This window comes from Neolamprologus multifasciatus, chromosome 7 (assembly GCF_963576455.1).
Source record: "Neolamprologus multifasciatus chromosome 7, fNeoMul1.2, whole genome shotgun sequence".
NCBI classification, from domain to species: Eukaryota; Metazoa; Chordata; class Actinopteri; order Cichliformes; family Cichlidae; genus Neolamprologus; species Neolamprologus multifasciatus.
Window position 1 is genome coordinate 13,773,204 of NC_140445.1, and position 112,924 is coordinate 13,886,127.

Below are 112,924 nucleotides of genomic sequence, written 5' to 3' on the forward strand. Positions count from 1 at the left end.
GCTTAAAACTTTACTTCCAACATTATAGGTAAATTGTCAGTTAATATTTATTTCAAAGCCGAGGTATCTTTTCTCAAATTACCGGCAGCACCATTATTATCAGATATGCAATAAAAGGCAAAACACATGATACTCACAATAAAATGGATGTAACTTTGACAGCTGTCTGATTTGAACTACTTTAAATATTCTTTTAATTGTACCCAATTAAAAGAATATTCAGCTCACAGAGAGTTATATACAGATATATATGCTATACATTTTTCACAATCCATATTTGTCAGCTTTATCCAGTGTCAGATGGCATGCTTGAGATGGAGTGCTGCAGAGGTTTAACAGTTATAGCAGTTATAAAAGCAAAGGAATTTTCTGACAACTGGTATGTAGACAATCTTTATAGCTTCAAAAACAAACAAACAAACAAAAACCCCTGAACAAAACAAAACAAACAAACAAACAAACAAACAAACAAACAAACAAACAAACAAACAAACAAACAAACAAACAAACAAACAAACAAACAAACAAACAAACAAACAAACAAACAAACAAACCTCCCACAGAGATTTTCTGGTATTCTATTGGGTCTACAGTAGAGCATCATATTCTATAAAATTGTGTGTAGGCTTAATTAAAAAGGAGGATAAAAAAGGGTTTGTATTAGGAAAACAGCTGGTTAAACTTATATTTGGTCAACCAAATTATTTCTGTTGATCTACTGGTATTACAAAAAGACAGAAAGAAATTATCCAGTGAGCAGTGAGTGAGCTGGGAGAAAGTGCCTTGTTGAGGTCAGAGGTCAGAGGAGAATGTACTAATAGGAAAGCAACGGTAACTCAAATGACCATTTATTACAACCAAGGTATGCAGAAGAGCATATCTGAAGAAAACACTTTTCACTTTGAAGCAGATGGGCTACAGCAGATGAAGAACACATCAGTGCCACTCCTCGTAACTAACAAAAGGAGCCTCGCTCATATGGGCTCACCAAAATTGGAGAATTAAAAAAAAAAAGTTGCCTGATTTGATGAATCTTGGTTCCTGCTGCGACAGCCCGTTAGTACCAAATGAGCATAAACACCACAGCCAATCTGATCCTTACTTGCTTGCTGGACTTTATTTGCTAATGCTAGCTCTGTTTCCACACAGAGTATTGATCATAACAATTTGCATGTCCAAACAACAACAAAAAACTGCTGTCCCCTCAGTTTTACTATCTCCAGCCTTTGTATATGGGCCATGTACATGCCTATTGAAATGACAGACAGTATAGATTTCAATGGCTCTGAGTCAGGCAGAGTCAAACCCACTTCCAGAGACAATAACCAGCTGTAGCCACAAGATGACTTTAATGCCTATTTATTAAATAGCAAATGTTTCAAAACAAACCACATTTAAATAAAAGAAAGGCATTCATTTTTAATCCAGGATTGACTGTGCCTGTAAATAATGAGTTTATTGGCTTACATGTTAAACAGTAAAAAGCAGATGAATCTTTAAATAATTCAAAAAGGTAAAGCATGAGTGAGCTTGAAATTATTTATGAGTCTGATTTAATGCACCACAGCAGGAGTACCTCTTACATAAGATGGAGTGCTGTTGCAAACATGAGCTAGGTGTCCTTCTCTCATTTTGTATTCTAGTAGGAGGCTAGGTCTTAGAAAAACAGTGTTTGTAGCACTTGTTGTCGCAGTGACAGAGGATGGGAATATTAGTAATATTTATATATATGAATACATATATAAAGTGTTAATATAATAATATTCATATTATGACTGAGCTGTTGATTTTACAGATCTGTGCTGACTAACTGACAAAAAGAAAGTTGCCTGAAAATTCCACGCCACCCATATTCAGTCTGAATATCTGCTAAATCGTTTACATGAGTGTATACTGAAGATGCTTCTTAACCTTCAAAAGGCTGTTGATAGCTTATGAGAAAGAGGCATCTGAGGTGGAGCTGCTGAATATGAAGTCTGCCTTTAGAGATCTTTAGTTCAGTCATACAAAAAAAGGGAAAAAAAGAAGAGCAATAAAGAACCATATTATCTCAACACTGCAATTTTATATGGAGTATCTGAGTATTATTTAATAGTCTCTTCCTCTGTGCTGTGTTTACCAAGTAGAGTCTAAAAATACTGTGATCTGCAGGCTGTTATTCAGTGCACAGAGAGATAGTTTCAGGTTTAAATAACATAAAAGACCAAGGCAAATAGCCCAAAGGGAACCAGTCGACAGCTTCACAACACTGTGCGAGATTGTTAACAGCATAGACATGAATCTGTAAATACAGTTATTGTTTGCACCATAGATGAAGAGTAATAGTAACAATCATACAGTGAGTATCCAAGGAATGTTTGAACCCAGCCTGGTAAAAACACTTCATCTCCTCCACTTTAAAACACTTAAATTGGGTAACAAATCAAAGGAAAATCAGAGTCCCAGACCCTAGTAGTTCTTCATTCAGTTTATAGATTTAGTGACTGTGAACACCTTGGCACATAGTGATGTGCAAAATAATTTTTTTCTCAGGGTTATGTTCATCCAGTGATTCAATATCTAATAGAACCACCTTAAGTAACTTCAAGTAATAATTTTAGAACTTTATCCATCTCTCACATCTTTGTGGAAGAATTTAGAATACTTTAGCATACAGAGGACTTTGTTGTTCATTCTGACTGCAAGATGTCCGGTGTGTAAAACAAGCTCAAATCACCACCCAAAGCGGTTGTGTGTAATATGTGCATTGTCTCTACATTGGTCTCATCTATCCAAAAGACATTATTCCTGAAGTCTTATGATTTGATCACATGCAACTTTGCACATGTAAAACCTTTTTCACAAGATTGTATGATTCACATCATTTTTGTGCTCATCAAACAATTCAAAGAAGTCCTGCTGAAGGAGGTATTGTCATCCTGGAGGAGATCACTCACATCACTATAGAAAGTTTTCATATATTAAAAGAGATGACTCAGGGCAAAAAAAAAAGATGTTAAAATGCTCTGTCAAGTTCATTTGGATGCTGATAAAGTTGCTAATAGAACCAGCAATTTCAAATAGTCCTGCTCACTTTGTAGTTATATAGAGCAAGACACTGACTTCTAACCAACACTGCTTATCCACACACCTGTTTCATACGGTCTCCATTACATGTAGCTCCCTCCCACGTCACTCTTAGTTCATCCAAATCAGCTATTTTCCCACTTATCTTCTGATTACTTACTAGCAGCCTATGCCAGTAGTTGCAGGGTGATAGTAGACCCTGCGATTACTGGAACTGGTACATGCTGGACAGGTCAACAGTCTATAGTCACAGAGCTAAAAAAGAGATGTCCAATTTAAAATCAGGCAAAGGTTTGGACAAAGACACAGAGAAAACATGCAAGCTCCACACAAAAAGGCCTCTGCCTTCTTGCTGCTTCTGTAGCATGGATTATTTTCTATGACCCTCTCTAAACAGTTGGCAGTCGAAGCATTAGTCATGAAATATTGTGGGCAGCATTTGTTTGCTATTTAAATAGACTCTCTCTTCAAAAATCGGACTTGAATCCAGGACTAAATGGATAAAAAGTAGATTTTTTTGTGTGAGGTCAGATATGAAATGGTTAAGTGGATAATGATTTGGAGCACTGCTGAAATTGTATGGCTGGTTGCAGCTGTCCTAACTTAAACTTTTTAGACTTTCCTACATTTAAAAGACGTCTTGGTTGTAATATCCCCCCCCCCCCCCACCACCACCACACACACACACACACCATCCAATCACCTGATAGTGTGCTCATTTGTGTGATTATGAAGCTAAAGGTGTGGATGATTATACTGGGACAGTAATGGCTGCAGTGGGTTCTGGAGCACATTATCTACACACTAAATACAGCAAGAGGAGTCCTAATGGATTTCTCCAACCCAGATGGAAACTAATAGGGCTACATTCTTAGCTTTTACAACTAATAGCAGTTTGTTAAGGGAGTCTATGTGTTCATGCATTTAACCTTTCAGCTGAAGAAAGTGCTGAAGTAAAGATATACAGTCACAGCCAGATTCAACACCCGAGGACTTCCCAGCTGTGAGTCATACAATGGTTTATTGATGTGTGAGGCATGCAGGAGTGGGAGGGAAAGCCGTCTTGCAGGAATCTCCACAGAGTCCCTTCACAGTTCACCGGCCTCATTCTTTTTTTCTTTTCTTTTTTTTAATAAAGAGGGATCCTCAGCATAGTGCAGCTCTACTTGGAAAGATGATGACATGCAACAAAACCCCCTTGCAACATTTGTCTCATTTATCTTTCTCCCATCTAATTGTGTACTTCATGTTTTTGCACAAGCACTCTCCAACCATATGTCCCAGCTTCTTTCCTTTTTTGCAAACCTCCCACAGCAATATTTGTGCAGCTCTTTGAAAGGTTGACATCGTTACTAAACGAGTCAACAGTCAACATTTCCATGTATACTGCTCTTTGTGACATAAAACAATTCAAAATACCTGTCATTTTAACCAGAGTCGTTTTCAAAATAATACATCCAATTTATTCTTTGTGTATTTTTTCTGTCAACTGTAAAATGGCTAAATAGAAGATTGGAAACTGGTTCTTGGAAACTGCAAAGACAAATGAGAGAAAACTGGTATGGGAGGATGCTGCCTCAGCTGCGGAAGGCCACTGGAAATACAGACTCCTTGGGTTATTGTGAACTGACTACTAGACCATGTAGAAATTTCACTTCTGGTCTGAATAGCTCAGCTGCTACTTGTGCACATAGATCACGTATCTATTCCATTTCTAGCATGAATACACCCTTCAGCTTTTGAGGACACCCATGACTCATTGCCTTTGTGAGAACTTTCTAACTTTACCCAGTGACCCTGGCCACATGGACATCCATCTCATATTTATGAGATCGTATGTGGTTATTCTTAGCAAAGCAGTGCATGACTGGACCAAGTTTGGATTATAATATAAAATAACCTAAACTGTGTTATTTCCCTGGAAAAGAAAAGGTATAATAAAGATATTTTCTTCATGTTATTTTTATTGCACATAATGGCATTGAAAATTTGAATGCAGATGGTAATATTTTAGCCTAGTAACTTCGTCACAACTTCCTGTCTTATCCATAGACTGTTTTATTTTTGTGACGTAGATAGCTAAATTAATATTAGCTTAAATGTGCCAGCTTTCTATAGCTGGTGTGAATCCTGCCTTTTGTTTATGTCTATCTGAAGCAATCAGATTATATGAAGCAATCTGAAACTGATTGCTTCATATAAAGCCTATTAATATGGATTTTGATTATACTTCACTATAATTTGGATGCAAAAATTTTACTTTGTACTCTGTGCCACTAAGTTTAAGATACTTAATATTTTGTAGAGCTTAAATATATAAATACACAAATAATTATGCTGTATTATAGTAACATAACTAAAAAAGTTCAGAATAAAACCTAAATGTGGTATGTATGTTGTTTAAAGATCCATTGTGGATTAATTTTGTCACACTTTTTTCAAGTTAGCTTTTTATTTTTAATCTAATTTATTGGCTTTTAAAAGTCTATTGAGCATAAATAGTCAGCTTTAATGTGATGCTGCTTGTGCTGTGTGTCCACAACACAAGACTAGTCTACTTTGTAATCCTTTCTCATAAATGCACAGTGTTGGGGAGTAACGGAATACATGTACCGCTGTTATGTATTTAAAATACAAAATATGAGTAACTGTATTCCGTTACAGTTTAAAAAGGTGGTATTTAGAATACAGTTACTTTGTTGAAATAAATGGATTACACGGCGGTACTTCCCTGTTTCATATTGTCGCGGGTCAGGACTGTTTGGGTTTTGTTTGACAGCTACGTTCTGTTGTTCCAGGCGGCAGCGTTACATGGTTACAGGGTGACGCTCTCTCTCTGCATGTTTCCTGGGTGAGAGAGCGCCTTTTTGTTGTTGTTGTGCTAAGCTAATAGGCAGAATGCTACAGGTATAGCTCTAAAGAATGTAGCATCATAGGCAGTGTAGTCCGTGCTGCAGGGAGAATGGACTGCCATACCCATTATGTGTCTGTGAGCGAGGGAGGGAGAAAAAGGAAAAGTACGAGCTGTCATCGAGCAAAAACGGGAGCTGGAAGCATGCAAATATAATAATAACCACTGCAGCCAAGAAGAGTGCCTGACGAGCCCAGTTGTAAGTAAGCTATTAAGACTCGACTGTACACCGTGTTCGTGTTTTCCTCCAAAAACAATAAGTTCCGTTGGAGCAGCCTTTCAACGCCTCTCTCTGTCTCTCGCAAGCAAAGTTGACCCAGACAACAAAGTAAAGCTAGTTTTTGGCCTGACACAGAACCCACCGTATTAGCCAGAGGTCCCTTTACTACGGTTCGGAGCCGCGGACCTTCAGTAACAGTAATAAATCACAGCACTAGTACATTCATGTAGTTGTAAACAGCATGATAATATATTAAGCAATCCAAAGTATTCAGAATACGTTACTCTCATTGAGTAACGTAACGGAATACGTTACAGAATACATTTTGGGTCATGTATTCTGTATTCTGTAATGGAATACATTTTAAAAGTAACCTTCCCAACACTGTAAATGCAGGTATATGAAAGTGCACCACTTTTTAGTGTAATGAGATTTTTAAATGCAGAGAACATTTCAGTTTTTAGTTTTGTATCAACCACTTTTTCTGTGTTTTATAAAGTTATATTAACCTCCACATTCACTATTATTAAATCAAAAACAATAAAAAGTTTGTCCTTATTCTTTTCTTTTCTTTAAATTTAACACTGTTACATTTCTTTTATTTTTAGAGACGACCCTCAATCAATGTTCTGTCTCACCGTGTTCAGACTGGTTATCCATTTTCTTTTAGGGGATGTTTGAGATAGAAATTAAAACTATGGAATAATTCATAATGATGTGCTGTTGTCATTTTAACCCACAAAGTTTACTCTTTAGACAAAAAATGGCACCTTTTTAGACAGCTGTTTGGGGGGACCTGTGTGTATGTGTGGGAAAATGTGTTAAACCATAATAAAAAGTTTTTTTGTTTAATCCCCCCCCCCGCCAAAAAAAGAAAAAAATCAGAATCAAAATCAGACTTGCAAACGCTCGACCTCAGCATGAGACAGTCATGAGCGAGAAAATCAGTGCGTCTTCACACAAAGCCAGTGTGGGCAAAATGACATTCTCTCTGACTCACGGTTCAACCCCCAACCTGATCCATGTGAAAAAGCCTCCAAGAAATGGAAAAGAAGAATCAGGAGCTCCAAGGAAAGCTGATGAAGCGCTGGAAAAAAAAAAGAAGAAATTCTTCATGAGAAGGAAGAACAGGACATAAAACAGAAAGACATGCAGTGCAAACTCCAAGACATGGAGACAAAATGCAGAGTGCTGCAAATAATGAAGCGTTGCTTCAAGACAAAGAGCAACAGCAAGAAAGAAAGAAGAAAAACTTATTCTCCAGGACTTTGAGAGGAAAAATGAAATGAAGTACAAAAGAACTAACCAGGAAGGAGAAAAGGAAAAAGCTGGAAAAACAATGTTCAGAGATGCAGAGTAGGAACAATGAAATCCTGAGAAAAAACACAGAGCTGAAAGAACTTTCTAACAACTTGAAGTGCAACAACACTGACATGCAGACACAAAAGCAACAGCAAAAGAAAACACATGAAGACCAGCACTGTCAAGAAATCCAGAGGAGAAATCAGCAGTTAGAAGACATGCACAACAAAATACAACAGAGAAATACAGACATGCACAAGGCAAAGCTAATACAGGAGGCAACATCTAAAGAACTGAAAGAAAAGCTTGAAGAAAAACAAGCAAATTAGAGGAAGTGCAGAAAAGATGCAAGAAACTTGACAAGCAAAATGCAGAAACAAATGTGTCAGATCAATATCTTCATTCAAGAATAATTCATCTTAAGTATAAAAACAAGAAAAAAGCTGCACTTTGAGTTTACTTTTATCTGAGGGTTTCTGCATTTCGGGTCTGCTCTCCATCTACCACACAGCACGCCTTGACAATATTTTCTGTTACTGCAGCACCGCAAAAGGACTTAAGCCATGAACTGATTACACACTGCAGGCCTGTGCACTATTATTGTGCACAGTAATTCAATTAAATATACGCATAAAAACTCACACCACGCACACAAACATGCATCTGCTTAAAACTAAATGTGTATCCATGTATGATATTCACACACCATAAACCCTTTAAAAAGGTGGTGGCTGACAGGTAAATGTAATTAATGGATTACGAAGTGCCATCCTTCTCCACTCCTGATGTTAAATATCATAGTTTCCTCCCCCTAGTTTTTTTTGTCACCCCACCACTGATCAATGTTTATAGTCTCTCTTATAACCCTCACCCTAGGTCCTCTCATATTGCCATGTCTCTCTTGGACAATAAATCAAAGTAGATTCCTGTGAAGAACGGTCAATACTAATGCTGCTCTCATTTGGTGCTACATTATTCACCCTGCAGGTGTGCAGCCCACTTGACCATATTTTCCCAAATATTGTCTAAACCATAAAATGTGATCTTTTCGACAGGCCTTGGTATGAGTTTCATTCATTTCATATTTTAAACATGATTAAAACCTTTTGTGAAAGCAAGATGAAATACTGTATGTCAGGGTATCAGCCCGGAGTTCATTCTGACAGACAGACAGACTCCAAGGTGGAGTCTTTGTAGACTATGATGGTTGCAGATGGCATTGTGAGTGAGAGTAGGGAGTAAATGGCTGACAGCCTAGAGAGGTGGAGGTATGCTCTCGAGAGAAGAGGAAAGAAAATCAGTTGAAGCAAGACAGAAGGAGAAGGAATGTGTGTGAATGACAGGGAGACCGGTTTCATTTCATTTCACCAAGAAAGTTTTTCCTTCCCACTGTCACCAAGCTGGGGTCGTTTGATTGTTGAGATTTTCTCTCTGTTATTGTAGGGTCCTTACCTTACAATGTAAAGTACTCTAAGGTAACCTTGTTGGGATTTGATGTTATAAATAAAACTGAATTGAACTGAATTGAATTCAGTCTACGGTCAGAGTAATTGTTGACTGAGTTGAATTTCTAAGGAAGCAGACTAATAAAACTGCAAAAATCAGGTTGAAAAAAGATGATATAGATAAACAACTGGCCAACCATTAATGGCTTTAAATATAATCCAGCCATTTGCATTTTCATACACTGTTAATGCACGTGTAGTTTGCCCCCTGGTTTAAAAATACAAGTATAAATAAAATACAATACAATGTTTCAAAGGGAGGAGACCTGCACCTTGAAAATATGCAGTGAACATAAAACTTTTCTCAGGTGTGTTTAATACAGAAAGAAATGCAAATTCCCAATGCAGAGAGGTAATGCAGAATAGGATTAGTGAAATAATATGATTAAAAACACTGATAGATTGTGCTGGAAGGATTTAAACCCCTCAACAGAACAAACATTACTTAGAAAAGAGAAAAGAAATGCAAGAACAAAGGCGAGTCATATAAGTGAGTGGTGTAAGTTTTGTTCTGGTAGAATATATAATGTATGGTAAAACTATTCTGTCCTTTTCTATTTTCCATTCTTTCCTTCTTTCTACCTCTCCTGCTGTCTCTTCTTCCAACCCCTGGCTGACAAGGAGGGGAAAACCAATTAACATCACTGTCACTAACCATCTATTATCCTCCTTCCTAATGGAAAATGACAAATTATGGAGTGTAATACGGGATGCTGTGAAGTGGTGTGTGTGTGTGTGTGTGTGTGTGTGTGTGTGTGTGTGTAGTCCGTTCACCCTGAAAGTGGTTCTATAACTCAGAAACTTTCCTAGAAACTAAGTCCATGTAGTATGTGTGAATGTATTTTTCCGTAGACAGATAAATTCAACTGCATTCCTTTATTGTAAATACACACAGTAAAACAAGATTCAATGTGCAACTTCTCCATATAATAATCTACCTGTAAAGTGATAAAAGTAATGAGAAAATATGCATTGATTAGGAGACTGCAGAGCTGCTTTGGTTGGTACATTCTTTTTCTTTATCTGGCTTCATCATTGAAAAAGTTTGTATGCCATACAAGTTCGTGTTTAAATACACAAGTTTAAATACAGTCCTTATAGGCATGAATGTCATAGTAATTTGCATAATAATGATAAATGCTGATTTCTTTCAGGCATACATCTTTAAATAAACATTTTTTTGCAAAGGTTACAGGCTCAAATATATTAATACAGAAAATTGGGAAAGTGAAAGGAGCTTAATATAGATCTAAGAAGGTCTCTAAACTTCAAATTTCATCACTTCAAAAAACTGTATCTAAATACAAAGTATTTGGTATTTATCATTTTGCCAAGATCTGGAAGAGGACCCAGATTCTCACACTCAAATGAGACCCTCAAGCCTGTTATGAAGTGGAAACTGCTAGAACACCAATGTCACCCTTAAAGAAAACAGACCCTCACTCCAAAATTGACACCTTCAAGTTTGACTGAAATTTGCACCATATGGTTTCTGGAGAAAAGTACTAGACAAAGATTTAGATATTAGCCAAAATTATAAGGTAGCCTAGAGGAGTAAATATTAAGTTTCCAAACCTATGAACACTGACCAACTGTTAAACATGGTAGTGGCATCATCACGCTCTGGGGCTGTTTTGCTTTCAGTGCTGCTTGTACGTTGCAAGTACAAGTCGACTAAATAATGAAGAAGGAGGATTACCTCCAAGCTTCACTTCAAATCAACAACTAGAGGTTTGAAACTTGGACACTTGGGTGTTCGAACAGAACAATGATCCCAAACACATTAAAACTTGATAAACGAGGCTGATATTAAAGTTCTAGAATGGCCTTCCCAAAGCCTCGACCCTAAACCTATTGAAATTTGTTGACTATTCTTTAAAGCTGTGTCTGTGCCAGAAAGCCAGCCAGTTTAAATAAACTTTACAAATTATGCCAAGAAGAGCTGGTCTAATATCTAGCCTGAGTTATGCCACAACCTTGGTGATATCTATCAAAGATCTGGTTGGGCTAAGTGATTTTAATCAAATATTAGTGAGGGTATATATTTGAGGGTTTTTTATGCTTTGTGGATGAGAAAAACTCCAAAATAAATCCAAACTTGCACACCCAATTCTTGTTTTTTTGTTTTTAAAATAATTAATATACAATCGTTTCACCCTAGAAATCATTTAACGCCCCAAATTACTATGACATTCATTCTAATTAAAAGTGTATGGAAACTTCTGACCACAACTAGCAAACAAAGTTTTTTCTGTGATGAACACCTGAACAAGTGCACTTTTAAAATAGACATTAACAAACACACAAACAAATTATTAACTATACATATTGCATATTATTACTCTACCACACCACCACATGCAGTTTCATTGAATCTCTCCTTGATTAGCAGTTCTTGTTTTTTTTATCTGTGACCACTGGTGAGTTATTTATTTCCACATCCTGATATCTTACAACTAGACTGTTCAGCACCAGAGGGATAAACTGAGTCAGTGTTCATTTCTATCTTTATAGAAAAATCTACCTCTATTGTACCTTCAGCACATTTTTGTGAACAATGCTCTTCATCTTATGGATCGTGAACCTTGAGGCTGCCACCCCCGTTTTCATTTCCAGCTGTTCTTGGAGTCTGAAGTCTTTTTTCTCCCGTGTCTTTGGCGAGAACAGAAGATGCTTTTTTTGTTTGTAGTTTTATAAATAAGCATGTGTTTTTCTATTTGTTGGTCCAGGTGTCCTTGTCCTTAGGTTAACTTAATGTAATGTAAACGTGATTACATGTTGCTTTGACTGATGTGCCCTTCCTTACTTTCGCCCACACTTGTCTCAGTGCATTAAGTTTCAAATGACACTTACTCACACATCCACTCGACAGCATCTTTACACCTACACATGCGCACATGTCATTAGCAGTGCTTATAATTAGTACACAGGCAGGTTTGTGGAGAGTAGAGAGCTTCAAAGACGTTATTTTCCTCTTTGATAATCACTGGTCTTCCATTTGTTCCTGTGATGGGAAGACATGAAAGAAGAGATGAAGGTGGAGCCCCAAAGCATTTTTCAGCATCATCATCATCAGATTCATGTCGCTTTGTGCTTCTAAGTTTTCAGTTCCTCTATGCAATCAATCTCCAATATAACAACACTTAAACAGCCAAGTGTCATAATGGATAAATACTGCTGTGAAGTTTGCTTGAAAACTCTGCATTAAAGGACCAGGTAATACACACATGAAACAAAACATAATGTGAATTTGTTCAAATCAGATCATCTATGAAGCTAACATAAATAAATAAATAAAATATCAAACTCTCCTGCCTCAATATGAATGCGTGCGTCATTTGTTTTCCTCCAAGGGGCAAAGGGACTTGACACTTTGGCATTTGCAGAAGGTTTGTAGACAAAAGTATCTGCTCTCCTTGGGGCTTGACCATGTGACGCACAAAAGATCACAGGGCCAAGGTAAATCAGGCTGTTGTCATGGAACTTTGCAGGTTAGGCAAAATGAATAGGTATCAAAAATAGCATTTCATCTGCCTCACTGACTGAATTTATATGATTATCTGTTTAACAACTGACAAAAGACATCTCACACTGCTGTTGCTGGGAACATCGCGAAATGCATATATTTCCAGTAATTTATTAGGAAGAGGCCAATTTTTTTTCAGACATAAAGTAAATCCTGGTGGGATTCACAACATTAAAAATGCCTCTTAACCCCTCCTTTCTACCACTTTGAGCTTATTCCCTTCATCTCACAGTCTTTCAGTCACCTCCTTGTCTCCAGCACTTTACCCCTGTGTGTTAAGAAATGTAATTAACCTTGTTTTAACCTATTATTCCACAGGCCCTTCCTCCTGTTCCTTAATATCCCTCAGCGATACCTTGAGCTTTTGATGCTGCTTGATGAGAAGATGGGGAAAAAAGTCAGAAATAACTCAAACAACAAAAGCTGTGTGTTGAAAAATTAAACCAAGTTTTTAGATGGTGGCCAAATTCTTGGAATTTTTAGCGGAAGGGAATTCTCCATTCACTCTCATTGGGTGCTAGAAATGATCTGACACTGCTTTCTATCAGGTTTGAAATCAGTAATAAGTTCTGTTAAAATGAATGTTTTAATTCTAATCTTAAAATCATAATCAAAACTAGTAAAATTTATAATTTTCAACAAATTTTAGTCATGTTAATTCCAAACTGCCACACAATTATTAGTTTTCATGAATCAATTGGTCTTGTTTCGAAGTACTTATTCAGTAGTTTGGAAGTTAAAGCAAAACCAAGCAATTATCTACCTCTCAAAATACATTTTTCAGAGGTGTGTATGTGTTAAGTAAGAGCTGGATTATGAGTGGAGTGTGTAATTACACGGAATACAAAGCAGTGCATCCTGATGCATTCTAAAGTAGACCTTGCTAACAACCTGCTTTGTTTTTTTACCTATAAAATTATGCACCCACCAGGGCGTATAATTAGAAATCAATTAAACTCCATATCACACATCCAACTAAATTACTCAGAACAATTTTGCAGTGTATTATCGAAGTGTACAGCCCAAGGGTGTAATATTGAGAGTTTTGGAGAAGATTGCAAAAAAGTGAAGTGCGTTTAGAAGAGCCTTTGAGAACACTTATTAAGCCCTATATAAATGAGAGTTTACAGTATTTCACTAAACCATTGTGGTTGTTCTGCCATACAGACGCATGTGAACGCACACAAACACACTTTTTAATGCATGCTTACAGTGCAGCTAGTATAGTTGTCATATTATGCATCTGTCTATCTGCCATCATAGTAAAATGTGACCAACACCAATGTAGTGGTTTGTGTACTGTACTTTGGCTGGTACATGGATGCCTGTTTTATCAAGAAGATATTGCCAAGCTGAAAGATACACTAAGGTGTGTGGAATTCAGAGTTTCAAGACCAGTTTGGTTTGAGCCATTAGCACTGAGTACTCAAGTGACACAGCATGTTGACATTGTGATGCTGCTTGTTTGATCCTCTCAAAATTGTCTCTGGATTCATTTCTTTTAACGCTGAAGCAGCTAATTACAAGATTACATTGCACAGACTCTTGGGCTGACAGAGTGAACAGGTCATAAGTATGAGTTGAAATTGATATGATGAAAAATGAGTCTGCAATGTGGTGTATGATCCAAAAAGACCAAGGACACCCGATTTTAATTTTAATAATGCAGCTTCATAGATTTCTTTCTGGGCACTCAAATAATGCCCAAATTGGATGATTCTTGGCATCTTTCACCAAATTTGCTATATAGAAGCTCTGACTTATAATTTTGTCAAGTTTTACAAATAACTCATGTCATATGAATCTGTGAGAGCCCTGTAAGACTTTTGAATTTATACATATATTAACTAAGCTACATTTATATGTGAACTGGAGGTGGTTAATCTGATTTTCTTGAAGGAGAATGTAGTTTTACACAGACTTGCTGTCCACATCTGCAATCTTGTTATTCTACCAGTACTTTATATTTGGTGACATGGGACTGTTCTGTGACCATCCAGCTGTTGTGTGCTTGGTCATACAAGGAAATTGTTGACTTGGGCATTGAGATCTGCCCATTCGCTGGCTCCTAGTGACTCTCTGGAATCCTAGAACTACTAGCTTAGTGAAGCTATGTTCTTAGACTTCAGACACCTTCATATCTTCTCTGTAGTGTCAAGCGCTTTGGGGTCCTTAGGGACTAAGTAAAGTGCTATACAAATACAGGCCATTTACCATTTACCATCTCTAGATCTAAAAAAGGAATACGCTTTCAGGGGATTTTATGCAGTCCTGTGAAAAACTAAAAAGAAGTTAAGAGCTAACCAAATGCACTTGACTAACTGATTATGAGCAAGTGTATAAAGAAGCCTTTATAAAGGCAGATGTTTTGGCAATTTGCTGGAGAGAACATGCAGTGCATGACTGTGCAATGCTCAAGGAAACTGCTAAAAGCCCAACAGCTACATTTCAGCCTCTACAGGCCTCAGTCAGAAAGTTAAATCATTGATGGTAAAGCCATAGTAGAGCACTTGAAAGGAGTCATGGTTGGTATTACAATCAGTTTATCATGCATGCAGTGGCACACAGGACAGAAATCTATTCATCTGTCCTCTTACTATTTCTCCATTCACTGTTTCCACCCACTCACCTCTCACCCTGCATATTAGCATTGTTTTTGATTGATCAATGACTTGGTGACGTTCATGAAAAGAAAAAGGTAACATAAGAGAAAAGGTGAGATGATAATCATGGTAAAATGTATGACTTTATATACCTACATTTCTGAACAGAGCTCATGATGTTACTACAGGTGACAGGTGTTGTGTGTATGCGTGTATGTGTCTTGATATTAGATTTTGTTTTATTTTATTCATTTCAACCCTTACATTAAACAACAGCTGCTGGATAGAAATGCAAATGCATCTGCATTTTTATTTGACTAACAGGGATGTCCTTCCAAGCTTCTTCCTTGCTCAATGAGATTTCTACCATAATGGTTATTTCTAAAAGCTGAGGAGAGGAGTGCTCATTCACTGAAGTTCATAATGGCCCTTCTCTAGCCGTGCAGAATAGGATGAGTTTTTGGGGATTGCTTATTTTCTCTGCCCAGACTTTTGCATTGAACTCTTTTACCCTCCAACATTTTTTGGAGAATCATGAGTCACTGACACCTTTTAAAAGGAACAGATATAAAGACGCTGAGTGCAGACAGAGGAGGAGTGGCACTTTCTGAAGAAATGGGTATGATCTGAACTCAAACCATGAATATTTTTGTTTTAGGTAGACCATCCAGGAAAGGATAAGTGTCCAGTGTTATAAACAGTGACACATAAGACTGCTCTTTCATTAAGTTCAATCAAGTTCCTCCAGACATTTGTTGCATATTTTGCTCACAGTATATGAAAATTGGACCCTTCTCTCACCATGCAAGTCTGTGGACCATTTTTTTTTCCTTTTATAAGCTTTCTCTTTGTAGACCTGATTTGAAAATCACAGTATAACCATGGGTATGTCACAATTATAAGATTAAAAACATTAGGAAATTGTATTAGTCCTATAATGTCAACACCTGGCATATGTTGGTAATTTATATTTTTATAATTTATGAAGTCCAGCCCTTAAAATGTGCTTTCAATATATTTTGAAGTTTTAGTTAAGGAGGACAACTGGGTGGCTAACAGCATTGATTTACCTAGATTGTTTGTCAAAGTACACACTGATAATCAAATAAAAATGCATACATTCATGCTGTTATTTAAAGTAAACCAGAAGTATGGGTAGGCAGCAGAGAATATTTCTTTTTCATTGCATTGCCAAGTTGTGACCCACCGTCTCTTCTGCTTGGTTTATCCTGATAGTCATACACTGGTCTAGTCACTAGTCCTTATGGCTAAATCCAACCAACAAGCCAGTCAGAGGCGTTGGGTTCTTCATGTGCACCAGATGGAATAAAGATATATGTATTTCCTGGATATGTATGTCATATAATACTGAGAATAGACATGCAAAAAAGCTGTGCAAGCACATATAGTGTCATGATCCTGGGTCCTTTTGACCCAGCATTTTGTGTTTCTATTAGTGATTTTGGTTCTGTTCCTCCTGTTTAGTGTATTCTGTTCTGCCATCTATTCCTGTGTTAAGTCCACGTTTCCTAGTCTGTGTCTTTGCGTGTGTGTTCCTGTTTTATTGTGAAGGTCTGCGTCTTATGTAAGTGTTTTCAGTTTGCCTCCCTAGTCTTGTCACGTTTATCACTCCCAGCTGTGTCCCCCACCTGTGTGTAATCTCCCTGTGTTCTCTGAGTGTTTTTAAGTCGTGTCTTCTGTCATAGTCGTTGCTGGTTCGTCTGTGTTGGTTCCCCTCGGTCTCCCTGCGTCTCTCCATCCGTCTCTCTGTGTGTTTTTCCCCGGACTTCCCTGCTTCCACGTTTCTGGTTTGTTTTGTTAGTTTGCACAGTTTAGGCTTTCTGTTACAGCTTCACCCGCGCCATTGCGGTTGTATTTTCCTTTTGTAAATAAATACTCATCTGCACCTGAGCTGCCGCTTCTGGGTCCTAAATAACTACCACACGGCTTGCCCCGGCAGACCGTGACAGTACGAACCAGCCAACATGGACCCTGCGGCACTCGATCCGTCCAAGGAGTTCCAGGATGACATCAGCTACAACGTGGAAATTCTCCTCGGGCTGTGGCTGGAGAACCCTCCGTACGAGCTTCGCCGCACCGTTGAAAAGCGGCTACAACGGCTCTTTTCCGGCCTCCCATGGCTTTTGAAATCACTTCCTCCGACCATGCAGGCTTTTCTCCAGCACACACCTCACCTTCTCTCAGCCACTCCTGCCTCGCTGCCCGACTCGTCGGATGTGATCCTGCCCGGCCCGTCGGAGCCGTCAGCGGGGAGGAAACGCCGATCGCGCCGCCGGCGCGCCACCCCACAGCCGGACGTTCAGACTTCTAATTCGCCGGCTGTGGTGAGTGGGGACTCTTTTCCGTTTTTTGACTGTGTGACTGTTCATTCAGGGGCTGTGTTCTGCGCGGCAGATGATGGTATGAACAGCTTGCCGCCTGCCCAGCAGCCACTGTCAGCTCAGCCAGCCGCCCGGCAGCCACTGTCAGCTCAGCCAGCCGCCCGGCAGCCACTGTCAGTTCGGTCTCCGGTGCCACCTGTAGTTCACGCTCCAGCGCCACCTGTAGTTCACGCTCCAGCGCCTCCAGCGCCACCTGTAGTTCACGCTCCAGCGCCACCTGTAGTTCACGCTCCGGCGCCTCCAGTAGCTCGCGCTCCGGCGCCTCCAGTAGCTCGCGCTCCGGCGCCTCCAGTAGCTCGCGCTCCGGCGCCTCCAGTAGCTCGCGCTCCGGCGTCACCAGTAGCTCGCGCTCCAGCGCCTCCGGCGTCACCCGTAGCTCGCGCTCCAGCGCCTCCGGCGTCACCCGTAGCTCGCGCTCCAGCGCCTCCGGCGTCACCCGTAGCTCGCGCTCCAGTGCCCCCGCTACCCGTAGCTCCACTGTCACCGCTGCCTCCAGTGTCACCTGTAGTTCAGGCCCCCGCGCCTCCAGTGTCACCTGTAGTTCAGGCTCCGGTATTACCAATTTCACTCGTTCACTCCATGCAGGGAGAAAGTCTTACTGCCCCTCAGGGTGCTTTTCATGGTTTAGCTGCCATTGGCACAGTTAGCCGCTCCAGGGCTTCCCCAGAGGCTAGGTCTCAGTTCCCGGCTGATTCTGGACCCCTGAGGTTTGAGCAGCCACCTGAGAGCTGTGCCGTGTCAGCGTTGCCTGGGCAGAGCCAGTGCCCAGTGCATTGCCGGTCGCCTTTGTGTCAGCTAGTAGCCTCCATGACTGCTGGCTTAGTGATGGCTTCAGCTGGAGGGTCCGAGGGACCGCTCCGGGCTCTGTCTCCTGTCTCCGCTGGAGGGTCCGAGGGACCGCTCCGGCCTTTGTCTCCTGTCTCCGCTGGAGGGTCCGAGGGACCGCTCCGGCCTTTGTCTCCTGTCTCCGCTGGAGGGTCCGAGGGACCGCTCCGGCCTTTGTCTCCTGTCTCCGCTGGAGGGTCCGAGGGACCCGTCCAGCCTGCTGCGCCTCCGGCTTCCACGCCGCCTCCGGCTTCCACGCCGCCGCCTGCTGCGCTTCCGCCTCCGGCTTCCACGCCGCCTCCGGCTTCCACGCCGCCGCCTGCTGCGATTCCGCCTCCAGCTTCCACGGCGCCTCCGGCTCCCACGCCGCCGCCTGCAGCGCTTCCGCCTCCGGCTCCCACGCCGCCGCCTGCAGTGCTTCCGTCTCCGGCGTCCACGCCGCCGCCTGCAGTGCTTCCGCCTCCGGCTTCCGCCTCCGGCTTCCACGCCGCCTCCGGCTTCCACGCCGCCGCCTGCGGCGCTTCCGCCTGCGGCGCTTCCGCCTCCGGCGCTTCCGCCTCCGGCTTCCACGCCGCCGCCTGCGGCGCTTCCGCCTCCGGCTCCCACGCCGCCGCCTGCAGTGCTTCCGCCTCCGGCGTCCACGCCGCCGCCTGCAGTGCTTCCGCCTCCGGCTTCCATGCCGCCTCCGGCTTCCACGCCGCCTTCGGCTTCCACGCCGCCGCCTGCAGCGCTTCCGCCTCCGGCTCCCACGCCGCCGCCTGCAGCGCTTCCGCCTCCGGCTCCCACGCCGCCGCCTGCAGTGCTTCCGCCTCCGGCGTCCACGCCGCCTCCGGCTCACACGCCGCCGCCTGCGGCCTCATCATCCACGCCGCCTGCGGCCTCATCATCCACGCCGCCTGCGGCCTCATCATCCACGCCGCCTGCGGCCTCATCATCCACGCCGCCTGCGGCCTCTTCGCCCCCGTCTGGTCCAGCCTCCGAGTCTTCGCCCTCGTCTGGTCCAGCCGCAGCCTCTTCAGCCTCTTCGCCCCCGTCTGGTCCAGCTGCAGCCTCTTCGCCCCCGTCTGGTCCAGCTTCCAAGTCTTCGCCCTCATCTGGTCCAGCTGCGTCCTCTTCGCCCTCGTCTGGTCCGGCTGCGTCCTCTTCGCCCTCGTCTGGTCCGGCTGCGTCCTCTTCGCCCTCGTCTGGTCCGGCTGCGTCCTCTTCGCCCTCGTCTGGTCCGGCTGCGTCCTCTTCGCCCTCGTCTGGTCCGGCTGCGTCCTCTTCGCCCTCGTCTGGTCCGGCTGCGTCCTCTTCGCCCTCGTCTGGTCCGGCTGCGTCCTCTTCGCCCTCGTCTGGTCCGGCTGCGTCCTCTTCGCCCTCGTCTGGTCCGGCTGCATCCTCTTCGCCCTCGTCTGGTCCGGCTGCATCCTCTTCGCCCTCGTCTGGTCCGGCCTCATCTGGGGCTGCGGCTAACCGGCCACTTTCCTGGCCACTGGCCGGACCCCTTCGCCGTCTTAAGCGGCCCCCAGACTCCCTTTGCCTGAGTCGCCACTGTTGCCTTCCGCACGGTCGGCCCCCTGAACCGCGTCCACGTCGGCGCCACTGCCTTCCGCGCGGCCGGCCTCCGGACCCCCGTCGCCTGGGTCGCCACCGTTGCCGTCTGCACGGTCGGCCCCCTGAACTGCTTCCACGTCGCCGCCGGGGCCTTCCTCGCGGCCGGCCTCCGGACCCCCGTCGTCTGTGTCGCCGCCGTTGCCTTCCGCACGGTCGGCCTCCGGACCCCCGTCACCTGGGTCGCCGCCGTTGCCGTCTGCACAGTCGGCCCCCTGAACTGCTTTCATGTCGCCACCGTGGCCTTCCTCGCGGTCGGCCCCCGGACCCCCTTCGTCTGAGTCACCGCCGTTGCCTTCCGCACGGTCGGCCCCCTGAACTGTTTGGACTCCTGTGCTGTCGGCCCCCTGGCCGGCCCCCTGAACTCTTTTGTTTTGGACACTGTTTTCTTGGGCGCCGGTGTGTTCTTTTGTTTTTGCTTTTTGGTGCTGGCTCGTGTTTTGTTTTTTTTGTTTTTTTGTCCCTCTTGTGCGCCTGTTCTGTTTTGCTCCGAGCCCTCCGTCCTGGACCCCCGCCGCCCGCCCTGGTTGGGTTGTTTTCTGCTTTTTGGTGGTTTTTGTTTTCTTGTTGGGCTGTCTGGTGCCAGCCTTTGAGGGGGGGGTACTGTCATGATCCTGGGTCCTTTTGACCCAGCATTTTGTGTTTCTATTAGTGATTTTGGTTCTGTTCCTCCTGTTTAGTGTATTCTGTTCTGCCATCTATTCCTGTGTTAAGTCCACGTTTCCTAGTCTGTGTCTTTGCGTGTGTGTGTTCCTGTTTTATTGTGAAGGTCTGCGTCTTATGTAAGTGTTTTCAGTTTGCCTCCCTAGTCTTGTCACGTTTATCACTCCCAGCTGTGTCCCCCACCTGTGTGTAATCTCCCTGTGTTCTCTGAGTGTTTTTAAGTCGTGTCTTCTGTCATAGTCGTTGCTGGTTCGTCTGTGTTGGTTCCCCTCGGTCTCCCTGCGTCTCTCCATCCGTCTCTCTGTGTGTTTTTCCCCGGACTTCCCTGCTTCCACGTTTCTGGTTTGTTTTGTTAGTTTGCACAGTTTAGGCTTTCTGTTACAGCTTCACCCGCGCCATTGCGGTTGTATTTTCCTTTTGTAAATAAATACTCATCTGCACCTGAGCTGCCGCTTCTGGGTCCTAAATAACTACCACACGGCTTGCCCCGGCAGACCGTGACATATAGACAAGCACAAGAGTGTGACTAAAATGGAAAGTAATGGAAAGTCAAGCAGACAAATTATCTTATTATAGCTCATATTAATTATTTATTTCCCTTTTCCTATTCCCTTACACATATGCCTTTGTTACTGTCTCTGTAATACAAAAAAACGAATAAACTAAAAATATAAGAAGTTATTGACTGTCTTAAATCTGTGACTTGGATTATTATTACTTCAAAATGGCTCTTCTGCTTTATGCTGGGGCTAATGTAGCCAAGAGCCAGCTCCCTAAAACAAACAAACAAACACCAACATTTATTTAAATACACATTTAAAAAAATAAAGAACTTATATTGTAAATCATTTAAAAGTAACGTCTTTAATGATTTGAAAGAAAAAAACATAGTAATCAAAAAGTGCAGTCAGCTGTGAAATATAGAAGCAAAAAAGATAAGACAGGAAACAACCAACATCTTTACCGTGTTGTCAAATGCATTTGCTTATTGATTTACTCTAAACATGAAACTCTATACATGAAACTGTGATATAAAAAATACCACATGTCATGTACTCTGTGCAGGTAGGAATGCTGAGCCCAAAAGTACAGACTAACGGAGGCAAAAAAGGTGAACTCAAAATGCAGTTTTAATACTGGGCACAAGGAAAACTAACTAAACTGAAGAATACAAATAAACTAAGGCAGGCAGATGGAACACACAGTGAGGTATGATGCAAATCACAACATAGACCAAGAAAAACACAGGGTTTAAATACTCAGAGGGAGCAAACAGGGAATGGGGGACAGGAGGGAAACACAGCTGGGACAAATCAGGCCTACCAAGACAAGGGAAGCAAACTAGAAACACTGACATGAGACACAGACTTTCAAAGTAAAACAGGAAACATAACACAGAGACACAGACTTGACGAGCAGACAGGGGCAGACGGAGCAACTATGGAACACAGACAGAAACCAGAAGACTAAAAACTCTAACATTGAACCCAAAAGACTAGAAATGATAAATAATGACAAAACCAAAGTTAAATAATCATGCAAAACTTCAAAACTCTGTGTCAACGACCCAGGTATTCTAACATGATTAGCCTAACACATTCTGTTTGCAGGAGAAGCTTAATGTTCATCAATATAAGTGTAGTGTAGTGTACTTTAGTGTTGTAAGATAATTAGTGTTTAGTCTTTGAATTTTATTTGCTAGTATCAAGGTAGCAATGGTCCTAATTATATATAAACTCTGTGGTATAAAACAGTCTTGAGTAACTGCTACGGGTGCTAACTATCTTCGTGTGCTTACTCTTGGCTTTGTGCAGGTATATGTTGGTAACTTCACTTCATAAAACCAGTTCTGTGTTTGTGTGCTTTGGTGTCTCTGTGGATGAGTTAAAAGCTTATCAAAGGAGAGGTAGTTTGTGTTGCCTCAACAGGAAGTTGTAAATTTTGTTGTAGTCACCTGTTTTATATCGGCAAAAATTGAGAAGTTCTATGAAACTTTAACAACAGAATATATTTTTTTGCTGAACCAAAGTACAGCTTGTGGCTTTGCAGAGCAATGCCACACTGAAACTGGTCTAGTTCTCATAGGAAAAATTAGATATGAATATAAATAGTCAGTCTGTTGAGAAGGTGAAATTGAGGTAGTCTTTTATGTGATTTAATAGCAAGATAGAACAAACAAAGGTTCAGGCTCCAGAAGATCTGTCCATGTGTTCACAAGATTTTTTTGAAAAGGATGTGGAAAGATACTTTCCCATTTTGAGTGTGTAGCAACACCTTTAGAATGGCCTAAATATGCTTGAACATCATTGTTGCTATGTGTCCAGGAAAAGAACACCCCGACAAAGCTGTTAAAACAGCCATTTGAATTCTTACTGAGGAATTTAGAAATTATGTTCCTGTGGCGGTTGATAAAGTAGCTCTCAGTGACAAACATGAAACTAAAAGCTATGTTTTCTCTCGTACTGTATTCTAAAATTAGCCAGAAAGGTTCTGTTTCTTCAAGGTCAATTATAAAAGCTCTGAATGCTAGCAGTGGGAACTCTGAATGATCTGTTTTTATGGTAAAAAGCCAGGTGATTTCATAGCTGACTGTAATGCTTTTAATAAGAAACAAAATACTGTTAAGTCAGTGGTATTGATGGCTCCAGTGTAATCTCAGACACCCATGGTAGAAAGTAGCTTCATTTGTTCACCTTAGGCTATCTCTGTTAACATAATGACTGATCTAGTGCAAGAAAAACTAGCCTCAGGTCAAGTGCTGGTGAAGGTGCTTTCCGAGGCACCTCAAAAAGAAATGCCTCCATGGGTGAGTAAAATGTCAGTATGGACCTAAGACAAGTAATTAAAGCCATGCAGCAACATATTAAACACTAACCTTGTGTTGTGGATGAAGTTATTTTCACAATCAAGCCTCCATCACCATGGCAAGATCAAAAAGATGGTCTTGTGTAGGGATGGGTATCGTTTAGGTTTTATCCGATACCGGTGCCAAACCAGTACTTTTGAATCGGTGCCAGTGCTTAAACGGTGCTCGAACCGGTGCTTAAAGAATGGAGAACACAAACTTTGTCCACAAACCTCTTATGTTTTTATTTGTAGCAGTCTCTTTTTTTCTGCAAAATGATAACCAAGTTAACCTTTTCTGTTGATACAACATACCTCCTGCTTAAACAATGCAAAACACAAACTTTGTCCTAAAACCTCTCGTGTTTAGCTCATGTTTGGGGTGAGGATGACCATGAGAAAGGTGGTCGATCAGACTAAAAGGACACAAGAGGAGCTTGGTAATGATCTTAAGGCAGCTGGAACCACAAACACTAAGAACACCTTCTGTAAAACAACGCTGTGATGGACTGAAGCGCCTGTTTGTCAGTAAACTTCAAAATTATTTAGCGAAGTTATTTTGGCCAGATGAAACCGAAATCAAGCTTTTTGGCATCAACTTAAGCCAGCCTTTTGGAGAAAGGGAAATGGTGAGTATGAGCTAAAAATACCATCCCCACGGTTAAGCACGGAGGTGGAAACATTATTCTTTGGTGCTGTCTCCAGACATCAGTCCAATAAAATAAATAAATAAATGAAAATCGGTGGAGGGAGATGAGACCTGGAGGCTTCACAAAGTCATGTCAGAAAGGACCAAAAACTATCAGGAATTAAGGCAGTTATGTAGCCAAAACCAATACTAACAATCGAGGTATAACTAATGAAGAGTACATACTCATAATTTTCTCACATTTTTCAGGTCAAGTCATGAAAAAAAGAAACCTGGGGTGTATTGTGCAGTCTTAACAGAAGCTGCTTTTGTACATTAGCACTTCAGAGGATTTAGCCACTGCACAACTGTTTTTTTAGTGAAGTTGCAGCTTTAACCAGCAGCTTCTTTTCAAACTTCTCCCCGGGAGCCAAATTTCAGCCCTCCCTTACTCTCATCTTACGTCTAAACCCAGCAGCTTGTGATTGTAGCACGTCACGGAACCTTCGCCGGATACGTACCGTGGACTATTATACGGAAATGCTCACTATTGTCCGTAGGATGCAAAGCCACTATTGATCTCAGTCTGCCTATTGCTCCTGCACCCTCCCTCTCCCCCTCGCTCCCCATCACAGACACACACATACACTCACACACTCACTCACGCTTCCTACCTCCCATCAGCATCCCTGGGCTTTCTTGGACTGCAGCAGAGAAACCGCTGCATCGAAGAAGACAAGAGGAGAAAAAAAATAGAAAAAAGAAAAAAGAAAGAAAGAATTAATCTAGGCTCGTTGCTCACTACCTCCGTGGCCGTGTAGAGACGCAAAGGAACGGACACTTCAGAGTCTTCGAGTTCGGTTCGATGCACTAGAAATTGTAAGCATTTATTCATTTGTCTCACTGAATATCAGCAACTATAAGTTCATCTCCTCCATCACCCACGCTTTAGTCTGGATAACTGTCATTAAATGCAACGGTAAGAGGAAATTTCGTATTCACCTGATGCTTAAAAAAATTGCAGTAGAAAAAATAAAATGCTCCGCGCTCATGATTGACGGGAAAGTTGGGCAACTTTCGAAGTCGCCCAGCGCGAGCATCTTAAGCTGTGCTTAGAATTAGAAATCCACACCACAGAACTGTGTTTGATCAGAGTAGCTCCTCATTTTCTTGATGATCAGAGCAGATTCTGAGGCGTGTGTCAGCTTTTGCCTGCTGCCAAAGTTTTATTGATTATTATTATTATTTTAAAATATCTTTTTATGTCTAGTCTTTTTTCATCGTAGAGCAACACTGCGACTTTTTGCTATGTGTGCGTGTGTCCATGGAAAGGGTGATGGGGTAGGGGTGCTACCATCCTGACGCGATCATTGGTCATAGAAAAAGCGAGTCGGTGCACGCACGGCGAGGCAACCCCGAGCTTCCCCCTCCGCTTAGCGCGCACGAGCAGCCGGAGTGAAATCTGCAGTAAGATGCGCACAGAGAGAGAGAGAACGGGGGGGGGGGGGGGGGGGGGAGAGATAGGTTCATCCATTAATCAGGAGTCAGTGCTCGATGCGGTGTGAGGAGAGCAATCTAACTGTACAGCGTAGTGCGACGTCGTCTCGCAAGGGAGCATTGAAAGGACTGCCCGAAATCTAATTATAGGACGCCACTTGCGTCAGAGGGCCGCGCGGTGATTGATGTTCCTTCCCGCTCGTGCTCTGCGCTATACTCACCCGGTGGCGCCGCCGCGTAGAAGCCGCAGTAGTAAAAACGCTGCAAGTGGAACAAAGAGGAAAGTGACAGATGAGTTTTGCATTAAGCTTTCCCAAACTTCCCCATTCATCCTTCTGGAAATTGTGACCAGGTGTTCGCTTCGAGGCAGTTCTCTTGACCGGATAAATGTTCCATTTGAATAGATATTTGTCAAACACCCAAGTCAGTAAATTGATGTTTGCCTTAGGCCCGTGTGCCTCCGTGTTTGGTTTAGCACGCGAGATGGCAATGAAAACATCCATTCATCTATTCACATTAGTCGTTTTCACTTCTTTGTTAATCTCAATTTTCATCTCTGTTTGAGGACAGTACGCACAAAGGAGGGTTTGGCTAGCATGTCTGCGGCACACGTCTCACAGATGGTGGGGGCAGAAAGTCAGGATACAATCTGTCAGGCGGTCACCACCCTGTAGAGAGCAGGGCAGGTAACATCAAGTGATTCATATGTGGACATAAGTGAAGAATTTCTCCCTCAATTATTTAGTAGCGCTTTATGACTATGTCCTCTTTTAACTGGATTCAGTGTTCATTCATTTGCTGAGATCAGTGATATGAAGCCACCTTCATATCTAATGCTTCAGCAGCTCATCGTTTTACTGTGTGGAGGTTAATTGAAATCATAATGAGTTAAAATGTTTCCACCTGACCAAATGTTTTCTAGTATCCCTGGCCTAATTAATGTGTCATGTATAGGACAATGAATTTGTTTCATATAGGACAAGAAGGTACAACAGCAAGATACCAGGACGAACTGGAGTGACTATAGAGATCTGACTTTATTCAGAAGCTGAGCTGAACAAACACACTCACACCCGTTGCTTTGAACTTCACTGGCTTGTTGAAAGTGAATATTTAAGTTGGAATTTTTTTCTGAGAGGCACTGTGCAATTTGCTGAGAACAAAATGATGCAACAGCAGTCATCATCCATCCACTGAGGGCTGGATTAAAAAAATCCCACTAAGAAGTTAAAGGATGTTCCAGTGTACCCTTTTTGAGCAGCATAAGGAGAGAGACAAACAAATATAAAGGGGTGGATTCTGACATGTTGACAAAGCCTAAAAATACAGAAAGTTCAACTGAGCATTGCACTGATCATGACAACAGACACACACGATTCAAACTTCTACAGAGGGACCTCTACAGCAGCTGGCAAAGCTCCAGCAGTGAGTAAACCTTCACAACTGTCAACTGGCCTTTTGGGATTCTGATCAAAGGAGTCAAGTGGGATTTGCTTGTAAGTTTTTAGTTATTTCCACTCCCTCTGTATTCTGTGGCAAATACTCACTTGTGGCCTCTAAAATTTGCTATGTAGTGGTTTGATCACACTGCATCTTTTGTGTCAATTTTAGGGAAAACTACAACGGAAAGATATCCCTCTAACGCTCTATTAGAAAACAACCAGGTGTTAAATGTACACATAGATAAGAGGTGTGCTAGAACATGGCATAATGTTTCATAATTTTCTGAGATCAATAGGGATCGAAACGTTTTATACCTTCTTATTTTTTTGCTTTGGCGACAGTTGTGAGGTTTCCTTCAGACTTTGCTAAGCTTCATACACCTTTCATGCAATACAGTTACAGTACTGTTAATGCTGGTAAAGTATGTAGTTTTTAGATGTCTCAGTGAGTCAGGAAAATGTTACTGAGTGTAGAAAATAGAACAGTCTTCTATAGAAAGCACATTCTCTTGTTACATTTTTGTCCTGCTAATTTTAATAATATTCAGGAGAATTACCAACTCTGATCAGTGCTTTAAATTTTTTACTCTCTGTTTTCTACAGGCAGCAAATCCAAATTCAAGGCTTACTTTACCTACCCATCATACCACTATAAAAGTACTCATATTGCATGTCTACATGTGGAACCACATGGGAGATTCTGAAGTATTTCTGTCAAAATTTAAACTTCTCTTGTGAAGCATCTGCAGAGCTTGGCATGCAATTTTATTCACATGATGTGCATGAACAAATGTTCACTGCAGCCATCTGTGGGCACCGTAGAGAGCCTGTAGGGCTTTGCACATACCGCTTACACTCACATATTGTCAACCAGCATGTCGCATGCACTCACTGGATCTTATGCTCAGCAAAATGTTGCTGATTTTGATATTATCAACAATGAATTATCGTTTCAAATTGAATAATATACTGCTGAAAATTGCTTCTTCCTTTTACCTTGTGTCATAAGAATATGTCTTACTGAGTCTCATAGCAAGCACCTCATAAGTGGACCTGTGTGTGCTTGCAGGCATCTAGTGTTTTCGTGTGTGTTTGCCAGTGATTAATGAATGTTGCTGGATGGCGTCAGCGGGCCATGACAGCTCGACTGCAAGGAAATCATTTCTTCACCCTCCGCGGACTGCTGATTCAGAACTTGCAGGAATTTTGCTGATTGCTAAAATCACAACATGAGAGTTGTTGTAATAATAACCCCAATAACTGCGTCACAGCAGAAGGCATGGGGAGTCGCCATCAGAAAGAAAATAGAAGTGGCCATAAGCGATATTAGCTGTTTATTGGAGGAAATGCCAAGGTTGTTGGTTGAAGTGTGGTGACTTATTGTATAACCATGGATAATTTCTGACATCAGCAATATGTGTATGTGAGGAAATTTATTAAAGATTGCTTCAAAAAGAGACTGGACATTTGGACCGGACTTTGAAGAATTATCTCTGTAGCCCAAACTATATTGAAAGACTTCTAAATGTCAGCATTAATGGCCATTTGCATAAGGAAGAGAACGGTTAGCCTATCATGAATAATGAAATGTCAACAGAAGAGGCATATCTTTCATATTCTGCATTACCATCAAGATGATGACTTTGAAATTCTTGGCGCACTTGGATAAGCGAGATGAGAGATGGAAGAGGGAAAGAGAGGGAGAAAAAAAGGAGGAGGTGAAGAGAGATTGAGAGCCAGAGCGAAAGGAAAGTAGAGATTAGCATGGAGACCAGGGAGTACACGCAGGCCCAGGTGTCTGTTATACAAAATTATCCATTTCCCTCTTTTATAAAAAGTTCTCTGAGCATTGCTGGACAGTTAGTTGATTGGCTATTTTCTTCTTGACCATTTGGTGCGGAAACTCTCAGAGCATATCACGAGGTTTATTACACATTTCGACCTTTAGTCAGAGGCATCAAGTGCTCAGTTTGGAGGAGCAGTGTGGTTAAAGTTTGGAAGGAGGAATGCAGTGTGAAGTTTGGAAGGAGGAATGTGCTTCTGTACTCACAGCGGTATGCTGAATGGAAGCTCTTTTGTGCATTATAAAAGCACAGAATGTCATACTTGACCAATAATGTTTGACGTATACTGTAAATCTGAGTGTTACTATGAGGTCCTTCACTATATAGTATCTTGTTTGATTTATATAGGGCTCTTATATAAATAACTAAATATGTAGTTATTTAGTTATTAAACAGGATGCAAAGGTCTGACAAGATAATCTACATAATCTGTTTCAAACCACATTGTGATCTGCCTTTAGATATTTCTAGTTATGGCTAAAGTAGTTTTGTTATTTTGAAATACACCCTGCATCTACTACTTCAGTAGTTAGGTACATTAGTTTCACCATCTTTTACCTCAAAAGTCAAATGTTGGAGCTGAGAACAACATCAAGCCCAAGTTCGCTGTGTTCCAATAATAATAGTAAGAAAAAAAGCCAATGTTTTGTTTTGCTTGCATTACCAAGAGTACAATGCAATATTTGTTTTTTGGCCTCAAAAAGAATGCTTCAGCAAGTTTATAGATAGAACCTGTCCAGTGCTCTGTATGTGGTGTGTTAAACAAGTTACTAATACACAGCAGTGGTAGTACAGTGTTTTGGTGGTAAGACCAACTTAATGGGGGCTTCTAGCTGAAAATTCTGACTGTGAATTTGGAATTTTCTGCTTCCCATCTCAAATGGGACAAATTACATTTACAAAAGTTCTCTCCAAAGACTAAAAATACATCGCTGATCCAGAGAGTAATGGATGTTTGGCTCAAACCAAATTGACTATCGACCTATAGGTTTGAATGACTATGTTGACTCAGGCTGAGTCTGGGTGCCTCATCTCAGCCAAAGGTGCACTCAGTATGAACTAGGTGATAGGTATGTTGGGACATTGAGTCCACATCTGGTCTACGTAATATTTGCCATAACACATGTCTACACAAAACAGTAACATACCTGAGCCTGAAACTGTGAGGACTGATTCATCAGATAGATTAGATATTCCAACATCTAACCTTGTAGAATTTTTCACTTTCCACTTCAGGTTGTAATCCATCTGTTTTTTTGTTTGTTTGTTTTTTTTTTACTGTAGGACACATGGAAGCAGTGTAAATAATGTAGTTGTCCTTTAGCCACAGAATTAGTGTTGTATCTTTGGGAATTGTTGGGGTGTGTCATCACAAAGTTAGTTAGGGCACTTTCGCCACATCATTTGACTGCTGCATTGCACCAAAATCTGCTTCACGTCGTTGTGGAGCTCCGGCGCTTGTGTTCAAATGACAGAGTCCGACTGATGCTTTATCTAATGCTGCAGAGCAAAGGTGGTAGAAGCACAATACATCAACCTGCCATGGTCAATAGGGTACTTCACCCAGTCTTAACACATCACTGTACGCTTTCCACCCAAGAGACTTCACACAGAAATGCAGAAGTGTGTTAAGGTTTTCATCTGCTCTTAGACAAAATCCTTTCACATTACTGTGTGACTGCACTGTATTGTCTTACTGATATGCATACTAGAATCTACAAGGAAGTACTTACAATTTGCTTCTAATGCTTCTAATTAAAATAAAAAGAGTGTAGCCAGATAAATTACTCTTTCAGGTTGTTTGCGATTACTAGTATTTTTGTTAAGTAGATGCCAGTGACTGCTCTTTTTCTCGAGGCCAGCATTGAAGTTAAGAAGAATAAAGCAGTATTTGATTTATCGAGGATTTATTTACCATTAAACAAACTCAGTCGACGAGCCTTCTTTCTCACATACCTGGCTTGTCAAACACCACTTGACCATTTGTTCAGTGTGGACTCTATAGCATATAGTGATGCTAAAGTGGTTTTGGAATGGAAAGTGATGGCCCAGAGGCTTTCTCGTGTTTCTCTTGCAGCAGTGTTCGGGTACAGTGACTGCTGGGTGCTCATATGGCTTGGCCTTGTGGGTTGACAGGTCTTCTGAAATGCCCCACCAGTGTCATAGTACAGAGTCCCCTAAGGAGAGTCAGTCATACTAGCTGACATGTAATCCCAGCCTAGAAACATGAGCCAGAAACGAATCACCTTTGACATAAAACAGAGCGACAAAAGCTACATTTTCAATGATGTATTGTTTTTGAATGCATAACAGAAATACATATAGTTATGGATATCTTTTCAGAACAATAAAGTTTATTCTGACTTAACAAAAATGTAAACTGCATGTATAAAAACATATACTAAATACAAAGCAAATCTGACATACAGAACAGAAAACAATGCAACAGACATGGTGCTGAAATGCAATATGCACTCAGCATTGTGAAATTATAATTCTAACATGTTAATGCCAACAAAACAAAACAGGCTTAAAAATAAATTTTTGATCAATCAAATCACAGCGCCATGCAAAGAAAGTATCAATATTGCTCAAGATATACATTAATCAGCCACCGCATTAAAGCCACTGACAGGTGCAGTGAATGAAATTGACAGTCTCATTTCAGTGCAGTGTTCTGCAGTGGAAACCTTGAGCTCCTGGATGCATGTAGATGTGTCAAATTCCACTTTGTCATATCCACACCCACTGAAATATTGTCACAAATCAAGCCCACACCCATATGGCAGTGAGACTCTTTAATGACAGTGGCCTCTGTAAGGAGGGCAGTGCATACCAGCAAACTGCGAAATCTGCTCATAAATGGCTTGAGGGACATCACAAAGAGCCCAAGGCAATTACCTGGTGTTCAAATTCCCCCAGATTTCAGTCCACCCATGACATCCATGATGGAAAAGGCCTGCTGCTAGTAGCCAAGATTCTGACACACAAGGGAGTCATTCCATCTCAAATCATCTTTTTTCATATTTTAACAAGCCAATTATCAGATATTTTTTTTATATATCTGTCCCAAGTTACAAACCCTGATTTATTTTGACGGTAAGAGTGACCAGTGAAAATTGGGCTTTTATCTTTAATAGTTTTTTAGATATTCATTCACTTTCAATCTGGCCTCTGGCCATTTTTCAAAAAAGAAAAAAAAATCTTAAAAACTATAAAACTATAAAAAACTATAAACTTTAATATATGAAAATAAAACTTCACATCAGTCATTTTATATAGTCAAACTTTGGGCCATAGCATTTTTATGCAAATTGGAGATGTCTGAGCAATGCTGCATATAAATTTAATAAATTGTTTCACATTTTCTGAAATACGCAATATGGGCAAAAATATTGAGCCACATTTCTTAAGCTTTGAGTTCAGATGTATAAAATTAAGCACCTATAGACAGGCAGACTGCATGGCTTTGGTTTCAAAAAGCTCACCGAATTTGATTGTGGGATGCTGCCACTCCAACAAGTTAGTTTGTGACATGTCTTGGAAATATTTAGGAATTACATCAACGTGGGCATGAAGTAGCAGGTCATGTAAAGTCACCAAGCACAGAGACATGCATAAATTCACCAACACAGCTGATTCACTCCAAAACTTCCTCTGGCATTAACGTCAGCACAACAGCTGTGTGCTGGAAACTTCAACATACTTTCTATGGCCAAGCAAATCCTACAGGTGTAATGTCTATGTGGCCCAGTACTTGTCATTTAGTGTAAGTGCAGGGACCACAAACACCTAGTTAGAGTTTTCTAGCCACTGATGTCAACACATCATACTTCATGGGTTGCTCATTAATTATGTTTAGACTACTGCTGTCATGCCATCAACAAACTAATAATGTGTGAACAGATCATGTCTGAGAACTGAGTACAAAGCACAATACTGAGTGGTACAATATACTCTAGAAATACTTCAAGGACCTGAGTTGTAATTAAATGAAACTCTGACAGCAAGCACACCATTATACTTACTGTATAATGGTGTGCAAGTATTTGTGCACTTGCTTGGACATTGGTTTCTTGATGGGCTCATACATATAGCTTTTTTTTTTTTTTTTGCTATGTAGTTCAAACCATAAATAGGAGCATATTTCAGCCAGACTGAGAGTACAACAGTAGTGTAGGTTTGGGATATTTTGTATTCAGGAATATCAGAAAATTTGGCCAGTAACACTTTTACTTTATATTTTATCCATAGCTAGTCTACTCACTAATATTTATTTTATGCCAGTAGATTTATATTACAGCTATGTTTATGAGCATAACGGAACATGTCTGAGTCACGGTATGTAGAGTTTCTTTAAATCATCAATGCTACTTTCAGCTAACAACTTCAAACCTGCAAAATTTTGCCTCTGTGACTTTTTCTTCCTGGTACATCATTTTCATCTCATTAGTAGACTGCGCTTTCTGTCAACATCAGTGGGGAGTGTGGCGGTCTCGGTGTAAAAATGTTCTTTTGGAGTGTGCCAAGAAATACTGCAGGCAGGTATCTGTGACTGGCAGTCTTTAATCAAGCTAAACTTGCTTTTTTCCGTCTGTCCCTGCAGGTTTCCTCTCCTGAGTGGTTACTGGACTTTGAATATTCCCAGTCTGAGATCAACTGTCTTCTCTTCAGCACTGTCTAGTTACTGCAATCCAATGGAATTAGACACCATTACTTAATTGCTAGTCTTCTGGCAGTTGGATGGTATTTCAGGGGTAATAAATTAGCATAAATCTTGCTAATTTAGGAATAGAAGATAGAAAAACAACTAAGTAACTTATATTTATTGCATCTGGTGGAATAAAAGTGGACTAAAGCTGAATTTAGTGCTTGTTACCCTCGTGCCAAGATGGAGGAAACGCATAACAACAGGACTTCCTTGGTCAGAGGTGCCAAGGACATCGCTAAGGAAGCCAAAAGGCAAGCTGCCAAAAATTTCAGCAAAGCTGTTGATCGAGCCTCTGATGAATACTCAGCCCAGCGCAGCTACAATCGTTTCCAAAATGAGGATGAAGAAGAGAACAACTACGACAGTTATACTCAACAAGATGGTCTTTATGCCGACAATGCAACCAATGAAGAGGATGGGGCCTCTAGTGATGCCACGGAGGGTCACGATGATGAAGATGAGATCTATGAGGGGGAGTACCAAGGAGTGCCTGGATACAATGATGGGAAGCCACGGGATGGTCAGGTGGCTCTGGGCCAGCCAGTGTCTGACAGCCTAAAGAGCCACAAGGAACTGGAAAATGAGAGACAAGCAGATGAGGAAGAGCTCGCCCAGCAGTACGAGTTGATCATGCAGGAGTGTGGCCATGGGAGATTCCAGTGGCAGCTGTTCTTTGTTCTAGGTCTGGCACTCATGTCAGATGGAGTGGAGGTGTTTGTAGTGGGGTTTGTCCTGCCCAGCGCTGAGACAGACATGTGTGTTCCCAACTCTGGTGCTGGATGGCTTGGTAAGGTTTTTCTTCTTTGAAAAAGATGTTATATTAAGAAAAATATTACACTTTTGATATTATTCACTGAATGGTTTTGACGTCCAAAGAGTTTTCCTCAGTCTTCAAAGAAGTCTGCATTTTTAGAAAATTACATTGCAGAGTAAGAATATTACTGTTTCACCACTGATATCACCCTACCATCAATGAGGAACATGAAAAAGAGTTACCATAAAATGGAGAAACTCAAATAAAATACATGTAAACCTCAAGACTGAGCTTAAATATAGCTACACAACATGGACAAAGGTAATGGACAACTACAAATAACAACTACAAGAGCTGCTCAGCCATGGAAACCCATGCCATGAAGCTCCGGTCATGCAGTGATTGTGCTCATGCTAATGCCAGAGGAGGTTTGGGACCATGTCGTTATTGAGTCAACAATGTTTTGAACAGTCGGGTTTACAAGAGCTCTGTTTATGTAGTCTGCCACTTCATGGCTGAGTTGCTGTAGGTGCTTCTCCTTACAGTTGATTGTAGAATATCTAATAGGGAAGAAATATCATGAGATAACTTGTTGCAATAGTGTCATCTTATTAAAGTACCACACTCAAATTTAGTGAGCTCTTTAGAACCATCAATTCTTTCACAAATGTTTGTAAAAGTAAACTGCATGGCTAGGAACTGGATTTTATACACCTATGGAAGTGGGACTACCTGAAATACCTGAAATCAGAGATTTATACCTAAATATCTAATGTTACCTGACTGTGGGCTGGTGGAGGTGTTTTGAAAATAACAATTAAGAACCAAACACCATTCCATGGAGTAGTCTGATATAGATGTGACCTTATCTATAAAACTTGACATAGACTTTTGTGGGAAATCTATGTCCTAATTGACATAACCAGAAACTCCTTTTATCCCTACATCTTCCCATCACTCAAATTGTTGTGGTAGGTGTTGACCTGACATGTAGCTACATTTCTCAGGAGGTGCACATCAGGTAACATAGAAGTTTGTGTTGCAGCTTAGCTCAGCGTGTGAGCAGGCGATGACATGGCTGCCAGAAAGCAGCAGGGGTTTGAGTCCTGCTTTCTTGTCCATCTCTATTGTCTCTATTCAATATAGGGCAAATGTCAGTCAAATATTTTTTTAAAAAAGAAGGTTGCAGCATAGGGTTAAAATAGGGTTCGACATTTGCGTTATGGCATTAGTTACTACATAGATCTGACGATTCATCTGTTAATGTGACAGTCTTCAGAAGAGAGGTTTGTGAATTGCCAAGTAAAAGTAATACATCATCAGTAAAAGGCTTATCCTAAAGTACAGTGGAACCCCGACTTAAGAAATTAATTCATTCCTGAGGGTCTTTCGTAAGTCGAAAATTTTTGTAAGTCGAAGCACCCATTGTGCCTTTTGAGTGAACGATAGGCTATAGGCTATAGGCCAATTGCTAACTGCAACAACAATACGTCGTTCAAGTGGAACAGCGAAGCGCAAGTACGAAAGCCAAGGGGGTTGTCACATGATTCGGAAAGCATTGTGGGCATTGTAGGCATTCTGGGCTCAGCCAATCAAAGCCAGCGGATTTCGTTACACGGGCATTTTGCTGTTAAGTGCCTTCGTAACTTGAATTTTTCGTTAAATGGGGTATTCGTAAGTCGGGGTTCCACTGTATTGATTTCTTTATTAATATCTTTTTAATATCTTTATTTTCTTGGATTGCTACTGCTACTGGCTCAGTGAAGACAACAAGAAGTGAAGGGGAGAGTAGGCCATCGAGCTTGGTGCCCTTGTGCAGACTGAAGCTTTTGTCTGCACAAGGGCATGCATTTGGAGAGACTCATTATTTTGAAGTAAGATTCAGATTTTTTAAAAAAGTGATTTTTATTGCACTTTAGTTAAGCAACGGGATTGAGTATATAGCTGTGCTAGTGGTAGTGCTTTGAGCTAATGGCAATGTTAGCATGGCAATAATTTATACACATAAAATAATAAAATGTCTTCATCTTTAAGACAACAATAGACAAACATTACTTTCTTAACTTTTTTTTAGATAAAACATATGATTTTTTTTGTAAAGTTATGCAATTTTTTGCGATTTGTTTAATTCACCAATTTTTGTGTGTGACTTGTTTCATTTCAACTCAGTGTGAGAGCTTTACTGTTCTTTCTATCATTGACATAGAGAGTATAAAGGACATAGCTAATGTGACATTCTTCAGCTCCTCCCATGCCATTCATGCTCTCCATATACAACACAGTTTCTGTCCCTCCATACATAGGACTCAGTTCCACGTCTATGCGGCATCTTTGTTTACTCTTTCCCACCCAGGCTTCTAGAGTTCTGATTGGCCAACATTTCTACACGGTCAGGAATATATCGCCATCTGTTGCTTTGGCATGTGGACGGAATTTTAAAAAATAACGAAAATGGAAAATCTCAGTTTTCAAAAATACCCGTGTAGGTGTGGACGTAGCCTAAATGGAATTACATTGAATAGATTTGCCATCTAGATTAATTCATTGTCACCCATACCTCATATAGCTGAGTCAGCATCTGAGCCATATTGAAATATTGAAATCGGTGTTTGGGTAATTATTACTTTGTTGTAACAATTCATATTGGCAAAAAATAAACAAAAGAAATAAATGACCAAAAACAAATTGCCTTACTTTTTGTGTAAGGCAATTTGTTACAACAAGTTACAAGTAGACTCCGATTTTGAAGCGCTCTAATGAACCATCTAAAAGTCATCTAACATTGCTATCAGGAGACATTAATGCTTCTGTAAAGTCAGCTTTGTAGACATGGAGCATAATCTTATTGATGCTCATAAATGAAGTTAAGATTTATATGACACTTAGAAGGGTGTTGACAGAATTAATCTCATGATCCTAACCTTCACATGATTTGTGCTTTTAATGACATTTGATATGCAGAGAAACTAAGTCGTGTGTGACACTTTTAGCCATAATCTCATTGCTTTAGGAATTGCCAGTGGGTTGTCATGGCACCAGGTATTTGGATAGATGAGTAGGAGGTGTGTTAAGCTAGATGGATCTCTCCCACTCTAGGGAAAAGTTGTCTGTTTGTGTGCCAGTATGTATCTGTATGTTTAAATGTGGATGGTGTGTGATTTGGCTTTATCATTTCTACTACAACTATAAAAATACTAGCTTGGCACTGATATTTTTCTCAGTGTGTTTGTGCTAAATGAAAGTTTTTGTCACTTAATAAGATTCTGAGACAGAAAGTCATCCTTGTCTCTTATTACATTATCTTAGTGTGGCTTTATTACCAGAAGTACATGTAGAAGAGAGTACTAACCTTATTTCATGTTTGGGGGAGCAAGATGGTTTATTATTCACCCAGATTTCTCCTGTATTCTGACTCATCCCTCAGTGGGAGACAGGAGGGAAAGAATAGAAAGAATGAGTCATTTCACCAACTTGTCACACGCTGCATAAATAGACGATGCGTATATGTGCTCACTTGCAGATATGCTTAAAAGAATAAACCTTACACAGTAGCACTCATTAGTTATTTTTATCACAGATTCTCTATGAAGGTCAGTGACTCTTGAAGTGGTCGGTAAGATAAGCTTCAGTGGACATCTCGTTAAAAGGAAAAACAATGTTAAAATGATAGAGACATCTGCTTATATTTGATTAAAACACTAATCCTAGCTCGTACATTAGTGTTTGTGAGGTCTGACTGAGTGAATACATATATATATGTGATATGACTTAAAAAATCTTTGCCTCTCCCCTCACCAGCTTCAGGTTTCAGGTTACAGCCTTATAATATTGGCAACTTCCTGGACACATTTAGTTTTAGGTTCACATCTTTGAGAACATATTTCAGTAAATTTAGTCAAGAGACAAACAGAATAAAATTGGGTGGATAAAAGTCCAAAGGGGAAGGTGACCTCACTGAACTTGTTTTTGGCCATAACTCAGGAAAAGAAGTTTATCATGCATAATTATGATATATTTAATTTAATTAAATATTAATTTTAGATAGAATAGCTTAATACAAACTAAATAACACCAATAATAAATACATATATAATCACTGCCAGGACACTGCTGTTGGAAGGAAAAACTCCCTTTCAACAGGAAGAAACCTCCTCCAGAATCAGACTCGGGGAGGGGCAGCCTTCTGCCACGACTGGTTGGGGAGAGAGAAAGAAGACAGGATAAAACACATGCTGTAGAAGAGAGCCAGAGATTAATAACAGGTATGATTAAATGCAGAGAGGTCTATTAACACATAGTGAGTGAGAAAGGTGACTGAAGAAGAAATACTCAATGCTTATGACTAAATAAGCGCCGCATATATTATCATTCATCACTTGCTGCTATTCTACACAATTTTGGCTTTCAGTACACACCCATGAAGGGTCTGGGTAGTCCCAGATCAAAGCCTTACTAACATGAATAGATTTATTATTTATATAAAGGAATTATCTAATTTTTATATTTCTGTCCCTGATCTACTACAAATACTTTCTTTCCCTTTAATATAACGTAAAAGGTGAAATGCTATCTTGATGTGGGATGGTCCACTTCTTTTTTAACTCCTTGTCTTTTCTGTTACCCTGCTGTAATCCTGCTCTTACGCTCTAACACAACCTCTTTGTGTTTCATAGCCTCACTGGCGATCTGAAGATATGGGCCAGAGTTAATCTCTGCAGCATTGTGCTTCACCGCAGTTTAGCTATGGTAGACTGGCTCACGTACCTCCCGGGAGAAAAGGAGAGAGGCTGAGATTTTACACACTTCCTCTAAATGTCCTCTTCTCCTTTTCTCCTCCACCACATATGGCTTTAATTTGTCTGCTGGTGTTTTCCTGCATCACAGTCAACCTTTTTGACTGTTTTATTTAAATGTGGTGCTTGCTCAGATGAAACCATGCTGCAGGTGTAGTGTAGTAAGAAGACTTTAAAGGGGATTTTGGCCAGCTGATATTTTTTAAGCCTATCAGCTTTGCATGCTGTGGTTACGTACTTATAGAGTCACAATCACCACAGACACCTGAAGTTTATCAGCACAGCAGAGTGATAAATAGGCTCTGTGCAGCTTGAGGTTAGCTGATTAAAAACCTAGGCTAAACGTGTCCTCTTCACAACCAAGGACAGCATTGTTAGCTATTCACCCACTTAAACGATTTGGGCTTCATAGATAATTGGCAAACCTTCTGGAGGAAACCTGGTCTTGTTAGGAGAGATGCCATCCATCCCACTTTGGATGGAGCAGCTCTCATTTCTAGAAATATGGACAAATTTGTTAAACCCCCCAAGATATGACTATCCAGAGTTGGGACCAGGAAGCAGAGTTGCAGTCTTACACGCCTCTCTGCAGCTTCTCTCCTCCTGTTACCCCCCCAAAACCCCATTTCCACTGAGACTGTGTCAGCTCCCAAACAGACTAAAAACCAGCAATAAACAACTTAAACATAAAAAAATCACAAAGAAAGAACAATACAGTATCCTCATCTGAACCAAAGAGTAAAACAGTGAAATGTGGATTATTAAATTATTATTATTATATTAGATTAGATTATTATTATTAGGTCTCCCTCCTCCAAGTCTCTGTTAGTACATGACTTAACAATTGATCAATAAATTGATTTACTCTGCCTTACAGAAACCTGGTTGCAGCAGGATGATTATGTTAGTTTAAATGAATCAGCACCCCCGAGTCATACTAACTACCAGAAATCTCGAAGCACAGGCCGAGGGGGCGGTGTGGCAGCAATTTTTCACACCAGCCTATTAATCAACCAAAGACCAAGACAGACTTTTAATTCATTTGAAAGCCTGATGCTTAGCCTCGTCCACCCCAGCTGTGAAACTCAGAAACCAGTCTTACTTGTTATCATCTATCGTCCACCTGGGCCTTACACAGAGTTTCTCTCCAATTTCTCAGACGTTTTATCTGATTTAGTGCTCAGCTCAGATAAAATAATTATTGTGATTTTAACATCCATGTAGATGCTAAAAATGACAGCCTCAACTTGGCATTTAATCTGTTATTAGACTCAATTGGCTTCTCTCAAAATGTAAAAGAACCCACCCACCACTTTAATCACACTCTAGATCTTGTTTTAACATATGGCATAGAAACTGAACATTTAACAGTGTTTCCTGAAAACCCTCTCCTGTCTGATCATTTCTTGATAACATTTACATTTACAATAATTGATTACGCAGCAGTGGAGAATAGACTTTATCACAGTAGATGTCTTTCTGAAAGCGCTGTAACTAAGTTTAAGAATATAATCCACCCACTGTTATCATCTTCAATGGCCTGTACCAACATAGAGCACAGCAGCTACCTGAACGCTACTCCAACAGAGGTTGATTATCTTGTTAATAATAATTTTACCTCCTCACTACGTACGACTCTGGATACCGTAGTTCTGGTGAAAACTAAGGTCTCAAATCAGAGGTACCTGACTCCGTGGTATAATTCTCAAACATGTAGCCTAAAGCAGTTAACTTGTAAGCTGGAGAGGAAATGGCATGTCCCAAATTTAGAGGATCATCATTTAGCCTGGAGAAATAGTTTGCTGCTTTATAAGAAAGCCCTCCGCAAAGCCAGAACATCTTACTACTCATCACTGATTGAAGAAAATAAGAACAACCCCAGGTTTCTCTTCAGCACTGTAGCCAGGCTGACAAAAAGTCAGAGCTCTTTTGAGCCAACCATCCCTTTAACGTTAACTAGTAATGACTTCATGAACTTCTTCACAAATAAAATTTTATTCATTAGAGAAAAAATTACCAATAATCATCCCACAGATGTAATGTTATCTACAGCTACTTTTAGTACCATTGATGTTAAGTTAGACTCTTTTTCTCCAATTGATCTTTCTGAGTTAACTTCAATAATTACTTCCTCCAAACCATCAACGTGTCTTTTAGACCCCATTCCTACAAAACTGCTCAAAGAAGTCCTGCCATTAATTAATGCTTCAATCTTAAATATCATCAACTCATCTCTAATAATCGGCTATGTACCACAGGCCTTCAAGCTGGCTGTAGTTAAACCTTTACTTAAAAAGCCATCCCTAGACCCAGCTGTCTTAGCTAATTATAGGCCAATCTCCAACCTTCCTTTCATATCAAAAATCCTCGAAAGAGTAGTTGTCAAACAGCTAACTGATCATCTGCAGAGGAATGGCTTATTTGAAGAGTTTCAGTCAGGTTTCAGAGCTTATCACAGCACAGAAACAGCTTTAGTGAAGGTTACAAATGATCTTCTTATGGCCTATGACCGTGGACTCATCTCTGTGCTTGTCCTGCTAGAGCTTAGTGCAGCATTTGATACTGTTGACCATAATATCCAATTAGAGTGATTAGAACATGCTGTAGGTATTACAGGTACTGCGCTGCAGTGGTTTGTATCATATCTATCTAATAGACTCCAATTTGTGCATGTAAATGGAGAGTCCTCTTCACACACTGAGGTTAATTATGGAGTTCCACAGGGTTCAGTGCTAGGACCAATTCTGTTTACACTATACATGCTTCTCTTAGGCAGCATCATCAGAAGGCATAGCATACATTTTCACTTCTTCTTCTTTCTGCTTCTTAATTCAGATAAAACTGAGGTTATTGTACTCGGCGCTGAAAAGCTTAGAAATATGGTATCTAACCAGATTCTTACTCTGGATGGCATTACCTTGGCTTCCAGTAACGCTGTGAGGAACCTTGGAGTCATTTTTGACCAAGACATGTCCTTCAACGCACATATTAAACAAATATGTAAGACTGCTTTCTTTCATTTGCGCAACATCTCTAAAATTAAAAATATCCTGTCTCAGAGTGACGCTGAAAAACTAGTTCATGCATTTATTACTTCCAGGCTGGACTACTGCAATTCATTATTATCAGGATGTCCTAAAAACTCACTGAAAAGACTTCAGCTAATCCAAAATGCTGCAGCAAGAGTACTGACAGGGACTAGAAAGAGAGAGCAGATTTCTCCTGTTTTGGCTTCCCTTCATTTGCTTCCTGTTAAATCCAGAATTGAATTCAAAATCCTGCTCCTCACATACAAGGTCTTAAATAATCAGGCCACATCTTATCTTAATGACCTTGTAGTACCATATCACCCTATTAGAGCACTTCACTCTCACACTGCAGGCTTACTTGTTGTTCCTAGAGTATTTAAAATTAGAATGGGAGGGAGAGCCTTCAGTTTTCAGGCCCCTCTTCTGTGGAACCAGCTTCCAGTTTGGATTCGGGAGACAGACACTATCTCTACTTTCAAGATTAGGCTTAAAACTTTCCTTTTTGCTAAAGCATATAGTTAGGGCTGGACCAGGTGACCCTGAATCCTCCCTTAGTTATGCTGCAATAAACGTAGGCTGCCGCGGGATTCCCATGATGCATTCAGTTTTCCCTTTCCAGTCACCTTTCTCACTCACTATGTGTTAATAGACCTCTCTGCATTGAATCATATATGTTATTAATCTCTGTCTCTCTTCCACAGCATGTCTTTCATCCTGTTTTCCTTCTCTCACCCCAACCGGTCGCAGCAGATGGCCGCCCCTCCCTGAGCCTGGTTCTGCCGGAGGTTTCTTCCTGTTAAAAGGGAGTTTTTCCTTCCCACTGTCGCCAAAGTACTTGCTCATAGGGGGTCATATGATTGTTGGGTTTTTCTCTGTATCTATTATTGTACGATCTACTGTACAATATAAAGCGCCTTGAGGCGACTGCTGTTGTGATTTGGCGCTATATAAATAAAATTGAATTGAATTGAACTTAATGTCCAGGACAAAAGGTCACGATTTTTTGTTCAGTCTAAAACTTATTGACTGTATATATTGGCATCACAGCTGGTGCTGACGTTCTGGGAAAGCAACTGAAGCTTCTAGAACACATTGCTAAAACATCACTTATACCAAACCTGATCATTACTTCTGAAGCCTCAAAACATCTCATCCGCAGTGCCCTAGGAAGCATATTGAGGAAGCCAAAAGAGGAAATGAGCTAGGTACTAAGAACTGGTGGAAGAAGGGAGGAAGAGGGACTGGAAGACTTTCTATAAATCTATGTATGTTGGTAAGGCTTTGCAGGATTCTCATTCTGCAAAGTTCTTAAATGGTTGGAAATTACAGGAATGGCTTAGAGGATGCCCTGTGAGCAAAGATACAGAGGGTCACCTGGGTGAGGATGTCTGCTGTTGAGAGACGCAAAACATCTGATGAACCCAGGAAACATCACCGATTATGCATCCTAGGAGATATTACTTAAATACACGAGAGACTAAGAGCTTAGCATACTTTATTATTGAGAATATCTGAAGTGGAAAAAAGTCCATGTGTCACATGTGAATTGTTCCAGCTTGTACACTTAGCACTTGCACTGTTATGTGTGAGAAAATAAGGATCTGAGTGAAATTGTTGTTTTGACTGGAATTATAATCAGTCATCAGCTGACTGGGTAAACTCCATTTTGGAGATGTTAGCTCTTTATACAGCAAAGTTACAGCGGGATACAAATAACATCAGGCTGATCCTGCCACGATTTGTCCCCCAGTTCAAATCACGGACAAACAGTATCCCACAGTTGTTTATGTTTTTAAACCCATTTTGCACAGAGAGGCATTTTTTTGATTTGATTGCAATGTTGAATATTATTACACAAGGGAAAAAAACAACTATACGTAAAATAATCACACCTTGACGCCTCTGCCTTTCTAAATGGAGGGACAGTAACTGTGTGTGTATATGTAAGCTGTAGAACCTGAAGATAGTCAGATTAACAGTAACAGTATTTCATCTCTATCTGCCATTCTGCAATTCATCTTATCTAAACAATAACATGGCGCACAGCGTGACGGGAAAAAGGGCACATACCTTTGACGTTGCGTGATGAACTCTGTATTCCTCGTCCACACGTAAACGCAAAAAAGGAGTTTTTAAAAAAATCTCAGTTTTCGGTGATTCAAAACGCCGTTTACGTGTGGACGAAACAGCTGCGTTTTCAAAAATACCCATGTAGGTGTGGACGTAGCATAAAAGAGTTAGTAGTTTATTTTATTACTACCTGTAATTTATTGCAGATTACTTGTATTTACTTAATTGCTTACTAAATGTTTGAGGTGTGAAATAAACTGCAGTGGAGCAAAATATGGGTGTGTGTGGTTGGAGGATGTGTGCGTGCGTACGTGTGCGTGCACGCGCGAACATTTTTCTTGTAAAACAAAGGGGGGCCTAGCAAAAAGAGCTTGGGAACCACTGATTTGCTCCCAGGGGTCTTCTCCTCCTCCCTCCCTGAAACAAACTGTTTGTATGATTCCCTGCAGCAACCACCTGTCAATCACAGGTGGTCTTCAGGGAATACCCTCATCTGTTGAAATCCTGAAGCTCTCCTCTCATCCATGCCAGGACATTGCATGGTGAGAGGATGAGAAAACAGAGCAGAAATGTGTCAAGAGAGAATTACACTTGCACATAAGAGCTAATTACTGTGGAAAAGGAAGTGGCATGCATGCAGACTGCTGAGACTCCACTGCTGAAATAATCCCATTGGATGCAACAAAAGCTACACAGTGTAACATTAGAAGCAGACACTGTCTGGTCTTACTTAAGAAGAAGATTAACACTTCACACTTAACAGTTCAGGTGTTTTCAGAACAACTTTAGTAAGGTTTACTTTGCACTTCTGAGGTCCTCTGACTACAAGTGTTTGAGAAATGGAGGCAAGTCATAACCCTTATATGTGTTTAGGGTGGTTGACCATGGCTGTGATACTCTGTGAAAGATGTTGCTGTACAATGTCATCCTTTTAGAACTTTTTACGGACAATATATAATTTTGTCATTTAGATGTTTTATCTAAACACACACTGAATAAACTTCAAAATCCATCTAGGTGGCTAAAAATGCATGGTGTACTTTTCTACTCAAGCTTTTTTTTTTTTTATGAAATTCCACATTCACCAATATTCATCCAAGCTAATCCAGTCTACATCCAAATTTCTTAATTTTAATGTGAATATTTTAATATTCACATACTGATGAACACACCAGAGAGGAACTTGGGGTTCAGTATCTTGTCCAGGACTTCGAGGAGGTCTTTGAGGAGAAAATGTTCACTTATTCCCTAATATATCCCACCCACTAACAGTGGCCGTGATGAAGAGATAATCAGTGTTAGTGGTCATAATGTTATGCCTTATCAGTGTAAATATGGAACTATAAAATTTGAATACACTGTTGAATTGCAATATCTGACAAAAAAAAAAAAAAATTCTGATTGACCATTGCATGTTTTGGGGGCTTAAATATCTATTTGTTTTAACCATTGAGTATGATTCATGCATAAATCACTTATTTATGATACAGTATTTGATTTTACTGCAATACCAGTAGGTTTCTAATCTTGTAAACTATCTCAAATAACATCCATCAAGTGAACTATCACAATCATGTCATTTTATTTTCATATTCATGATCTAACAATGTGCTGACAATGTGCACAGTCAAGTAACACTGATGAAATGGAAACTTTGTTGGTTTCTTTGGTAGTTGGTAATCAGGGTTGGAATTGTAACTCACAAAAAAGTAATGTGTTAGACTTATTGCGAACACAGGCTGTTTTACAAGAGGGATCTGGTCAAAAAAGCAGTCCTTTATCTTTACATTTGTAAAAGTAACAAGTAATCTAAGGCTGTTTTATTTATGTATTTATTCATTTTACATTACATTCCTGGAGAAATATTAGATTACTTGTTACTTCTGTATTACTCGATAACGTGTTCCCAGATGCGCTGCCACACATTTATCATTTAAATCTATCCAAATCTAAATCCTTATTCTAATAAGCACAAGTGTGAACATAAAACTGAAAGAAAGCTTAAAACCATCTCAAAGAGAACTTTACAGTGATCGCCAAAGAGATTCTGTAGAAACGGGTATGGATGGAAGTTGAAAAAGACAATTTAGACTGCTATCTCTGCTTTTCTTAACCGTAAAGGTCAGGCTCTGGCTGCTTAACTGGGGTCGGCATGGAGTCAACTCTGTATTGCCATGCTGCCTTTGCAGGTACTGTGGCTTAGCAGTAGTGGATAGTTGTGTCTATCCAGTGTCCAACCCAGTATCACGGCAAAGCAAGTAATAGACATGCTGATCCACCGTGTCCATTTCACACTTTGCCTATCCAAAACATGAAATGGGCACGCATGCAGAAATAGCATTACCAGCAAGGGGAAATAATATAGTCACGAAAGTCGGTAGTGAGCAAAAAACGTATGAAGTGCATTCCAGGATCCGTATCCTGTCAGAAACGATTAAGCTAGGCAGCTGATATGTATGTACATGCAAATGTGTTAATAATGTCTATTTAAACCCTCCCATTATTTTCATGTTCGCTTAAAATAAAATATCTCACTCTGCTGTTACTGCAGTTTTCTGCAACTTACTGCAAGCGTGTCCTTTTCACACTTTGGAGAGGCAAAGCGTGAAATAGACATAATCAAATGGCGTATCTATTACATGTTTTGCTGTGATATCTGGATTCAGTTTGCACTTTACACTCACATTCCATTAAAAACTAATGTTTATAAAAGTCTGCTATAAACTTCCTTCCCACACACAAACTGAATCAGCTGACTGTAGAGTAAAAAGTGCATTTGGTTTGGGCTTTTTTTGTATAGTCAAAGAACTTATGTATGTTTTCTTAGAATGAATGAATGATATTTAATGTCACTATTCATAGTACGGTGAAACTAGCAATTAGTGGCCTTCAGTTACAATGTCAGTATCTACATGAAGATTCATGGTGCTCTACTGCAAACACTACTGGATGGATGCACTGTTTTCAATATCCTTGGTCATGCTGTTGTTAAGCAGTCTCACTTACTAATTTCTTTTATATGGAAGTATTTATACCACTGGGATTTTAAAATGCATTTGTATGTATGGTTTCCTGCTTGAGAAAAGCATTTAAAACTTTTTCCCACATGTGCTTCAGTGCCTTTAACTGACCCTTGCTAATTTGCATAAAGGCCCTTAAGGTCTGACCTGAGTTTGAACCCAGCAGGAAATCGCAAATCCAATCTCAGAATGCCTCTCAGATGCCCCATCACCCTCCCCCTTTATTACAGATACAAACTCTGCATGAGTGAAGCCATAAAACAAATGAGCTAGTGCTCCCAGATAGCATCTTTTTCAGTACACACGTTCAGATGTAGCTACACAAATCAAAAAGTGTCAACACTTTGTACAGAATGCAGCACTTTTGATATTCAGTTTGATATTTGTAAGCCAGCTCGAGTGAAGCGTCACCTTTATATCCTACTACCTATAGGAGAGCCTTCTCTGCAGCTGAAGTGCATAGATCCAGGGGCTGTCACCTGTAATGAATCACTACCTCTCAGCATCATGTCTGCCCAGCTTGATAAGGCCCTCCACTTTCAGCGTATCTGTCCCATCACCGCAAACATGGGGGGAGGGGGGGCGGTGTGAGGGGGTGGGGGTGGGGGTGCTGCTTCCTATCATCTGCCAGGATTATTTCAGGTGCTGCCATGTCAAACGCCTTCCTCCGCAAATTACCATTTTTATTAGAACATAGGGAGAAAAGTGGGTTGTTTACAGGACAACCCTAACCCCTCTCCACCACTGCCACCCAATGTCTTTACTGCATGGGGAGAGAAATGACCCCAACCTTGCACAGGTAAGCAGCAGTACAAAGACCTGGATTTAGAAACAGAGCCACAAATTCAACTGCTGCTCTATTTTTCCTAGAGACACTTTAAGAAATATCAGTTGTCAGACAGTGATTTGATTTGGAGAAATTTAATACATGGTCAAATTTTCATTACATCGCAAAAATGTACAATATTAGGCTTTCAGTAAAAAAAGGAGAAAAAAAAATCTTGAGTTACCACATTATGAGATCCCATTGAATAGATAAATATTCTAAGCCAAAGTTTTTGAACCACATTGTTGTGTGTGAGCACTGAACAGTCTAACATGTTGTTGGGACACTGAGCAGCTCTTGTAATTTAATGCATTTAAGACTAGAAGTACCTAACATATGCCCATCTAGCTGAGCAGAGCGTAAGTGAGTAAAAACAAATAACTAGGCATAAGAAATATCAAAGAAATCTGTTTTTGTTTTTTGTGTCTAAACAAAAACAAAATCTATTTTGTATTCAATTTTTTCTCATTTTCTTCCATGTCTTATAGAAAAAAAAGTAAAGCAATAATTGGATGATAGATTATGGGATTATTTAAAGTCTGTATCTTAAGTACAGACTGTAAGTGTACATTAAGTCAGTTTTAGTGATGGAGTTCAGGTTTTTGTTATCTATGAACTCTAGCTTAAAAGCTGTGTGTGTTGTGAGGACGCATGAATAAATTGCTGAATTGCTTCTTATGTTCCAAAATGTAAAATGGATTTTGTTTACTCAGCGGTTTCAGTAACAAACACTTGACTCCAGATGGTTGTGATCATTTATAGTTCTCCCTGTTTCTCTCTCTCTCTCTACCACTGTCTTTCCCCCTGTCTCCCCTCCTCCAGGCAGCATTGTGTATCTGGGGATGATGTTTGGAGCCTTTTTCTGGGGTGGCCTCTCAGACAAAGTGGGCCGCAGACAGTGCCTGCTTATATCCATGTCAGTCAACGGCTTCTTTGCCTTCCTTTCCTCCTTTGTCCAGGGCTACAGTATGTTCCTCTTCTGCCGCATGGTGTCTGGCTTCGGGTAAGTTTGTTTAACTTTCCTCTTCTCATGCTCCTGCAGACCCTCTGATCTATCTTCCTACCACTTCCTCTGCTATCTCTCCTCTTCCAAATTCAAAACACATGACAAGAGGTTATACTAACTGCCAGGCATCAGCTCTTCCTCATACCCAGGGGTATAGAAGAAATAAAGCAAAAGAGAAAGGTCTGCAGAAATCAGCTGGTAGTGTAAATGAACATCTGGGTGTTTTAATGCTAGCATGGTCTGCTTGGCTGCACAGATCCTTGACAGCCCTCCCATCTCAGTGACATGATATCCTTTTTAGATTGTATACTGTATGAACATTTAGATCAAGTTGTGATGGCTTAAGCTGGTGCTGCTTCATGACTAGACCAAAATGAATATTCAAATCAGAATGGGCCACAGTGCCTGAGGGCATTCATGATTGGTTCACCTGAGCTGCACTCAGCTCTTGTGCATTTAATTACAGTTCTGTAAGCAACCAGTAAACCTCACATCATCTGAAAAACAGCTTCTGCCTTAATGGCTTTAAAATTTCATTAGCAGCTTTAGCTTTTATGTCACCACTAGTTGTCAATCTGTATGCAGAAAGTAGTCTATGGTGTGGGATGGTATCTATGATTGTTCATATACCTTTGGGAATAACAGCAAAGAGGCATTGCTTTGTAAGGGGTCACTGAGATCTTCTGCTCTCTTTTCCATCCTCATTCTGGCAGAAATACGATCTGGCATCCAGTGCTGTGTGTTTCACTGTTCCTTTCATTAAGTTTTTCCCTACCTTATTAGCGTTGCTATCAGAAGCTGTCTCAGCAAATAGGAAAAGACATTCACAGCACAGTGCCATAATGAAAAAAAAAAAAAAGAATTCACACAGATTAAGTTTTAGTGCAATTTTACTTAATGTTCTAAACCAGTCTGTCATATCAGTCATTCCTCTGGCAAAACCTTAAACAGGTTTTGACATTTTTAGAATGAATATCATAGACAATTATTTTCATACATATATAACCTTTTATTATAAGTTTCTCCCACGCAGACATAAAGGAAGCAGGACAAAAGGCACAACCCAATTTCATCAGATTCTCGGGTGTCACCACAATCTTGAATATTTACTGTATACTTTATACATGGTTGTTTTTTTTTGGGTTTTTTTGAGAATTGAAAACAAGCCACATACATTTTCATTTGCTTCAAGCTTTTTTGCAGTTACACAGTTTCTATGAATATGTAATGTTGATGATCTGAAAAGGTTTTGATTTTATTTTATTTACTTTATCTTAAATGGAAAGGGGTGTACCCCACCTCTAATTAAGTATTGGTTAGGACAGGCTCTATCACCTCATCTTAGATGTATAAGCACTTTAAATAATTTATGAATAAATGGATGGATTATCTAATATCGGCATCTTTCAGGTAATACAAAGCATATGGCAATGCAGATTCTTTACTTGTTCCTCATGAGTTAGCGCTTAGTTTCTACATGTAGTGAGAAATTAAAATGTCACAGATGGCTGCTCAATTGAGAAATTTGGGATATAACAGCTACAGCTCAGATCAGAATTTAAAGGAGAAGTTCAACATTTTCAATACATGCTATCTTTGTTTTTCTCCAAAGCCATCTATCCATATTAAATTCAGCTAATTAATGTTGAAATGAATCAGAAACAAATGTATAATAATAAAAGAAATGCTGATTGCTCTTTATCTGCCTCTCATTTACAACACTGTAGTCAACCATAACACTGACAGTAAAACCAGTGCATCTCAAAAAGTTGTGCATAGATGAACATACCTTTCAGAAGTTTTTGTATTGTTAATGCTTTTTTTTATTGATCTGTAGAAATAACGAATACATTATCAGATACTGTATTTTCATGAACTTTGAGCCATTATCATCTAAATTAAAACAAAAAGGCTTCGTGTTGAATTATTACATGAAAATGTAACTTTCTGAAATAAATTATGAAAAAAACCCTTTTTGATGATATTCTAATTTTAAGAGATACACTAGTAAGATTTGCCATTTGTTTTTTTCCTCTTCAAATATGTACGACACTCTGAGGCTATGAAAAAAATGGGGACAGTCACTGCAGTCACAGATGGGCTCCTTCTGACTCTACTGACACCTCACTGAAAGGGTTCAGTTCAGTGCACCTATCCCTCACATCAACACAAGATACAACAACGTACTAATATGGAACTATGCAATTTGAGACATGTTCACTATGTTAAATTTAATGGCCACACAACCTGTGATTCTGGAAAATGATATAATAAGCAAGTTTGATAGAAAGCAGCAAAGATGGTTTAAAGACTGTAATATCCTGTGTGCTACAGTGTGGTGATTTTTAATTTTCTTTGGTCAAGAAGATGACAGTACAGTTTGTGCAAACAAATACTAAGCTGCAGTGGATAGTGCCGTTGCCTCCTGATGATCTGGTAAGACTCAGAAAATAAGCCAGAATAGTGTGGAATCTGCTTTGTGACATGAATGAACAAAAAATGTGTGAAGACACATTTCTGGAAACCTCACTCCCTTCACTCAAAACTCTGAACACAAAGTCCAATTTTAAAGCTACATTAAAAAAAAGCCTTTAATTCGTCCACAAAACCAGACAAATGCTTTGAAACATGAACTACTCAGAATAATGTGCATTCATTATATACGGCATGACTACTGAAAACAGCATGTTCAAGACATGTAACTTGAGTTTTTCTTATCTCATGATTTGTCTTGTTGTCATTTGTCTTGATTTGACTGTTCTAAAAAAAGTTTCAGACGTTTGTACAATTCACAGTGACAAATGAAGAAATGTTTTCTGTAACAATAAATCAGTTTCATATTGTGATGAATGTTAATTGTTGCAAGCGCTGATGAGGCAAATGAGGATTGCCTTTTTGAGCATGCATAGCTAATTACAACAAGCTGTATTTACAGGATCGGTGGAGCAGTACCGATAGTATTCTCATACTTTGCGGAGGTGTTGGCTCGCGAGAAGAGAGGAGAGCATCTGAGCTGGCTGTGCATGTTCTGGATGATTGGAGGGATTTATGCCTCAGCCATGGCCTGGGCTATCATCCCACACTATGGTGAGTGACATGATGTACCACTTCTAAAAAAGGTTACATTAACATGACAGCAAAGCAGCACTAAAGGGAAATCATTAAAATGATCGAAGAAATTTGTCATAAAAATGTTAAAGTGTATTATTACATTTTCCCACCTCATAATAGTCTGTGGATATTGCTCCTTTATTTTATATTTTTGCTTTTTTTGAATATTATCAAATTAGTAGAGTTTACAATGAACATATAACCCAACCAGATTTAGGAAGTCATTCCAATTCAATGCAATTCAATTCAGTTATCTCAAGTTCTTTTATATTGTAAGGTAGAGACTGTAGACTGGAGTCAATAGTACAGAGAAAATCCCAACAATTAGACAACCCTTTGACCACTTAACGAAGGTTGGATGGAAAAAACTCCCTTTTAACAGGAGGCAGTCATCGTGTGACTGGTTCTGGGAAGAGGGAAGGAGACAGGACAAAAGTTAGGTGAGATGATTGCAGTGAAGAAAGGCCAGATGTTTTAACATAGAGTCCAATGTGGAAATACCCTGAACTGGGATTTGTTTCAATGGCCAGCTGAGGGCGAATGCTCTGGTTGCCAAAATGAAACGATTGTACAGACGTAGAAAGAAAACAGCCCTTGTCTTCTTTAATCTACCTTAAATGAACACTTTCATAATGAGTTTATGGTCTCAATTGCTAGTTTACACTGTTACTGAATACAACATGACGTTATTACCTAAACCTACTCTGTGAATGAGAAGCCAGTAATGTATGAGCATGCAGTGCTTTATGATTCACTATTCTCTTATCACATCTATTTTCAAAACACCAATAAGGTGTTCAAGGCCTTAGCATGAGACTTCAAAAACCAGGGGATGATGTAAAAGTGCTTCTATTTATCGTCTATCTTTCACGTTTAATGAATCAGTCTAATTCATCAGAACTAGTACTCTGAACTCTCTGCCTCTCTTCCACAGTTTTTCTTTAGCTCTGTCTCCTTCCCCTCACTCCTGGCTGATTGTGACTGCTGTTTCCTGAGCCTGTGAAAAATAATCCTGATGGTAGAAAAAGGACCAATAATGTTAAAAGTACTATGTCACCAAATGTATAATAAAAATGTTATTAAAAATCAGGGACAAGTGGTATAACCTATGTGGGTGTTCATCATGGACAGAATATACAGTGGGGCAAAAAAGTATTTAGTCAGCCACCGATTGTGCAAGTTCCCCCACTTAAAATGATGACAGAGGTCAGTAATTTGCACCAGAGGTACACTTCAACTGTGAGAGACAGAATGTGAAAAAAAAATCCATGAATTCACATGGTAGGATTTGTAAAGAATTTATTCGTAAATCAGGGTGGAAAATAAGTATTTGGTCACCTCAAACAAGGAAAATCCCTGGCTCTCACAGACCTGTAACGTCTTCTGTAAGAAGCTTTTCTGTCCCCCACTCGTTACCTGTATGAATGGCACCTGTTTGACCTCATCATCTGTATAAAAGACACCTGTCCACAGCCTCAACCAGTCAGACTCCAAACTCCGCCATGGCCAAGACCAAAGAGCTTTCGAAGGACACCAGGAAAAGAATTGTAGACCTGCACCAGACTGGGAAGAGTGAATCTACAATAGGCAAGCAGCTTGGTGTGAAAAAATCAACTGTGGGAGCAATCATCAGAAAATGGAAGACATACAAGACCACTGATAATCTCCCTCGATCTGGGGCTCCACGCAAGATCTCATCCCGTGGGGTCAAAATGATCATGAGAACGGTGAGCAAAGATCCCAGAACCACATGGGGGGACCTGGTGAATGACCTGCAGAGAGCTGGGACCAAAGTAACAAAGGTCACCATCAGTAACACACTACAACGGCAGGGAATCAAATCCTGCAGTGCCAGACGTGTTCCGCTGCTGAAGCCAGTGCATGTCCAGGCCCGTCTGAAGTTTGCCAGAGAGCACATGGATGATACAGCAGAGGATTGGGAGAATGTCATGTGGTCAGATGAAACCAAAGTAGAACTTTTTGGTATAAACTCAACTCGTCGTGTTTGGAGGAAGAAGAATACTGAGTTGCATCCCAAGAACACCATACCTACTGTGAAGCATGGGGGTGGAAACATCATGCTATGGGGCTGTTTTTCTGCCAAGGGGACAGGACGACTGATCCGTGTTAAGGACAGAATGAATGGGGCCAAGTATCGTGAGATTTTGAGCCAAAACCTCCTTCCATCAGTGAGAACTTTGAAGATGAAACGAGGCTGGGTCTTCCAACATGACAATGATCCAAAACACACCGCCCGGGCAACAAAGGAGTGGCTCCGTAAGAAGCATTTGAAAGTCCTGGAGTGGCCTAGCCAGTCTCCAGACCTCAACCCCATAGAAAATCTGTGGCGGGAGTTGAAAGTCCGTGTTGCTCGGCGACAGCCCCAAAACATCACTGCTCTTGAGAAGATCTGCATGGAGGAATGGGCCAAAATACCAGCTACTGTGTGTGCAAACCTGGTAAAGACCTATAGTAAACGTTTGACCTCTGTTATTGCCAACAAAGGTTATGTTACAAAGTATTGAGTTGTATTTTTGTTATTGACCAAATACTTATTTTCCACCCTGATTTACGAATAAATTCTTTACAAATCCTACCATGTGAATTCATGGATTTTTTTTTCACATTCTGTCTCTCACAGTTGAAGTGTACCTCTGGTGCAAATTACTGACCTCTGTCATCATTTTAAGTGGGGGAACTTGCACAATCGGTGGCTGACTAAATACTTTTTTGCCCCACTGTATATTGAAATAATGCTGCCAAGGTGTGTTATGAGGAATACTCAATGAACTACACACTGAAGTTTAATGGAGACTCATGCTAGTGACGAAACTACTCTGCTACCCTGTAACACAAGCATGTAATGCTAAATCACTGGAGTACATCAGTGAAAGCCTGGCAGTAACTTTTTCTATGCAAGCTATAGTCTGTGGAAGTTTTGTTCCACTGCTAAGAACAGACTACAGACACTACCTGGGTCTGGGTGCAGTTTTCCCCTCCAGGGGCAAGGGTACCTAGACCTGGGGTATAGAGTACGCTTGGGGAGTGTGATTGTGTGTACAGTGTCTCTTTGTGTCTGTCTCCACGTTGGGTGAGTGTTGAGTAATTGTATATGAGAGCATGAGGGTGGGAATGGATGTTTGTATCTGTGTGTGCCTGTATGTCTGTGTCTATATGTCAGGTTGGGTATCAGACGCCACCTCTCTGGGGACATCTCGGGCCCTCCAAGGTATGGAGGCCTATCTCCCCCACCACTTCCCCTACCAGTGGCAGATGCCCTCAGACACCAGTGCGTTGGTGGTTCTTTGTGTCCGGGGGTGGGCGTCCAGGTACACACCGGCTCACTCCTTGGTGGCTGCTTGTCGGGGCCTGGAGCCTGGGGCTCGCTCGGGCCACTTTGGGGGTGGGGTGCCCTCAGCCTCTCAGCCTGGGGCTCGGTCATTCTGGCACAGCTGGCTGCCGGCGGAGCTCACGGGCACGTCACTGCAACCCCCCTGACTTCTGCTCCGCGGCTGCTGAGCAACCCCTCATCTGGGGCTCTCCTCAGCTCTTTCTGGGATAGTGGCGCAGCTGCCCCTCTGTTGGTCTTCCTTGGTCTCTTGTGTTCTGGGGGCCTCTGGATGTCTGGAGTTTTGATCTCCTCCATACCTGCTTCATGCCCTGCAGGACGGGGCTGTGGCTCCCCACACCCTGTAGCAGATCATTACACGAAGGAACGTTTTAAATAGAAGCACGCTCATGCTCACAGATGTACACACAGGTGCTCACACACACAAACTACACCCTTTTTGGCTCCTACCTCAAAGCACACTGTGTGCTGTCAATCTTACACAATAATGTTTAATATTTAGTATTTACTGTTATATTCCCATATATCATCGTGATGTTGTTTATTATGTTGCTCTTTTTTTTTCTTCTGCTTTTTTTTTCTTGCTCAGCAGGTGATCCAGGTGATTGATATATGTATTTTTTGTCTGCTTATTTTGTTGGTTTTTGTTTTTTGCCCTTTATCCCCATCCCTCTTCCCCGCTGTTTTTCTTTCCCTCTTTCTTTCTCCCCTTTCTTTAGCAAGTGAAAATAAAATAAAATAAACAATAAAAGGTGAATCAAATAGACCATTACGGCAAGGCTGGGATGGTCCATTTGGTAAAGTAAATCCGTTGGGCATCTTTCTTCGCCTTTAGACAATAATTCTGATTGCAAAAGAGCCAAACGGGACAGGCAAAAAAATAAATAAATAAGTACATGACTGAATATAAAGTTTTAAATACAAAAAACCAACAAAAAAACAATCAGAAGGTTGATGGATTGTGTGTCGAAGTATGCTAGATCAACTCCAAGTTCCCCCTGATGCATCCACTGGAGTGTGAGTATGTGTGTGAGTTGTAGATATGGTGCTAGTATGAATGTGTGTGTGATTGGGAGAATGAGACTTTAAGTACTCAGAGTAGAAAAGTGCTACATACCTAAAAAAACAATCTATATATCAAAACAAATCTCTCAAGAATTCGGCCCCACACCTGGATCCTGGAATGCCTAGAACTATATAAGATCAACAGGACCCTAAGAGCCTTCATCAGGAACTCAATGGGGATGTGGCGGACAACACTGGAGGCCAACCTCAAGCCCATAGCACAAGTCACCATCAAGTGCGGGATCTACCAAGGAGATGCTCTGTCCCCACTGCTGTTCTGCATAGGCCTTAACTCCCTCAGTGAGATAATTGACAAGACTGGCTACGGATACCGACTACGGAATGGAGCAGTTGTCAGCCACCTCCTGTACATGGATGACATCAAGTTGTATGCCAAGAGTGAACGAGACATCGATTCACTGATCCACACCACCAGGATATACAGCAATGACATCGGAATGTCGTTCGGGCGGAAGTGTAGTCGGATGGTAACAAAGAGAGGGAAGGTAGTCAGAACGGAGGGGATCAATCTACCAGAAGGCAACATTGCAGACATAGAGGACAGTTACAAGTACCTGGGGATCCCGCAGGCGAATGGGAACCATGAAGAGGCCGCTAGGAAAGCTGCAACCACCAAGTACCTGCAGAGGGTCAGGCAAGTCCTGAGGAGTCAGCTGAACGGTAAGAACAAGATCCGGGCTATCAACACCTATGCCCTGCCCGTGATCAGGTACCCTGCTGGGGTAATAGGCTGGCCAAAGGAGGAGATAGAAGCCACTGACATCAAGACAAGAAAGCTCCTTACCATGCATGGAGGGTTTCACCCCAAGTCCAGCACCCTGAGGCTGTACGCTAAGCGGAAGGAAGGGGGCCGGGGACTGGTGAGTGTCAGCACCACAGTCCAGCATGAGACAAGGAACATCCACGAATACATCACAAAGATGGCCCCAACTGACAGCGTGCTCAGTGCATACCTCAGGCAGCAGAAACCCAAGAAAGTGGAGGAAGGCGAAGAACCATCATGGAAGGACAGGCCCCTGCACGGTATGTACCACCGGCAGATAGAGAAGGTGGCTGATATCCAGAAATCCTACCAGTGGCTGGACAAAGCTGGACTGAAAGACAGCACGGAGGCACTAATCATGGCAGCACAGGAACAAACACTAAGCACAAGATCCATAGAGGCTGTGGTCTATCACACCAGGCAAGACCCCAGGTGCAGGCTGTGTAAAGATGCTCCAGAGACAATCCAGCACATAACAGCAGGGTGTAAGATGCTAGCAGGCAAGGCATACATGGAACGCCATAACCAAGTGGCCGGCATAGTGTACAGAAACATCTGTGCCGAGTATAACCTGGAAGTCCCGAGGTCAAAATGGGAGATGCCCCCAAGGGTGATGGAGAATGACTGAGCTAAGATCCTGTGGGACTTCCAGATACAGACGGACAAAATGGTGGTGGCTAACCAACTGGACATAGTGGTGGTAGACAAACAGAAGAAGACGGTCGTAGTGATCGATGTAGCGGTTCTGAATGACAGCAATATCAGGAAGAAGGAACACGAGAAGCTGGAGAAATACCAAGGGTTCAGAGAAGAGCTCGAGAAGATGTGGAGGGTGAAGGTGACGGTGGTCCCAGTGGTAATCGGAGCACTAGGTGCAGTGACTCCCAAGCTAGGCGAGTGGCTCCAGCAGATCCCGGGAACAACAGCGGAGATCTCTGTCCAGAAGAGCGCAGTCCTAGGAACAGCTAAGATACTGCACAGGACCCTCAAGCTCCTAGGCCTCTGGTAGAGGACCCAAGCTTGAAGGACTGACCGCCCACAGGGGCGAGTGGGGAATTTTTTTTTATATATATATATATATATATATATATATATATATATATATATATATATTGTTCTTTTTTGTTTTTTACATGAGGAACACACACATGCACAGACACACACACACAGAGAAACACAAAGTGTAAGCAAAAGCTGACATTGCTGCGTTTAAAGTAAGGGAAAAGTGATGCAATGTGCTCGCAACTTTACTGGCCCAGGTTCCAAAGTGGAGAGGTTTCCCACTGTTAGGAGAGACTCACATCACCAGTTTGAACATTACTGCAAAAAGAAAAGGCATTAACGTCGGACTTGGCGGTACTGCTCCACTCTTGATGATACCCCCTGCAGTAGTAAGGCATGTACATCACAACACGATACATAACATCCAGTGAGCCTCGCAAATAATTCCCCAATCGTGGGGCTTAATTTAGAAATCAAGACCCATCAGGGGGGCACACAAACACATAGCAGGTGGTGATGTAGGTGGAAACCACAGCAATAACAGCAGCACAAAAAAGCAACAAAGTGTCTGTCAGTCTGCACAATAAATATATACATGAAGGGCACTAAAATGTACAGAGTTGTGTTAGGCAAGCAAGGTTCATCTGGACATACAGCATTTTTATTTTAAAAGAGTATTCTTTTTAATCAAATCCTTTTAGGAGACTATAATTGAAAACCAATGGTTTTGCTCATTTATTGGAATTTTATGACAAACTGTTTGAGGTTGTAAAAAAATGTAAAAAGTTGACTCATATAGTTGATCTCATATAGTGAAGGAGAGGAGGTGTGTCAGAGCATATGAACAAAAAATGAGCTAACTGAAATCAATCAGGAATGGGGGGCTGCAGATAAAGAAAGAGGAGCAGAGAAATAGATTAGGAAGACATGGCAAAAGAGAAGCGAAGAGGGCTCTGATTTATGAGGCCTGCATCGGGGATAATCAAAGGGTGAAGGGATACAGGAGAGGGCTAAAGGGAGGCAAACAAAGACAGAGTGAGAGAGTGAGACTGTTACACAACAGAGGAGCAGAGGAGGAGAGGAGGAGGAGGAGGAAAGCTGCTGAAGACTATTCTGTGACTGTGTGACACTATAGTGTGGGGGCACAGGGTTGATTAAGTTCCTACACCAAGTGGTGTTCTTATTTAGAATGAAGCTACAACACCGACTTTTTAAGCAAGTAAAGAAAACATGTTGAGGAAGTGCAAACTTCTTCAGTCTGTGCAGCTTCACATTTTACAAACACTACCTCTGATTTCATTTCACACTGAATGAACTTTGGGCTCATCCATCCATTCACTTCCGCCTATCCTTTTCAGGGTCGCGGGGGGCACTGGAGCCTATCCCAGCTGTCATAGGGCGAGAGACGGGGTACACCCTGGACAGGTCGCCAGTTTGTCGCAGGGCCAACACACAGGGACAGACAACCATTCACACTCACATTCATTCGCACATTCACACCTAGTGGCAATTTGGATTATCCAATTAACCTATCCCCACAAGCTGCATGTCTTTGGATGGTGGGAGGAAGCCGGAGTACCCGGAGGGAACCCACGCAAACACGGGGAGAACATGCAAACTCCACACAGAAAGACCCCGGCCTGATGGTGGAATTGAACTCAGGACCTTCTTGCTGTGCGGCAACAATGCTAACCACCATGCCACCGTGCTGACTTTGGGCTCACACTTTTGAAAATAGTTCACATTGAGCTTTTTTCCCCTTCCTAGTACCCATGCAGTAAAGTAAAGTAACAGTATCTACCTTTAGGAACTACTACTGTGAAACTAGAGAAAAGGCACCTAAACAACAGGAAATGGCAATAAGGAGGAAAGAAGTGGTAACAAAATTACAGAAAAGACAAATGGAAGTAACTATAAAGAAACACTGGACAACACAATATCAAAACAGGGACCAGTACTCAAATACAAATACAAAATTAAAGACCATGACAGTACTGACTACACATGGCAAGTAAGCACCTTAGCTTTCCTATTAAACTCTTAAGAGATATCAAAATATCAGTAGAATGTGAAAAATAATCTGCAAATAAATTCATAACATAAATGTATTTTCTTTAATGTATGTATTCATTTATTTACTTTTAACTTAAAGTAGTTGTAGACACGCAGGCCATATACTATCCAGCAGTGGGTGCCGCATCCTCTGCGACACATTTTTAAAGTGATACAGCAATAAATGGACATCTCCGTGACAAATACATGGGATTTCTCATAAATGCTTTACAACGATTTTGCCAGTAGAATACTATTATTGTAAAACAGAGCACAAACTCAGTATGTCTCTGAGTCAGATAATATAATATGCAAAATAGTTGCATTGTGTTCTGTCCCTGCAAGTAATACTACTAATGTATAAGCACCAAAAATTAGAAGTAACTGTTTAATGAGAAAAAAAGAAGAAAAATTAGTGTGCGGTGAAGCTCACAAGCATACACAGAAAGATATTTCTGTCTTATAGGTCAGAAATGGCTCCTAAAAATCTAAAGATAGAAGCTTACATTCTAAAGCTCTCCAGTGGCCGTCGGAGTGCAGGAGCGACTGAGTGTGAGAGGGCTTATAATTGAGGTCAATTGATTAGACGCCAGTGTTGTAACACATTTTTTCTACAAGATGCAGCAGTGTGTGGGTAATAAGTTCTGCCGCAGTGGTTCCATTGACTTGTAGATAACTGTGTGTGTGTGTGTGTGTGTGATTTTAGCTTTTTAAGGTGCTAAAAATGTGTAAAAAAAAAAAGTAAAGAAGCACATAAATTACAATAAAAAAATGGCCAGTTCAAGTGTGATGTGTGTCACAGTGCAACATGTGTCTCTTTAAGACTTTTCTGTCTGTGAGTCTTTGTGCATGCTTGTGTGTGTGCAAGTGTGTCTGTGTTTATATACATGCTTTAAAATTTGTGTGATACCACTAAGCAATGGCCAAGGACAGTGTGTGTGCTTGTGTGTGTGTGTGCGCACGTTTGTGTGTGTGTGTACTGTATGTGTATTTTAGCAGTGTTCACTTACTGTAGAGGAGGGACATAAATCTTGCTGAGTGTCTGAATCAGTCAGCCATCTCCTCCAGTCCATTATAGCTATAATCCCCCTAATGAGGTTTGTACTGGTACAGGCTAGAGCAGCCCCACAGGCCACACACACACACACACACACACACACACACACACACACACACACACACACACACACACACACACACACACACACACTTGTATGTCCATCCTAATACACTTTTCTATTGTTAATTTTTGCATACAGACTTTGCTGTGTGAGTAGATAGGATGGCTTCCAAACATATAGGTACATAGGTCCATCATATATTGCTACAACTTGTTGATGGTCATTGCAGAATGTCTTTTGGAGCTTTTGAAACTTTTAGAGAAATCACAGAGTACTTTTGGATTTGATGTTTTTCAGATTTTAGTATTGGAATGGAGCCAGTGTCAAAAGATCTCTGTTCTTTTTCAGAACACATAGTGACCAACATATTGTTAGAAAGTGATAATTAAAGTATTTTGGTTTTTTCATTAGATCATTTTAACGACATCCTTTTTTGTCTCTTTTGTTTTTTCTATTATGGGACCAAATCCTAAGGGGACTCGTTGGATCTCTACTAGAATATTATTATAACATTTTGTAGAGGATTAAATCTTTCTTAAAACCCATTGTGAATACAGTGCAGTAGACACCACAAACAGTTTTTTTCAGGCACAGTTTTGTAAAAGCAGCTAAATCAGCTTAAATAACCACATCTAAGAAATTTTCCAGTTGGATGTCGAAAAATGCTGAGTCATGTGGCCTGTCAGTGAGATCAGCTGATCTGACGGGAATGCTGCGAGACTTGACTTTATGGCCCACCTGAAATAATGCAATGCTCAGTTTTGGAGCCTATCACAGCTACAATAGGGTGGGAACCAGGGTACACCCTGGACAGGTTGCCAAGCTGATGCGGGGCTAACACAGAGAGACAGACAACCATTCACGCTCACATTCACACCTATGGGGAAGTTAGCAGTTAACATAATCCCACTAACTGCACTTCTGTCCAACCTTTAGGGACAGAAAAAAAGAACTACAGCAAGTATACATGTGTGCTTAAATTTAAGTTTTATGTCTTCTTGTGCAACGCGGACTGAGCTCACAACGTGATGCTATGCCACATTATTTCTAACTGTCCTTGTGTGTGCATGGTTCTCTGTGCAGGCTGGAGTTTCAGCATGGGATCAGCCTACCAGTTCCACAGCTGGCGAGTGTTTGTGGTGGTGTGTGCGCTGCCCTGTGTCTCTGCTGTGGTAGCTCTCACTTTTATGCCTGAAAGCCCCCGTTTCTACCTGGAGGTAAAGGAGATGTTTAGTATATGAACTGTTCCTGCTTGCTTGCAACTTGTTCATTCTTCTTTGCCATAAAGCTCAATTAAAATCACATTAGTGAGCCACACTGATGGACTGGGTAACATGCCTTCTTCATTATAAAGAAAAGACACTCTTACAGAGAACCATTAGCCTTATTATTTAAAGAAAAGAATAACTATGATTCTTGTGGATATCAGACAAAATCAGACCGTAGTGAAAAACAATCTTGATGTCACTTTTTAAGTCAACTTTTTTCTGATTGGCTGCCCACTAAGATACATCTTAAACTACATGTAGGTGAGCTTTAGCGCCCTATTAGGCAAGAGATGAATTTAGTTAAAACTCAAAATCACAGTAATTGCAGTGAGCATTAAATGCTTCCCACTTTTAGACTTTTATACCACCTTGGAGGACTAAAAGTCTGAAAGAGCCTCTGACAGAGCCTGTTGTCCAACTAGTATGATGTGTAGCAAGAGTGTGTAGTGTTGTTCATTACATTGACCACTTTGTGGCGCTTCCCTCTCTACACAACACATGTATGGACCTCAGAGTATTCCCCATGGAGCTCAGCCAGCCTTTATCAGTTTTTTCAGTTTCTTAGAGTCACTCTCTCTGATGCTGCCTCCCTAACAAATAGCTGCAAAGAAAAAATAAATCACTGGCACACAATGAAGCTTTTTTTTTTTCTCACAAAGTGGATACCATCTGTTAGATGCCCTTGCATGAAACTGAAGTTTATGTACAATAATTGCTTTATATTATCCTTTTATCAAAAAGAACAAATTAAATTAAACAAAATTGTTCTCCTCGGAGAAGAGCAAAAAGCTTATTTTCAGCCTGCTCTTCTTAATAAGCTTACTTATTAGGACAGCAGTGTGGAGATTCTGATGCTGGGGTTGGGGCATAGAGGTGAAGGTCACTGTGCAACACATGAAATAGACTTTACACACAGATATATAAATTGCATACATGTGCTATTTATTTTTTAATAAAAACAGACATTCAGTGCCCACTTCACTGTGTATGTGGAGTGTTAATATTGAAATCCAGCATATATATCCAAATTATGTTAACTATTCCCCAGATGGGTAAACACGACGAGGCCTGGATGGTGCTCAAACACATCCATGACACAAACATGCGTGCCCGCGGAGAGCCAGAGAGAGTCTTCACTGTGAGTACACTCTGGGCTTTGCTCTTCATCATTCCTGCTGCTGCAAAGACATTGGCAGATGACTGATCAGTGTCTCCCCCTGCAGGTGAACAGGATAAAAATCCCCAAACAGCTGGATGAGCTGGTAGAGATGCAGAATGAGTCAGCCAACCCTGTACTCAAGGTCCTCTTCAAGATCAGGGCTGAACTCAGAGGAGTAGGAGACTCTTTATGTCCTGTTTGTTAACCTTCACTTTTTTTGCTGCACTTTCTTTTATAGTCAATATTTATGGTTGCTATGAATAAAATTCACCAATTCACCTTTTTCTTTTATATCAGATCTGGTTGACATTCATGAAATGTTTCAACCACCCAGTGAAAGAAAACACTATGAAGCTGGCTGCAGTCTGGTTTACTTTGTCCTTTGGGTAAGAAAGTTATTACACATCCCATTTAGTTCTACTTCTGCACTTTGAATGTGTTGTTACTGTTGGCTTTGATCATGTTCAGATATGCTGTTTTTTGCTCTGGATGATGCATAGCTAATATAAATTTCTGTAATGCGCTTGGCACCAAAGTAGATGTTCTCTCACTTATATCTGCCTGATGAGCCGTGGTCAGTTAGATTACATTTATTTTGTGTCTTTTATTGCTTTTATTTTACATCATATTTATGACAGTTTTCCTGTTACAAGCTTTCTATGATTGACTGGATTTTTTCCATTTGACACCCCAAGTCAAATACAATGGGGTTTTTTTTGTTTGTTTTTTTTGTTTGTTTTTTTGTTTGTTTTTTTAAAAAACAAAAACAAAACTCGTATTCAATTACACCTCATACTCTGCAAGAAAGCATCAACATCAGGGCAATGGCTTTGAACTTGTGCTCAGTTAACGCTGCACTGTCCTAATGACTTTGTGGCAATTTAGACAAAGCAGTATAATTTAAACAAAGGCAGTTTCATGTCTTTTACCTTCCACCTAACCATCTGCATATATGTACACCCAGATAAATATTTCTCAGCAGATGTTGTGCAGTAGTGTTGCATCTGACTCATGTTCTTTTAATATAGATCCTTATGGAAAGACTAAAGCAACTCAAAGAAAGATGTTAGCAAACAAAATAAAGAAAAAGACAGGAGCACTGGGAACCTGGCTGTACAGTAAAGACAGAAGCAAAGGAAAAAAAGCATATATTGAGTTGTAGGTGAGTCTGGGCACTAAGGAAGGAGAAACTAACGCGTATCGATTGGCTAGACAGCGAGATAGAGCCAGAAAGGATGTGCAGCAGGTCAGGGTGATTAAAGATTGAGATCAAAATGTGCTAGCAAGTATAAAAAAGTGTGTAAAGAAGATGGCAGAAGTACTATGAAGAGCTTATGACTGAAGAAAATGAGAAAGAGAGAGACAAGTGGAGATGGAGTAAAGATGGTGAATCAGCAAGTGTGGAGGATTAATAAGAAGAAAGTGCGGTCATCTATGACAAGGGTGCGGAGTGGAAAAGCTGTTGGTCCAGACGGGATACCTGAGAAGGTATGGAGATGAGAGAGGGCAGTGGATCTTTTAACCAGTTTGTTTAACACAATTCTGCAGAATAAGATGATGGAGAATAGAGAAAGTGACTATTACTAGAGGTTATTAAAAATGACCATATGTAACGCAATTTAATACAGAATCTTTTGCTGTGTTCAGGTACTACGGGCTGTCTGTGTGGTTCCCAGATGTCATCAAGCACCTTCAAGCTGATGAGTACGCCTCCAGAGTGAAGATTCATAACAATGAACGCATTGAAGACTTCACTTTCAATTTCACCCTGGAGAACCAGATCCACAGAAATGGGGTCTTTGTAAATGACAGGTACGCCAGGCTTGGTGCACAAACTGACTTCTATTTGAATACTTTCCAGTGATCTTCAGCTTTCTCAGACACCGATATCAAGAGTGGGAGAAATTATTAAAACTAGCTACAGTGTAACACATTGTGATCTAAACCTGTAAGCCTCTTTTAGCACAATGTTGAGTTTAAAGCTGCTTGTCCTGTTGTGGGATAGCAGTACTATTTGTCATTCCCGCAAACAACACACCACTGCAGGTAATATAAATCTTTCCTCTTTCTCGTCTGCCACCAGGAAATTAAAAAGCTTATCTCTCTTCCTTATTCTTTCTTACGGTCTCTCTTTCACCCATATACACACATCTGGTCCTCCTCCTGGTTACAATTCTCACAAACAGAGCCGAGCAAAGACACATTGATATGCTGTTTTTGTTCTTTTTGCCTTCTCACTGGAGACCAGAATGCATTTATTATAAGAGATTAAATCAAAAACAGTACCATGTACTGTGTATCGTGGTGTGAAATAGCACACATAGATAACTGACTGCTAAAGCCAGACATCCTGAAGGGAGGAGATGCGGGTGGTTTTCAAACTGTGGGACATATACCATTGGTGGCGAACAGATCCACTGCAGATGGGGTGCAGCTGACCATGGAAAAATATGGAGTGGAACTGAGCAGAATAAATATGTTTTTTGAAGAGAAAATAAACAAAAAAACAGTTTCCTGATGCTGTCATGCTGACCAGTACTTTGATAAAATTAAACTTGGATTATTTTTCCTGTTCTGAATGATAAAAAAAAATGTGGAGAACGGAGGGTGAACTGAAGTGGGAAATTCCTGGTTCTGCTGGAGGACAGGGACCTTTTTTGTTTTTGTAATTTTCCCTCTTTTAGCACCACAGTGAATCTTAAATCAAACCAATGCATCATGTGATTAAAGTGCTGGCTTTCAACTTTAATTTGAAAGCCAGCACTTTCAAGCCAGCAGTTAATGCAATACAAAAGTATTGCATTAACTGTCGAATTGTTGTAGAATTACAGCTATTTGTATCCATAGTTCCCCAGTTTGAGACACTCAAACGGAAGTGGACAGTATTATTATTATATTAGTATTAGTATTATAAAGAATATCATACATTCTGGTTTTAAGTGCTTTATCTTTTCAGTTACAGATGTCCTCAATGCCTAATTAATTCAGTAAAAAGTAAAAGGCCTTGTATCTCCAAAAATAAAAAAATATTAGTAGAAATATTTCACATTTCTGCTGAGGTTTTATATCAGGTTAAATGCAGCTATTCACTTCCATCTAGCAGCCTTTGTTACATCTAATTTTTAATATTCCATCTTAAGAAGTTTGAAATTGGACCGTTTGGTTTGCATTCAGCAATTCATCCCTGCCTTTGTTGTCTGTGCAGACACTGAAATAGTGACTCTGCATTTCACTTTCCCTGGTTTGAAGGAAGATGATCTGCCATCACCCCAATTGTCAGTAATATGTGTTGCATATCACTGTCCGTAGGTGCTTCTTTCTTGCAATAACTCCTTCCTTGTCCACTTCCTATTTTTATTTTTATTTTTTAGGTTCATCAGTATGAGGTTTAAGGCAGTCACGTTCATCGACTCATCTTTTCTCAACTGCTACTTTGAAGATGTCTCCTCAGTAGGATCCTTTTTCAGGAACTGTACCTTTGTAGACTCCTTCTTTTACAACACAGGTAAACCATGTCTGTAAAATGCACACTTATTCAGGGCACTTCTCTTCTGCCTCTCCAGAACAAAGGTACTTCCCTCCAACCCAGAAAATCCTATTAGGCTCTTGTTGCCATATACATAAGTCTCACTCAGGCTCCCCGCCTCTGTCTGGCAGTTCATTATGGATCCAAACTTCTTGCTCAGAGAAGAAAGAATGGTTCTGAGCATTTTATACCTCTGCTTTATGCTTCTAAATTACTGCTTAACCTCTGTGCCCCCTGCACAGATTGCCTCTCTGAACTAACTGTGACTTTATTTAACAACAAAAAAGTAGGCCAAGCTGTGCTTCGGAGGACTGAAAATGGCAGTTTGTAACCACATGATGACTCCTGCAGAGATACATTTTCTTATGTGATTGTTCAGTCAGACAGTTATTTAGAAATATATCTCTGTGCATGTGGATTTTTCTTTACTAAGGTGGTCTTGCTGATTACTGTTTTCTTTTTCAGAAACAAATTTAAAATTGCAGCAGCACCAAAAGTGTCAAACTGTACTGGTAATAAATCTAAGTTATGAAAGTGTAATCCAGTTATTTTAAGGCCGACAAAGAAACAAGTTGAACCAAAAGGCAAAAGCAGGAGAGGTGTTTTAAATGGTCTGAGAGAACTGGAGCTGAATCAGACCTTGAGGGAGCACATGGTAGAAAATCAGTTCCCTTCAGCACTCAGGAAAGCGCTGAATATAGCAACAGCATGGGCATGTCGGGTTTGCCAGTAATGCTCCATGAGATGTGAAATCTTTTTGCAATTGGAAATGTGTCTCTGGAGAGCAGAATTTCACGTGTTGTGTGTTTGAGAGATGCTCTTCTGCATACCTTGGATTTAACGAGTGATTATTTGAGTTACTCCCCCCTTCCTGTCACCTTGAGATCGTCTAGCCACTCTCCTCTGGCATCAACAAAGTGTTTCTGTCCAGAGAACTGCCACACAATGGATATTTTACTCAAACAGCATGAACCAGCATCGTAGTTGTTTATATTTGTGCTGTTGTCTGTCTTTTAGTCTTTAGTCCTTTATCCTGCAGAGAAGACAAACAAAGAACTCTGGTAGTACTGCAATACTTTGGCTCTCTGTAGTAATGTTAAATGGACTGTGGTGTCATTTCCTATCCTGTCCAAGCAAACCTTTTAGGCAGTCAGTATTCTAATGATGCATAGCATCATAGCCATCAAGCTAAGTGCTGTTAGCTTTTTAGAGGACTGTATGTAAAGGGTTGTTCAAACAGGAAGACGCTAACAGTTATTTAGCAACTTATAAAGACATCATGGAATGTCAGTGAAATTCAAAAATTTGCAATTAGCAAATTAGATTAGCAATGACAGGCAAATTAACTGTTAGCCACATATACCAGGCAAATCCCAAATTATAGTTTTTTCAGCTAGCAGGCAAAAACATGCTACAGTAAGGAGCTAGTTAGTTTAAACTGGCATGACTGGAGTAAGAATGGCTTTGATCAAATGTGCCAATCAATACATCTGAAGCTAACAAATAGCTAACTAATTAATGAATCGTGTCTTGTTTGTTACACTCATAATCTTCTTTTTTTTTTTTAACTTTCTTGTGTTCTTGGGTCATTTTTATGTTTACCCTTTTTGTCAGCTCCATGTTAACATTTATCTGTCTGCTTCTTCACGTCTTGCATCTGGTCTTAGGATATACATTGTTCACTTTTTTCAATTAGTTGTATTTTATGTAGTTCTGAGCCCAAGAGTCATGATCAGATTTGAGATTAAAGCTCATTCTTGTCTCGATATAACAAAGAAAACACTTTGTGTTTTTTTTGTGCTTTTGAACATACTCTTAGGTGTTGGTTTCCATGTTACAATGCATAATGTCTTGTCTGCCACCGTTCGAGTTAATAGCAAGTGGTAGTAGAAGGTGACAGTCAGATATAAACTTTTAATCCCGAGTCAACATGTAAAACCTTTCTTTTTATCTTCTACATTTACAGATATTGATGACACCAAGCTGACAAATTCAAGGGTGATCAACAGCTCTTTTCACCACAACAAGACAGGCTGTCAGATGACATTTGATGACGATTACAGTGCCTACTGGGTCTATTTTGTCAACTTCCTGGGAACATTGGCTGTGCTTCCTGGAAACATTGTCTCTGCTCTCCTCATGGACAAAATAGGACGCCTAAGCATGTTAGGTAGGATTTCCTTTCAATGTGGGATATGAATAGCAATTTTTCCCCTTGTTGTTCTAGTGTCATGTGCAGTTGGCTTTTGTGCCTGCAGTGACCTCTAGTGACGTGAATGAAGTTATTTCAAGTTTAAGGTGTAAAGCTCATGCTGTGCACTGCAGGAGGTTCCATGGTGCTATCAGGCATCAGCTGCTTCTTCCTTTGGTTTGGCACCAGCGAGTCAATGATGATCTTCATGCTCTGCCTCTACAACGGCCTCAGTATCTCCGCCTGGAACTCCCTGGATGTGGTCACCACTGAACTGTACCCAACAGACAGGAGGTGAGTGGTGCACTTACTGCATATACTAACTTAGAGTACAGGAAATAGTGTGGCTCTGTGATTTATCACTGAGCAAACCAATATGTGGGCAAAATTTTGTCTTGTCAGTTCCCCCATATGAAAGAAAGATAAAGAAGAACACGTCTTTATTATTTCTTGTTTTTCAAGACTTTTCAAGAACTAGTCTTGCAGAGGCCTAAGGCCAAGAAACATTACAACAACAAAACAAAAAATCGAGTTTTTCCTCATGCTAGGAAGTTTTGCTTTGATCTTTGAATAAAACTAAGCAGTGCTGTGCTATAGCACTGCTTCAAAGTTGGGAAGTTTTGGGAGTGATAAATAATTTCAAATTTACTTTGATAAGTAGCAACCTCAAACCTTTTATTAGTGAAACACTGAGGACATTCACAGCCAAAGTCTGACCCATTCACAGACTGTAATGTCACTTCACAGTACTGGAAGTTTTTTTTTTGTCACGACAGTGGACTGTTTAATTCTAGACACAGGTTGGAGGTGCAAATACTTTGTAATTTGTACTAAGTTGAATTTTCAGGCACCCTTATTTGAGCATTTATTTTTCTGACAACTTATCACTTGTACTCCCTACAGTTTAACATACAGTAAATACCTCTACTTTCTACTACTTAAATTTTAAAAACAGGTTCATTACTTTAGGTTGAAGATATCATAAGGGAGTTATTATTTCCCGTCACTGCAAAAACCAACTAATGTGAGCCTAAATGGAGAGCCCATACTGAAGACGAAACTTGCAAATCTACAAGATGCACCATGATGTGTGTCAGAAGTGTCTCTCAACTTTCCATCCCTTGGAATAGCCATGCTTTTCATAGAAGCCACATCAAGCTGCATAGACCATACTTAGAGGTCAAGACGTTAGACACAGCAAAGACATAGGGAAGCTGGTCAGTTTTCATTATAAAACACCCGGTGCAGAAATTGCATCAGAAACTGTGTTTCAGGGTTCATGTCAGTTTTTATTATGAACTATAGTAAAAAACATGCTAAGGTTTCTGTATTATCTACAGCTTTTTCTGGCTCTCTAATCAGGAGATTTGATTTTGTATTAGTAATCAAAAGTTCTTCTGCTGCCCTTGAGTACAGCAAGAACTGAATAGAAATTAAATTTCTGCACATTTGGGATATTTGGAGCAGCATTTTTAAGAAAACATGGTGTTTCATGTTGTTAAGAAACAAATGAGACATACTTACTGTACATGTGTAACCCTCTTCTCCTCTTTGTCTGTAGGGGCACAGGATTTGGCTTCTGTAATGCTATGTGTAAGCTGGCAGCGGTGCTGGGCAACCTGATCTTTGGCTCTCTGGTTGGCATCACCAAGGCCATTCCCATTCTGCTGGCATCATCCGTGTTGGTTGGCGGCGGGCTAGTGGGGCTCCGACTGCCAGACACACGTGCCAATGTCCTCATGTAAACCTCAGCACAGAACAGTATGTTGTTTACCAGGTATTTTCTCAGTTTACTGAATAGCAACATATTTACAGAACGTGATTTGTTAAAATATTTTTGAAATGCGCTTTGCAGTTTGTTTTTTATTTACCTTTTTTCCATAAAATATGCGGAATATGTTCACAAACTCAGATTCATGATGAGTTTTATTATTCTGTTATTTCTGAGAGAAATACCTGGTAAATTAGGATAATGAAATGCAGTTTTGCAGAGCAGTAGGTGTACAGAGGAGCTTCTTTTAGAATATCAAATGTTATGCCAGTGGCTTTTTACCAGAGCTATTGGCATTCTTGCTGGAATTTGGAGGGGAAAAAAAGCTTTTCAGAAGCAAGCTAAATTTATCAGCGGTGATTAAAGTCTTTATAACAGCAGCTCATTGTAGCTCAGCACTACAGTGGGCAGTTTCACACATGCAGCCCACAAATGCATGTGCCAAAGCTGCAAAAGGCTTGGGCTTCTAGCAACCTTCTCCTTCCGAGTTCCAATCAGTTGTATGCTGATTAAAGGAAATGTGTGACGTTTTTGTTTACATGTGCATTTGAAGCCACCAGCAGCAGCTCAGGTTTGCCAACTGTCAAGCTTTTGGCATGAGACACTTGCTTTGAGGCTCTACCTTGTGTGGCTCATGCTGGTCAATAATTTGCTTGCCCTTAGTCAGCAAAAGGACACACAGTCCAAAATAACTGAAGACCTTTCATGCACAATGACTGCACAACATTCTGAGCACAGGAGTTCAGTTTATTGCTTGCAGCTGTTTATAGGAGTCTTCCCAGTGACTTTTTGCTTAAATTTGTAAATGTTATATAGCTGAAGGATCCATATCCTTCGGCATGGAGCATCTCCAAAAGAGTTAAAGAAAAGAGTTAAAAACATTCATGAACATGACACACAAGTGATAAAGATCTGTCAGCACATTATGCTCTACTTTTTTCCAGACAGGTAATGTCACACACAGTCACAGTTTTCATGCTGTAGTTTAATTACTTGTTTAGCCTTCTCTGTTATAGCCATTAGGACATTTTTAATGTACTGTGTGTACAAGTCTCATCTGTTTTCCAAAGTTTTTATTTTTATTCGTTTATTTATTGTAGATATTGTCCACAGTTGCTTTCTGTAGCAGACATCTTTTTCATGTATCAATGAGTGACTGTAACTACGTATAGGAGCAGTTACCCTCTTGTAAAGGGTTGGGCAATTAATTTTCGAAAGGGGCTAAATTAGAAATTGGGACTGTTGCGGATGTCTGCCCAATGAGTTTATAAAGATATAAAATTAAATTGTGAACATAACTGAGTTCAGCTTATTTGTGTAAGCCTCCAAAATAGTCCCCATTTATTTATTGCCCCCTTGGGACAATTATTTGCTCATATCTCATGCTATAGTCATTACAGTAACTATGACCAGTAACAATGAAAACACTTTTAAGGGTATAAGGTACAGTTATCATTGGACATGGTTAGGATCTTCAGTGTTCATTATAAAATAATTAAATATCATAAATAAACCTAAAGCAAATTTGTGATCAACATATAGCACCAGGATGGGGAAGGAGGTATTGTTTTGAGTCAAAACTTGAAAGTTGGCAATGTTGGCTTGCTTAAAAAGAAATTATTTATTAAGTGTTTATAATTAGACAGGCTGTTTTATTATTTATTTATTAATTTCTGTCTTATTTATTGCTTTACCAATGTGCTTTTCTGTTTTTTGGGTGGTGATTTACTGTGTTTGAACTTTGCTCCTACAATTTTCACTCCATTGATAAAATAGGTTGATGATACTTAAGCCTTTTGCTGCATTTTGCAAAAATGACAAGGCCATAAAAATCAATAATGATATACATAGTAGTTTAGTCCAAACTGGCAACTTCAGCAGCTACATTTCTAAAGTGAAAAGAAGTTTACATTTTCTGCTTTTTACAGTAAGAGACTTTTTTGGGCCTGGAATCCTTTTGTCTGAATGCTTCCTCTCTGCATCTCTCATGTTGGTATTGCTTAGTTCACCATGAAGGGCTTTGCTCTTTCTTTTAATTTCATCTGCCAAAAAGAATTTATACTGTAGGAAACCTCTGTTGGTATCAAATTATGTTTTGAGTCTTTTTCCCCCTCTCTATCTGTCTCATTGTCCTGGTTTCTTCATAGTGTCACTTGGTCTGTCTTGTCACTCTGTTCCTGCCTTGCTGCTGCTCCGTCTGAAACTCAAAGGCCTTTCTCAGATGTTGTGCCTCTCTTACCGTCAAGCCCACCTCTCCTTCCAAACCTTGCTGGAAGCTTTGCTGCTCTATCTTGCTTTTTTCATTCCTATCTCTTGATACTGCAGTGAACACACCTGTGTGTGTGTATTTCTCTCTCTCTCTGTATGTACAGCTGTGATCAGAAGGTTGCATACACTCGTCATGGCCACGAATATCATGGTGAATTTGGGCTTTTAATGATTTCTTTGAATGGTTCTTTTTTCAGGGTGGAATGATTGTACCGCACATATCTTCATTTACTTTAAAAATAAGAATTGGCTACACGAGGTGAATTTATTTTATTGTCAAATCCACACAGATTTATATACACCCCTGAAATTGGTTAAATGACTGTTAACAATTTGTATCTCAATCAAACACTTTAGTAACCATCAACAAGCTTCTGGCATAATTCTAGTTGGACATTTGACCACTGTTCTTAGCAGAAGTGTCAGGGTTCATCTAAACTGGTTAGTTGGGAAGACCATTTCAGAAGAATAGTGTTAGCAAGCTTATACTGTTCCAAAACCAGATTTGATGTGTGTTTGGGGTCATTATGTTGTTGGAACACGTAGTTGTGCCCCAGTTTTAACCACCTAGATATTGATCTCAGCTGCAGTTGAAGAATTTTGAGGTAATCTCTATTTTTTATTATTTCATCCACTGCACACTCTATCAGTACACTGGCAGTAAAACCACCCCTGAGGATTATGATGCCACCACCATGCTTGCCATTTGGTACAGTGTTCTTGGGTTTGAAAGCCTTGTGTTTACTGCTCCAAACATACATCTTGTCATTGTGGCAAAACAGCTCAGTCTTTGTCTCATCTGACCATAAAACTTTCAAGCTTGAAGGTGTCAGTTTTGGTTCAGGGGTTTTCTTTCTTGGTCCACAACCTCTCAGGCCATGGTGATATAAAACTGGCTTCAATGTGGACAGTGATGCAAGTGTTCCAGCAGTTTTGGGTTGATTTCAGACTTCCTGCACATTCTAACTTATTTCTTAACCACAGAAGCTTGTTCGTGGCTAATAAAGGCCTCTAGTCGGGGTATAACTTGCTAAAAAAACGTTTAACCAAATATCCAAAACAAATTCAAACTTGTGCACACAATTTTTGTGTTTTAAAGGCCTAAAGAATTGTATGCTGTACAATTATTACATCCTGGTAAAACAAAGACAGTTCAGAGAACTCATTAAAGGCCCAACAGATGACACTGATGCCTGTGATGACTATATAGAACTTTTTGACTACGACTGTAAGTTTATTGCATGTATATCTAGACTAACATATGTGGACAGATATTTTTTTCTATTTTTTTTCTTAAACCAAGGAACTGAGGTTTTTACATTTTGATTTATATCATGAATTGAAACTAAAAGCCATGTGTAAAAGGCCAAGTCACTCAAATTCTAAAAAAAACCCAAGAAAACAAAACAAAAAAAACAAAAAAAATGGTAAGATTGCAAATTCAATTTGTTTCTGATGCTCACTTATTTAAGATTTTAAAGGCTCATAAGCCTTTGCAGCCTTGCACTATCATGCTGGCTAAGCTAGCATGTGCGTTTCCTGTGCTAGCATAAATATTTTGTAGTGCAGTGCAGACAAGTGCAGTCAAGGGTGGTGTCTTTTGGAGGTGAATGTCATAAAAGACAAAAATAACCATCTAGCTAATTAAAGATATGGAGAAAAATAAATGAACTGCTTTATTAAGTAGGAGATATCCTCTGGGGAACATGAACAATGAGATATTTCAGTCTGGACCAAAGAAGTCACTTTGATCCAAAGTGGACCAACTTTGGGCCTAACTTTGGTTCTCCTCTGGTCATCCCAAAATCAAGCACTGGGGGGAGTCAACAGTAAAGTTTATCCTGAAATGCTAGTTATTTTTGAATAATCCATGGAAGTCTGATTCAACAGTATTTCTTTCCTAATTTGCAAAGGAAACACATGTTATATATTTGGAAATATTTACAAATCACACTTTTCAGCACTTTGAGCACCACAAACAAAACTACAGTGACCTCAGAGAGGGATATCTAATAAAAAATAAAAAAAAGGTTATTTGTAGAACATTATTTTTTGTGACTTATATGCTTGAACAACCTCCTGCTTCAGTGCTAATGAGTCGATGTTAACACACATTAGGTCATTTGTAAAACATAAACTTGTAGTTTGTTCTGCATTAGTTCCATCATACAAAAAATCATTGGAATTTCCTAATTTTTGTCAGCTTTGGTGATACTGTTATTGAATGTTATATTATGTTTCTCACATATATCTTAGTTTTGGTGGTAAAGGACCTATTATTGACGAATTATTTCCTTTTTCTACCAATATAAATGGACTGCAGCTGTTTCAAGATATGAATCTGCTTTCCTGTGTTTGATGCTTTATCTCTGTCTGTCCTCGGCCTTGCCTTGTGGCTTCTCCTTCGCTCTTCCACTTGTGCTGAACAAACTTGTTATACTGTACATCACAGTTTCCAGACTGAAATCCTGCATGTTTGTTAAGTCCCTCTGTTTTGTGTGCTATATGCCATTTTGGTGTCTTTGCTGTTCCTCTGTGGAGGTTAACAGATGTGATTCCCGGGTTAAAGGTGAATGTATCATTCTCGTGTGTTGTCAGGTTTGTTGTGGACAGGTGTTCCTTAAACTGAATTGTTCTTCTGCGTCATTGTGAAGGGGCATGCTAGTGATGAGATGACTGTATTTACTACAAACTGACCTCCAGCAGGGGTTGTCAGATCTGTTTTTCGGGTGATTTCCAGTTAGATTAGTCATTATTGTCACTGGAGCAGGAATTAAAGTGCCACCATTGAGACTTTCAGATTTGAAAAGCTCTGCTGTCAAACTACATGTGCAGGTGTGTGTGTAAAGATAAAAATCTGACCTTGACATGATTTATTTTGATAAGGCTGATAAAAAGCTCTAGTGAATGCAGTGTAAAGGTGGATTCCTCTGGTATCTACATATTGAATAAAGAGTTTCATTTGAGCAGCTGTTGAACTTTCATTTTTACCAGCAGATGGTGCCATTCATACTAAATTTACCAAAACATGCAACTCTCTCTGCCTGCCCTTATTCAAAGACACAGTCAAAGAATCTTTAATAAAGAATAAAGATTAATCTCAGTAAACTGTCTCATCATTAATGTCAATTACAGCCAGAAGTGAGTCATAGACAAAATTTTAACATAGTGCTTTGTTTTTTTACTACCCCAGTGTGACGTGACGCACAGTAGACTTTTCTACTCCTCAGTGTCAATTTACTCTACATTCTGTCAAAGGCTGGTTAGGAAATACCAAGTCAGTGGTAGAGAGCAGAGAGAAGTAGAGTAGTTTAATAACTGATGATATCTTTGAAAAGTTCACAGGAAAGCCGGAGATACAGAAATGTATAGAATATAGTTATATACTACTGTAAAAGTTCAAAAAGGTTATGAAATCTTTTTTTAAGTATAGATGTATAGTATTCTTACTTGACACATTTATTAATTATATTTATTATTTAATTTAAAAAATAATATACATCCTTTCATCTTCTATGTACATCCATATACTATATACATATACAAATTGACATAAAAACACACAGCTATGTTTTAGCTAAAGCCCATCATGACATTAACTTCCAGTTCAAATCTTCAGGGTAGTTACACAACAGAGAATAGTAGGGAAATTACTGTGAACACTGTAGAGAGAAAAATGAAATTCAGGGAACATGAACATATGTAGATGCATTTTACAGATTACAGTAGCTTTACTAAAATACTATTATAATAGCAACCACATGGCAGACACTAAAACCCATATTTTATGTATCATTGCACTGCATTTTTTCAAATAACTTGTGAATTACAGTAAGCATAAAATGACCCTACATGCTGTAAATCTTGCTGCCACTACTGTCATTAAACAGGAAAATGTATTATGTATGTATACATTAGTTTTCTTTTTTCTTTTACACTTTCAAGTTTCTTATTGTTTTCTAGTTTTTAAATATATGAGGTACGTTTTGTGTGTGGGTGTCACAAAAACAGAACCTTTATAATAAAACAACAATTATGACTCATAGAATAAGGTTAATACAACAATGATGAAATCCATTTATAGTTTTAAATGAAAAATATGTGCTTTTGATCTCTCTTTGGATTCCTGCCAAGGAGAAAATTTCCCTCATCATCATCCACAAAAATAAGAAATATGATCACTTACTTTTTAACACTGTTAAACAGGTTTCTATTAGAAAGATATGCTCAGCGTCTTGCCTTTGAAAGACATGAAGTAAAGCCTGGAGCTTGCAGATTTGGACATGAGAAGAAAAAGGAAAGGATCCAGACAGGCATGGACACAGCACAAACACACTGCCACATTAAAGTACATATACAGGGTTTCGGTTCCATTCACAAACAGTTGGACGTAATGGACAAAGTGTAGGACTCCAGAGGGGACAAAGCACACCAGAAAGATACTAAACACTAGTGAGCTGGCCTTGATGTACATTCCCCAGTCAAAGTGTGATCTTGTTAACTCGTTGATGATTCGGGCAAAACACGCAATTGTAACCACTAGCGGAACCATAAGAAATAAGATGATAAGAATCAGGTGATAGTAGAGCAGAAACATGTGAGAGCTGTGATCCAGGGGCAACACATCATGGCAGGTTGTGCGGTTGAGCTGAGGGAGCCAGTAGCTCTGCTGAACGATGAGCTCTGGGATGATGGCGACACCAAACACCCCCCACAGAGCCAGGCTCACCCAGGCAGCACACATTCTCTTGGGCATACTTTTGTACAAGAACGGGTACACCACAGCCAGGTAGCGCTTGATGCTGATGCAAGCCAGCGTCATGGCCGAGCAGTAGAGATTGCCGTAGAAACATGCCGTAACAACTCGACAAGCAGTCTCTCCGAGAACCCAGTGGTTTCCATGGAAATGGTAGTGAGCCTTAAAGAAGAGGGAGAGGAGGAGGAAGAGGTCGGAGACAGCCAGGCTGCAGTAGAGGATGGCAGAAGACACCTTTCGGATTTTAGTCACTAGCAAACACAAGATACTGACATTGGCTGGAATCCCAACTGTAACCACCAACATGTAAATAATGGGAATGACTCGGGTGCTCAGAGAACCTCCGAGGTACCGCACTGTGCTGTTGTTGAGCAAGTTCAGAGCTGGAGGGGAATAATTTAGAAAGGAAGCCTGAGTCCCATTTACACAGGGCTGATTGTTAATGACTGGGGCCCCTTTAAATGTTCTGGGCATGGGAAAAACAACCTCAGAGCTGTTTTTCTGCTCCCTCCGTGTCTTTTGTCCTGCAAAAAAAAACAAAAAACAAAAAAAATAAAATAAATGAAAATTACTGCAGTTCATTCAAAATGTAAATGATTTTCAAATATATTTGTACCAACATAGATTTCAAATGTACTGGTTCAAAGTATCTATACAATGTGCTAGGTATTTAGATATTTAGTTTCATCTGTAGCCAAATGCTCTCAAAACACTTTCATCTAACTTAAATTCCACGAACAAATAATGATTAGGAAACTCAGAAAACACACAAAAAATTCCTCTCACTGAAATAGCTAGACAATATGATGTCAAGATATTGAAATATTATCTATTCAAAGTATATATATGTATAATAAACAATTCAGGGTCATGAATCTGCTTCAAATCCTGTTTCAGCCAGTTTTTACCAAACAGTCATTCTACCCACCAACCCTCAGCAACACCGCCAGATGTTTTAGATTATCTCTCAAGTCCATGAAACTGTTACTTAAAGCTGTTGTTGAATTTTGACAAGCTTTTCCTACCTTTTTTCTGCTGTGTACTGCTTATACAGAGGACAAAAACAAAGAAAAACAGGAGTAGTTTCCCCATATTTTTCTTCTTGTTGATCGGCTCCCAGCTTAAGAGTCACTAGCAAGCCTCTTCTTTGTTTGTTATCACTGCTTTTCCCTGTCACCCCAGTCTGCTTCTCTCGGTTAGCTCTGTGGGAGGAACTTGAAAGCCGACCCTTGCAAGAAAAAAAAAAATCACACGTTCACCCAACCAGAATCAGAATACTTCATTGATCCCTGGGGGAAATTATTTAAAACAAAATATCTTTGCTTTCGTTTTGAATATGAAGGACAATGGTTTTCACTTCCCTACTCTGTCTTGTCTGAAAACTATTTTATTGTTGCTGTATCTTTGCCAAAACAAATACTGACCCACTTTTTACCTGATATCTCAGTACTTTACAATGTAGCTTGCCATCGCCAGTGTGTGAATGTGTGCGTGAATGGGTGAATGACTGAATGTAGTGTGAAGCGCTTTGGGGTCCTTAGGGACTAGAAAAGCATTATACAAATGCAGGCCATTTACCATTTTTACCATTTACTCAGAACTTTCTACGCAGTTTTTCCCGTGTGTATTGTGTATCATTTTCACTGTCTTAAATAGAAATGTTCAAATATACATTTTCACACAGTTCTCCTAGTGCTGCATTCATTCCAGTTAAGTTATATGATGCCTAAGTTTGGCGCTATGAAGAGAGGTAACACACAGAAAAAGGAAAAACTGATGAGGCAAGGAAATGCCTGTGTGAAGACGATAAGCCTGCCTCAACACAAGCAGCTTTGTCTTCCCTTCCGTTTCTGCAGCTATTTGTGTACAGGTACGCTTACTAAAAACATCACTCATTTTGGTTCAGAAACCTTTCAGAAGGTTTCTGTTACTGCAGTTTAAGTTCTGTGTTTTTGACATGTTATTTACATTTCACTTTTACATTTACAGGAAACTTAATATGCTTGAACGTGACCAGGGTTAAACAGATCAGGACACATGCTGGTCGAAGGATCATTGGAGTATTTTCTCTGCTTTTATCAAAGAATATTTTATTATTGTAGACATCCAGCTGATCACAGATGTGACCCGGGCCTTGTTTTCAGCGTACATTTTTATCAGAGGGAAGAAGTAACATCAGTATCAGGGTCTGTTGTGCCCCAGCAATGACCTCAACTTCCTGTTATGACGTCAAACTCCAAATGTCACAGATGACTCAAACCGAGACAACCAAATGTTCTCCACTGTAGTCAACTTAATGGAAACTTTAGAATGTTCTTTCCAACCTTGAGGAGGACTAACAGGTTATGTTTAATCTATGTTTCAGTGAAAGTCAGAGACCATCCTGCACTAATTACATTTCTTTTCATTTTTTTCCTCTTCTCCTGTCCGGCAGTATGTCAATCAGAATTGTTATCTGAAGGCCAAAAAAGGCCCAACAGATTTCCTTTCCCAAGTGGACCATTACGATATTTTGCATAATGTTCCACTTGATAGTCATAATTTATTAGAATTTTATTAGGATCTTTTATTTTGAATTATTATAGTTACAGCAGACAACACTAGGGGATGGGAAAAAGGAAGAAAGAGAAGTTGGGAAGGTATTTAACAGAAGGAGAGGGAGAGAAAAATAGAGGAGAAGAAGAGGGATAGAGACAGAAAGGGAGACAAGGGACAAAACCTATTCTGCTTCAACACCTACCGCAGCAGAGAAATCACAGAAACAACCAACATATGCATAAATAATAGTAAAGAATAAATAATAACTGTTACTGAAAAGCACACAGTACTAATAACACAAAATATTTTTAGAAGCAGCAGCCGACCAACATAGTGTCTGTCTGTGACCCTCGATGTCTACATGCTGTTTTAAAATTGAGAAGTGGGCACCAGCACCAGTGGTGATGGTGCCCACAGACCTGCTTGTGGACACCATGCCCACCCCCAAGGACCTAAATGCATGTGTCATGAGTGTCTAAGTTATGGAATAAAATTGAGGCACAGGTGGCTGTGAGGGGACAGAGGAGGAATACTTCCTCAAGTCATTACAAGTCATTTGCGACCAGTTAAATATCACCCATTTAGTCTACCACGAACAGTGGCAGAGGCAGAAATCACTTTTTTTATAGTCATAGTAAGCATGATCCCCCTCCTTCTTTTCTTAAAAGTGGTGCGAGTGGTATGTCTAAAGTAACTGCATCTTTCCTGTGTCGTCCCATTGTGTTACTTTCTGTTTCTATTTTCTAATGACAAAAGGTTTAAGTTTAAAACTTCCAGAAAAGAACTAACAAAGAACTTATAAACTTCATGTATTCGCGCCAAATCATAACAGCAGCCCCTTGAAGGCTCAAATAATGAAGAGAATGGTAAACATGAAGCTACACAATACATGCCCACCTTATTGTATTGGGCTGTTAAAAGGAATAATTTCAAAGACTAATAACTTGATTAACCAATTATTTAAAGTCCTTTAGATTTGTTATAAAAATGCTGTTGTGTATTAGTATGACTTGATTTTAAGTCACTTTGTTCATACAAACCCTCAGACTACTCATTTTTTAAGTAAAACGGATATGACAACATCAGAATTTATGCGGATTTATATGATTTGTTTGTGGTCAAACAAATCATGGTAATATCTATAAAATGCCATTATAAATAAACTTAAATTTTAGACATACTAAAGTATTGCAGTAGATTTAAAGAATACATTTGGTGAATGATAAATAAAAACAAAATGTAGCCACCAGGGGGCATTGGTTACAATGCAGCTTACTGAAATTAAGTATAAAAAATAAATTACTTGTGCTGTTGTTTCTATGTAGAGGGGTTCTGTTCTGTAACAAGGAATAAATGACATAATAATAAACAGATAAATATTTTCTGTATAAACCTGCAATGTAACATCTATTTGGACATGATTTTATTTTTCTGACTGCTTATTTCTCAAACATAACGCCAGAAATTAATACTTAAAATAAACATACTATATATATGTACTAACATATAGAAAGTGCTTGCTATATGTCTACACAGTAAACCAACAATAAAGTCACAAAGTATTCACCAAACGATGCAACTCATATGAGCTTGTTCAAACCTCAGCACACAAAGTAGTAAACTGTCCGATGACGCAAGTATAAACAACAGTGACCACGTGGAAAGTTGCACCAAACTATGCTATCACAAAAACAGTATGAATTTATTTACTGATTGTCTGCACGCACACATTCTGGACAAAATATATGAACCCCCCCCCCCAACTAACACTTTAGCTCTACAGTCTTTCCACCATGATCCCTTTCCACTAGTAGTCTCCTCGTGCCAGCAGGGAGCACTCTGATTGGCTTTCGCTTGATAGTACATTCAGTCTGTGACAATTCAATTTCAATTCAATTTTATTTATATAGCGCCAAATCACAACAAAAGTCGCTTCAAGGCGCTTCATGATACAGAGAAAAACCCAACAATCATATGACCCCCTATGAGCAAGCAGTTTCGCGACAGTGGGAAGGAAAAACTCCCTTTTAACAGGAAGAAACCTCCAGCAGAACCAGGCTCAGGGAGGGGCGGCCATCTGCTGCGACCGGTTGGGGTGAGAGAAGGAAGCCAGGATAAAAGACATGCTGTGGAAGACAGACAGAGATTAATAACAGATATGATTCAATGTAGAGAGGTCTATTAACACATAGTGAGTGAGAAAGGTGACTGGAAAGGAAAAACTCAATGCATCATGGGAATCCCTGGCAGCCTACGTCTATTGCAGCATAACTAAGGGAGGATTCAGGGTCACCTGGTCCAGCCCTAACTATATGCTTTAGCAAAAAGAAAAGTTTTAAGCCTAATCTTAAAAGTAGAGATAGTGTCTGTCTCCCGATTCCAAACTGGAAGCTGGTTCCACAGAAGAGGGGCCTGAAAACTGAAGGCTCTCCCTCCCATTCTACTTTTAAATACTCTAGGAACAACAAGTAAGCCAGCAGTGCGAGAGCGAAGTGCTCTAATGGGGTGATATGGTACTACAAGGTCATTAAGATAAGATGTGGCCTGATTATTTAAGACCTTGTATGTGGGGAGCAGGATTTTGGAAGAACGCAGTCAAATGGAAGAACGCAGTCAGGAGGCTATCCTTCTTCACATGAAGGGATTGCTCTCTCCTTTAATCTCAGACCCCGCTGTCGTAAAACTCCTCACCTGTCAATTAATATGTGCATTCATCTTTTACATTATTGCCGACTTGTGGCCACAATTGACTATTGCTGTTGAAAGCTGCGCTTATTTCATCTCATAACAAAGTGCAGTCTTCTCTTTCTCTGAGGGCATGTCCGTGTCCTGTTAACAAAGACGGAAGCTGGGCTAACTGAGAGACCAGCTCAGCTTTCACAGTTATGGCATTAGTTATTAGCAATTAATTAAATGAGCTTTAGTGATTTAGCATCATGACAATTTCTTGCTAACCACCTCGGTCGACATTTGTGATGCAGAGAAGATGGAGTTTGAATTTTTTTTTTAATAATAATAATAATAATAATAATAATATAATCATGTCTAGTCTAATAAAACAGGCAAGTTGATCAGGTGCAGGCTCACAGCACTTTCATATTACCAAATATGGAAATTACTTAATAATATAAGTAATTCTAGATAATATAATATAATATAATATTACGGTTTCATTATTAATAATATAATATTACCTAATAATAATAAGCTTACCTGAGCTGTTTTGCAGCTTTAATTTTCATTTTTCATTCATATATTTATTGTCCCCATGCATGTTGACAGTAAACCATGTAATACCCAGCCTTTTAATTGATTTTTCTATTAATATTTTAATACACTTTTTGAAAATTCAAGGACTGTTTTTCTGATTTTTTTATATGTACATTGTCCTCACAGGACACCCACAACAAAGGTGTGATTTCTAGAATATAATACTGTTGGTTAAACAACAATTTATTTGTAACATCAGCATCCTAAGAGCTGGGAATAGCATTTCTGTACATTTCTGTACTACGACCCAGGTACACCACAGTCAGGATTACTGACCTGCTTCTAGATTAGGCTTGTGTTTTCAACTTGGTCATCATTTAATCATTTAATCTTTTCCTCTCCAGGGTTAGTTTAAAGGTGTAGAGCTGCTCCTTTTCAGCTGTTATACTTGTTATATATATATATATATATATATATATATATATATATATATATATATATATATATATATATATATATATTCCTGCCTGGGGCGTCTGTATCCAGTAAGGGTCCTAAGGCTAGACCCCCTATGCTAAGCGAGCCTACCGCAGATATGAGCGAGACAGATAAATATGAAGGCATGCCGGCTCGGACGTCGCCCGGATCAACAAGGTCCGCGTCAGGTGTTGAGGAACCAGGGCACCCTGACGAGAAGTGGGCTACTGGAACAAGAAGGCATCGGTGGGCAAGAGACGAAAACAGGGCGTTGTTGGAATGCTACTACGCAAGTAACCCCGGCGGAAGGGGCTACATGAATAGGATGAGGGACCTATGGATTCTTCGATACCCAACATACACAATGACGGCGAAACAACTAGTAGCTCAGTGTTCCAACATTCGAAAGAAGGGACTGCTTTCACAGCTAGAGATTGACGAGGTACAACATAAATGCTACGGCAAGGAGGAGTCAGGACGCCAGGTCAGGGGGGAGATATCATCACCCCCACCCGAGATTGGGTACATAGCCCCAAGTGCGACAGGAGAAGGATCGTTGAGTGCGAGAGGAACTGACCTGAAATATAGGATCATGGCCAAGCTTGAAACCTGGATCCCCCGAAGCCGGTTACCAAGATTACGTGAAGTACCCTCAGAAGGTCTGCTAGAGGATGTTAATGCAGCACTACGGACAATACCTACAACCACGATTACCGACACTAACAAGCTGATCTACAATACGGCAGCAGTGATCAGTGAGATGCTTGGCTACAAGTTGAACAGCCACAAGGGGCAGTACCCTCCATGGAGAAGGAGGCTAGAGGGCAAGATCAAAGTAGCACGGAGGGAGGTTAGCCAACTAACGGAGTTGCAGAAAGGTGCGACAAAGAAGGTGCATAAGAAATACAGCAAGCTGTCCATACCTGAGGCCTTGGAAACTGCCAAGCAAAGACTCACAGCCTTGGCCAGCCGCTTGAGGAGGTATACCAGAGAAATAGAAGGCAGGAGAATAAACCAGCTGTTCTCCACAGAACCAGCAAAGGTGTACTCTCAGTGGCAAGGGAACAATAATAAGAGAACAGCACCACCAAGGCTGGAGATGGAGCAATACTGGAAGAGCATATGGGAGAAGGACGCAACCCATAACGGCAATGCTCAGTGGCTAGTCGATCTGAGGGCAGACCATAGCGACCTCCCTGAACAGGGTCCAGTAACCATCACAGTGGCAGATATCCAAGAAAGGGTCTCCAGTATGAAGAGTTGGACAGCACCAGGGCCCGACATGGTTCACGCCTACTGGCTAAAGAAGCTGACTGCACTCCACGAGCGTCTGGCAGCACAAATGAACCAGCTGCTAGTTAACGAGGGACACCCGGAATGGCTAACCGAAGGTCGGACGGTCCTGATCCCCAAGGACCCCAAGAAGGGACCAGTCCCCTCCAACTACCGACCAATAACCTGCCTCAGTACTACATGGAAGCTCCTGTCAGACATCATATCGACTAAGATGAACAGGCACATGGGTCAATACATGAGCGGGACACAGAAAGGAATTGGCAAGAATACCAGAGGCGCAAAACACCAGCTACTGGTAGACAGAACAGTCAGCCGAGACTGCAAGACCAGACTGCCTGGATTGATTACAAGAAGGCCTATGACTCAATGCCCCACAGCTGGATACTGGAATGCCTAGAATGGCACAAGATCAATGGGACCCTAAGAGCCTTCATCAGGAACTCAATGGGGATATGGCGTACAACACTAGAGGCCAACTCCAAGTCACCATCAAGTGCGGGATCTACCAAGGAGATGCTCTGTCCCTACTGCTGTTCTGCATAGGCTTGAACCCCCTCAGTGAGATCATTGACAAGACTGGCTACGGATACCGACTACGGAACGGAGCAGTTGTCAGCCACCTCCTGTACATGGATGACATCAAGCTGTATGCCAAGAGTGAACGAGACATCGATTCACTGATCCACACTACCAGGCTATACAGCAATGACATCGGAATGTCATTCGGGCTGGAGAAGTGTAGTCGGATGGTAACAAAGAGAGGGAAGGTAGTCAGAACTGAGGGGATTGAACTACCAGAAGGCAACATTGCAGACATAAAGGACAGTTACAAGTACCTGGGGATCCCGCAGGCGAATGGGAACCATGAAGAGGCCGCTAGGAAAGCTGCAACCATCAAGTACCTGCAGAGGGTCAGGCAAGTCCTGAGGAGTCAGTTGAACGGTAAGAACAAGATCCGGGCCATCAACACGTACGCCCTGCCCGTGATCAGGTACCCTGCTGGGGTAGTAGGCTGGCCAAAGGAGGAGATAGAAGCCACTGACATAAAGACAAGAAAGCTCCTTACCATGCATGGAGGGTTTCACCCCAAGTCCAGCACCCTGAGGCTGTACGCTAAGCGGAAGGAAGGGGGCAGGGGACTGGTGAGTGTCAGCACCACAGTCCAGCATGAGACAACGAACATCCAAGAATACATCACGAAGATGGCCCCAACTGACAGCGTGCTCAGTGAATACCTCAGGCAGCAGAAACCCAAGAAAGAGGAGGGAGACGAGGAACCATCATGGAAGGACAGGCCCCTGCACGGTATGTACCACCGGCAGATAGAGGAGGTGGCTGATATCCAGAAATCCTACCAGTGGCTGGACAAAGCTGGACTGAAAGATAGCACAGAGGCACTAATCATGGCAGCACAAGAACAAGCTCTGAGTACAAGATCCATAGAGGCTGGGGTCTATCACACCAGGCAAGACCCCAGGTGCAGGCTGTGTAAAGATGCCCCAGAGACAATCCAGCACATAACAGCAGGGTGCAAGATGCTAGCAGGCAAGGCATACATGGAACGCCATAACCAAGTGGCCGGCATAGTGTACAGGAACATCTGTGCCGAGTATAACCTGGAAGTCCCGAGGTCAAAATGGGAAATGCCCCCAAGGGTGGTGGAGAATGACCGAGCTAAGATCCTGTGGGACTTCCAGATACAGACGGACAAAATGGTGGTGGCTAACCAACCGGACATAGTGGTGGTAGACAAACAGAAGAAGACGGCCGTAGTGATCGATGTAGCGGTTCCGAATGACAGCAATATCAGGAAGAAGGAACACGAGAAGCTGGAGAAATACCAAGGGCTCAGAGAAGAGCTCGAGAGGATGTGGAGGGTGAAGGTAACGGTGGTCCCCGTGGTAATCGGAGCACTAGGTGCGGTGACTCCCAAGCTAGGCGAGTGGCTCCAGCAGATCCCAGGACTAACATCGGAGAGCTCTGTCCAGAAGAGCGCAGTCCTGGGAACAGCTAAGATACTGCGCAGGACCCTCAAGCTCCCAGGCCTCTGGTAGAGGACCCGAGCTTGAAGGATAAACCGCCCGCAGGGGCGTGCTGGGTGTTTTTTTATCTATCTATCTATATATATATATATATATATATATATATATATATATATATATATATATACTTGTTCCCCCAAACAGCCTTTGTGACTCTCACAATTTAAACACAATTTATAGACCAACATGTAGAAAGATTATGCTTTTTCATGTAATTTAATGTACAAATTTTAAACTATGAGCCTCAACGCGACATCAGAAGTGTTCATCAGGAAGGCCTTTAGTATTGTATTTATTTAGTATTATTACTCAGAAAATAAACGTCATGTGCTAGTTATAGAGCCAAAGTAGGCAAGAGGAAATTTAAGTGTGCTGATTTTTCACAGATAAAAAATGTGTTTATCAGAAATACGGGCTTGCCTGGAAAATAAATGTGTTATCTTAACATCTAATCACACAGCAGTGTTTATTGTGTGTACAACTGAGACTACAGTTCACATGGTTTCACACAGTGGCATTCCATCCTATAATGTTCATCCAGGATCAACATTGCAGCTAACCGTACATGTTATTGTGATTTCATAGCTTTTGAATGTGGAGGGAAAAGAAGAAAATGCCACAAAAACTCTCTTCTGGAATAAATGGCAAGCGTTTCAGATATTTTCTTTATTATTTATGCAACAAAACAAGTATATTATCAAGTTAGGTTTACTCTTAGCAAGATTCAGGTCACTCATGTTGATTAATTTGTTAAAAGTTTTTAATAGCAATAGATAACTTCTTGGCTAATCACATCATGCATCATGGATGTGTTGCTGAGAAATCTGTAGCAACTGCATAATGCTTTCATGTCAATATAGGCAAAATTGTTGAGGAATGTTTTCAGCACCTTGCTGAACATATTACACGAAGAATTAAAGGAGTTCTGGAGGCAAAATGGTGTCCATTTCAGTACTAGTAAGTTGTACTTAATAAATTGGCCTGTTAGTGCTTTCTTTTTTAATTTCCAATTGTATATGTGTCTCACACACGCATAAACTAAACAAAGTTAAAATCAGGTTCAGGTAAACTGCAAGTTTTAAATGAATAGAATAGGTATTTTTGATTTCTCTTTGGATAGCAACCAAGGAGAAGCATTTTCCTCATGATTGGCTACAAAAATAAAAAGTCATAATTACTTATTGCTAACCCTTAGTCTACGTGTTACGTGTTAACAAGACACTGCTCAATGTCTTTCTCTTGAAAATTTTAAAATGAAACCTAGAGTGTGCAGCCCTGGACATGAGAAGGAAAAGGAAGGGATCCAGACAGGCATGGACACAGCACAAACACACTGCCACATTAAAGTACACATACAAAGTTTCTGTTCCATCCACAAACAGTTGGACATAATGGACAAAGTGTAGGACTCCAGGGGGGACAAAGCATACCAGGAAGATACTAAACACCAGTGAGCTTGCTTTGATGTACGTCATCCAGTCAAAATGTGACCTTGTGAGCTTGTTGATGATTCGGACAAAACACACCGCTATAACAACCAGAGGCACCATAAGAAATAAGACAATAAGAATCAGGTGATAGTAGAGCAGAAACATATGAGAGCTGTGATCCAGGGGCAACACATCATGGCAGGTTGTGCGGTTGAGCTGAGGGAGCCAGTAGCTCTGCTGGACGATGAGCTCTGGGATGATGGCGACACCAAACACCCCCCACAGAACCAGGCTCACCCAGGCAGCACACATTCTCTTGGGCATACTTTTGTACATGAACGGGTACACCACAGCCAGGTAGCGTTCGGTGCTGATGCAAGCCAACATCATGGCCGAGCAGTAGAGATTGCCGTAGAAACATGCCGTAACAACTCGACAAGCAGTCTCTCCGAGAACCCAGTGGTTTCCATGGAAATGGTAGTGAGCCTTAAAGAAGAGGGAGAGGAGGAGGAAGAGGTCGGAGACAGCCAGGCTGCAGTAGAGGATGGCAGAAGACACCTTTCGGATTTTAGTCACTAGCAAACATATGTTGGCTGGAATCCCAACTGTAACCACCAACGTGTAAATAATAGGAATTACTCGGGTGCTCAGAGAACCACCGAGGTACCGCACTGTGCTGTTTTTGAGCAAGTTCAGAGCTGGAGGGGAATAAGTTAGAAAGGAAGCCTGAGTCCCATTTACGAAGGGCTGAATGTTAATGACTGGGGCCCCTTTAAATGCTCTGGGCATGGGAAAAACAACCTCAGAGCTGTTTTTCTGCTCCCTCCGTCTCTTTTGTCCTGCAAAAAACAAAAAACAACAAAAACAACAAAACAATACAAAAATGAAAGTTACTGCAGTTCATTCAAAATATAAAGGATTTTTAAATATATTTGTACCAACATATGTACTGATATATTTTGTTAATAGAAAACCGTTTTCAGTGCCACGCTTGTTTTTTCTGCGCTTGAAAAATCAAAGATGAATATGCATGACAGAAAATACGGAAAGTTTTCAAACTGACAGAGCTGCACAAGGCAATGTTTGGCTAACTATTCAAAACCATTCTATAATAAACCATTCAATGGCAAAATCATGTGTTTTTATATGAATAATGAAACTGTGGCAGTTTAATTTTCAGATTAACTGTCAATTTCCATGAAAAAACACTTAAATCTGCTCTTAAATTTTTATAAAATTCTCTTACCTTTTTTCAGCTGTGTACCGCTTAAACAGAGAGCAAAAACAAGTAAAACAAGTATCTTCCCCATATTTTGTTCCTCTCTCTCTCAAATAGAAATGTACAAATCTACATTTCTACACATTCCTTCCAGTCGTGCAATTGTTTCAGCAATGCAATGCCAGTTTTCAGACTCACAACATGCAGAGGTGATATCAACATCCTTTTACTCAAAATATCTCAAACTGCAGAGATGATATCAACATCCTTTTACTCAAACTGAGACCAATATCAGGAAGCCAAAACATTAACTTGTTCCTTCCATATGATAAGAGCTGTGCTTAACATACTGAAATGTGTGACTGAAAGTATCCATCCATCCTCTTTCGCTCATCCTTGTCAGAGCTACAGGGGGCTGGAGCCTATAATATGTTAGATATGACACATTTATCTGATATGACAAAACAAAAAAGGACAAAAGGTTTATTTACAGCAAACTAATAATCATGACATATTAATATTTATGCAAAGGAATTTCATGATAAAGTTTATCTATACATGACCTGGTGTTACTAATTGTTCATGGTCTTATTCTTAATTTACCTTCAACGATTTTCATGAAAAGTACTTTTTACAAATTGGCCATTGCAGTGAATCAAACCACATAACGTTACAATAAACACATATTACAGTGCTGTGTAGAGGATTCAAGCTCTTTCTTAACATATTTCTTCCAATAGCCAGACTACCTTGTAAATATTTTAAAATTATCTTAATTGATAGTTCTCCAGAGTTTCTTTGGGCGCTGGCTGCTTCTTCACTCATTCCAACTTATAAAAGGGAATGGAGTCCTCTGTACTTGACACTAAGGACAGAATATTGCTTAGGTGCTTGAAATTTTATATAATGGATTATCTCATCCTCTACTTAGCTGACAGCTATAACAATAACAGCTGGTTATAAGCTTACATCATGCTGGGAACGTGTCAGTGTTTCCGCATATGAGGTAAAGAAGGGGGGAGGAGTGAAGGAGATGGAGGTCTGGGCTGTTAAGCTTAGGCTGCTCTTCCCACAATTTGGCCCATGGATAAGAGGAAGAAAATGGATGGATGAATGGCCAGGATGTTGAAACTCCCAGAATGGTCTTACTGTAATTTATTTAGTTTTCTTTAACTAGTGTTATAAGAAAACACTGCATTTTTTAAGGATGCTGGTTAATTAAGTATAAACATACATGTGTATGTAGGGCTATGCTGTATATTTGGCAGAAAGAGTTGTCAGAATGGGAAAAAGCAGTAACTGACTGTAATCCATGAAGGAATGTTTTCACATTGTGTACTGTAGCATTCTTGTATGAGGATGGCTTACATCCCTTTAAGGGTTGAAGCTGAAGTAACGAGCCCATTTTTAAAATGTAAGGAGTAGAAAGTACTTATTTGTGTTAACATGCAAGGGGTAAACATAAAAAAAATTTGAGAAAAAGAAGTACTCAAGTAAAGTACAGATACCCCCAAATTCTAAGTATAACACATTTGTACATTATTACTTCTCAACTCTGACCCTATGGACGCTGAAAGTTAATTAATCGTAGAATTAGCGGCAATCAAGCTAGCTTGCTTAATTGAGAGCTTATCTTTTATACTTGGCTCTCTCTTCACCACGATGGACCAGCACAGCATCTGCATCACTGCAGCCATGCCCCTAATCCATCTCTCAGTCTCTTGCTCCCTCTCCCCTCATCAGTGACCTTTCATTATTTTTTCTACCAGTAGGTGTATTAGTTTTTAAAGATTTTCTAGAGATTGGACTGCAGACTCTGTGTCTAGTGTAATAAAACAAACAGGACAAAAAAAAAAAAAAAAAACATAGACAGAGATGCACTTGACAACATCTGGAAGAAGTAACTATTGTTCTTCCCGATGTTGCCATCCTGTGGTGGATGTTTGAAACGTTAGGTAAATGTACCTTACAACCATAAATTAAGAACATTCAAAAGAAAGTAACAAAGAACATGTTTAATGGCACCCTAACATCCCAAGAGAAAACTTTAGTCAAACTCCATTATGAAATTAAGTTTATGTTTTAACCACCCACCTATGTCATTAAGCAGTAATTTCACATTCCTATCTTTAGTGCAAAAGAGTTCTTGGGTATGTTGTATGCTGTCTAAATCTGGTTTTTGGGCTGGCTAAAATAATATCCATATTTAGATGGGTTCTAGTCAGCTGTACGCAAATAAAATTATTCTGTGTCTGCACTGCTGTATCTTAAAATGCCTTGTCTGCTGTGTCCAGTGGGGTCAGATGGAATATATTATATATATTTTATACCTTAGAAATTAGTACCCCCAACCCAACACATGCACGCTTTTACTTCAGCACCCTCAACTTCAAGTACCTTCCCATGGCTCTGACGTCCAGGGAGTTTTAGCAATATAACACCTTTCACCTATTATCTGAGTTTTACACATTTTGTTGTTCATGTTCATGTTCATTAGCACCATTCATTATTCATTATTGGGTACTGTGCATAGAATTTAAGTTGAAAAATAAATTTAACCCATTTTGGAATAAGGCTGTAACATGACAAAATCTGGAACAAATGAAGTGTTATGACTCCTTTACACATACACTTTAAACGCATCAAGTGCAAGAATCCTCATACGTTGCATAGGCTGGCATGAACATGCTATTTGTTCAAAGGTGCTGATGTGTCGTAATGACTTACATGAATTTGTTCTATTTCTAATTCAGTTCAAAGAAGTAAGCACCAACAGTTACATTTCTTCAAATATACATATATATATTTATATGGTCTGTATTTCTTGGAACTAGACTAAAGTAGATATCTGAGTATTTGCACATAAAATTGTTATGGCTGTATTAATTTAAAAAAAAAAAAACAGTAATACACTATTCACTTGCCAACAGTAAAAAAAACATGCTAAAGTCTTCAACATTAAGACACTTGTTTCAGCTGTTACAGGCGCTAAAAAAAACAGAAAGCAGGAAGCGTGGCAGTGACATTGCTCTGGATCTAATCTCCCACAGTCTGTATCCTTCCTCCTCCTATTTGCACGAATGAACTTTTGTTAGTTTAGAAACTCCCCAAGCCTTGCAGGCTGCAGGAACAACATGTCCTCTACTGTGCATACCAAACTGTACTTTTTCTCACAACAAAAATGTTCAGGAAAACAGTTCCTGGCAGCCATTAACCCAGAGAATTATACTCCCAATCCTAGAGCCTTAAAGTATCATTTTTATTGTTCTCCCACACTGTCACAGCACTCATTGTTTCAAGAAATAAAAAAGTATTTGAAAGCATAATGTTTCCTTCCTGTCCAACACTAGAGCAGCTAACTTGGGGAGTGTCTAGAGAGCAAAGTGGAGCATTTAGCAGTTCAAAAAGTAGACATTCATTTCAGAAGATACCCTCGTACAAAAATACTATACTAATGCAGTAACACTAATGCGCTACCTAAAGTATATTAATCATCCTTCAAGGGATATAATTATATTCTGCAATGCTGTGTTGAATTTCAAGTGTCATAACAGGGACTAACTAACATAGCTTGCTTGGGACTTCATCATGTTTCATTATGGACCCTGAGTCAAGTGGTTTTGTGGTATCGTGTATGTAGAAGTTTCTAGATAACATCAACAAAATAATCAACTTCAAATTCTGCTTCTTCTTGGTGAAAATCAAATGTTATGTGTCTTCAATACATTTGTGTAAATACTGTGACTTTCATTTAGCCAACCAATTTTCTGTTACGAGTTATTATTTGTTATTTATATATGTTAAAGAATGGCCAAGTCACTCTGAGGAAGTCATGAGAAAGTTCAGTTTACAGCATTATGATTACAACATGTGGAATTCACCAGAATACACACTTGCTGCCAGTACTGCTCAGGTTTTTTGCCCCACCCCAAGAACTGAAGGCTTGACTATGAAAACTGTAACACGATCAATACCTTGTGAATCATGACTGAAATACCTTAGGTTTTGCAACGATTAATCGTCATGCACTAAGGCATACAAGAGGAACACAATAAATATAAAAAAGCTTTAACTATCTATATGCAGACCCACTTCTTTCCATGTAATCTCCCTATTGTCAGCAATGCAAGAAATATGATAAGTTGCTGCTGGCACTGGCTGTTTTACCTTGAAAAAAACCTCAAATTTCAACAGGACAAAATCATGCTTGATGTCTGTATTGATATGAACTAGGAAATGGCATTGGAGGGAGTTGTCAATACTGGACTAAGGCTGGAGATTCAGAGGGGCTACTGGCAGGCAGGCGGAGATTCCAGGTTATTTTTTATTTTTTTGTAGGGAAGTCCTAATGAAGAAAATAATGTAGGCTATAATTAATGAGGTTTTCTGGTATAGATAGGCGATATATGTGGACTTTATGAAAGCGGCCAGGCGGTCTAGGTTCAAGTCCGACCCACGGCTATTTGCTGCATGTCTTCCCCTCTCTCTTTCCTCCACTTTCCTGTCAGTCTTCGCTGTCCCTATCAAAAATAAAACCATAAAAAGCCCCCCCCCCACCCACCCCCAAATAAAAATAAATAAATAAATAGATATACTTCCTGCTTTCCAGTCTTTATGCTGGAAAGCATAAAGCTGGTTGGGTCTTTATAGTTGTGCAAGATATGTACCTTCAGCAAGAAAGCAAATTTACTTATCCCGAAATGTTAAACTATTGCTTTAGGTAACATACACCAATGCAGAAAGAGATTTTATGTTTAAATATGTAAGAATGTTTAAATAAGAAACAATTCATTGTGACCAATATTTTTGGGAGGAAATGGGTTTAGTCTGCCTCTCTGAGTTTGAGTGAATATAAAAGCATGAAAGCAAAAACCAAAAGCGAAAAGCAAGGCGAAAAAGTCCAGCTGCTGACAATCCCTACTCCCATCCCTCCCTCAGGAAGTCTCTTTTCCTCATACACAGAGAAAAAGTAATCAGCACATTTCAAGGCGAAGGTGCCTTTCGTTTTGGTGGTTTTACTGTCCTCTGTTCTCATCCCAGCACTTCATAAATATAGACTTTTATAAAGCAGATACATGTATATAAAAACTCCCATTACTTTAACTTGTATGATTGGTTATTGTGTTGGTTGTCTCTTGGTCATTTTCACCAATGGGAAGTGCCATGGTCATGTAATTTCCTGGAAAGACAGGCAATTGCAATCTGGATAAACAGTTTACATAAGCAAGTAAACAAAAATGTAAGGACACAGACAAAAAAGGGAAAAAATCTGGAGATCAATTTAAGTAATGGCAACATCTTATCTCATCACAAAGGGTTAAAAAAATGAAAAGAAGAAAAGGGAAAAAAAGTTTGGCTTTTGTTGTCTGAAAATATATTTGCTCCAAAATTAATGACCCTATAGAGCTTTCCATTTGCCCTCTGTCACAAACAAAGGAAGCAGTTAAGAGTCTGCAGGGATAAGTTAAATCACTTCAAACAAAAGTGTTTATTCCAAGGCATTTTCCCAGAAGTTAATACTTTGAAATGTGTTGCTGGATGTTTACATCCCAAGAACAGAAAATCTGTTTCATGTTTAGCTGAAAGAAAGATCAGTTTAAAGTGGTGATAAATAAATTGTTGTTGTTGTCCCTTCCAGTAGCGGTTTTAGATACGGGCGACACGGGCGGTTGCCCGGGGCGGCATCGTGGTGGGGGGCGGCATCTTGGTGGGGGGCGGCATCACGGGCATCGGCAAAAAAAAAAAAAATGCTCGTACTCATGCTGCCCCGACGTCATGCCAGCGCATATTGGGAATGTCACAGGCGCCGATCGGGTTTCTATCGCCCATTTGCTGGGAGTAAGGGCGCCCTTCGTTTGTGAGGTGCGCCTGCTGCTGCTTGCGGCGCAAGTGATTCTCTGACCGGCTGGAGCAGCATCTAATAACCAACTCACAAAATAAAACTAAATAAAAACAAACCAACAAACACGAAAACACCAGACATCATGATACAGATGTTTTTTCGAAATTCTATACACGAAAAGTGAGCGCGAGAGCCCTCGGTGCACCTGCTTGCTGCTGAAGTCAAAGTAAACTTTATAAAAAGTCAAAGTAAACGCCAAAGGGAGTGTTCGCCCAGGGCACCAAACAGGCTAGGACCGCCACTGGCCCCTTCACTACTAGGTTACTGTGGTTCATTATCATTGTTTCTTATTACTCATCAAATAGAATGCAGCTCTTAGGCAGAGTTCAATGTGCTGTCCGGAAAAAGGACACAACTTTCAGTGTTAGTCACGCTTCCTGGGTTGAGAGGAGAGTTTTTGCTTTACAATAAAAAAAAAAGCATGAGGCTCATCTAACTTCACTGTCTAAAGAAAACAAACAAACAAAAAGAACCCACACTGTTTTAAATGTGCCATTTGAAACACATTGTGCCTTTTTCTTTGAAATATGCTATGTTATAAGCCCTGTCTCACTCTAATTTTGTTTTTCATCGTGTGTTAAAACGACAGGTAAAAGGTTTCATTAGAGAACTTAAAAAAATTGTTTGTTTGTTTTTTTTTTATTTAAAATAGACAAAAATCTATGAACTGTCTCTTTACATCATTAAAACAGTCTTAATTTGTTGACGAGGTTTGGGGGCGCGGGGGGGAGGGGTCGGTGCTGCTCGCATGTCTTTGGTTAGATCTTGACCTTGCTGTGTGACTGGAAAGGTGACATCACAGCACAGGAATGTGTCTGGGAACAGACCTCTCTGATTGGTGGAGGGGCGCGATAGGATCTGACCAGCCGAAATTTGGGCGTAAACAAGCCACATTTGACGTGCTTCTGTAGAAGAGCGGCAGCAGAAGAACTCTGGTTCGACTGGGAAAGGAGAGTATTAACGTCGCGCATTTAATCAATTTATTCTCGTTTAGTGGTTTTATTTTTCACCGGTGAGCAGAATGCTTCCGATGTCTTTGTTAGTTTCTCTGTGCCTTGTGTCGTGTTTCGGTGCTGCCTACGCAAGAGAAAACGCAAGTAAGAAAACTTTCTACTATGTTTAAAACTCTGGCATTCCCTGCACACTGTTTAAAAAACTTTCACTGGAAATGTTATGTGTTGATTTAGCTACATTTAGTAGGCATAAAATTGATGTTTTTTTTTTTTTTAATTTTATTTTAAAGTCATTGAAGAAGTGTTTTCCCTTCCAAGCTGAAGTAATAAAACAGTAGCAATTAAGAGCACTTTTTAAGTTTTTAACGAATGATTTAATTAGCGATTTTAAATTTGGTAAGTATTGTTAAAATTGAAATAGATTTTTCTTTAATGGACAAAACCGATATTAAGGTAGTTAAATTAGAAATGCATAATCTGGACTTAGTAAAATGTGGTATATGTTTGTTTGTTAAACTGTTTGATACCAAATGAAGATTGTAATCTTCCTGTTGGATTAGCCAAAACTTTTCCATTTCCTTTACCTTTGATCGGACTGTTTCCCCCCTCCCCCTCCCCCCCCTTCTCTCTTTCTCCAGCTGCTCCACACGGAAGGGGCTTTTTGTATGCCTTACGCCAGTCAGTGACGGATGAGCCAATAGATTATGATGATAACGGCACATTAAATCGTTCTTCAAATGGTCCCAAGGACAGAAAAGGACTTTCAGAACAGGCCCTGATGTTTCTAACTGGCCCTGTGTCCACCATCCTTTTACCTTCCTTCTACACGCTGGTCTGCTCCATCAGTGTGCCAATTAACATCTGTGCTCTGCTGGCCTTTGCTCGGGGGATCCGTCCTAAGAAGCCAGCTGCAATCTATATGCTGAACCTGTCCTTAGCCGATCTTCTCTTTGCACTGATGCTCCCCTTCAAGATCTCCTACCACTTTGAAGGCAACGACTGGAAATTTGGCCCGTCCATGTGCCGTGTGGTCACTGCTGCCTTTTACTGGAACATGTATTGTTCTGTTCTTCTCATAGCTTGCATCAGTGTGGACCGTCTGCTTGCTGTAGTTTATCCCATTGACTCTCTGGCTTGGAGGAGGCCAAGGAACACAGTCATAGCCTGCATAACCATGTGGGTGTTATCCTTGACTGGCTCTGTGCCTCTTGTTACATCGGACCAGACTTTTCACATCAGTGAGTTGAACATCACTACCTGCCATGATGTCCACTCCACAGATAAGATCGTCTGGTTAAAGACATACTTCGTCACTCTCTGCTGCCTCCTCTTCTTCCTGCCTCTGCTCATCACAGTGGTGTCCTACACTCGAGTCATCTGGTCGCTGAGCAAACTCCAAAAAAGGCTCCCTGGAAGCTCACACAAAAGGAAAAGAGCAATAGTGATGGTTTTGACAGTTCTGTTGATATTTGTCCTGTGTTTCATGCCTACAAACTGTCTGCTGCTTGCACACTACCTGCAGATTAACACCGAGAAGAGCCAGGAGGCACCTGATGGCTCTTACGCACTCTATCTAGTGTTTCTGTGTTTGGGAAGTCTGAACTGCCTCCTAGATCCACTACTCTACTACTTTGGATCCTCCCAGTGCCAGAGACAACTCTCCAACGTGCTCAAGTGTCATAAGGTTACAAAGAGAAATGATATTAGTAATTCATTACCTGCTTCATGCAGATCCAGCACCAGACCAATGCTGAAATCCAGCTGTACAGAAAGTTCAAAAATAAACTCTTCAATTAAAGTGGATTCTTTCCAAGAAAACATCGACAGCCAATATAAGAAACTACTCATCTAACTCTCACTGAGCTGACATTTTAATTGAATCCTGAAATGTAATTTTTTTTTTAAATTATGAAACAACAACAATTAAAGCCTATATATAGGGTTTAGCTTTGTTTGGATTCCTAATTATGCCTTTTAAAAGATGAAGGGAGTTCAGATAAGACTGCTTTTTAGAGCTACACTGAAATGAAATACTATTATTTTTATGCACCCTATATATAAAGGCTCACTGTTCTGTAAGTATTATTCCAATCCATTTTTTTAACTGTTTGGTAGTTTTAAAGTGTTTATATATAACCAGTGAAAAGCAGTTACTTATGACTTTTTGTTTTTACTACATATACCAGTTTTATTTATTTTTTTGCACTGAATAAATATTTTGACTCACACTACAAGCATGTCTCAATGCCATCTATAATTTTAAAGCCCTTCATAGTTTGTTTCATGCCTCCCTCTGTTGGTGAGAGTGTGCATTGATGAGTGTCAGTTCATCCTACTACACCAATGTCCTTTTCTCTCCAGTAGGCAGTTCTATATTCCTTTTGGCTCACCTTTCATTCAGAGGTGTGGGTGGATGTAGCCAAATATTTAAAACAAAACAAGAAATAGCTGTTACTGCTGATAGATTTACTGGTCAAAGTGGACATTTAAACAGTTTCCATTATCAGCATGACATGTGTAATTTTGAAGTGATGAGCACAATTATACAAAACCCACAGGAACTATCACTCACCTACTGTTTTCCTATAAAATACAGTTTTGGGTAACTCCTTTATATGCTTTATATTTTCCTAGTAAAATGGGAAATATGTGTAAAGGAGCATGAAAATATATTACATAAGGCAAAACAGATTTGAAGGACAGTCCACAGCTCTTCTTTAGCTTCCTTTTGTTTTTTTTCTCTGTCAAGATGCTTCCATAATGTTGAGGTGTGGGCTCCAGGGAGGCCCATAAGTGAGTGATAGTGATCTATTTTGTGTTTTTTTTTTTTTTTTCTATCTGGGTATGCTTTAAATGTATTGGCAATATATTTGGGTAATTACCATGCTGAAAAATAAATCAATTGCCAATAAGATACTTCCCAGATGGTCTTGTATGAATGGGACTACGTTCATAATTCAATCAATGTTTGACAAGATCCCCAACACCATCCATCCATTTGCTTGTCCTTTTCAGGGTCGTGGGGGGCGCTGGAGCCTATCCCAGCTGTCATAGGGCAAGAGGCAGGGTACACCCTCGACAGTCTGTCGCAGGGCTAACACACAGGGACAGACAACCATTCGCTCTCACTCCCGCATTCACATAATAAATTGACCTATCTCCACTAACTCCTCTTTGGACGGTGGGAGGAAGCCAAAGTACCCGGAGAGAACCCACGCAAACACAGGGAGGACATGCAAACTGCACACAGAAAGACCCCCCGCCTTATGGTGGAATTGAACTCAGGACTTTGTTGCTGTGCGTCCCACCGTGCTGCCCAATACGACTGGCTAAAATGCAGCCACAAACTATGTATTGACAAAACCTTCTGACTTTTAGTTTAGTTTCTGTGTAATCTGGCATACCTCAATCTTTTCTCCCTGTTTCCCTTTCTTTTTTTTCTTTTTTCTTTTTGTCTTTAGCCATCAGAATTGTTGTCTTAAGGCCAAGAAAGATGCAAAGCGGATTTATTTTACCAAGTGGATCATCATGGCCTTGCCATATTGGTCCATTTGATTGACCTTTATTATAATTATGAATTTATTTTATTTTCGGTTGCTACAAACGGGACAGATATGACTGGGGGATAGGACAGGGAGAAAGAATGAAAGAAAGAGAGGGAGAGAAAGAAAACCAGAGGGGAGAAGAGACGGTGAGAAAGGGGGGAAGAAAGAAAGAAAAACAAAACACCTGGATCACCTGTATGGAGAAAAAAAAAACAGAAGAGAAAGCAAACAAAAAAAAGAGCAACATAATAAAAACAGCACCATCACAATAAACTAGCTAGCAGTAGATAACAGTAGATACTAAATATTAAATATTATATTGTGCAGCATGCAAGATAGACAGTGCACAATGTGCTTTGAGGCAGCAGCCAAGAAAGGTGTAGTCCGCGTCTGTGAACACCCGTGTGTACACCCGTGTGTACACCTGTGTGCACATCTGTGTGGATCAGCATGCTTGTATTCCAAAGGTTTCGCCATGTAACGATCTGCTAGGGAGTGTGGGGAGCCATAGTCCCGTCCCCCAGGGTATGAAGCAGGTATGGAGGAGATCCAGGCCCCAGATATCCAGAGGCCCCAGAGTACAAGGACCCGAGGAGGACCACCAAAAGGGGGGGAACCCGTGCCACCCTGCTGGGAAGAGCTGAGTAAAGCCCTAAACGAGAGGTCACTCAGCAGCTACGGAGCAGAGGCCAGAGGGGGTTGCAGTGGCGTGCCCGCGTTCTCCGCCGGCAGCCAGCTGTGCCAGAGAGGACCGAGCTTCAGGCCCAGAGGCCTGAGGGCATCCCATCCCCGCGAAGGGGCCCAGCCTCTGTACCCAGAGAGGTTGAGTCTAAGACCCAACCTGACATATAGACACAGACGAACAGGCGCACGTGGACACAAACGTGCATTCCCACCCCATATACACAACCAAATACTGGGCACTCACCCAACGTGTAGACAGACACAAAAAGACACTGCACAGACAGTCGCACTCCCCAAACATACTTTCTATCCCAGGTCGAGGTACCCCCGCCCCCAGAGGGGCAAGCCACACCTAAACCCAGGAGATGTAACCCTTCTCCCTGTTTCCCTTTCTTAAAAATGGCTTCTTGGCAGCCACCCTGAGTAGTTTCAGGGAAACGGGTGCAATGACTGCACTGAAAATGGAAAGAAAAAAAAAAGCAGCCAATGTCCATAGTTTTGCACAAGGCCAGAAGAACTATAAATGATATTAACTATAAAATGACAAAAAAAAATCTGGCTCCTTGAAACCAAAATTTATAGAAATGAGGGCTTACTCAGGACCTTTTGAAAAGTACTGTAATTTCACAACAATCAGATCTATGAGAAGAATTTGATTCCTCATAGGGGAAAATAGCAAACTAATATAAAGACAAAAAAGTCACAGGTGTCATGTATTTACACTGGCATTTCTTCTCTGCATAACCATATGGATATTATGGCCATGATACCGTGAGCATACCTGATCTCCACTGATTACGGAAGCTAAGCAAGGTTGTGCCTGGTTAGTACATCGTTGGGAGTTCACCTGGTAATAGCTCAAAAGGCCTGTGAGACCTTCAGATGACTCCTGGTGATAGTCATCTGAATGATAGAGACCAATCCTGAAATCCAGCTGTACAGAAATGTTAGATTAAACATTACATTTTTTTTTAAAGTGGACCCAGCAACACTGCCTGTCCTATTCTCTCCAACAAGTAGTGCTACATTACTATCAACAACAGGAGAGTCAGTTGAGGCTCTTATTTCTCTGCTGGGTTATAAGTAATAACAATTAATACATATTTATAATTTTGATGGTCAAGTACAGAGGAAACAAAGCAAAAAAACAAGGAAACCACACTGGAATTTGGGATCACATCTGTTACGGTAAACTAGAGGACTCAAGCGTGGGACCCTGTTGACAGGAATGGGGAAAAACACACTCACTCCTCTTCTGTCACACACAACGCTTTATCAGCAACTCTCCTCTCACTCACACTCAAGTATCCACAAAGAATGGGACCAGGTTTTCTATACACAAAGAGAAGGTGAATTAGCACAATCCACGAGAGCTATGCAAGCAGTCTGTAAGCCAGGGTTTCACTGACACGAGTCAAACAACGATCCAGCGACGAGTAGCCTCGCTTCTTCCCTTTAAATAATGGGAGGCTAATGAGACGCAGGTGTTCACCATCCTACAGATGTGCAGGCCAAAAGCAGAAACCCATAATGAGTTCCAGCCAGGTGACAGAGGGAGAGAGAAAGCTGCTACAGTTGAAGGTACAAGGAGCACAGTTTATGATAATAAACACAAACTCACAAGATACCAGGAAATCTATTGTGGTGATAATGTACTCTTTTGCATTACAAAACACAAATAATAAAGATAAAACATGTTAATGGATATTTTTTACTTTTTTATATTTTTTGACATTTTAACTTTATTACCAAGCTGGCAGTTGAATGTGACTATTAAAGCCATGTTGCCAGTCATTTACCCCCGAGGAGATAAAGTTTGTAAATGTATAGTCTTCAGGAAACTTTGGTCAGTAATATAACACTCAGCTTAATTGCCCAAAGTGATTGATTCTAAGCAGATGATCTACATTTCCCAGCTAATGGATAAGATTCTCAGGAGATTTCACATCGAGACACAAATTTCCTAGGTTCCATTAGTGCCTAACCATTTGTGCAGCACTTATTTATATCAACATTTTGAGTTTATTACAATCTACAGTATGTTGTCATCAGAGGTGGGTAGTAACGAGTAGGGATGGCACCGGTTCTGACATAAACGGTAGTAACCAGACCGAAAAGCAGCGCACATTTCGGTGCTTTATTTCGGTGCTTTTTTTTTTACTGAGCTGTCATGCACTTTGGATTCTAGCCAATCATTTTACCTTTGCGAGCGTAGTACACGGGCCCAGGTACGTACGTTCTTTTAGAGCAGAGTTACAGATTAACAATGCCCAAGGCGAAGCGGTCAAAGTCTGGCTGTACTTCACAGCAAAAGATGCAAACTCAGCAGCCTGCAACAAGTGCTTTAAGGTGATACTGTGCAAAGGAGGTAACTCCTTGAATCTGATGAAACACCTGGAGACTTATAGCATTTTGTTAAAAGCCGAGAAATGCGCCGTATTTGATAGCTTGCTGCGAGACCTCACACCAAGCACATCTACGGCACGTGGGTTGCCTGTTATCTAGGGATGGGTATCGTTTAGGTTTAATCTGATACCAGTACCAAACCGGTTCTTTTGAAACAGTGCCGGTGCTTAAACGGTGCTCGAACCGGTGCTTAAAGAATGAAGAACACAAAATTGGTCCAAAAACCTCTCATGTTCAGCTGTTTTTTTGTAAAAAGATAACAATGTTAGCCTTTTCTGCAGCTATAGGGATTTATGGCATCACTCTTGGCTGGAAGCAATGCTTAAACCATGGAAAAAACAAACTTTGTCCAAAAACCTCTCATGTTTAGCTGTTTCCCACTTTTTCTTTGGTCATTTTAGCCTTTTTGGCCAGGGTGAAGGGAGTATCTGCCATCAAACAAGAAGACAGCCGCATGTAACTACGACGGTGTTTGCTAGTTCACCTTACGTGCATAAATGTAATAACGTGGTCAGCCTACTCAACGTAAATTACACACGAACAACATTAAGCTACTCGCCCAGAGAAGAACGGCTGCTGCTGCCATCATCATCCATCATCATTTCTGCTACACTGGCAGGGCTAGGGGCCAGGACTCTCCTCTTCGGGTTCTTGGGGGATGTTCCTCACATCAAGAAGCTGTCGATCAGAATCAATACAGCTCTTCATGCATCTGGAGCTTGTGAAGGACTTCTTAGTCAGGCAGGACTCCTGTTCACTGCTAAACGGTTACAGCTTCACAGAAAGAACCTTGAGAGCAAACTGCTGCTGAAGCTTAACCATCACTTCACTGAGTGAAGAAATGGCACATTTTTGCTAAATATGCAGAAATAAATGCTCACCCATACAATTTATGGTAAACTGAGCTGCCTTGTATGTTGAAGTTGCCTCGTTCTAATGTTTTCTCTGAGGCTGCTGTGCCATTTGGAGCAAAAATGAATATAACATTTACAGCATATCTTGTCACTAGAAATTTTTTGCACTGTTTATATATTTATATTATTTACTGTAGGTAATGGTGAAAAAAGCTTTATGTTGTGGAAAAACTGAAATCTGGAAATTAGAATTGTTGTGCCTTATTTTGTTGATCGTTTTACATATATTCCTGTTGGAAAATACTAAAATTTGTATATTTATTTATTTTTGTTTGTCTGATAGCATTTATTTAAAAAATAAATCGGACATTTCAAACAGTTACTTACTACTTGAGTAGTCTTTTCACCAAGTACTTTTTTACTCTTATTTGAGTACAATTTTTGGATACTCGACCCACCTCTGGTTATCATTGAATACAGAAGTCCCAGTCATGTTAGCCTGTTAGCTAAATCTTTGTTGTCGGTGGCTACATGGCCAATGGAAAACACATTTATGTTAATGTAGTGTAAGTACAGCTTGTCCACTCCAAGGATTCACTTCAGTAAATGGCTGTTGTCTCTACTTGTTTTTCATCTATCTGTTTATTGGTGCCTCTGCTACTCCCTGGTGGGAGGAACTAAAACGTGAGGAGAGGAAATGATGTGCAACTGTGAAATGAGAAAAGAGTGTAACATCTCTATGTGCAAACCACTCTGATTGGTGTGGAGGGGTGCATTTCGAACAGATTACACATTTATATCCACTTATATCTTTCTTGATGATGAATGGGAGCAGGAGAGGCATGGAATCATATACATAAAGGAACGTGAAGAGAATAACAGCAAAGTGTTGGCTTTGTTCCGCTATCTAATTTAGCTACTTTTTTTCTCACCTGCAGAAAGTTTTCAGTGTCAACTTTTTTATTGGTTCTGTTATGTACGTGTGCTGTCTCCCACACAGGCAATAACGGTAAGAAAACTGTCCATTACACTGTTAAAAAATGATGATGAGTACATTGGTGATGAAATGGGCAATTTGTTGATTTATCTATGATCAGCCAAAGAAAATTTTTGATGTTTGGATTAAAGTCAATTGAAAAAGGTATTTTTTTAATGTCACCTAAACTAACTGATCTGGAAATATTTGGAAATATTCCCTGGGTACTCAGTTCTGCAGTTGTGAGATGCAGCAGGCCTGCCATTGCTGAGGACAGGCTGGTTCCCTCACCAGTGGCGATGTAGAACAAAAATTTCAGGTCATACACTGTGATTGTCAGCTGCTGCTGTTTTTATCCTGAATTCTCGGAACAAAACAATGCCAATTTTTATAAAAGCTGGACATCCCCATTTTTCTTTTTCTCCTCTGTCATACCCAATTCATTCATTATGGAAGTACTGTATCTGCTAGCTAGCTGATTCTGGGAGAGCCTACTATCATTAGTATTGTAGAGGTAGGTGAAGTGTCTTGCCCAAAGACACAACAACCAAGACTGTCTGAGCCAGGGCTCGAACTGGCAACCTTCCGGTTACAAGAGGAACTGACAACTCTTTGAGCCACAATCACTGTGACAACAGTGTTTGTTTTCATTCAAAGGCTTTATGGTTTTTCCTATAATACCTGGTGGGCCGATCTCTAGTCAAAATGCCCGGGCCGATTTTTTGTCCCAGTCCAGCCCTGCCCGTCCATGTGCAGTGTAGTTACTGCTGCCTTTTGCTGGAATATGTATTGTTCTGTTTTTCTCATAGCTTGCATCAGTGTGGACCGTCTTTTTGTTGTAGTTTATCCCGTGGACTCTATTGCTTGGAGGAGCTCACAAACTGCAGTTCTAACCTGTATAACCATGTGGGTGTTATCTTTCGCTGGTTCATTGCCTCTCGTTACTTCTGTCCAGACTTATAACATTAATGAGTTGAACATCACCACCTGCCATGATGTCCACGCCACAGAAAATATTATCTGGCAAAATACCTACTTCATCACTCTCTGCTGCCTCCTCTTCTTCCTGCCTCTGCTCATCACAGTGGTATCTTACACCAAAGTAATCAGGTCATTGAGCAGAGACCAACATGATGTTCCAGAAACATCACATAGGAGAAGAAGAGCAGTGACAATGACTTTATCTGTGCTGGTGATATTTTTGCTGTGCTTTATGCCTACAAACTGTCTACTGCTTGCACACTACCTGCAATTAAACAAAGGACCCAAGAAGAGCTAGGAGGCACCCGATGGCTGTTACGCACTCTGGTGTTTCTGTGTTTGGAAAGTCTGAACTGCCTCCTGGATCCCCTGCTCTACTACTTCGATTGTTCGCACTGATTATGGCTATTACCAGGCACGTGTGTGTGTGTGTGTGTATGGGGGGGGGGGGCTAGAGGGGCTTAAGCACCCGCCCCTTTCCTGATGGGTGCCTAGAGTGCCCTTTTGTTGAGGCAACTTTTTTTTTTTTAAAATTATTATTATTTTTTTATGTGTGTGGGCGTGCGGAGTCCTGTCTGTGCCCCTCAACAATAATATTTAACTATTAATCACAGTTTTGCTAAATAAAAGGATCTGGCTTGCATCAGTCACATGATCACATTTAACCAATGATCGCCCTTGACGGCAGAACGCGCTGGTTACGAGCCGGGAACGAGCTCACAAAGAGCACGTGGATTTTTTGCGAGCTGTAGGAGAAACACAAATTAACTCAGAGACACAGACACTGATGCGACAAAACCAGTAAGTAGGTGTACAGCGTACACTGTAGTCTACAGCACACAGTATTAGCTTATTACGTACACGTTGGTAAGGTGTCTTGTTTCAACTGACGAACTGAAACAAATGAGCGTGCTGTGTGTGCAACAGCGCGACAAACATTACCTGTCCTTTTATTAACTGCACAAGTAGTGCTGGTCATAGCTGCTGGCTACCTGTGTAAGGCTGTCATGGGTCTGCAGCTCTGTCCACCGTTTTAGGGAACATATTTAGTTTTAAAGTATTTAGAACATATTTAGTTTTAAAGTAACTTTCCGGGCTTTTCCTGCCTTTCTGGAGGGATTATATTTCACTAAAAAACGATCTAATATGCATGTCCACATAATTATGCATTATTATAATTATAATATATTAAAAAAACACGCTGTATTTTAAAGAACATACATTAAGAAGCAGATTATAGTAGATTTATATTTTAAATAAGACAAAATTTGGATTTTACAGCAGTAAAATCATTGTATCTCTACAGTTTAAAGATGTCATAAGCTTTGCCCTGCACAGAGTGGATAGTGAAACAAATGGAATCATCATAAATACATTATTTTATATTTATTACTTCCCCCTCCTCATTGCTTTATTATTGTAGCTCTAGTAATAAATAATAATGTAAGGATTCTGGATCAGCACCGTGATGCCCATAGTATATACAATATTCTGAAGAAGGTCTAAAATGTCACTGTGTGTGCGTGCATGTGTGTGTTTTATGTATATGGATTTTTTTTTTTAATTATTACTCATGATATAACATTGTCCAGACATGCCTGGTAAGGACATGAGGAGGAAACAGTAGGAGCTGTGTGAGCCTACTAAAGGCAGTGCTATAACATTTTTCTGTCGTCATTTTATTATAGATTAAGTGCAAGAGTTGTTAGGTGTGGATAATTAAATTATAGTTTATTGCAATAGCAAGTTGTGCCTTGTTCTCAGATAGACAGCAAGTGGAGAGTGATATATGAAATGATGGGATGGAAGGAAGAAGAGAAGCAAAGAGTGATTCACAGGCAGAGCCTAAATTATTTCTCAGTTTTTTGTTGCCTTATGGTTCCAAGCGCTGTCACCAATCTTTGCATTTTGTTATTATCTCATAACACTTGTTTAATCAGCTACCATCTCTCCTATGGACTTTTTAATGTCTACATTCTCAGATCAACACAGCCCTGCCCTCCAGCACTATCAGCAGCAGGAGCAGCAGCAACCCCTCAACCGCAACGTTGTACCCATCAGGTAAAACATCGGCTACGTTTGCTTTGCCTTGTTGCCCATATTAGATTCTTGATGAACGTGTGTTGTTGTTATTCAGCCTGGTTCAATGTGCCCCTTTTTAACTTTGAGCACCCACCCTTTTAAACGTCTCTGCACGGCCCTGGCTATTACCCTGTTGTAAAAGCTGTGCTTAAGTCTGTTTGTCCCCAACATCAGTAGCTGAATCTCCTGCCAGACATCAGCAGCTTAAACACCCGGTGTCCCAGGTGTGTCCAGTCCCGTAGGATGCTGCGTGTCCTCTTGAGACAGCGAGTGCTGTACAGGTCCTTCAGGGAGGGAAGAGGATGTCCAATGATTTTTTGGGCCATATTGATGACTGAAGTTCCTTTTTGTGTGCCATGGTGCAGCTGGAGAACCATACACAGATGCGGTATGTCAGCACACTTTCAATGGAGCAGAAGACAATCAGCAGCTCCTTCTTCAGCTCCATTTTTCTGAGGATTCTCAGAAAGTGGAGGAGCTGTTGGCCTTCTTTAAAACCGCTGAGGTATTTGAGCTCCATTGGAGGTGTGTGTCTATGTGCACACCCAGGAACTTGAAACTGGACACCCTTTTCACACACTCCCCTATTGATGCTGACAGGCTGCAGCTCAGATTTCCTCCTTCTGAAGTCGACTACCAGTTCTTTTGTCTTGGTTGTATTGAGGTCCAGGTTGTTGTCTGCACACTAATCCGACAGCCTCTGAACCTCAGCGCTGTATGTTGTCTCATCGCCTCCAGAGATGAGCCCCACCATGGTGGTATCATCTGCGAACTTAATCACTGCATTGCCTGGGTGGGCAGTAGTGGTTTTTGATACGGGTGACACGGGCGGTTGCCCGGGGCGGCATCGTGGTGGGGGGAGGCATCACGGGCATCGGCAAAAAAAAATAAAAAAATAAAAAATTCCTCATACTCATGCTGCCCCGACGTCATGCATAGTGGGAATGGCATAGGCACCGATCGGTTTTCTATCGCCCATTTGCTGGGAGCTGGGAGAGGGCGGGGCTGCGGGGGATTCTCTGGCTGGAGCAGCATCTACCAGCTCGCAAAATAAAACAAAATAAAAACAAAATAAAAACAAACCAACAAACACGAAAAGACCAGACATCATGATACAGACTTATAATTTGCACTGATGCTTTTTCGAAATTCTATACGCGAAAAGTGAGCGCGAGAGTCCTCGGTGCGCCTGCTCGCTGCTGAAGTCAAAGTAAACTTTATTGTCATCTCCGCTACATACAGTACAGTACAGTATTTAGAGAGACGAGACAACGTGGCTCCAGTTACAGCAGTGCAAGTAAACAGACAATAAATATAAGAAGAGTAAGAAAATAATATACACTTTAGGACAAGGGGTAAAGGGATCAGTAACAATTTAAAATTTATAATTTACAGTTTGATGATTTAAAGTCTCACACACAACCAGTCGAAAGGAGAGGAGGGCCAGCTGTTTCCAAATAGAGCACATTTCATTCATAATGTTGTAAATCCAAGCCCATTATGTATTCATAATGGGCTTGAGGGAGTGTTCGCCCAGGGCGCCAAACAGGCTAGGACCGCCACTGTGGGTGGGTACTGACACAGTCATGTGTGTACAGTAGGGGACTTAGTACACAGCCTTGTGGAGAGCCGATGTTAAGGCTGAGAGCTGGGGAAAGATGAGGCCCCATTCTAACTCTCTGTACATTGTCTGAGAGAAAGTCTCTGATCCAGCAGCAGATTGATACCAATTGATACCACTAGTAAAAATCTGGGATGAATCTGAATCTCAGTGTCCTTGACATAGACGTCAAGACATGGAGGTAGAAGGTCAAGTTTTAAAAAAATCTTTTCAATGCAATAAATCAAAAAGGAAGTCGCCAAGGATTTTCCAATTGACACCATCTGTCAAAGATCTTGGATGAGTCCAATGTCAACCTGTTAACAGACTCAGGCGCACACCAGGAATCCTTGTAGAGAAGACAGTTAATTTATTTATACAGACAACACCAGGTGATAATATATACAACATGGTGGGGGGAGGGGGGGCCAGGGCTCCAGGGTCCTTGAGGGAAAGGAAGGGGATCAAACGCGCTCCAAAAGGTCTCCAAATCACTCTCCTCACTCCGTAACTGGGTCACACACATCCACACACTCGTTTACAGGATTACAGGCAGGCAGAGAAAAGTCTGGGAAAGATCTGCACACAAAAACTTCAGTTAGAGACGAACTGACGGAAGCAACTCACAGATTCAGATTTTCAAACTACTGAGTGGAGATGGCAGGTGCATGGGCCAGGGGTGGGAGCCCGTAATGACCCGCCCCGGCAGGAGAGAAAGAAAGAGCAAAACAACAAAAACACATGTTGCCTAATACAGGATCAGCTGTTGATCACAGGGACCATGACACAACCCGTGGTAGCGAATACATATTTTTCCAGCAACTGGTGGTTGTATCTTTGTAATTAGGTGGACAACTCTTGTGCACATTATGCCATGTGAAAAACCTGAATATGTGCTTGCCATATTGAGCTTATTTTAAGCTTATTTAAACGTGTCATATATAAAAAGTAGATATGTCAGTATTACAAAATGTAGTAATTAAATGTTGTATTTACTCTCGCTGTTATAAAAATGGAATGTACAACATTCATAATAAATTGTTTAAACCTAATTTTTGTTTTATTTTTGGAATATATTAACATGCATGAAAAGCCTTGTGATATTTTGAAGCTATAAGTTTGCACCAGCATCCCTGCCTCAGTGTTTCTTGCAGGTAGTGTTACAAAACTGTAAAATAACTGAGAATGTGGCCCAAAATGCTTTTATTTTTAAGCTGCTTTTAAGGTGCTTGTATATGCTTCTGTGCTGGGCTGCACCTAATTAAAATTTTCAACATAACATTTTTTGCAATAAGAGAATCAACCTAATCAAGTTAGAAGTACTGCTTATAAAAACAAAAGAAAACAGAGCGATGCCAGTTTTTATTGTCACCATGATATACTTCCACATGACTTACTAATTTTGTGGAAAGTCAGTGAAAGCATTGTACACGCACAGTCCGCAAAGCATACCAAACGATTAATAATCTTTACATGTTTTCACAGTAGTGGGATCTGTGGGACCCAAAATAATAAAGTGGCTACAATTTAATTTACCAGGAAATGAAATTGGCATGAAATGAGAAGAGAGAGGTGTTTTGGAATAACGCTTGCCATTCTACTATAGCTTGGGAGTTTAAGATTTGAACAGAAAGAAAACATTTCTGTCTCTTCTTTTGCTCTCGTACAAATTCGCTTGATTGTCTCAGATCAGGATGAAGAAGAATTGGATTGAGGAAGAAGGTTTCCAGGCTCAAAAGCTACAGTACACAACAGTAAGGGAAGAGTCACATACAGTGGTGTGAAAAAGTATTTGCCCCCTTCTTGTTCTTGTTTATTTTTTTCTATGTTTATCACTTTTAAATATTTCATATCATCAAACAAATGTAAACATGAAAAAAGATAATATAAGTGAGCACAAAATCAAGTTACTAATAAAAGGTGTTTATTATTATTACTATAAATATTGTTGCAAGGGAAGAATTCAAAACCACTTGGAAAGAAAAGTATCTGGACTTCTTTAAGTTTTCTTGAAGACGTTTCACCTTTCATCCGAGAAGCTTATTCAATTCTAAATGCAATCAGTGGAGAGTCCCAGATTTGAAGCCCTATGGGAGTGTCCGCACGAGCCAAGGTGTGAAAACGGGTGTGGGTCACAATCAGCCAAGGTTTTGGGTGGACCCATTGTGAAACCTTGCCCAACTATATCATGTGATTTATTAAGGTTGAGCCAGGACGTCTGGGAAG

The 112,924-nt window shown here is 40.5% G+C and overlaps 4 protein-coding genes and 1 pseudogene across 7 annotated transcripts; 3 read left to right on the forward strand and 2 right to left on the reverse strand.

Moving 5' to 3' along the window:
• Positions 1-24,554: 24,554 nt before the first annotated feature.
• LOC146513924 (synaptic vesicle glycoprotein 2C-like) lies at positions 24,555-84,711 on the forward strand. 4 transcript variants are annotated; one of them, XM_085165289.1, is made up of 13 exons: positions 24,555-25,067; positions 33,478-34,369; positions 48,897-49,077; positions 52,016-52,167; positions 62,648-62,781; positions 63,881-63,970; positions 64,056-64,166; positions 64,289-64,377; positions 65,639-65,803; positions 67,363-67,496; positions 69,484-69,687; positions 69,843-70,002; positions 71,270-84,711. In XM_085165289.1, exons 2-13 carry the CDS (start codon positions 33,763-33,765, stop codon positions 71,451-71,453), a joined length of 2,211 nt encoding a protein of 736 aa, XP_085021415.1. In that variant the 5' UTR covers positions 24,555-25,067; positions 33,478-33,762; the 3' UTR covers positions 71,454-84,711. The 4 variants fall into 4 exon arrangements, with proteins under 4 accessions (XP_085021415.1, XP_085021414.1, XP_085021418.1 ...); XM_085165288.1 differs by having other exon boundaries at positions 24,555-24,967; XM_085165291.1 differs by lacking the exon at positions 24,555-25,067 and adding an exon at positions 25,084-27,081.
• On the reverse strand, positions 77,033-79,663 carry LOC146513925 (proteinase-activated receptor 3-like). Its single transcript, XM_085165293.1, has 2 exons — positions 79,529-79,663; positions 77,033-79,027 (listed from the first exon to the last, which is right to left on the reverse strand). Exons 1-2 carry the CDS (start codon positions 79,593-79,595, stop codon positions 77,961-77,963), a joined length of 1,134 nt encoding a protein of 377 aa, XP_085021419.1. The 5' UTR covers positions 79,596-79,663; the 3' UTR covers positions 77,033-77,960.
• Positions 84,712-88,397: 3,686 nt separating the features above from the next.
• Positions 88,398-95,262, reverse strand: LOC146513926 (proteinase-activated receptor 3-like). Its single transcript, XM_085168068.1, has 2 exons — positions 90,743-95,262; positions 88,398-90,335 (listed from the first exon to the last, which is right to left on the reverse strand). The coding sequence occupies exons 1-2, from the start codon at positions 90,804-90,806 to the stop codon at positions 89,263-89,265; spliced, it is 1,137 nt and encodes a 378-aa protein (XP_085024194.1). The 5' UTR covers positions 90,807-95,262; the 3' UTR covers positions 88,398-89,262.
• A 2,208-nt stretch (positions 95,263-97,470) lies between these two features.
• Positions 97,471-99,469, forward strand: LOC146513927 (proteinase-activated receptor 1-like). Its single transcript, XM_085168067.1, has 2 exons — positions 97,471-97,714; positions 98,209-99,469. The coding sequence occupies exons 1-2, from the start codon at positions 97,639-97,641 to the stop codon at positions 99,420-99,422; spliced, it is 1,290 nt and encodes a 429-aa protein (XP_085024193.1). The 5' UTR covers positions 97,471-97,638; the 3' UTR covers positions 99,423-99,469.
• A 119-nt stretch (positions 99,470-99,588) lies between these two features.
• On the forward strand, positions 99,589-107,432 carry LOC146513928 (proteinase-activated receptor 1 pseudogene; annotated as a pseudogene).
• The last annotated feature ends 5,492 nt before the right edge of the window (positions 107,433-112,924 follow it).

Excerpts from the sequence above, each read along its gene's own strand:
- LOC146513924 (XM_085165289.1), top strand. The coding sequence starts at position 33,763 with ATGGAGGAAACGCATAACAACAGGACTTCCTTGGTCAGAGGTGCCAAG. Across the intron at positions 64,378-65,638 it reads TGGTTTACTTTGTCCTTTGG|GTACTACGGGCTGTCTGTGT; the intron begins GTAAGAAAGTTA and ends TGCTGTGTTCAG. Across the intron at positions 65,804-67,362 it reads GGGGTCTTTGTAAATGACAG|GTTCATCAGTATGAGGTTTA; the intron begins GTACGCCAGGCT and ends TTTATTTTTTAG.
- LOC146513925 (XM_085165293.1), bottom strand. The coding sequence starts at position 79,595 with ATGGGGAAACTACTCCTGTTTTTCTTTGTTTTTGTCCTCTGTATAAGC. Across the intron at positions 79,028-79,528 it reads CAGTACACAGCAGAAAAAAG|GACAAAAGACACGGAGGGAG; the intron begins GTAGGAAAAGCT and ends TTTTTTTTGCAG.
- LOC146513926 (XM_085168068.1), bottom strand. The coding sequence starts at position 90,806 with ATGGGGAAGATACTTGTTTTACTTGTTTTTGCTCTCTGTTTAAGCGGT. Across the intron at positions 90,336-90,742 it reads CGGTACACAGCTGAAAAAAG|GACAAAAGAGACGGAGGGAG; the intron begins GTAAGAGAATTT and ends TGTTTTTTGCAG.
- LOC146513927 (XM_085168067.1), top strand. The coding sequence starts at position 97,639 with ATGCTTCCGATGTCTTTGTTAGTTTCTCTGTGCCTTGTGTCGTGTTTC. Across the intron at positions 97,715-98,208 it reads CTACGCAAGAGAAAACGCAA|CTGCTCCACACGGAAGGGGC; the intron begins GTAAGAAAACTT and ends CTCTTTCTCCAG.